The sequence below is a fragment of the Molothrus aeneus genome, chromosome 5 (assembly GCF_037042795.1).
Source record: "Molothrus aeneus isolate 106 chromosome 5, BPBGC_Maene_1.0, whole genome shotgun sequence".
NCBI lineage: Eukaryota > Metazoa > Chordata > Aves > Passeriformes > Icteridae > Molothrus > Molothrus aeneus.
The window spans coordinates 16572478-16694206 of record NC_089650.1 but is presented as its reverse complement, the minus strand read 5'-3'; the positions used below and the strand labels follow the sequence as shown (position 1 = coordinate 16694206).

Genomic DNA, 121729 nt, shown 5'->3' with positions numbered 1-121729 from the left:
GTATGGGACTGATGCTCAAGACCTGGGCACTATATACAAGGAATAAAGAAGTTGCAATGGAATGGAAACGTTATGGTACTTTTCTAGCTACATCTCTTAGAGCTAAAGCCTTCAGATTTTGTCAGGTGCTGTTCAGAATAAGGTATCTAATTCAGTAGTTAGACAGTGATGGCAGGGTTGATCTGGGCAATACCAGCTCCAGCAGTGCAGCCATGAGCTGACATAAGACCTACTTTCTGAAGGCATCCACAGTATAAAAGGGGGGGAGGGGAGATTGTCTGGGAAGATAATTCAAACCGCTGCAAGGATGAGGCTCACCAGAGGAAAGTAATGTGACAGCTCTGGGGTTCTGTATTTTACCTCATCAGTCCATGCATTATAATTTTTTCCTGACTATAGTAGGATTCCTTCCATGAATTGCCACTTCGACCAACCATATTTCAGGAATCCATAGCCATTTGTTCTGTTTCTGCTGCTGGTTTTGCAATGTTTATTCCATTGCCAAGAGATTACTTGTAGGTGTCAATTATGATGGCTGCCTCCTACAGAGATGTAAGAAGTAAACTTCAGTTTCAACCCAGATCTGCACTCAAATAAGCCTCCAGTGTAGGCACAGGCTTAGGTCAGGCAGCAGTGATGTATAAACACAGCTGATGTAGGTATCACCAGAGTAGCTGATAGTGGGTGACACTCACTTACTGCCCGACATGTCCAGTTTCTATACTTTACTTGATCTATCATTCTTATGGCTGGTCCTTTCTTCCTAAACCCCAGCTATTACAGGATATCCTTCACCCTCAAAAATCCATTCATCCCCATGCTTCCATCAGCTTGAGGTGAATGAGCTGCAAGGTTCCTCCTCAGGGCTGCACACAGACCTTTTCTTTCAATGAGGTTAATCATCAGCACATTTTTTGTTCCTCCTCCATCTCTGCTGTAACTGCTTCAATTTCCACACGTGAAATATACACATTGCTTAGTCTTTCATGTCCTGCAACTCTGACCACCCAACCTAGGGAGAGGACTAGGGAGTAAGAACCCTTATCCTCAGCGTGTTTCTGTGGTGCCCCCCAGCAGCCGTAGCCTTAGAGGCTCACTCCCTCTGCTGGTGCTCCCGAGCCGCAGCTGGGCATCTCAGGCACCAAAGCAGAGGTTGTTCATTCAGTTGAGGCTTTTGGTTAACCTCTTCCTCCAGTGTGAAGGATGTCACTCTCTCATTCTCTTAAAACTCTTTTGTAAATAACCCTGAGGTGTTTGGATGCTGGAAGAGGTGCTTCAAGTGCTTTTCCAATCCAGCTTGTGCTGTGTTGACATCTGTGTTGTCACCAGTCCAATTGCAAGAAAAATAGGCGGGGGGGGGAAGAGAAGGAAAGTAAAATGTATTTCTTCAGGCTTGGTTTTTAAGCCCAAACACAGAAGTTTAAGTTTAGGCATTTAGTGGAAGGCTAAAAAGAAATCTGCTCAGGCTAATACTCATCTAAGCTCAGAGCTAAGAGAACAGAAGCAACATTATTGCATGACCAGTGTCAGGATCAGCAGGATCATAAGGACCAGCACACAAAGTTCAGCCATATGAGGAGCCAAAGAGCATCTCAGGACTTCTACATCATAGGCAGTGTTCAGTATCCTCGCTGACCCAGAGTGCTGCTTTTCACTGAAGGAAGTCTGCATGTTGATGTCCTTTGCTTAAAAAGTTAACTGCATGCTTTTCTGAATAAGGGCTCGTCAGTTTAGAGTACTAAATGATTCTTAGTTCATCCACTGTTTTAGTTTTAGGCCTTAGACCTCATGAAAACAATCCAGCTGTTCCCCTTCTAAATCCTTTCAGGTCATTCAAACCTGCTTCACTGTCAGAGAAGGATTTGTTGTTCTTCATAGGTTCGGTTTTGTTTTGTTCTTAAAATGTTTTTGCTATGTTAATATTTTAAAAAGAGTTCTAGAGTCCTATGACAGCACACTAGGTAATGATCATTACCTAGTGTTTGCAGCCTGTCTTTTCAGGACTTTGAGCCAGTGTATTATCAGATCTGCTACCATCAGTAGGAATGGAATGGATATCTGTGTGCTGTATCATGCACTTGCTACATATGCAGTTACCTCCTCCCCTGAACTTCATGGAAACTGCATACATTTAGTTGACAACATACTACCTTGTACAAGCACACCACTGCTGGCACACAAATGCACCTGCATGTTGAAATCTCACTCAAAATGTCTGATCTCAAGCCCTTGAGAAAGTACTTCCATTTCTCTAACACTGACATTATTTTAGAAAATTTTAACACTTTAATGAACATGCTTTAGGAACAGAAAATAGTTTAGACATTTTAACACCTTACCATCCTTACACAACTGTCAACATATTCAGCCAGTATTATTTAAAACATTTATTACAATGGTTTGGAAAACATTTTTAACCTCTATGAATAAGATGTGTATTTAGCTCTGCTTATGACTAGCCCAGCAAAGACCTTTTCAAACACAAGCATGGGATTTTTTGAAGTGATCCAAGTGCTTTGCTGGACCATGGCCTTACTCCTCATTTCCCACATGTCCTGTTCATGACTAATCAAGGCTTCAGAACTGCTCCTGGTGTATTTCACCGACAGACTCATCCATGTCAGTTTAAACACAAGGAGGATATGTAAGAAAGATTTCCTACTGTCTTGCACCTCCCTTCATTCAGATTTTAGAGTTTATTCCTGTTAACCAAAAAAACTCCCAGTGAGATATGCTGGATTTTCATATAATTCCTTAAGGTACTTTTTTGGGGTCTTTTTCATCTTGTTCATTCATTGTACTTAGCAAGTTTTAGCCTAGGTATGATGTTCATGGACTGCAGCTCTTGGAATAAGAGTTTACAGGCATAAGGTATGCGCAGAGAAGACACATGACATGAAGATTTGCAGTAGTGGCACCTAGGGAAACAAACAAAAATTAAGAGTTGGTCAATAACTTCTGCTGAAAAAACCCAATTGCCACTGTTGTTTTATCCATCTACATTTAAACACTCTCCACAGTCCTAGAAACACCAAATGCTTGAGACACATTTTAGTGCTTAAGTCATAGTTTTAAAGTCCTTAAATAATCAATAGGAACTTAATGTTAAACCTGCACTTTTCTAGGAGGGCAATCACTCAGTGCTCCGGACCTAACAGGACTGACTTCTGCTTCTTCAGCACTCACATAAATGTCAACAAATTCAGCACTGCACAGTGACAGAAAGGAGGTGAACAAAGCCAAGTGCTTCTGAAAAAATGGTTAACGGTCCAATTTCCATGCTACATGTATGTCACAAAAAGAAGAGTCAGGAAGAAAGGAGGTTTTTAATATGCAATTTCACCCTATAATGTCTCAAATCATTGCACTTTCCAGAAAAGAGGCCCTTCTCATCTTAGATCTTTAAACTTTAGTCATCACAGAAACTCAGTAAAATTGCTTTAACACATACTCTTTGTGCTCTTTGCTCTAATGATCTTAAAATTCAGAGAGAAAGGGATTTTTTGCCAAATAGATATAACCGTGACTATATAAGGAATAAATAGGCTACTCAGCCATCTTTACAGTATTTGGACTCAAATTCAGTGGTGGTAGAAAATATTTCTTATAAAAACCCATTTCCAACCTCCCTATTTCTTCATTCTCCTCTATATTAAATTTTCTGGTTTTGGACAGTTGAGAAAGCCACTCCTTTGGGAACAAAGAGTGACTCAGCACTTCCTAATGGTTTAACAAAGCTCCGTTTTTTTGTTCCTGTGTTTCAAATTTGTATTTCTGCCATAAAGTCATAACAGTCTGAAGATCCAATTAAGGAGGAATTAGCAAAACTCCTGCAGGCTTCCATGGTACAGAATAAGGCTCACAGTCAATGCAGGTTTATAACTACTCCCCTAGTCCTTATTTATAGGGATAGGTACATTTTATGGTGGGAGGAAGTGACCTCAATGGGAGCTGTTCTCCAGCAATGGCAAGCAAGCAATTGCTTTCTATAGGAGAGATAGAATTCCTTGCAGCCCTGGAAGCCTGATGAGACACAACTTCTCTGCTATAAGCACACGTCTGGCATCTGATTACACCTCCTAGGGACTGAGGAGCAGAGACTACCCACTGCACCCAGGCTCAAACCTACGCCATTCTGGGCCTGCTTTGTACTCGATGGGGACCACCCAGAAAGGCGCAGTAAGCACAAAACTCCGTCAAACAGAGATCACAGAAACAAGTACATTAAAGACCATTTAGTATTAGAATTGACACTAAACTGGTCAGAAAAAGGCAACTATACCATTCAAGGCTGGATCTGGACCAGAAATAAAATTTTTCTTCATGTACAGTTTAAAATGCAAATACTTGAGAGATCAGAATAAATTATCATCAAAAAAGGACCAAATTTTGCTCATGGCATTCAGTGCAGTTCTGCTCCTAAGTACCTTTCCAACAGCTCAGTTGGAAAATCTGCATAAACCCATGTAAATCATAGTAAGTTTCAACCACATTTTTAACAGGGACAAATTCTATCACTGCCACAAGAGTCCTCCTCCCCTGTGAAAATACCAGTTCAGGCCCCAACACTGATCTGCTGTTACTATCTTGCAGAAAAACATACCCAGGGGCTAGTACTTATCTGAGAGGAAGGGCTCATCTTCCATAAGACAAGTGCCCTTAATGCCAGCCACAAACAATGTTTCTAAAAGGTTTCTTGCAGCAATGTCTTATTAATCCCTGAGTCACTGAAAAGCCCCATTTGGAAGTTTCTCATAATGACTTCGTCTCTACTGTGATGCTCATTATAGGGCCACTTACCTCAGATATTGGTAGACACAGCATAAAATTCAGCAGAAGCTCTCTTATTGATTACCCTCACACATCAGACAGCTTTTCACAGAATCAGATTGCAAGAATGTCTGGCTCTGTCTGAGACAGTAGCTTCTTTCACAATTATTTAAGGAGTTAGTTAACTTTGCTACGAACTTCAAAAAATTAATTGTATTAGCAACACCTTAAAAATAAAATGTATTACTTCTAAAGTTCAAATGCCTAATTTTCTTCAAGGTACTTCCACTTTCTATGGACTGTGAATATCTTCAAGGACTGCTCTAAAAGTCAAGGTCTTATTGAAAAAATAATTGAGCTACATCTGCATGTGAGATTTTTTTAAGGGCAATGCTTTACACAGTTAGAAGTGGTTGTTTCTTTGGCTTATGGCATGTCCTTCCTTTCACATTACTTCATACAATTGTTATTTGCACTGCAGTAGTTTTGAGAGACCTGGGTCAGAAAAAAGGCCTCCCCTCTTACGTACACTGAACACATCCTCAAGAAAAATAGGACTTTCAAAAAGGGTTATGGCACAAGAGCCAGCAGGACCATGCCTAGCTGAAAATCACCAATTCTAGGATGCCCAGAGAAGGGCTCATCTCTCCTCTGGATTACATGTGTTTACCCACCTCTGTCTGAACATCTGCTTCCCCAGGAGCAGAGCAGCTGCTGCTGTGAGCAAAGGTGGTGCTTGGTTTCTGGCCAGAAGCTACATGCTTCAGAAGAAAGGTCTGACCAAGGGCAGAAACAGTAGCTGTCACCTTTACACATCTACAAACTGAGAATACACCTTAATTTCCTACTTCATTACATCATAGAAAAATCACACTTGAGACACTGAAGTGAATTAAGTCCAATTTCCTTTTCCTCCCATTAAATTAATGCTGATAACCAAGACGTCTTAAGTTTCCAAGTGTGGTTTTTTTTTCTAAAAAATTATTAATTTTTTAGAAATTAACCTTTCTCCTCCTCCTTTTAGTTCTCTATCTTTTCCCAACATAAATATTAGAGTACCTTTTAACTTGAATGTGCACCATTTATTTTTTTTTCCCTTAGTCATGGGATTTCAGGTCACCTGTTTTTGCAAACCTTGCAAGAACATTGTATCTCAAACTCCTATTGGTCTCACAAGTCTGTTTTCTGCTTGCCTAAAACAAAACCAGGTCAAAGCAAAACATCTCCCTCAGAGACCTCTAAGACTATAAAGAGAAGTTTGTTTATCTTCCAATAAGAGTGGGTATTTTCAGCATGCTACAACACAACTTTAAATCTAACATCTCAAAATTGCTGGAGAGAAGAGACAGTTAAGCAAAACCCAGTTACACGTGGTGAGTTACACACAGCTTTTTCATTTAGTTTTATGCTTCCCCTACATTAAAAACCAGTTTGTTTTCAGGAGACCAGCTCAGTACTGTGTTAGGTCTCAGAGTAAACCAGCAAGACCATTAGCCAGTCTAGAGAGAAGTTTCCTAGAGACAAGGCATTCAGGCAGAAGCTTACTGGATTTCCAAACAGGCTTTCCACAAGGCAGCTGCTTGTCTCTCAAGCTCCAACATGGGATCAGTGCACTTGCCTGATGCTTTGAGAAGGAACTCCTTGTTTCACAAGATTACAAAGCAAAAGGCATTTGGGAGGGGAACAGCCAAAAAAAACCAAATGCATGGGATTATGAACACTGTAGCTAGAGAACAAGAAAGCAGTAGATATTGCTTTCTTCTCCTATTCTTCTGTGCCCACTCTCACTCTTCAGCCTTGTGAGGTTCAACATGGCATTACAGCAGGAAGATGTGTTAGTAGCCCAGCCAGTACCCTCATTTCTGCTGGCAGAACCATGAAGTACATTGACACTGCTCTCCTCCCTGTTTCAAAATACAGATGATATATGGGATTGGGTGCTTAGTAGTCCCTTGCAAGGGTGGGACAGAAGGTCAGCACTGGAATGGAAGGTCAGCAGACAGACTGAAGGGAACAGCCTAGCTGTGGAAGAGAACACCTGTGCCCCCACAACAGGAGAGATCCCTGGCCCATTGACCACACACTCAATTCAGTCCTAATTTCAATCAGACCACAATAAAGAACCATTCCCTGTCACCATTTTCCCAAATGCCAATTTTGAACTTTTTGATTAAAGTGCATGAGATTGTTAATTGGTGCCTGTGAGCTCTTGAAAACTGAGAAGCACTGCAATCAAGGGCAAGGTTCTGTTACACAGAGGCACTTGACAACTTACCATCCAGAGTACCCTAGCAAGCCACACTGGCCACAAACATCCACTTCGAAGGCATCACTTGAAATCATCAGCCTCTCCAACAAAAGCATGCTGGCTCCATAACCTATCAAACAATCCCGTTCCATCTCTCCAAGACGTAAACCACCGTCACGGGATCGACCTTCAGTGGGTTGCCTTTGAAATAAATATTTGAGAAATGTAGTAAGTACTCCAAAACATACATTCTATGACTCTAGGCTGTCTTCAAACTGTAGGAACAACACAGGGTTGATGGACATTACAAACCAGAACTGCTGATCTCACAAATGTGTTGCTCCTGTACCTGCAATATGATGCAGTTCTCTAAGTGGCAACTGCAGCACCAGGCCACAGCTCTTTACCTCTCAGAATGCAGCTGAATAAGTGAAAACATAAAGATGTCTAAGAGTATCCAAGACAATCTGGACACAGATTCGGCATTTTTCTTGATGAGACATTATCGTTTGTAGCCAACAAAATGAAATGATTTTCAGCAGTTAATGAATCGATCATCAACCTAATGCTTCAGATGAACTACACCTAAAACTAATTTCTAAAATAAAGATGGTTCTGATCTGTGAGCGAACACCCAAATAAGTGAGCAAATGAGTAGTATATATATTGCTAACTCATTATTGAAATGCTATTTTTTTTTAAGTAACATTTATCCAGTTTATTTTTTTCATGTATGATGGTTAATAGACTGATTTTTGTGTTCTCTAGGTTGCTGTACACAAGTCAAACTTTTATTTATTGTCTGAGGAGACTTCCTGTCCTTATGGTGCTAGAGGAAAATTTTAATAAAGCAATCAAGTATACATTAAAGATTTTGAAGTAAAAAAATAAGGTACTGTATATAATCTAACATTAAGACTGCATAAGACAATCAAAACTTTTAACCTCTTGTTTGTCGTTCTGCAGGTTCATAGTATCAGTTCTACTCTCATATACCAGTACAATGATGTAGTATGTAGGTTGCAAATATCAGAGCAAACTATGAAACAAAAACAATCCTGAATTCCTACAGCCCTAATATACTGTATGCATTTTAATGAGTATTTCCATCTTAGTATATTCCCTGAAACATGATGGCAAAGAGAAGGAATTTAAAAGAAGTTACTGAGCTTCACTGCTCCCTGAACCTCATGTTTATGTGCTGTTTCTGACACTTGTAGCAGTGTAATCCACATAAAATATGCAATGACATATCTGGCCCATTACTTTTGGAGTATATTTTGTTTCTATTATTTCTAACAACTGAATTTTTTAAGCTTACTAAAGATAATAAAAATAAGATTTTGCCAACTTGCTGCAAATCACAGGAAAGATTTTATAAAAGCCTTCAACATCTAATAATCTTTTGTAACATGTAAAAACTAAGCCTAATTACCAGACCAAAATACCTTTTAAAGATGCAAGTTGTATTTGTTTTTAGGGGCAAGTAGTTTCTCTTACTCTGACCACAGTGGAACCTTAAAACGAATCTGCTTGTAATTCAAATTGTCCTTTTCATTCATATAACCTTCCATTTTTCCCACTGTTGGGAGAATGGATAGAAGTTGTTTACATCCTGATTAAACTCCCCAGGGCCCCCTCCCCAGATGATGGCACCATCACTGTTCAGATGCTGTTTTAAAGGCTAACCCTGTGGTGAATGCATTTTCTCTTGTGAAGTGCCAAGAGGCAGACTTTAAAAGCAGTTTGGACCTCCAAGGAACCAGTTATTTGCTATGGTGTTAGAAGTGCCCGAGCTGTTTTTATGAACTGACTTCTGTAATATTATTTAATACACTAGTCTGCTTTCAGCAGTTTCACCTGGTGGTGTTGTTCAGGATAAAATAGTTTTAGAAATGTGAGCCCAAATAAAGTCTCACCCCAATTATGGCAAGATAAAACCTCTGGAAGTAGTATGGGGCCTCAACGCCATGCCTAGATATGCCATAGGTCTTCCAACAGATCCAGGGTGAACATTTTCAAGGCAGATGAAATTCCATTTAAAAAATTACAAAAAGCTCCCTAAATAAAAAAAAAATCCAACTTGAACCTTTAGCTGTCAAATTTCACTCCCACTGTCTCTGACCTCATTGAAAGAAAACAAAACAAAATTCCACCTACCTAAAAAGTAGTCTTCTCTAAGGTACCAAAAATTTCAATATTGAGATTGAATATTGAACTTTGAAATGAGTCTATCTTCTGCTTCCTAAGATTATCAGATTATTCTTCCAGCTCACACAAGTTTTAAAATTCTTCATATAAAAAGTTGTTTAAAATGTTAAAACGGTACTTATAAAGCATCTGTGCTTCCCCTTTCCCACTATACATATGTACACTGCAGCTGTTGCCCTGGGTGACTAACTTCTTTCTTTATTCTAAATATAACATCAGAAAACAAAGCAGACTCTTGAAAACAAGACTGGGAATATCAAGAAGAAGAGATATTTTTAATATTAAGGAAATATGTAAGTTCCTAAAATCCTCAAATGCTAAATAAAATGCAGTGATGCTTTAAATAAAAAAGTGATCTTCACTCAATACAACTGTTGCTTTTAGAACAAAAAAAGCATAAAACAATTAACTTCAGTGTTTTTAAGCACATTAAGAATTTATTGACATTTATTCTGCATTTTCTGCAAGAACAGCGGGTTCAGCTGAACGGTCTTCTACTTTGTTTCACTGGCCAGTGGGGGAAATAAGTCTGCCTTCATGGTCTCAGATCTCCTTTGTGCCTGCTAGGGAGAACAAGTGACTAGTTTGAATGGAGTTGTTTGCTGAAACACTGATCTCCAAGAAGTGGAACATTACCTAAAAACCCTGCTTGAAGGAGGAGGGCATCCCATGCTCGCAGAGCCCCAGAGCACAGAGGGGAGCCCCGAGTGTTGTTTGTCCCATTGCTCCCCTGCAGCACAACAGGACCTGGCACATCTGACATGTCCAAAGACACAGAGGTGGCAGCTCTGACAATGTCCATCAAAACAACTCTGCATGCAGAAAGTTTACACTGCTCTCTTGTAAGAAAAATTAAAAGCAGGTTTTCTATTAAAAAGATTCAGCAGGACTGGATATCTGAGCAACACCACATATAGAACTGTCTTATACATTGTCAACTACCCATGGCATTGAAATGAAGGATTGCATTTCACTTCCAGTACTAGTCCAGAGGGCAACATCCTGGTGGGTTTGACCATGGTTGACAAAGAGTGCTGCTTAGCAATTTTTCAAAGTCTTGTTTTAATCAGAACAATAGCTAGAATCAGTGATGATCAAGAAGCTGCCTCATTCCAGATGGAAATACAGCTTTGCTCTGTCACTTAGGGTACATTTGATATATAAAAAAATGCATTTCAAGACAATGACAGCCAAACTCCACGTTGGAAGCTGTTACAGGATTACTTTTAAAATCAAAAAAGAATGTTAGATGCAATCTACTCTCCAGGAAGTGCAATGGATGATAAAACAATAGCGAATACGAAAGCTGGCAATGCCGACTCTCTCAGCAGAGGCAATGGCAGTAACAAATGTGTGATTATTTCAGGAGAAAAAAGAAAATTCCTGAAAGACTAGTCAAGAGGCAGCATAAACTGAACAACCACTAGCTTTCCTGAAAGTCAAATAAGGAGCCCTAGTTAAATAGTATGATGCTACTGACTGAACAACGAATTTGCAGAAAGGAAATGATGGGGGAAATCACACAAACTTCATCTTTACATATAAACATTACATTGTCCTGGTACTAAGGTTTCACTTAAATTCAGTGTCTCTGAACAGCTGAGAAGTTGGGGAGGCAATACAAAGGCAGATCAAGGGATTTGGGTAAGCCAGGAGTTCCAGTAAATCCTGTATACTGTTAGCTAAGACAGAGTTTTCACTTTCATGTGAAGGACCAATATAATGCTTAACACATTGAAGAACAGAAAATAGGACAGACAGCCTATTATTTGGGAATATCATTTATGTTCATATAGGCAAGCGGCTGTGGTTGTGCTACACCTCCTTTTCTCAATGCGGTTGATGAAAAAGTTCAGACAAGAGTTACAAAATCTTTTCACGATTTCTTTCCCAGTTCAACCACTGGCATTTATTTCCACGGAAAGCACAAGTTTGTCCTATAGACAGTGTGAGGTTGGAAAGCAAAAAGGCATAGAAAATAAGCAATGAAAAGCCAAAGAGGAAGACACCTCTGTATCCAGTATAGCAGAGACCTGCCCTTCCTTTCTCTAACAGCACATCAATAGGTAGAAGCTGCACTTTACTAAGAGCTGTTGTGCAGCCAGGCAAAGCAAGAGTGGTGGATCCTCACATGATCAGGGGCATAAAAATAAACGAAGAATTAAAGAATACAAATCATACTTGTTATAGGGAAGAGTAAGGGATAAACATGCCTGTGCTTACATCTTACAAACACTACAAAGATTCCTACAGTCAGAATAAGTACAAGTTTTGACTGGTCAAAAAAAAAGGTGCCACCATGCAGGAGGTGAGGTATAAGGGTCGACATAATAGCCCAGAGAGACTGGCAAAAGACATTTGGAATAATCTTCTAAGATGAGCTGGAATTTAATTTTCTGGCAAGTTTCAGTAAATAATTGTATTGTGATGGAGAGAGGTGAACTAAATGATACCTTAGAAGCATCCCCAAAGCAAAGCCTGTGCCAGTAAACTCTTTCGTGAGCAAAGAATATCAGAAACTTTGAACATGAGTGCAAGGAGACACAGACCTTGGCTTTAAGGAGAAAAAGTAAGTAGCACCAGTAAAACCAGGAGGCTTCAATTTCCCCAAACAGTTTCTCAAAAGTATGTTGAAATATTAGATCATACTTTAAAATGTCTTCCTTCTACTCATAACTGATTTTGTTAAAGAAAAATACCTACAATATGAGCTAAAATACCAAACAAACCTCTTAAAATACCTATGATATGAGCAATTTGACAGGAAGGGCCCACAGTGTGTACGGTCAATCAGAGATGATGTTTTTACCAGCTGCTAGCAGTAGTTTGAGAAGCAAACTCAAGTTTTGAACCACATAGAGCACACCTGAACCTTCAGAACAAGTCTACTGTCAAGAGTTTTTAGTCTGCAACAATGTAATAACAGTTCAGAGCATTTCATGCAAAGCACCACAAGGTAAAAAGGCTCAGTTTTATAGCAATCAGTCATCTGGGCATACTTCTGCACATACACAAGAATTTTGTACTCAGCTTGTAATAATACCTGGTGAGCACTGCTCTGGGTCCTCGAGCTCTTGCATGCATTTTATCCAACACCATGTGCTTCAGTTTCTGGTAATACACGGGACCAAAATAGATATATGCTTCCAAAGGCTCCCTGAAAGAATAAAAAGCAAAGCAAAACTGACAACCACAGTTAGCACACATCTACCTTAAGAGAGGCAAGGGTGTCATGTACAGGAGAAATATGAAACAATTTGAAAATAATGAATCCTAGAAAAATGTGTTTGGGCTTTCTGGGCAACCAGTCTGAAACCTCTTTCAGGGAAATCTTCTGAACACAGAGGCAGTATACTGCCAACACCACCATGCTGCTGTCTCCACTGCAGCAAGGAACAAGCTCCTGAACTCTGGTCTTATGTTGTGCAGACATGCTGCTACAGCTGCAGGTACCTGTGTCAGCTGTAACATGATAAGCCCCTCCTCTGTGTATCTATACAGGAGTGTTTCAACAGTGTCATCAATAGCCAGGAAGGATGGTAAATGTCTCAGACTCTGAAGAGTGACTAAGGGTATTTCTGTTTACATTCCTTCATAAAGGTAAGCATATATGTAAGCAAATACATCCAGCATAAATGCTCAAAACATCCTTTTTGTAGGAGCATTTTAAGAATTTGTATTTGCAAGAATCACTTAGCCCTGGCACACTGTGAGCCTGACAGTGTCCTCATCCACTTATTCTCCCTACACAACACCCTGAGGCATAACCCAAGGCCCAGGTGGGTGAAAGCCCTCCTTAAGTGGCTGTGCATCAGCACAGCTGCCCTGGCAGCACTGCCCAGCAGCTGCATCCAAGGAACAAAGACTGCTGCCCTGGCTGGCCCTGGGGGCTCAGATGAGCTGGGTAAAGGGCTCTTGAGAACTGTATTTAGGCACTTTCATCAGCTTGAGAACATCTGCAAGCAGTACAGAGGGTGTTACTCCATTCTATGAGCTGGAGAATGGCTAAAGATTTCTGTGTTTAAAATACCCCTAACTCTAAGAAGAGTGTAAGCACCTAAGGATCAGAAAGCAACCAGTGAAAAGCACTCAGTCATTTCCCAGCTACCACCTTCACCCAGCTACCACCTACAGCACTAAGAATGACCAGAGTTAACACTGACTGACTCAACATGGCCACAACTTGTTTGAGGGAAAAGAAAAAAAAAAGGTAAAATGCAATGTAAAAACAATCAGTAGACAACAGTGTTATACCCTTTCAGAGTCATTACTGACATTATGCAGTGTTATTCCAAAAGTTGCTATTGAAGAAAATAATAAAACTTCATTAGACATTTGAAATGCGCAAACTTTCACATTCTTATGAAATTTGCCTTCAAGTTTCATAATAAACAGATTAAGCCTCTGTAATTTGCTTGGAAAAAAGTATCAGTATCCTTAAACAAAGTCTCTAAATAGGGCCCATCAAAGTTGAAGTTTGGGGACAGAGGATTTTTACAGCTAGATGATTTTATTCTCCCTAGGAAACATGATTAGTCAGATTTTTTTAAAAGCTACCATGATATACAAACAGGAAGTGTTTCAAGCACCAGGATACTTGATATACAATTCATGGAATATGGAGTGAATAACGAAAATAAAATTGTATCTCTGAAACAAAAAGAGAAGCAACATATGGAATAAGTTGGTAGGAAAGGCAATTAAAATAAAAAGTATATTAAAAAAACTTGCAAGAGAGACCTAAACTTGCTTCTTGAGAAGAAGGGGACTGGAAGGATAATAAAAATAGCAGGAAGGTAGGATTAAGATACATTTTGGAAGGGCAGGCATGTGAAGCCATATGGCCTTTTCCTGTTCCTAAACTATCTTATGTTCTTTGAACTCTGTGTCTCAGAAGCCAGTCTGATCAACACAGCAGGAAGTTTGCAGATTAGAGTATTATGCCAGACTGAAACATTGTGTAATCGAAAGAAAAAAAAAAAAGGAGAAAGGAAAAAAGAGCACACACAAAATATTCCCAAGAACAGATGCTTGCCTCCAAATCCATATTTAGAGTACTATTAAAGTCAACATGAAAATGCTTATCTGATTTCAAGCATATGCAAGACTTTCTGTTGACAGAAATATGAAATTTTTCCTGTCTCTCAACAAGAAAGCCTTGTTTTTAGCATTTTTTTTTTTTTTGCCAGGCAGTAAAACTTGAGAAATTTTCACAAGGGCCATTCCCATTACAGCCACACATACACTAGCAACTTTTAAAATGTGGAACCACAAAATGTTTCTAAGAAAAAAAAAACCAAAATGCACACTACTCTTCAGCCTCTTTTCTCAATCTCACAGAGCAGTTTTCAAACAAGAGAAAGTTCCTGAGCTCTGAGACATGAGAAGATTTTTCAGATGTGCCTCAACAGGATTTCCCCACTCTCCTGAAACACCTAAATCTAAAGAGCAGATTCTTACCCAGTGATCCCAGATGTTACATAGTCCTTCCCTAGGTAGTTATAACCATGGCGAATAAGATCTTCACACACATCCTTAACTTTACTGCCGCCAAAAGCTGTTCCATAGTGAAATCTGCCATCGAGCACCCCAGCCTTTCCAGCCAGGAGTTCAATCAACTTTCCTACCTGTCAAAGAAAAGCAGAGTTAGCAGCCTGGTCATTGGGACAAGCAAATTGCTGGATTGCTCACAGCACAAGTTAATCAGAGAAAGTGTCCCAGAGGGCAGCCTGGGCTATTGCATGCAACAGGAGGAGTGGAAGTAGCCCAAGAGCCAGGAGTACTCCTGTGTGAAGGGGAAAACTGGACTCATCACAGGGTTTGGGAACACCCTTAAGGTACCAAGTCAGGCAGTTCCACTTCCAGTTATGTGAAAAATGGGCAGGATCCGTGTGGCCTTCTGCTGTAGGAAACAGCCATGGAGACTTGATTTGCTGCAGTGCAGCAGGGGGAATAGAAGGGAAGATGCTAACAAAGGAAGAAAGATCAGAGGCTGTATGAAGGAAGCACTGAGGTCCCACAAAAAGGCCAGGCAGCGAGGTGTTTAGCAGGCAGTGACTCTGCAGCACAGGTGCAAGACTCGCCTCAGTTCCAGGGAGGTGTGTATAATTTAAGAAGTTTTGCACGTCTGGATCTCTAATTGAAGCTCCTCTCCAACCTTCACCTCACAGTCTGCCCCAGCCAGATTAGTAGGCACAGGCAATAGGGAAGAAGAACAAGAAATTTTCAAACACAAAAGGCGCCAAGCGAAGTATTCAGTAGCATCCCTCTTAACTCGACACAGAACAAAATGGGAATGATGCACAAAGAGCCTGCAACCCTGCTCCTTTTACAGAAGGATGTTTCAAAATAGTGAAACAGAGGGCTGACTACTCAGAGCAGAGCAAGTGCTGGCATGATGACTGGAGAATATTCTCAGTGAAATCACACTTAAAGCTTTTTTGTCTTTAGTGGCTGATCCCCTTCTCTTTCCCTCTTGGGGGACAGTGTGGTGTGAATGGAGTGGCCCCACTCACTGTCATACGCGATGGGAAGCCATGAGGGTTCATTATGATATCTGGGCAGATTCCCGTATCACAAAACGGCATGTCTTCCTGAGGAACAATCAGTCCACACACCCCTGCAGAAGAGAAAACATTTCAATTCACAAAACAGCAAACCACCAGCAGGGCTGACGCTCATCACCAGATTTTCTTTAGTGTTTTCCTCCTCCTCTCTTTCTTATGGATCACTTTTTACCCAGACTCATTACCATGACCAGTACTCCCAACCTGCAGACTAGAAGAGAGCCCTAGTGACAGGACTGGCAAAATTAGCATACCCTTATATAATGCTCACAGTCATTTGTGAGTTAGCAAATTAGGGGAGAAAGCTTTGGATCCTATTTTCAGAAGCAACTAAAAGCTTCTGTCCAATCAGACTGGAATATCCCAAGAGAGACACAGTTTTTAAAGCTGATGCTATAATTTCATGAAAGAAAAAAAATCAGAAATTTGGCCTCTTAGGTTATGCCTTTGGACATACAGAATAATTATTGATTTTAATTTTATTTATCATAAGTATCTTTGCTAAATACTGTCAATAAAAGCACATCAAATGGGACTTTGACAGGGATAAGTAGGGGAAAATAAATAAAAAAATAACAAAGATTTTTTTCAGATAACATGTGTTTGCAGAGTAAAGACAGCTATCAATGAATTACAAAGTGCAATCCACTCCACAGGCTGCTTTTATTTTGTCAGTCCGTGAACACAACCTGTCCCTTTAAAAGTTCTGGAAGCTTTTTTCAGTCTCTATCAGTATTGGATATAAAACAAAGAAAACCCTCCAAACTCTAAAAATATTGCAGAAAGAATAAACAGAAACATGAAAACTCATTTTAAATATCCATCATGCATCTCAAAATTTTCCTTCCAATCCTTATAACTTTCTATAGTGAATTTTGCAGTTCAACATACTGCAGCTATAAACCATCAAGAGAACTAACATTCAAATTCAGGTGTTAAAATGCAGCTGCTTAAGCCCATACTCCTTTGAACCAAAGCTACTGTTTCAGCTGGACAATTTCTTCCAGAAGCCTTTAGAGCTGAAAAAGTCTGCAAGCTATTTGAGACCAGCCTGCTGCAACTGTGGCAGAGCATGCTTTGGGAACAGTCCTGGAGTGGAGGGGGCTCCTGGAAGACAGAGAGTACTGGTTACATCCCTAAAAAGGCATCCCCCGACCAGCCAGTTCACAGGGGGATATCGGCGTCTGCTCAGGAGGGAGCTCCTCTTCCACTGTCCAAGCAAGACAGGGATAGGTGTATGGGACAGTAGTTAATAGAATGAGAATGGTAAGTATGGGGGAAGGGAGGAGAAAAAAACCATCTGGGGCAAGGGTGTGTGTGCTGCTGTATTTAGTTTTTAAACCTATTGAAACTAATTTTCATTGTTCTACTGTGATAAATCAATAACATCCTTCCAGCTCTCCCTGCCAAGGAGCAATCTTTTGCTGAAAATAAAAAAAAAACAACAACAAAACAAAAAACCCCTCAAACCAACCCACTATTTCTTCCTTGCACAGCTATTTTTTGCCTTAAATTTTATACATAAATACTCTGTTATACGTGTATTATAGTGCATACATTCTGCCTTATTTGCATTAACACCTAAGAAAGCATTAGGTTGCATCTGGACTTCACGGCACCTGTAAGCCAAGAATTAAATCTCAGCTAACTTAAAATTACTTTAGGCTCTGAAAACCTTTTATATGCCAAGCTGGTTCCCATAGCAGACAGCCACTGTGTTGTTTGTTTTGTGTGAAAGTGAATGATAAAAGATCCATGAAATCGACACAGAAAGGCAGAACAGCAGAAAGAACTGAGGGCTCTCCATCATAGCGGCTTCTACCCTCCGCTGACTTGTGTAACAATAGAACCTACACACCCAACTGCAGATCTAACACAGCTGTGCATTTCATTAGATGAAGAGCACTAGTGACACAAGTAAATAATTAACTTATTCTGGTCCGCTGACTGTGGTTATGAGACCAGTCATAGCTGACAGATTTTAATACAAGTTAACACAAAGACAGCATAATGAGCTTAGAAGTTAAAAACAAAATATTTAGACAGAATCCAGAAATGTGACGCTTACTAGGCCATTTATAAAGTTTCTATTTTACAGACAGAAAAAAAGGGAAAAAAGAAAAAAGGGAAAGCTATAAAGCCTCAGTTCTAAGCTTCTGTATTTTAATAAGTTGCTGAGCCTGTAGCAGATCTATAGCATGTCTGTGTGTATTTAGAGGACAGAGAAGCTTCTTCCTACCCTGTGTTTTAAGAAAGTTCATTCAACTGTTAAAAAAGCTGAAAGATACCTTTCCTATATACAATCCTACTTCTAAAAGTAAGTAACTGCAATCAATTCAAAATGTAAACTTAATTTTATTCTGCAATTGCTTGCTTTCAGAAGCTCTTTAGGAGAATAATGCTTGCAGGTCTGCACTTTAAGCTCCTCAATTTACTACTCTTTTTTTTGTTTTTTTTTTTTTTTTTTTTTTTGGCAGCAGAGCAGTACCAGGCAAGCAAACAGCTGCAAAAAAGTGGCTAAGTGAATTAATCCATTTAAGTGGAATGACCACTTGCAACTGGCTTATAAAACAGTAAAGGAGAGGAATTTAAAACAGCCTCAAGTTCCAAATTCTGTTCAAGTATGAACTGCATTTCACAACTGAGCTGCTCAACTACACCTCATACAATATTCATAAATAAGGCACACTCAAACTAGGAGGCTGTTTTGCTCTGTGGCTATTAAGAAATACTAGAGGTATTTCTTAACTGTCACTGATTTAGACATCACATGAAAATTGATCCTCAGCATTCATAGAGGACACATGGAATAATTTGGTTTCATTCACTTCCCTTCCTCTCACAATTTTTATATGCTGCATCTGGAATTGAGTAATACAACTTGAGACTAAATTCTATATTGCAGTGGGACTGAATAGCTCTCACCTATACATTCTGGTGTCTCATCTGGGACCAGAATCAAGTACTAACAACCAGAAAAGGCTGCAGACAAAACAAAAACCAAAATCTGTTATTTAATGTGGATTAACAAGATGGTTATGTGCTTGAACAAGAAAGCACCTAGCAACTTGCTACATCTAATTTCTTTTCATTTGAAAAGCAAATTAAATTCTAGAAAAGAAACTTCTGTGTATCTATTTTAGAATGTCCCCTTAGAAGGAAAATCAGTGAAAATGCTAAGAAATTCTTTTACAATATCAAAAAGGAAAAAAAACTGGATTAATAAGCATGGCAGCTTAATGCAAGGGTAACAATTTAAATTAGAGTAACCTTAAATCAGACATCCACAGTGGTTTAACATGCAAGTATAAAACAGCCATGGGCAGTGTTTTTCAATGCTATTGTATGGCAGCCAATAAATGACAGTCCCCTGACTATGCACAATGGCCCCCAGCCCCACACACACTATCAGCATCAATACTGACAGCATCTCAAACCCATGTACCTCCACAAGGCACTGACAGCATAAAGAGCCCCTCATCCCTGTACTTTTGCCTGAGTTTCTTTTCCTAATCAGGAGAAACTCAGGTTTCCAGAGCTGGTACCTTTCCTGTGGCTGCTTTTACAGTTTGCTGACAAACGTGAGCACAGCCTGACTAAAAGCGCGGTTCGGTGCAGAGGGGGAAGGGGGCGGCTGGGAGGGGGCAGGGACAGAACGCAACACTATGGGAAAGTTTTTCACCAGGCTACGATAAGGTGCCTTCTATACACACACATGCCAAATGAAAAAAAAAATCATCAAATAAGTCAAAACAACTAATATAGAAAACTAATTACCACCAGCAGGAGGGACATTAGAGAGCAAAGGAGATGACATGAATAGAAGCAGCAGCAATACCAGTTTCTATCAGCGAGATAAAAAGAAGCGTGTTACTAAACGTGCTTGCTTACTCGCTCTAATGATACGGTGGTAAAAGCGCTAAAACTGACTTGAAAGACATCTATTTTAGCTTTGCCAGATTTGCCAGAATTTGGAAATACTCTTGAGAAACAAGACAACATCACATAATTAAGCAAAGTTGTAGCAGTAACATAGTGCTGTGTGTTACGGACAAGTGACAGATTTGCAAAAATTAGTAAGGCTGAACAACAAATTCACAGCTGCTTTAAAACTCTCTAATTACATACTGTGTTGGCTAACTAAGCATAAAAGAAGTCTAGAAGAAAAAAGTGCTGCATCACATAACCTTTGTTCAATACTGAATCATTCACTGATCTATCATATCACTTGCTACATCCCATTTGACATAAGAGGTAAAGAACAGAATTAAAATTAACAGATAAATAATGCATAAGTAAACTTGATTAGTTTTCTTATTAAAAACATCACTCTAAATGAGAGGAGGTGCTAGAAGACAATACAATTTGTACACTGCTTTCCCATGGCTGCTGAATGGACTGATGTGATAAATTTGCATAGTCTGAAGCACACAAAGAGCTGATTAATTGAAACCCTTACAATGCTTCTGGAAGCAGCTATTGTAAAACAATAACCATAGGAACTTTACAAAATACACATGGCTGAATGAGTCAAGAGCTTAATAAAATGTGTGTTCAGGATACACTATTTGGAAACAGAATTAGAGATTTTTATTCTATGCCATAAAATGCTAAATCACGCTAATTTCAGGAGGTCAGTTGAGGATTTACTGAAAAGGTCAGAAGGTTACCTGTTTGCTGCTTGAGATAAAAAATGCTCTAATTTTCTTCTTAAGATAGCAAGCTAAACAGTGGTTTTGTTAAAAATACACAGAAAAAAACAGTCTGGGAAGTTTTAGTGGCATTCTGACATTTTCTCAAATTCAACCCCTGAAGATAAAAACATGGTAAGAAATCCCTACCTTCCCTGATGCCTAATAACTACTAATCATCTGACATTCCTGCAGTTGATTAAGAGCAAATTCTTTTTAATGCCACTTGAACCATTTAATTACTATAAACCCAATGACATTCTATTAGAGATAAAGTACTCATTCTGACTTATAACATGGGGGGAAATTACACAAGTAGCCATTTAAAACTAACGCTTTATTTTAAATGTTCTGCTTATCTGTACTGTACAAGTACCCATTAAAAGGAAAAAGATAAGTTGATCTCCACTATGAAGTTAGGAAAGCAGATGCTCAAACTATTAAAAATTTCAAAAAGTAAGCAAGGTGAGACCATGCTAGATGAGTGGGATTGTCATGATGTTTATGTAGTTTATTATGCAGTGAATGGATTTTGTTGTGACACTAAAGAACACGGTTCATTTAGGAAAACAAAGACCACCTTTAATGAATTTAAACTTGCTTCCTTGTCTTTAGAGTTGTTTAAGTGCAGATACTTCAGAAAGGTTTAATCCTTTATCTTAGATCTTCAGCTATTAAAAAGCTTCTGTTTGCCAGTTCAAACAATCTCTTGCTTAAATACAATTTTTCCACTCCTCAGGAATACTGTTCAGTATTGCTGCTTAGTTCTGTGATCTACAGGACCTTTGTTAGAGGTGTTAATCCTTTTTCACATGAGAGACTGAGAAATGTTCTTTCAGAGAAGTGTTATATTGCTTTTTTTCACATCAAAGGAGCCCAACTTTTTCCTCATTGTGACTTGTAGCGAAGCAAGAGGAAATCTGGAAATATAATAATTTACTTTGTATGGAACTCAGATGAAGCTTCTTTAGCTTAACAATCCTTTTGCCTTCTGTGCTTTGAAAAGTGACTTTGCTTGAAGAATACAAGATTAAAACAACAAAATAATTAACCAAAAGAAGTTTTTTTATCCTTCTGGAAAATATATGATGCAACATAGTGAGAACAAAGTCCTGCAGTTCAGGATAAACATAAAACTACCAGAGAGGATTTATTTGTGAGACACTAGAAGCTTAAAAACTTTACAGACTACAGAGACAGTCCCAGTCCCAAAGATCTTACTGCAACATCCAGTTTGAAGATGAATATGAAAAAAAAGCAAAATATTTGCCTTTCAGAACACAACTTGGTGGCCTCATTTGTTTGGATTTTTTTTTTCCTTCTCCCTATATACTTCTTTCTGAGAAGCCTTGAAGGACAGGCAACCTTTTACAGGCAGCTTGGAAGGAGTGTACTTAAAACACAGACTCACGTGAAAAGAACGTGTGGTGGACAGGCCAGAAGCGGTGACCTTTGCCAATACCATGTTGACATGTGAGAGGACACAAACAAGGCAGCAAATACAGAGGCAGTGACATAGATCTGTGCTATTATAGAGGGCTACAAAATCTACTTACATATTTAATGGAAGGCTTTTCTGTAACAAAAGGCTAAAGCTGGTTTGTGAGATTTAATCTGTTGTATCCCAGACACTTATTTAAATTCCTTTACTCTGCTTCCTTCTGCTCCAGTTACAAAGCAGAGCTTGGAAATACAAATCAATTTGGACTATAGGAAAAAGACCATCAAAAAGTTTGAGACACGGTTTGTGCAATCTCTTATTTTGCACATATTTAATTATTTAAAACCCACTACTACTACGATTCCATGAAATCAAATGTCATCTCCATGCATGCCTTCTAGAAAATAAATATATTCGACAAAAAAAGACTGACAATACTGACAGATATATGCTTTTTCTTCTTCTCACTGAACCAAGGTACTTGCTCGTTTAAGATTATATGTTCGAATGGCTCTATGGCAGGCTTAAAGCTAGCAGTCACAAATTACACTTGAAGTTGCAATTGCGTACATTCAGACCAAGATAAGAGAATTAAAAATTCTGTCTCAATAGAAAAAGTTGAACTGTTAGTATTATGATTTCTGTTTCATGATTGTCTATATTTTTCTGATAAGACTGATCCTTCCCCAGTTTGATATCAGAGGATGATACTAGATGTTATGTTAAAAAGCTATCAAAGGAGGTTTTCCCTTTCCTTTTCATGCCTTTTCGCCAGTTCTACTATTGTCAGTATTGGCTTCTTCATTGTATTGTTAAACTGCAAAACAGTGAACTGTACTGTTCTTGTCAGTTATTTTCCTTAGTATCTATCAAGTGTATCCTCTCCATATTCCTCCTTTCTCCTGTTTACTGTAACATCTTTTTCTATAATGCACTACAGGGCAGTGAACTTAGAGGTCTACTGCCAGGAAGCTATGAGTCTTAGTAAAATGTAGTAATTTGGAATATGATCACACTCCCCTGATCACAAGGGATTATTAGTACAGATTGATGTATGGGACAGCTACAGACACATGCCTGCAAACTCTGTAACACAACTGTTGCAATGTTCCCACTCATGTTTCCAAAACCAAGCTGAAAGTGACATTCTAAATAATTGATGGGTTTGGATTTTTATTAGTATTATTATTATTATAGTCCCAAGCACAGATAGAGGGTGATCAGCCGTTGTTAACCTGATGCAGTGCCAGGCGTAATTACGGGTGCCCTAAAAGTTTACTACAGCATTTAAGGATACTGCTTTTCAATACCATGGGATTTCCACAGGTAGTTGCTTGCTCTATGTTATGAGATGTCTTATGTGCATTTTGTCATATGGAAGGTCTTCAGCACCCTGAACCCATACTGCAACCTGCCTGACAGAATTCTGTTTCCTTCTGTCATTCTTCCTTTTGCACCCATGGTTCTACATTTGTGGAGCACTCTTTTTATTATTTTTTGGAGAGATATGAAAAAAAGTTCATTTACATTCTGTTCAACTATTCCAATTGGTGCACATTAATAGCCCAAACTAGGAGAAAAAGCTAACCTACTTATTTTTTTCAAGTAAATCCCCATAAATATTTATCATGATTAATCAAGCAGCTTCTTTAATATAATTTGGAAGCTTTTTTTAAAAATTCTAATAAGAAAATTTGTCCTGCACAGTACTGATTGCATTATTATAAAATAACTTGCTGCTAAAATACTGCATACCACTTAAGAGAAGGGTTTAATTAGACAAAGCTGAAACTGTATCAAGAAATAGTCATTGCTCTAACAGTGCTCCTAAGTTTTTAAGCACTGTACAACTTCATTGTCTATAAGACTGAAAAAATATTAGAAAGAGAATCTACACAAAATCTTCCTGAAGGAGGATCTTCCCTCAGAAAAGGAAGAATGGTGCAGTTGAACATTCCAATTACTCAACTCCTCCTGGTTGCCTCTGAAGCTCTTCCTCCCCTCACTTATCATAACTCTCCTATAAGGCTGCAGTGCAAGAACTACACTCAGTTTTATAAGGAAAGTCTAGTACGTAATGCTGCTTCTTTACTTTTTTGAAACCTTCAACAGTACTGATTACCAAATCACTTGGAAACTCAGTGGGAATAGCTTTGTATTTTTAGATCAAAAACCATCTTGAAAATACAATCAGGAAAAACATTTCAATGCTTAGCAGAAGAGTTTCTCTTCCTTAATAACAACAGAAACAATGGAAGTATTTCCTGAAAATACAGAGTAATTATAATAATAATAAATAAATAATAAATAAAATTAAAAAAACAGTTCTGTGGGTGTGTGGAAAGACACAGAGGAATTACAGGTGATCTTTCAGAGAGCTGGATGTATTGAGAATGGCTGGTTGACTATTCTTATAGATAACACAAACTTGAGGCAGTATCTGGTAACAGCTGTCACTGTGATCAACTACTGCCTTCTGCACCCATTTTACCTCTTCTGATCGACAGGTCTGCTGTAGGTAGATATCCTGATCCCCTAACCTGGACACCACAGAAATGTGAATTACAGCGGTTAGCTCTGCATCTCACGACAGGGATGCAGTATTTCACTTCAGTTATATCTGGCCAGGAGTTATTAGGACAGGACTGCAAGGGGTGTATGGGCTGCAATGGAAAGGATTTGGTAACATCAACATCTTTACCTTTCCATCACATCTGACAAGAGACCAAGCAATGTTCTCAAGCCAAAACAAGACCTAAAAATGTAACAAGATTACAAAACTCAGGTAATTGCATGGCACATACACTAACACAGAAGGTCATGCTTCAAATACTACAAATCTTGATTTTCCAAGTGTACAGAATGATGAGAACATGTCAAAACCTGTCCCAAACTGACACCAATAGGAACAAAACATGCTTTTAAGTTGGTTACAGTCAGGCTGTTTTCAGTTACTTCTTTCTTAACACCTTTTGCATACCTTCCAACTCCTTGAGATTCAGAGGATGATCTGATACTCATATTTTTTTATATTCAGGTCAAGGGAGTTCACTGCTGTTTTTCAGCAGATATAAAGGTAGGTCCCTGATTTTCATTTTCCAAGTAACATTAAAACTTAAGAACTACATGACAGCAAGCAGCTTCCAAGTGGGCACTCACTTTCAAGTTTTGGTCTGAAGATCCAGAGCTGCTCCAGATCATGTCCCAGGTGTCCCATTTCCTTTCTTTCTGCTCTTTGCTGGTGCACCCCTAGTTGTGTTCCTGATTTGCTTCCCTTTTACACCACGGCTCTGAGTTATCTACCTGCAGTCTTGTCTTTAGAGCAGAATGCCTGCACAGACCTGCAAATTTCTCATTTCATCTCTCTTCTTTTCTGTCTGTTCAGAACCTCCCCAGTTTATGACAACCCACTGACAAATCTATCACCTAAATACAAATTGTGACTTAAAAAAAAACCCCAACCAAACCTCAAAGCCCCTGTACTTGTTTGAATTGGGGGAAACTAATGTATTTTTCAGATTCATAGATCAACAAAGAGTAGCTTTTACTAATGCGTTTTTGTTTCAGAAACATCATTGCTAAATTAATCTTCTGAACTTAACAAAAAAAAAAGGCATATGGCCTTCTACCACTGTATTCATGAAAATCTGAACTAATCAATGGAAACATACATTATGTATGTATAGTAGGCATATACAACAATAATTTATTTTTATTAAATGGGTCCTTTACCTTTCTGCCCATGACGACTGCTAAATTTATCTCCAATTTCTGGACGTCTGGTTTGCCTCAGTAACATTTTGATCAAGAAAGCATCCTCTGCATTTGATGAAATCATTACTTTTTCAATGTAAGAATCAGTGGCGCCTTTGTACCTAGTAAAAGAAGCCAAAACATTGGTTTTACTTCTGTGAACAAAACACAAGTTACAGACAACTATGTGTGTCTTGGTAAGCTCCCGACCAAACTGTAATCTTTATGGAACTTACATATGAGGAGAAAGAATTTTATATATATATATATATATATATATATATATATTTACATACAAGTTCCACAATACAGCATGTTTCTGGAAAAGAAAAGTTTTAAGAGTTGCAATAGAAACTAATAGAGAATTAAGCTGAACTTGTAAAGGACAAGGTATGGGGTTTTAGTCACATGGGTTCTTCTTGACAGCAAAAGTTTCCTCACATATTACCAATTCGTTGATCTTCAATTAAACAACCAACAGCCAAATACAGTTATATTTGAAGAAGAGAGTTTTCTAGAACTGAGTATATTTTTTCAGACAACTTTGCTTCATGTAATTTTCCCAGCTCTGAAATTATATTGCAACATACGTTACTGGCACATCTTTGTACTGTGGCTGCTGAGGCACACTGCTTCCTTCCAGAGGTGTCTGGGTCACAGTAGGCATAGATTTGTTCACAAGAACTTGCTTATTTTCTACTTTTTCACCTACAGAGAACAAGAAAAAAAAGCACCATGAAAATGTATCTGACTGTGTCAGAAATACATTTTAAGCTTTAAAAAAAAAAGGTGGAAGACAAACTGGAAGGAACATGCCCAAGAAGTATGCTCTGCTGTTTTACTAAATATTGAATGGTAAGGGAATCACTAAACCAGTTTTCTTTGGTAAACCAAAGCAGAACTGTTGGCATGCTGGGTGCACTATGAGAAAGCTATTCAACATACCCTGGGTCAAAAGTCTGCACAAAAGCATCTGAAGTCATATGCTCTAAGTATGGAAAAAATTAACAGGGAATACTTTGTCATGATTGAACTGACAAATTTTAGAAATTCACACCTAAATTTGGGGCAGCCCATCATTCCACAATGAGCTGTGCAAAACTACTGTCAGTCTCCTTGTATTCTCTTATTTCTATTGATACTGATGTCATATATAACTTCTCCCTGCTCCATTCCCTTATCCTCCTCTTTACATTGAATACCAGATCAGGAGGATGTCCAATGATACAACTGCACACCAAGTATCTACCTCCCACCTAAATTACACTGATCTTCAGCCTGTGTCTCTTCTGCCTACATGAACTATCTCAAATAGGTTTTTACCTACATGCTGAGAACAGTCTCAGTCTGGAGTCCAGCCCAGTCCTATCTATCCCTAATACTTCAGAAGATTCTTGCCTTTTTTTCCTTAATTAACTTTGAAGGCTCTATTGTGATGTGTTAAGGAGCAAAATTGACCCAATTGTGTACTATAATGGAATTAAGCTTAATGCCCTTTAAAACACCTTTCTTACTAGATCTTAGCAGGTCTATTAAGTCATTTTCTAACTAAAGGATGACAGTATGGGAGGGTTCTTCCTCAAATCTATTATCATTGGAAAGTTATACACCTCTCTTTACATTCCTATTTATTTTTCTTATCTCTCTTCAAACATCTTTCTAAAGCGTTAAAACCATAAGGTTTTACTTCCTCAACTGCACTAACTGACATCTTGTTAGGAGATTTTGACACATTAAATCAAAATAATAAGGGGCCTATCTCTATCCTTAAGAAAACAACAGCATATGACAGAGAAACAGAGAAAAACTACAGTATTAAAAGCCTGTCAGCTTGGGAACATAAGAATACAAATTCTAATCTTCAGTAGATTCACATTATTAAAATCTCACTCTTCTACTTAAATATAAAGCTACTTTTTTCATGTACAAAAGTCCCCCCAATGATCAGTAACATGCTGCTTTCAGGAAATAATTTTTTTAAAATTTCCCATCACAATACTGTTGTCTTCAAGACAAAAATACTCCCAAGAAGCTAAGTATAACACAAGGTGCACAAGAAATACTGACAGAATATTAATTTCCACTTTGACTTTGAACATGCCCTGAGTGAACATGCAATTTGACCTACCTGGAGAGCAGATACCATCAGCATCTAAAATCTCATGGCGCCAGATGGGTTTACGGGTAGCTGCATCCAGCATTGGCCCCATTACTTTATCAAATGTCTGATTCGTGTATCGCTTCAGCGTACACTTGGCATTCTTGTACACAAGACACCTTCCAAAGCCTAGAATGGAATGCAAACTCATCTGCCTAGGAATTCAAAGATCCTTTATAACACATGACCAGGATAAAATCTGAGCTATGGAATATAAAATATTCTTTATTAGTTAGATTATTCATTGGCTTGAATATGCATAATGTTGTACACAGATACCTAGTGGTGCACAACTTAAACATCAGATCATGTACACTTTTTTTTTTAGACGCTGGACTACAGTCCAATTCTGAACTGTGCTAATCTGCTTCTGTATCACTGCACACATCATTTCTCTCGGAATCACTAAATCTCTTGAATAATTTTGGTGGTCTCCAAGATGTAACATAGGACTGTAATAGGGTGAGAGGAGCACTTCTTCCTTTCATGAGTTCTAAGAAACCTGAACTTTTACTCATGTTTGTGGCTGGCATAAGCTAGTCTCCCAGGAAAGTACTGAGTGATTAGTATAATCAACCCATTATTCTTTTTTTCCTCACCTGAAATTACATGTACTGCTATAAAATTAGTGGGTTTTAGATGAGAAAAGTAGCATCTGTGGAATTTCTCTCTAAGTTCAGCAACTAACCATGATACTAAAGACTCTAATCACATTTAGAATCACAGAGAGCCAAGAACAAGGCTTGCTAATAATCCTGGGTTGTTTTAGCTCATTTGAAAGATGGTTGTGGCCACATACAGTACATCTATATCTTCAGATTATGTCAAGTAATTCCTGACATGCACCACAGCTCTCCCTGTAAATGTTACCAGTCTACCAGAAAAGAAAACATTCACTTTTAAATCATGCCTGTCGTTGTTTTAGAAAAGGAGGCATAAATTAAATGCAGCAGACATTAATGCCAAAGATACATGCCTAGGAATACTATTACTGCTGCCTAGCAACTAGGAGGAAGGGTGTTTGGGGAGGGGGGGGGGAATAAAGTGATGGAAGAATCTGACTTTGGCCACCCAAAACTAAAACCAGCTTGATCACTGCACTATGCCTACTCTTCAAGGAATTTATGGAGAAAAGTGAAAGAAGAGAGACTAAGTTTTCAGGCAACTCCCCTCCAGCCTTCAGCAGCATTGACATGAAGTGCTGAAGAAATGTGGAGAGAGTGAGACAAGCTAGATCTACACAAGCATGGGTCTCTGTTAGTTAACCTTCCCTTTGGTACTTATGTACATTTACTTAAAATACACTGCACCACAGATTTGGTATATTTTTTTAAGGAAGCAGGTCATTAATTTAGCTCTGGATAAACACTAAATTATTTTGCTTTAGACAACACTATTATTTTCTCTCAGAAAGTAGGCAATACTGCTACTGCTCCCTCAGAGCACCAAGCTCACAAAGACACAAACTGCCTCGGGTTCTATTCCTTTCCTAAATACCTTCATAAATCTAATTTCATCTACTGCTTTTGTTACTGGTGGAAATAATGAGATGTCTTTGTTAGTAATGAACAAATGTTCAGGTAAACATCTAAAAAGCAAGCCCAGAAGAACAGATTAACTCATGCCTTATGTTTTCTCTAAGCTAAGTATTTACACCTTTTTTATTTGAGGTCAGAAATTAGCCATTTTTTCTTATAATACCTAAACTCAGAATTTTATATGCACGTTGGCATCTTCACCACACTATTGTATGCATGGAGTTACAATCACTAATCATACAGAAAACCAACAAAAGCATTCAAAGCAGTTTGGGAATTCAATTTCTTAACTGAAGATCTAATGCTCATAACTGCAATAAAATTTACTACAGGATAACACTACGAGAAAACAAGTTTATTAGAATATATATTGGAACACACACTGGAGAAGTGGGAAAGAGTTGATGGATCTTACCTCTGTCCAAAGAGGCTTTATTTAAGACAAGAGCATCTTCAATATCATAGCCACTGTAGCTCATCACAGCAACTGTGGCATTCTGTCCAGCAGGGAGTTTCTCAAAATCTATCAGTTCTATTGTTTTTGTTTTTACCATTGGCTTTTGTGGATAGGCGAGGAGATACATCAGAGTATCTATCCTGTTTCTTTGATTGTATCCAATAGTACCTACATGTAAAAGAAAAAAAGAAAAGCAGTGAACATTAGTGAGTTTTCTAGGAATGTTTTGGCTAAAAACTTACCAAAATGCCAATTAGCTAAAATCACACAGAAATTCTTCAAGAAAAGAAGGGGAAAAATAATAATTCAAACCAAAAGAATTTTATATTATTAATATATAAGTAGTTTCTTAATTTAAGCTCCCAGAAAGAATTATTTATTTTCTCTCGAACAGAAAAAAACTAAGCATCAATAGAAAAAGAAGAACAACAGAAGAAATAAAAGCCACTTGAATAAATACAGATAAGATGATTTTCTAATTACAACACTGAATCGTGCAGGTATGAAGTGTTTGCTTTTATTGTTTTTATAGCCACTGGGTTTGAGTTTTTTTGTGGAGTTCAACTGGTGTTTCAGAGACCTGATCCAAAATTTCGTGACAACCAATAGAAAGACTATCACTGAGTTCAAGAGAAACTGTGAATCAAGCTCTTCATCTTCAACAACATATTTCCTTCCTTTTTTGGGCAATAATTAGTTCAACAGCAGCCCGTGTTAGAATGGGACAAAGCATAAACGAAGCATACTGCTAGCCAAAAGTGATTTACTTTCTAGAATTAGAAGCACCACTGATAGATAGACTACAGTAGAAGTCCACTTCTGTATTTGTCTTTCTACATGAAATTAATTTTAAATTTACAGTTTGGAATTCAACTCTTTGTAAAGACCTCCCAGCTTGAGACTGAAATTTTTGGCCCTGTCCCATCAGAATGCCAAAGTGTCTTCTGAAATCTGAGGAAAAAATAATTAAGACCCAGCAGGGAAACATAAACCGTTGTGTAGCAGAACAAAAGTTAAGGCAATCATATATTATTGGAGTTTGCTGTACCAGGACTATGCTATGTCTCTAAGCAATTAAGAAATTACAGTCTGAAAAGTTAACATTTTAAAGTTTTAAGTGCTAAACATTCTGCAGTACTTTGTCCTTAGGATGTAAGTCTTTCAAAACCTTTCCATTTTATCCTGCAGTTTCAGAGCCTGGCTGCGTTCTTGGAAAGGTCAAAGCAGTCCGTGTACAAGGAAGATTTCACATGGCCAAGAAGCACATCTGAACACAAACCTGCTCACTGGGGAGGTCAGCTTCACATTTTACACGCATCTTACTTGCAACTCCCATTTACATGAAGTGTCTAGAAAACCAAACTCTAAAACGAGGCATTTCCAAAGACCTATCCTGTGCTTGGCACTACGCTTACTTTCCTAAACCACAACAGGTCTACTCTTCCCAAGGACAAGAAGAGAGAGATAGCTCAACAGCTACTGTCTGAAAATTAACTGTTACAGCTGGCCTGGACTTTCTCAGGTTCTAGAAAGTAGATTCAATGACATAGGCACAGAATTTTCAAATTACAAGAAAAATCTGGTAGAGTTGACAGGCTCGTCTCTTGCTTTAAAGTAGTTGTTTTTCTGTCTTTTCTTGTTTAAGGAAACAAATAATCTTCAAACAGTATTTTTTGTCTCCAGTAAGACACAAGCTGGTAAGGCCTGGATTCCTCAAGACTGAAGACCTTTGCAGTCCCACCCTGCAAGGCCCCAGTATTTCTGAAATACCATGAGATTTCACTTAGACATTGTTCCCATTGTACTTTTAACTCAACTCCCCTGATTTCCCAGTATACAGATCAGAAAACATACTTCCAAATTACAAACTTAAGAGGTTTAGACCGCTATTCCCCTTTGCATCTAGAATTTGGTAGAATTAGAATATGCTTTCAGGGTAGGTTGCAGTGAAGCTCAGCTTAAATGTTTCAGAGATAGGTACATTTTCCTGATACTGAGAGAAATCTTTCCAAGAGAAAGTCATGCCAAACTCATCTTTCAAACTGTTTGCATTTTTTTTCTCCTCTGATATGCTTATACGCTACACTTGCTATGGTTCACTGGTTAAGGATGCTAAGATAAAATTGGTGGTACAGACTTCAACCTATCTTTTACACTTTAAGGGTGTCCTTTACACCCCAGTAACAATCTGTGGAAGTCCCTATATATCAAAGATTTCAAATGACACTTTAACATATTTCAGGTAGCACAAATTATTTCCCTTCAGGTGTTTCATGTATTTCAAAACTGGCATTTTTATCAGTGGTTCAGATAAGCCTAACAGAACTGCTACTGTCTGGGAGCCAGAAGCAACTGATATTACTGAGATTCTGAGCCTCGATAATAAACTATATTCAGGCTACTCTTCAGGAGATGAATGCTGTATCAAACAGAAAACATATACATATATGTATTAATGACAGATATCCTAGCAGGAAAGAAACTGGTTAGAGAATGACTCCAGAGTACAAATGAAATAAATTAGCCAAAAAACATGGCATATATCAGCAATATTATTCCTAATTGCTGGGATTTAATGGTTATACAAATAATCCTTTCTCTCAACTGGGCTAACAAACCACAGCCTGAAACCACAATCTGCTTATTTAAAATAAAGCAGCAGCTCTCTTCAGAGGACTGGGGTGCTGGGATGAGCCCTCTGTGTGGGTGCTGAAATGAAGGAAGTCACTAGGCTTTATTTCTGCTCTCTCTCTGAAAGAACAGAGCCCTTGTTTGCTCCAGCCAAACAACCAAGCAAAAGTAAAGTATAATTAAGGTTCACCATAACAAACCCTGCTCACAATGACTCACATTTATAATTATCCCACCAGCAAGAACCAATTTTTTTCATTGGTAATTAGCCCTGGTTAAAGCAAAATACACAAGGTTGACCTGGATACAACAAAGATTATTTTCTTGCTTTTCTCAGTACTTGATATATTGTGAATGCACGTGTGCATTCTTTCCTTTTTTTCAATTTCCTGACAGTTTTTTTTTCTTTTTAAGTGTCATTTGAGTATCCTTAGTGTGAAATAATCGCTACAAAAACACTTTCTACTGATATTTAGCATAAATGAGGCATTGCTATTCTGATGCTGAAAGTTTTGAGAACTCACCAGAACAAACAGCCAGCTAAAATAAGCATTAATCCAATTCTCTGGTGTATCACTTCCAACAACATTAAACTGTACAATCAAAATTAACAAAGGTACAGAAATCAATCTACTTGAGCCAAAAGGGCTATTACTGCCCATGTCAAGAAAAGAATTGCTGTAATTCTGTATTTCCCCTGTTTTCACCATGGATTTTCTATGTTTCTGTCCTTTTATATGAGCACAAAGCAAGAGAGGAAGAAGTACAGTTTTTAAACACTGCGATAACCCTTGCGGAGGAGACTCCAACTCCACTCAGACAGATTGTCACAGTACATGCATTAGGTGATCTGGATGTTAATTGTTAGAAATATTCTTTTCACAGTAGAAAGATTAAGGAGTGGGTTAAAAAGATTATGGGTAAAATGTGTGTTGGGGGGAGCTCATTTCTGCATCAGCACTTCTGTGCCTACTACCAAGGAGAGGAGAGGTGTCAAAATGAGGTCATGTCATAGAGCACAAACAATCCTCAAAGAGCAGTGGCAGAACAAAACTGCGGCCACAGTGCTCCTAGATCCAGCTGTGATGACCAGCAACAGCTGGTTTTGTTTTGAGGTTTGTTTAGACTCTGTGTTCCTATGCTAGCTGTACAAAATTTGGGAGGACTCTGGCTCTCGGTCCACCAAAGAACTTTGATAACTGTCAAAACCCCCCAGCACTGAGTTCCTATTTACATTCTCAACTCAATTTTAACACATTCAGCTGGCTACAGTACAAGGCAGAACAGTATATAAAGGGCTTTGCTACTTCACAGAAGCAAAGCAGAAAGTACATTATACAGTAGCAGGCTTTTTTTGTAATATTAAAGTTTTTGCTTCATTATAAGTTTCTACGACAAAGCTCTCACCCACCTATGTCTGTGCCCTCAAATACTTCCTTTTCTTTCAGAGGTAAGAGTAATAATCAACACCCAAATCCTCCTTTTCTTACTCAAGACTTGTGTTATGTCATATGGGTTGAAGCTGCAGGGCACAGTTGTGCTGTGAATGTACAGCTTGCTTTGTGTACCCACACCATCCCTTACACAGCAGTGCATGTGCAATATGGGGGATTACTGGCAGGGAAACTGTATTTTTTCATTCTTCATATTAGGCTTTTAGACAGTCACAGATGTACAATGTGTAAAACTGATTAGGTTTTTATGTCTTAATGGAATTAAAAAGTCCAGTTTAGAACTATTTCTTAACTGTAGAAGCCTTTGATCCTCTGAAGCATTATTTTACCAACACATTAAATGCAAACAGTACAGACTCTTGTATTTTCATCTTAAGTATTTCTGAGATTTTAAGCTACAACTGTTAACCTTGCACCGAAATGTCAATATTCAACTGAGGTCTTTGCAGCTGCTGTTGTATTTACTACCTAACTTCCTCTCAGTCTTACAGTTTAACCTGCAACATCTGGTAAATAATCTATACCAAAAGTGAGGGGTTTTATTTCAATTTAATTTTACTGAAATCCTGAAATCCAGTTTGGTCATTAAGTGCAGCTCTAGTCCTCCAACAAGATGACTCATCTAACCCTGAAAGGGAGATTTCAGGACATGTAGTGCTCTCCAGAATAAACATTACTATTTCAGGACCTAATACTTGTCAGGGACACTGTATTACAGACCTCATTCCAATATCTGATGTCCACTCTCCACTTACTTGTGCTTTCACACCTTTCCTTAGCTTGATGTTGCTTAAAAAAGAGATTTCAAAAAGAAAAGACTGTCCAAAGCTGCTGGCACAGCCCTGTGATGTGATCAGAGGGGGTGGGTCAGTGTTGACAAGTACAAGGCTTTCCTTTCCCAGTCTGAACCCCAGGCTCCCTTCACTGCTCCAGGTTTTGACAGTCAAGGAATGATACGGAGGACTTGGACCTGAGACTTTCCCCATAGCAGTGTTGGATGAGGAGCTGCTCTGCAATTTCATTATGGAGAAAGAAAGCAATAAAGGTAGATGGTAACTTAAGGGATGGGGTTTGGAGCTACACTACATCACATCTCTTCACAAAAATAAACAGAAAAAAGTATATGCAATGTTTCAGGAATACCCTCTCGGTCTCATCTGATCAGTAAGGGTAGAGAAAAATCATCTCTGCCTCTACATATTGCCACTTATGGTGGCTTTTTAAAGCAGTTATTACAAAAAGCTTCCGCTGTTTGCAGGTACTTCAGACAGAGCAAAATAAAGCTCAAGTAATCTGCCAACTTTTAAAATTTACTTTTAGCTAGCTGCTTATTCTTTGAGTCAGGTGTTTTGTCATAATAAACTGAAACAAAGGCTTTTTTTATTGCTCAAGATATTCAATGGCTTTTGTGTTCCTAGCATCAGCAGGAACGTCAGAGGATTGTATCCAAGGAGCTAAATGTGCAAGACCTAGGGTCAAAGCAGCTGAATACACCAACCTCAGAAAACACAGACAATGAATTGCAAATGACACTCAAAACAAAACGGGGAAAAAAACCTTCACACAGAAAACTACAAAAGAACTCCACAGATACTGAATTGGCTTTCTGTACACACTGATCCTGCTTAACTGTGTGTGGTAACTTACCAAACCTTCTGAGACTAATAGTCATAAAATAGAGACTCAGGGGTGGGGAAAAGATAATGGGATGGGGGAGAACTGTAAGGAAAAAAGATTGCGTTGCTCCTCTTTCCACCCACCCACCTTTTTTTTTTTACATTTAAATAGAGAACATGCATCTTGCTATTTTCAGTTTTCATGTGCTCAACATGATGTTTCAGCATAAGGCAGTTACTTTGCTATTAGTTCTGCTGGAGAAGTCTCACAAAAGACGTAGTGTTTAAGCTTTGAACACACAGCACAAAATACATGGTTTAGTAAACCTAACTGAAGTGGCAGTTCCTTCATGAAACAGAGTTGTGCTACTGTAGCTCCCAACTTGAAAGCAAGCCATCAATACAAGCCATGAAACCAGCCTGTAGAGCACCAGTCTGAATGCAGCTGCCTGAATTGATGTATGACTGCTCAGGCTCCTCTGCCTTGATCACAGGCCATAGACTTGGACACTGTAATGCTGATTTCACTGAGTATTAAAGAAAGGATTAGAACTTAACTGCTGTTGATTACCTCCAGCAGCAAATTTACAAAACGTTTGGGTTTTAATGACCAGATATGACACTGTCAAATTAAATAATAGGTAATCAGAAAATTAATTTTGTTTCAGTGCTCGCCCTCTTCATCCAAAACAGCAAAAGCAAAAATATCTAAACTATGGCTGTGGAAAGTGTTCAAATTATTAAGAACTCTTTCACACTTGAGTCTTCTTATTCTCTGATGTCAATGTTAACTATTGATATATTTATTTTTAGGACACTTACTTAACCAGTCAAAGAAATGCTCCTCAGTCTGTGCTCTGTCTCTCTTTGTGAGAACAATTTTTAACTCTTTTTTGTCTGGAAACCCACAGCACATTGCAGCATAAAGAGAAGAAAACCCCACTCTGCCAATCCTGCAGATATGCTGAAAGCTTGAAGGTCATGATAATTTCCAATAAAACACAATAGAAAATACAAAAGTGTCCCAGTTTATTAAAATTTTCTTTTAAGTGTTAAGAATTGCAGATATAGTCTTCATTAAGTAAAACTAACTGATACTTTTCTCACATTAATCTTTCCAAGTTTCAGAGGTAAACTATTTTTTTTCTCAAAGCTAAAGAGGTGCTCCTTTACTTTTCCCAGCAAAGCTTTTATATGAATCAGGAAAAAAAGAATTTTTGTTTGTCACTTTTGCTACATAGCTTCAAAAATACGTAACACTTCAAAGACGAATAAAAAGTGAAGTCTTACCCATGGCTTGTTTCCCCATGGCACACTGGTAAGTGTTTCTTGGGGACTGGTTGTGGTGAGGATATGGAATCAGCCCAGCACAGACACCCAGAAGTGTGAAAGGCTCAATCTCCAAATGGGTTGTATCTCTTAAAAGAAAGATTACCAATTATGGCAGGCTTGTTAACAAACAACTTCAGTAGAATTCATTTAATTTAGCAGTATTTCATAACACTTCATATTCAATTCTGTTCAGGAGAATGTAAGTCAGTAGGACCTCAAAACACAGATTCACTACAGGATTTTTATTTTTATTACAAAAACCCAACAACTTATTTTGGTTATAAGTGTTTCCACATGAAAAGAAATGAAGGAGAAATAAATCAAGGTTTATGAAATTCCATAACGGAGGAAAAGCCTCCAGATAATGACAACCTGAGGGAGCTCAGTAAAACAATAAAACATCAGTTTATACAGTAAGACCCAAAATGCCTTAAGGAATGTCTTCTCATGTCATGAGAGTGAGCCCTCCACATCCAATTACTAATCTCAGAGATCCAGAAAACCACTGGGGAGATGGAAGAAGGAAGGGCACAACAGATTCAGGTATTAAAAAAACTGTTTTAGTTTTCCAAGGTCAGCTATATCAGTTAAGGAGAAAACATCTGTCTCCAAACCAGACTCACTGCCATAGGTACATGATATAATACAACACTATTTGAAAAGCTCTGCAAATATTTTGGAAGTGATTATGTTGTAAAAAGACAGGACTGATGAGAAGTAAAAAGACAGAGAAAAGGAGTAAAGACAGAGAGACAATTTCTTCTATCTGGCATGAGCTTCAGAAGAGAAAGTCCATGCTCAGCAAAGACAAATCATAGCACGCATTGGGATGCAAGTGGAGAGACTAGTAACTAAGAATGAAGTGTACAATAAAGTTTGGCTGGAGCAGATATGAATTTAAATCTAGATATGTAATTAGGATGTGAGGAATTACAAAATACAGATGATTATAACTAAACCTATTCAAAGCCTATCTTTCATGTCCTGGATCTATTAGAGAGCTTGGGTTTATTCATACATTGCTTCTCCCAGACATCTAAACCCAATGCATTCTCAAAATCTCATCTTTAATGTTTGACTTCTCTTGGAAGTCTTTTGGAAGACCTTAATTATTTAAATAAATTAATTTGATTACTTAACTTCAGGATCTTGCCAAGGAAGTGACAGAGAAGTCTTTATTATAGCAACACTCAAAAGACAGCCAAGCACTGTAAGCTAAAAAAGGCTAAGGAATTACGCACAAGCACATAGAGACTGAAGACAAGTGCAGTAGTAACTTTATAGATAAACAATATATGTACTACTGGAAGAATAATGAAATCTGAAAGCTGAAAAAAATAGACCTGGAAATCCTGAGGATTAAGCCAATGAAACTACCTATCAGTCCTAGAAATCTTTATAAATCACAAATACACCTGAACAACCTAAAAATCACCTGCTGGCCAGAGAACAGCCACTGTTTTTTCTCCACTTGATAAAAAGTAGCTATGTTATCTAAAGCCTATCATAAGAAAATACTAATGGGAGAATCCAAACTGCAGTCAAGTAATTGCAAAATGGTTTCAAGAGCCAGAAGAAAACTGGAAGCAGAGACTGCTTCCCAATTCTGCAGAACTTCACAGAACTGGTGACGCTTTTCAAACAATAAAACCAGAAGCTTGACACTTACTGATAGTGAAGTTTGCAAATTTCTCCAGAGGATACAAGTGCATGGAAATAGATACACATTTGCATATAGGGTATTCAACAGATGTCTTCTTCCAGTGAGGTCAATCCTATTTCATCCAAAGATGATCCTACTACCTTATGAAGTATTCCAGAGAGCTAATGGGAGACATTCAAAATTTACAGGGCAGTCCAATCTCTGCAGGTCAAAAATGCCACTGCCAGAACCAGGCCCAAGAAAGGAAAGGCAACCTCATAAGTTCAAAAAGCAGAGTTACAAATGCGTAAGGAAGAAATGGAATGCATTAGAGTCAAATACTCCAACGAAAACCCCTCTAATTGGATTGGAAAGATAAAGAGAGGATACTGTAGCTAAAAGAAGCCTATATTACAAAAGCAGGAATGCTACTAGGATACTTCAGATAGTGGGTTGTATCAATGGCATTACCAGAACAAACCGTACCAACATAGTCACACCATTTAAAATGCAGGATGGTCATCTGGGGAAAGGGGGAACTCAACTCAGCTATTCAGGATGTAGGAAGTATCATTACCAAACACAAGGAGCAATGTGCTCATACGACGCAAGCTCAGATACTTATGGCACAGTTAGCCACTGTTAGCATTGAAGCCAAACTCAAAACAATTGATGGACAATACAAGAATCTTCTGAGCTTCCTGGGAGTTGCTGAGGAGTCCTTTCCTCACACTGGTCCACCGGAAGTTCACTTTCTCCTCCACTTTTAGACTAAACAATGATTTCATGTGATACATTCCCATTTACCTTTCTGAATCAGTTGTCCTGTAACTTAAATTTTCAGCTCTGGTGCTTTGTGGAAGTTATTTAATTTTGGCAAAAATGACAGCAACTGTGTGCAGTCTTCTTTGCTCATGTATATAGAACTCAGTCAAGAGCATGAAAGAGTAATCTCTTAAAGGGATAAAGTCTTCAAAAGCCTGGGTAGGAGCAAGGCAATTAAATTAGCAGAGTTAATGCACTACATTTAGCAAAGGTTAAAGATAATTGAAGAGCTCACCCAGCTCCACTGAAATCAATGATGTATTTCTATTAGCTTGCAGGAGTACTTGACCAGGACAGATTATTTAGAAAAAGAATTTTCTGCATAAATCTACTCATCAAACATTCACAGAGATAATGTCTAGCACTTCATATTCAAGCTTCAGTTTACAGGATATTGTCAGAGAAACATTAAGAACCAGTTAAAACCATTAAAAAGATAGGAGGACTTAAAAATTTAAAAGAATCCTTCCTTTAATGTGGGCTCTTTAATCACAGCCAGAAGACAAGAGTAAAAAAAATTGCAGGAGGTGCTTCAAATATGTGGAAAACATAACAGATCTGGAAATCTCTCTGAATTAAAATCACATATCAAAACTGGTTCTAAGATGTGTGGTAAAGAATACACAGAATGATGCTGACATTTTTATTGGGGCCTATTGTACATCCAAAAGTCAAAGGGAAGGTCTCATTCCAGCATTTCACTTAATGTAAGGTGGGTGTCTAGGGTCCCTTTATGGCCAGAAAAGAAATTTCCAAACAATCATGATATGCTAAGATAATCAAATAACATGTGGAACCATTTGCCTTCTGGATACCTATTGGATAAGATTATTTATGATGAGCAGCCCAATGAGCAGAACAAAGAGCCACATCCAGAGAAAGAAAGGATATACCTTCAAGTATTTAATATTTTGAGAGGTAGTAGCAGAAACAGCTCTCTCAAAATCTGAACCATTTTTGTAACTTCCCATGGATAATTTAGGATGCGTGCAGACAGATTTCTCTCTTTAGCTTTCACCTGGAGTAGTTTCAACCATTATCAAGGGAGCAGTGTGTACATGTGAAAACAGTAACATTATTTATATGTCTGCATTTCAGAGAGTTACCCTATAAAAGTTTTTCCCGTACCAGTTACTGAATGCATACATACTTATTGATTGTATTTTCATACAGGGCAATGTTACAGTCATTTTCTTCATTCACATCCAAATATTCGACAAGGCCTTCATGCAAGAAGTCTTCAAAATTCCTATAGATAAATTTAAAATTACACTGGAAGTACTGATCGTATATTTCTGCAAATTTAAAGTACTTAGTACATATATTAAAGGAATGTAATATGTAAAGCTAAACGAGATAAATACTTCTACATGTAGAGTTCTGTGCATACTACATATTGAAGAAAAATGTGGTTTTTTTAGTTATTCCTGTGGCCCATTCACTGCATCACAGTCTGACAGATGAATGCTACTTACTTGAACAACTACATAAAATCTTCCTATATGTACTTATCATCACTGTATATACAGGCAAATATAAGGATAGTCATGTACATTTTTTTGATTTGTGGAATTTAATTAGACCTAAATTTAAATGCCTTTGTATTAGCGTGGTTTTTTTAAAAAAAATACCTTAAGTAAGAATTTGCAAGGACTTTCAAAAACTCTGAATGTGCCCAGTTTAGGGTGGTTATGTTGGATACTCCTGTGAGGTGTTTGATTTTTCAATCAGGAGGATGACTGAAAGGTTTGACTGCCTCAAACCTTCCACTTGCAGAAAGATGAGGCTGTAAGATGTATTTATTCTGTATACTCACCAAATCTCACAGTAGTTACAAAGTAAGAACACCAGCCCTAATTTGACTTTAAACAGAAAACCTCCAGTACAAAGATTATGAACTTATACAGGAGAGCAGACTTCTCTAACTAGCTAACCCCAGGACTGAAATACTGACTGACTGAAGTACCTCCACACAGTATTTACTTGGTGAAGATCAATATGGCCTACTTGAATTGTGTACCTGTAGCCCTGAGCCAGTTCTTCCATATGCTTGTTTGTAACTGCAGGTTTTTGCTTCTTGACAATTATGTAAGGCCTGAAATAAAAAAAAAAAAAAAAAAAAAGATGGTCATAGCAAATACTTAGGCAGGTAACTTAATTTATTCTTACACTAAGAACTCTGCCTATGCAAAACCTATTCTATAAACTGTTCTTAAAATTTATTGGCCTTTAACTGTTAAAACCACATAAATAAAATCCGTAACTATTCAGATCTTAGTTTGATATAACTTAAAATGTGTAATAGAGAAATCAAGACTTAAATTTTGAGGTGAAAGCCATTTTTTCCCCTTTAAATCATTCAACTAAAATTTTGTAAGTTTTAACTACAGATTTTGATGATGGCTTTAAAAGATTTGAGATTTCCCAAACTACAAAGCTAAGAACAGCATTTAGTACTGTGGTTTTTACAGAACACTAAGTTCACAGTTTGTGCTCAAGTGTCCACATGTAAGGCTGCATTTTGCAATTGCCTACATGCTGTCAAGTACAGGCATTTACTGTGGGTAATCTCTGATGAATCCATAAATTTCAGTAGCACATGGATCTCTGAAGGCTTTCCTACCACACAAAAACACTGACACAAAGGATGGCATGCAAGAAGGCAATGTCAAGGGCTGTTGCTATTTGGACAAGTTGCTTTGATAAAGAGCAGCAAATAGCTACAAGATACTTGTGGAGTCCCCTCTGAAGTCTAAATAACTGTTAGAAGACTAATAAGCACTTTTAAATGGTTAATAGGGATATCTGAACAATTACAGGGTGAGGGGTGCCACAAAGCAAACTTGGTAAAGCCTTGCAAATCCACATGATTTCCCTTGCTTTTATTTTAAAAAAGGTCAGCTTTACTGCCATCTCCCAAATGACACATATTAGCCCTACTGGAAAACTGATTTCTCTGCCACTGAATATGGCCCTACTCAGGATCTCCTGACCAGGTACAATTATTGACGGTTTGTGCATTTACTATTTTGGAGCCTCTGACATGCCTCAAACTGCATTCAACATGCTCTGAGATTGAATTAATGAACAAAGTAGAATGCCACCAGTAGTTGTGACTGCTGCTTTGTTGAAGTGAGCACAGAATATGCACACAGCCAGTCAATGCTAAAATACGTATATATTCATTAACCCATTCTGTCTCTTCCAACCTCTGCCTATTTTGAATGAGGGCTTATTTAAGGAGAAAAGAGATGCTCAAGTCTTACTGAATTTGCTTAAATCTGTTCCTGTGAAAGTCTTAGCCCAGTGCATAGAAATTTATAGCCAGCTCAGTAGTGAGGTAATTCTGATGAGAAGTTTACCTGCACAATCTCCCTCCATCAGAGGAAATGTAGACACATCTGTCAGACAGATTTGTAGAGATGGAAACAAATTCATTGATATAACCTGCTCGACGCAAGATCCGAAAGGTGTTGACTAATTTCTGGTGATCACGTATGACACCTAGGATGTTACCTGGTCAGAGAGAGAATAAATACCTGATGGATCCTTTGCACATCCAAAAATATTTACAAATTCTGATCATGTGTGGCATGCACAGAATTACTTCTGCTTCTTGTAAATAATGAGTTGCAGTAAAATCCCCCTTCTCTAACATGAATAGGAACCAGCTCTTTTTTCCTCTCAATTCAAAATTGTCAGAATTTCACAAGTCATCTGCCTGCATGCTTCCAAACAGCCTGAGAAACCAAATGGTGTGGCTCTTCCAGCTTTCTCCTAGTATGTTTTTGCTCAGGTGCCCATTAATCAGTTGGTACACAAGATAACAACTCTCAAGCCTGCAGTTTCATCTGTACTGAAATGGATTCAAGGTTTCCAAGAACAGACCAAGGAATGGCCCTGCTGCCTTGTCAGAAATTTTGAAGTCCTGATATTTTGATGTATTTGATCACTCACACCAGCACTAGAATTTCTCTTTCAGGTACTTAGCTCAACTCAGCTATCTTAGCAGGGCACTTCAGCTCATACTTGTATATTCTGATGCACGATGAGCAAACAAGAGAGTAAAATTCATTTAAAGAGTCACCTGACCAAAGTAATCATATAAAATAAACACCTATGCTCACATTTTAAAAACTTTAAAGGAGAAGACAAAGGATGATAGCTTAGGGAGTTTATAACACAATAGAAGGGTCTTTACAGCTTTAAGAATTTGTACTTAACAGAGTATCTACCTTCTTAAGTCATAAGTTTAAATCAGGATCAAGTCAGCTATCCACAAGTTCAAATTTTTTATGGAACGCCAAATCAGTGGATTGAACAGTAACTTGGCTTGTCCCACTTAGTACTAGTTCATCTACATCTGGGAACAGACTATCTTGTTCTGTGCTCCAAACTGTGCTTGTCAAGGAAGAGTCTAATATTTTGTCTCTGCACTCCCCTTTGGACCATAAGACAGAAGAGTGCATGTGGTTTCACTGAACCTTATCTTTAACACACTGCTAGAGAAAAGCAGAGCAAAAGAACATAGTTTGGTCAAGTATTGCTTTTATGTTACCAGGAAAAGGCAGGGTTGAAGAACAACCACTGTTCAATTCAAGGGTAAATGGAGAACATACTCATGGTGACAAACATTACACACTTGTCCCTGGAAGTGGATGCTACTGATAAAAGGCTATTTTGAAATCACAGCTACAGTTTTTAAATGTCAGTATTTTGAAATCTGATGCCATAGTACCTGTTGGTTTAGAAATGCTAGAAGATCAGTTGTAAAAGAAATATGAATGTGCAGTGCAAAGCACATGTACCAAAACACCCCTTTAACAAGACAGGTCTGTTTTCCATGGTCTAATTTTTCTCATCACACACAAAGCAGGATGCCCCTTCAAAAGATTTTTAAAGAGAACAGCATTGCTAAACTTCAAAAATAATATTCTGATGTTTCCTTTCTGTTTCCAAAGGCTCTTTAAAATGCACGAATATATATAAAACATATAAAGATTACAGAAAACTAAATGCTTTCTGTAAAGGAAGATCTGAATTTGTGAACTTATTACAATATTACATATTACAAATTCAAGTTATTTTCTTCTAAAAGTACTTTATGAATGGAACCTCCTTTGGCCAATATCTAAAAAACAAACAAACAAACCCCTAGTTAAATGTACATATTTTTGTGCCTATTTATGCAAGTGGGCTTAAAAACAGGGCTGAAATTTGAGAAAGCTTCTATTTCCCAGCTACACACATCTGCAGTCAGAGTTCTGAAGACACAACTTCATGAAACTAAGTGCCATCATCTGGCCCATCTACTTTGCCCAAGACTATCAAAATATTTACAGAGGAAATTATTTGCTGTGGAAAGCAGCATCTGCTGTTGACTGTGATCCAAGAACTACTGGAGGGTTTCTGAAGCCTAACTCTCCATCAGCAACAAATCAAAGTCAAGACTGGTGAAAAGTAATATACCATTAAGAAAAACCAGGAACACGTTTGGGTATGAAAGTTCTTCACCACAGAGCAAGTTGACATCTTCAACTCCAAGATTACTGGCTAATTTAATAATTGGGCCATCTTCCATATCCGTAGTAATGTGAGTCATGAGGGCAAGGTTTTTGACCAAACCACAGGCCTAGGAAAAAACAAAATCAAAACCCACTAATTTTATCCCTTCTCTTTCTATGTTTAATACCATACCTGCATTCTTCTCCCCAAACTGTATTTATGATTGACAAAAACAAAAAGATGACAAAGTGAAAGAAATTAAATTGATTACCCTGAAATTATGGAGGGAAAAAAAGGTAGAATTTTCTACATCACACTGAAATGTAATGTTTTAGCATTTACAAGCTAATAAAAAATATAGGCACTGAAATAGATTTTAAGTTAACCACCCTATGTTTCTCTCCTCAGCTACTCAGCAGCATAATGGAAATACAGGATCAGTCCATTGATCAATTTTCCACGTATCCTGTATGTTCTAGCACAAACATTAACATCTTTAAATGAAAAAGTATCTTATACAGTGTAGCTTTATTTCAGCTGCCTAGTAAGACTAGCTTATATTGACTTATTCAGAAAGTTCAGAGTTCCTCCCCCCAGAGTATCTTCTATTCGGAGAAAAAAAAAAGAAAGAAAAGGAAAGCCAAACAAAATAAGACTGTCAGAATCAATTCCTTGATTGAAATATGTACAAAGATGGTTTTCTTCCTCAAGCTGACCGCTACAGAAATACTGGTACATGTTTCCAGAAACACTGCAGGTTGATGTTGCAACTTGAAAACAGAATGTTTATTACAGAACAAAGGGAGAGGGGTTTAGGACTCCTCTCTTTCTGCTCTCACCAAAAGAGAACAAGTAGTTCCACTGGAAAAATGGGACCTGTTCATGTCGTTCTCATGTAGCCAAATGATTTCAGAACTGTTTCCAGACAGTCTATGCAGGAGAAAAAAAGACAATATAGTAAGGAGGACCAGGATGTAAACAGGTAGGATGTAAGAAGTCACACAAGTTGTGTTACCAGGCTGAGGGTAATTTATCTCTGCAGATACTTCTTCATCAGAATTATTCCTCTGATGGAGGACCACCTACTTCAAATTAAACAGTGTCTCCATTTGTCAGGACAAGAAACACAAAAAGCAAAATAGAAATTCCTCACCTCTCCTTCAGGAGTGTCAGAAGGGCAGAGCATCCCCCACTGAGATGGCTGTAGTGATCGAGGACCACTCACTTTCCTTGTCTTTTCAAACTGAGAAGAGATCCTGGTCATCATTCCCAGAGCAGATATGTAAGACAAGCGGGACAAGACTTGTGTCACGCCTTGGCGGTCCATCTTGAATCTCTTTAGAGACCAATTTCCCTGTAGAATAAAATTAATGTTAAAAAAAAATTGTGCAGTTTGTCCTTGTCTTGACTTTTTCCAGAGCGTAGACAGAATGGTATCTGAGGAGCTTTCCAACACAAATGCTGCCCGTTTATATTAATCAAATTTCTAACTACTATCTGCCTATAAACTCCTAGTTATAGCATATCTGTATTAGGTGTTAAAGAGAAGTTGAAACAAAAGGATTGCTCTTTCAGATGAGAGGATACTTTTGCTACTACATATTCCATTACACAAAGTCTTTTTCATCTGTCCATCATAGGTAAATTAATACTCAAATTTAGCTAAATTAAATTATTTTGGTTTTGTTTTATAAATTTTTTTTAGTATTTAAGAAAGGAAAAAAGGTCTTTGGAGTGATATAACACTTTTACAATAGATCCCACAAGCCTTCAGTTTTGCCTTTTTCATGATTTGTTACTTCTGTAGGAAACACAGACATTTATTTATGCTGGAGAAGTCTGACATCAAAGCCCTCTGTACTTTTTTGAAGCCTTTTGTTTTTGGAATCCAGAGGAAAAAGACTCACTGATGTGTCTTCCCAGAGAAGAGAGTCTGTGTGTGTCTGTGTGTGTGTGTGTGTGTGTGTGTGTGAGGAGCAGGTCCTCCCAACTTCTGTTTGGATTACACCAAATATGAAATGTAAGATACATGAACATCTCAGAGGTTTTGTGTTTCAGGACTGTCACAGGCACTCTCACTTGTGGTTTTAATCACAACAACAGAGGAGTTCAGAGCATGTTCTAGGACACAAATATGCTTCCATGCAAGATGTAATAAACTCTACTGCAATCTTGAAATTTGGTGTTAAAAGTTTTGCCTTTGTGACATTTATTCCATATCCAGTTCTCAGCACTGAGTCAGTAGATACAGCAAGTTTCTGTCTGAAATACTATTTACTTCAGGCACCATGTTACTGTTCAGTCCAAAGATAACATTTTCCCAAGGACTGCCTTCTGCTAGTTCTTGAACCCTTTTTGTCAAACTCAGTTCACCAATACTAACAAATAACTTGAAGCTTTCTTGCTGTACTACACCAAAACCCTTTTAGAGGGTGATTTGCTTGGCTTTTTTATTTCCACTTTTAACAGCACAATCCCATTCAGTGATCAACAGAAGAAAACACCATCCATATGAATGGTTTTGTTATTTTGATAGTCTCCAGTCTTCTACCGGAGACTATCAAATAGTCTCAAATTTGTAAAAGCAAGTGGGAAGACATCATGCCCAATGGCAAGTCAGTCAAATGAAACCTGTTCATTTGTTCAGCATCTTTGGGAACGGTTCACTCACTGACCATTTCGTTCTGTAAAGACTGAGAGTTATGGGAGTGTAAGTGGAAGAATACAATAAATCAGCAGGTTTTCTTCACAGTAGAAAGTATTGCATCTGTAGGCTAAATAAGTATGTGGTTTCTCCTTTGCTGCCCAGAAGAGTCTAAAATCAAAAAGACTGGGGAAAAGGGAAGTAAAAATGCTGCCTGAAGACATTAACCAAAATATTCTTTGGGCTTTGGAAGGGACAGAGTGGATCCTTCAAAAGTTGGCCACAAAAAAGAAAATCAAAAGAGGCCAGGGCAGTTGTGAGACCACCCCTGTTGAGAATGTCCTGTTGAGAACTCTTATGAATGGGAAGTTGCCCCCTCAGTGGCATCAGGTGATTCTTCAGATGCTGAGATGTCCATCAGGCTTGTGGCACTACTGCCTGCCCTACCTTCTCTTCTGGGGTTTTCCAGGGTAAGGAGAGGACCTGTAGCAAACATCACCGAGCACCACTGTACAGCTGATGCAGTAGGGCTATGAATTCTTTTGCATGCTACTGGCGAAATTATGAATCTGCTCAGTTATTTCATGCTCTTTGAGACTATCATTGAAGCATTCTGGTGAGATTGGAGATTGTAATTTCCAAGAATCATTTTTATGGTATTTGCTTAATCTCTTGAATGGTGTGCACTGGGCATTGTTCCTGAGAAATTATTTTTCAATGCTTAAGAGCAGATGGTGTTTAACTGCTTATGTGGCAGTAAAAAAAAAGTCCAAAGACACAGGAAGAACAAGACTTTACTCAATATGGACTGAATACTTGGAGATTTATCTCTGTCAGTCCAAATGGAAAAACTGGCACAAGCTAGAAGAAAGCACTAGCATTTAGAGAAACAAATCTGTCAATTGTTTTGGTTATGTGCACTGTGGAGATTTAACTACATTTGGGGCACTCATAAAATTAAACAGTGATAAGCTTTAACACTGGGATTTGTAAGTTACAGACTGTTGGTGGTTTTGGATGGAATATGTGGAATTAATTTGTTTACAAGAACCAAAGAAAAACCTCAGTTTCATACTAGGCAGAAAAGCCCTCTCAAGAGCACCAAAGATTAAAAATTAGGTTTCACAATTTTTACCAGCTTCTAAAATACTTAAGACTAATCTAATTTCTTTTAAAAATCATGCATTTCAGTCTTTTACAAGCTACTAGCTGGATTTCAGGAGCAATCGCACAAATTGCTCTTGCAGATATCTGAGATGAAAGACAAAGTTAGTAGCTATTATTGTTCTTGTCCACTGGCATGAAGGAAAGGATCTGTTCCAGCAGAGGACAGAGACAGGCTAAAATCCAAGGCAAATATTTAAAGGGTAATTATCAGGGTTTTTTAATATTATGCATGCAGCAGATTTCCCTGTTAAATAGATCAGTACCATTAGCAGAGAAGTACAAACTTCTATGCTGCAAATTTGTTCACTTCATCAACTTCAAAATAAAAAGGCACTGCCCTCACAGACCTCAAAATTGAGGTTGAGGGGATTTTTTTTCCTCCTGCTCATGATGTTTTCCTGCTGTTTTTCAAAAATCTTTTGTACAAATGATGTAACCTGACCCCAGCTAAATCCAGATAATAAAAAAACTACATAGTCAAGTAGAATCTAGAAGACAGTCAAGCTGGATAAATACAACCATGACCACTATTATAAATTTGCCTGCTTCTACCATTCCTTCTCAAAAAGTGAAACATCCATTTGAAATAAAAAATGCTTGATGATTACTGATTCTTCAGTGAATTCCAAACGCCCTGCCCCTGACAGAGTTTTCCAAATTTAATCTATAAAAATCATTAAATAGATCTGCTTTTCAAACCAAAACCAGAAGATTCATCAAAAATAAATGTACACATTTCCATCATTCATTATGGTGGAAAAGCTTTGCATCCTAGAATGAGAACAGAAGTACTTACCGTGGATATGGCATTAACCATGCCATTGGAGATCTGGTCCTGCCGCATGTGCTTCACAACATCAAACTGAGCTGCACGCTGCTTGGGGATCACCTGGTCAGCAATCTTTTTCAGCTCAGAATTAAATTTTTTGAACAAATCTTCAAACAGAAGAGAAAGAAGCTGGAAATACAAAATGGTAGAGGGAAAAATTATACTTCAAGTCTAGGAAATGAGGAAAGAGACTACTTGTCAGTTAAAATGTAACTTTTCTGTTTCACAAATGATAGTTTTACCACAAGTTTTTGCCTTGTTACAGTATTAGAGAACTTTTAACAGAAATTAACTAGAATGGTCTAAGTTCATGCACTTATCCCCTTTTGCTTTGCTTTAATCTTTCCCTCACAATATTTTAGCACAGCCATACTTCTCTATGCTATCCTGCTACATTACTGTCCTAGGTTGACTATATGATGCTTTTATCCCCAGTTGTCTTGTTCTGTTTATGCTGAATAATGAGTTTTGCACCTTTAGGACTTGTTTCAGAGAGTGAAGCAGGGAGAGAAGAAGCGTGCAGTCTGTTTTCAGACACTGCACTCGCTCCTCCACATTCCTGTTCCTGGACTGTGTTGTCTGCGGATGGACAGACAGCGGGACAGAGCTCTCCTTTGCTTTTAGTTAGTTTAGCTAGCGGAGGCACTGGAGGGACTGACAAGAGGCTGAGTGAGCTTAGCTGCAACCCGGGGAGGGGACTTTCTCAGTCTGTCATCTCTTTTGGAGTAGCAAGGGGTTTTATTGTTTAACATTGTTTAGGTTTTATTGTTTAATAAACAGTTTTTTCTCATTTTTCTCTAAGGAGGTATTTTCTCCCGGGCCGGTTGGGAGGAGGGGCCGATTGAATCTGCTTACCTAGAGAAGCCCCTTTGGGGGGGTCTCTCCAAAATCTGCCCTGAACCAGGATAAATACAATCCAGCTGATTTACTTCCTCCCTAAACTTAGAAACTCTTTTAAAGGTTTAATACCCTAAATGTACAACCCTGAATTACACACAGAATTTGGAGGCAAGACTCATTTTTACACTAATACATATCTAAGGTTTCATAGGCAGCTTCCTTACTCATACAGACTTTTATCCTGCTACTTTCTGCCAATCACAATCTGTGGAAAACTAATTACACCCACAGAGAGTTCACCTGTGGATGTTCAACATCTGTCACTGTTTTATAGAACTGCTACTATCTGGGAAGTGCAATACTCTTCACATCTCCCTCTTAAAAAAGACAAATCAACAACCCAAAAAGTCTACAGTTTAGGCAGTAAAGCTACATATCTCAGCTGAATAGGAAAAAAACCCCAAACAATCAACCTAAAATGAACCCAGCAACAGAACCTTTCAAAAGTGTGGCATTTTAACACAATTATTTCCTGTATATTAATGACTTCTTAAACTAGCCATAAAAGGAAAAGGCTACCAAAGTTGTGATGTGACTTTTTTTGCTCTCCAATCTGCTTTGTTTCTGCAGTTTGCTCAGCCTCTCCTTGCAACAGCAATAGTTTTCCAAAATATTTAAATCTGCACCTCATGATACATTTTAAGTACTCACAACAATTAGCTTTGCAAGCAAGCAGTGTAAACTCTAAAGCTTGGCATTCCTGTCCTGGGACCTGAGTCCACAACAGCTACAAGTGTCAGAAGAACCAAAAATACAACTGCTCTCAGTGCCAGGAATGGTAGTTCACAGTGCACAAAGCACCCAGTGTAGAACAAGCTATGTGTTCATCCATCACAAGCTAGGACATTCTGGAGTAATTTGTACCATACAATTTTTGTATATGCAGAATTAAACTGTATTTTACCTGTCTCCATGAGACATAGTCCCCACCTCTCCTTACTTTCTGGAAACAAGAAAGTAAACCACACTCACTCTTCTCTCCCAAAGATGGGCCACTAGCTTTCATTTCCTTTCCTCTACCTACATGCTCCAGCTAGGCTGACCAAAGCATTTGGCAAATGACATTGTAAAGCTGGTGACAACACGCACAGCACATTTAACCCTGTGACAAAAGTGGAATCCTACTGCCATTCTGGACAGACAGGTTGTTTAGACCTGACCTTGGAATGAGAGGAAGGTGCTGTAGAGCCTCTTTTCCTTCCTGAAGTTTGTAATACCATTAACAGCTGCAAAATGTTACTCTCTCACCCCTGTCACAAGAAATCCAGTCACCTGCAACTCCCCTGTGATATCACAGTTAATTTAAATTAGATTCCCACCAGAAATAAAAGCTTTCATGAAGCATTGTATTAGGAAGGATAATACACTGGAGTTACCAAAAACAAGATTATGAGGGAAGAGTTTCAGAAGTAGGGAAAAAGTAAGAGGAGGAAAGGTGTCATTTTAAGATGGCTGATAGTCTTATTAAATAAGAAAGTCTTTTAAACTCTTGAAATTAACTACAGTAAACATTTGATCTAAACAGGTTTAAGCAGGATTGAAACATTTAACTAAACACTTGAAAAAATTACTCAGAATATGTTTTCATATTTGATTTCTTGATCAAAAAACTGCAAGAATCTTGTCATTCCATATGTCATGGGGATTATAAAGCCACACCACCCTTCCTCTTCTATAACTAATAAAGTCAGTTACACCCCAAGTACACCAACTTCTTACTACTTGCCAGTCTGGAAAGCCTCATACTTTGCTAATTTCACTCACAGACTCTCTAAGAGCTCTGACTATCTGGCAAAGAAGAATTTCACAATAGCCACATTATTTAGGCCAAGAGCAAGAGATTAAAGAAAGAGGATGGAATGCCACTGATAATATTCAATGGATTTCATAGTTAGTCCAGGGCCTTTCAGCCTTCAGAAAGGAGCACTAAAGTGCAAATTATATGTAAGAAAAAAAAATACCAGCAGCTCACCAATTGATTTTCATTGAAAATCCTAAGAAAAATTAATAAAGAAGTTAAGCTGCTGAAATACAGTTTCAGCAATTAGCTTAATGTCAGAGAATTCTAATTAGGCGTCTTGAGATTGCTATTTAGCGTTTAAGCCTTTAGAGTGCCAAATTCTCCCTTTCACACAAACTGGTTGCAAAATTAAAGACATTAGGCAGCCTTAATTATATTATCAGAACAGCTGGGATTAGGCAATCTCTGAAGTCAAGGCAGGATTCTTTTGTCACAGGGTAGAAATCCCTTGCTTTCCAGGGTGCCGGATTTTGGTGCTGTTCCATATCTCACACATACAAAGCAAGCTGCATTAGAAACAAAAAAAAAAAAAAAGGACAAAGAACAGAGTAATGCTTAGCAAATAATGAACACATTAAGGGAAGAGAAAAGGTAGGTGAAAAGATTAAGCCTGAAATCGGTAGGCTTTGCTAACACCTCAGCTGGCACCTGGCCTACTGAGGCTCTAGTGGCAGACAGACTAAGAGAAAGCTCTGTAAACCAGCTTGGCTAGTGGATACAACTCTGTTATCTAAAGCTAAAGCACATTTCGTACTCTCTTGTCCCATGGGGTGTGAAATTAGCAGCTATTGTTTTCACGCATTTTTATAAACACAATGCCATTTATGTCTTTACACTGTTTAGACCGCTGTGTTTCTCTCCTCGCATGGGAATCTCTTCTTTTTTTATAATTTATTCAGATTTTTAATCAACAGGATTTTTATTCCAGGAACATGCTGGCATAAAAAAAAAAACCAACAAAACCAAAACAAACCACCAACAGCCATTTTATCCACACAAACTTCAGCGAAACACAAACACCTAGAAACTGTCAAAACTCGACTCTATTTAGTCTGCAATCTAACAAAATTAGTATTTCACCAAAAAAATAGCAGAGGGAAATTAAACCACTCAGCTTGAAATGAGCATTTAAAATATCACAAGAGAGAAAGAACTATTCTTAATCAAGTGTTAACACCCTCCCCACCCCCCAACAGGTCTTCTTGATATAGAGAAAAATATGCATTGGCTTTGTTGTGATGATGTGACATTTAAAACCTTTTCCCACATAATTTAAAACAACTTTGGTTGTTAACATCTGTGTGAGCAGAGGCCTTTTTCTTACAGCTTGTAGAAAATTCTTTACCTGCTCTACTTTCTGCTTCTAGAAGTATTAGGAAAAAACAAACTACTCCTTTGATCGAGTTAAATAAGAACAATCTGATGACAAAGCAACAACTAATTTACTGATTACAATCATACTGAACTACAGTGGTTACAGCAGAAACCCAAGAAACACATCACAGCTTAAAATATTTATTGCACTGAAATGCTGCACTAATGGCCATTTACTACTCCTTACACTTTAGAAACATATTCTGCCTCAGCACTGATGCAAAAATTTGATGAACAGTAAAGACAATAATTTCAAGAAAGAATTTTCTTATCCGAAAAAGTTAAGTTTTTTTCATTGCATTTGTGCTTTCAATGTGTTCAAGAGTGCCATCTTAATTTCTTCAGAAAACCAGGAAGCAAAGCATGTGTTTTTTTAGTCTAAAATAATTGTACTCTGTGTGTTGCATATGGGCATAGAGGGCAGGGCAGGGTGGAAAGGAGGAGTAGGAGACAATACGCAAGCATAAATCTTAAAAAGTGTAATAAAATGAGAATTTCCACTGGATAGGAACAAAAATGAACAAATATTGTTATGTGTGCAGAAACAGAAATCCAAAGCCAAACGCCATGAGCAGCAGAGATGCAGAGATACAGTTTCTGCAATCCAGAAATAAGTGCATTTTGTGTACTTATCTGAATTTCTGATGCATGATCAATAACCACAGGTGATACCAACTACTTAAACACCAATTTGCATCAGTACTTTGCACTGAAAAGCAAAGAAGTCCAATCCTAATATAAACTGTTTAAGCAAATAAGCACACATGGCAAGGAAAAATCCATGACACATTATCTAAGCATTAGTTCCTTTACCTGACAGGCTAATTCCTCCAGCATTAGGAAAATGCAGTTTAGCCAAGAGCTGTGAACTGCCACCCTCTCTGCAAAAAGATGATGCCAGACACCTCAAACCATTCCCTCCTTTGCAGCCCTTGGATACTGCTTCTGCCTCCAGTGCAAAAATTCTTCAAGCAGAGAACTCCACAAATCCACTTCCATTAGCTGCACAAGTTAACTTTGAGTATTTTGTTAATTCATGCCACCCTAGAGGCCAGAGAGGCAGCTGACAACAAATGAGCAATCTTATGGGCACCAAATTACAGGAGGCCTGAGTGGCTGCTCTCTGAGCTGGTACACAAGCTGGGTTCTCCACAATGGGACAGCCTGGACATGACATGCAGGCACCTCCTTTGTCCCAGTTTATTCCCTTACCCAGCTGCTTAGAGGGGAAGACTAGGGAATGGCTCTTACTGCTGCCTTCTCGACACTAGCAGTGTTATGCCAAAACTAGGACTGATGCTCTATTTGCACTGCTCTGTCCTTTCATTTGGTATAAAGAGGCAATACAAAAGTGAAGATACGATGTATTAGTCTCAATCATGAAAGCAGATCTATGAGTCGACACAGAAAAGCCAACAAAAATAAAATTAGATGGAAAACGCTTCAATTGAGAAGACAGGGATACTCTTTATTCCTTATTCTGCATCTTTTAAGAGGAGACAGTAACAAAACCCTGAAACACTTGGCTCTGAAGTAAAAACTCACCTGCCCTGCCAGCTCCAAACGTTTATTTCCATAATAGTCTCTGTCATCTACTTTATTTTCTCCTTGAGCCAAAATTACTCTGCGTACCATCACTGCTGTATATATGCACTTGGCACGAAAATTGAATTCCTTCACCTGAAAAAAATCCAAAAAAACTAAACAAAACAAAAACATATCAACACTTCAGGATCAGCTCCTTCGTTCTTATTCAGACAAATGCATCCATTTAAATCACTGGTAATCTGGGCTGACTGAGTTACAAAAGGGATTTCAGCGCTTTACTTTCTTTAAAAATGCAAAAAATAAATGTTAGTGATTTTGAAACAGATAGCAAATGAAAGTAAATCAGAATAAAGATATAGGTCATGAAAGATGAAAGTCCTGAATTCACACCTGATACTGTCTGGCTATGTAGAAAAAAGTGCATAGTTTGATTAGTTCAATAGTACAGGATTTCACAAAGATTTCTTTTGACTCAATCCAAGTCTTCCCCTTTATTTTGAGGATGATTTACTTTATCTCAGTTACAAAGCCATCAAAGACATTTTTCCCTGCCAACAAAGCTCGTACCATAAATAACCATACAAGCTTACTCCTGTTTAAAAAACTCCCAGAATGTTACATACGAGCACATGGGTCAGAATGGTTGATGCCAGCAGCTCTCGGGCTTCTTCCATCTTTGTTTTCTTTGGGCCTCCCCACATCCTTTGCCTTCGTACTTTGTTTCCAATGTACTTCAAGGCCTGTGAAGTGAGGAATTAACCTGAGTTAATATCAGAACTGCAACATATATAAATACACACATACGTCAAGTTATGTGTGTATTCCTCAACCAGTGCAATCTCACCACCAATGGATAATACAAACATCAACATCAAACAAACTGCAAAATAACAAAGATGTAAGTGATACTAATTTACAACCAAAACTTAACTAACAAAAAAATTCCTGAAAATTGACACAATTAACTATGCATGCAATGTGTTTGTCACAGGTTGGTAACATCTGGAATGGAAAGTGGAAATTCATGATTACTATGATACTAAAAGAAAGGATATGGCAGAGATGTAGAAAAAAAAGATTCTATAAATCCCAAAGATATCCAGTTTATTTAATTAGACTTTTCACCTTCAGTTCTTTTGTTTACTTGCTAAATTTCATTCAGATATTAAACCATTGAACCTCACTCTTTAATATCCCCAAAAGCTACTGTATGGCATCCATGTCTGTCTCCAGGAGTGCCTTACAGTGAATTCTTACTCTCCTACCAGCTGTCAATCAATCTGCAGAATTCCTAGTTAGATGAGTCAAGAAGCTATCCAAGCCCACACAGGAAGTTTCTGCCTGGAAGTCATGAAGCTATGTGAAAGAGTCACCCTCTCCACTAAATGACAGATTATTCTTTCCACCTGTTACACTCTTCCACAAAGAGCCATCTCTCTATTAACTTCATTTGACATTTCTGGCACAGAATAACTTCTGTATTTCTGTTTTTCTAACAGAAAATGGTCTGTTTTTCTAACTTTCTGAATACTTCACATTCCTCTGTGTTGCTCCAGCTCACTTACTCATCTGACTCTGAATTAGGAGCTCTTCAAGCTAACTGGAACCCTCAAAAGCCCCCAAAGATGAAAACCAGAAAGATGTTCACTTCAAAACATTAAAACATCACACGTGGAATGGTTTGACAAAGTTTACAATGAAATAGCAGAAATAAGATTAATCTCTAAAAGCTTCTTCTAGCAGATCAATATATATACCCATTTGCTCCCAGCAAAATGGCCCATGTTCTGGCTAACTAAAAAAGGTGCATGAGCTAAGAGAATTTTGCTGAGCCTTTAGCAGGACAGAGGGTAGCTGCTACGTAGGCTTCATACAGGAGACTAAAACAGAAGAACATCTACTCATGATTAAATGGTCATAGTCACATCAACAGGGCTTCAGCAAAATGGGGCATGCAATTCCCTTTTAAAAAATGTCTTCAACAAACCCTCCTGATTTTATGGACATTGCTACTTTTTTTTTACAGGGTTGTGCTATTAAAACACAACCTTGGGCTTCTGAAAACAAAGCATTGCTTGACTTCGATTTTTTTCTTCTCCAGTTAGGTTATGAGAGCCAAGTCTCACGTTTGGCAAGTCTTGACCCTTTCAAAAGCCTTGGCTTGAAAGAAACCCCCAAAACAAATCTTAAAACAGAAAGTCTATGTCCATTGCTGACACAGCAACGTGGTCAATATCCACTGTCTTGATTTTTATGGTCTCTGGCCATGTGAAAAGACACACCTGCATCTGTGTAAAAATCTGAGCTTTTTGGCATTCTTCCAGACTAGGAGCAAATGCAGCCATCACATGTTCCTCAGTGCCAATCATCTGTACAATCTCCTGGTCACTCTCAACACCCATGGCCTAGGAAAAGAAGAAAAGGCAGAAATAACACAGGCTTTATGTTAACTCACTGACATTTGCTTATGCTAATTTGGTATTGTTTGTCTGTATTACTACTAAGCAAGAGCTAGTTCTTCTCTAAGAATCTGTGCCATCTGGCACTGGCAGCACATATTCCAGCTATGGAAGAACGTTAAATGGAAATCTTGATAAGCAGCAAGAACACACACACTTTTTGGAGAGCCTATTTGGGGTTTTCTTTCTTTTCTTCACTGACAGGAGTTAAATTCTGTTGTTTTTTTCTTAAGGAAAAAAAATACTGAGCAAAAACAAACCGAAGTGTTTAACAATGAAAGCCAAGTCAGAATCTACAATAAAGAAAGGAAGGCGAAATTTCTTAAAGGAGTACTCACAGTCTCTTACCACAAGCAATTTTGCAAACTCCACTGACTGTGATGTAGCTCATCATATTCGAGAAATGGTTACACTTTACCCCCTTTGCAGCTCTCTGCATTTAGAAGATGACTTCACTACACAATTCCACTTGAAAGACGTTCTATTATTTCACTGGTCCATGGACACCTTGTTAGACTTTATACCGTGGAAGAAGCTTAATAAACTAAGAAAGCGCTTAACAGGTTTAGAAAAATTTCTCTATCAGTAAGTGTTTCAAGGTGGCAGCCAGCAGTGAAGGATTTTGTGGATTCCAGATGGTGCTAAAGCTTCCCCCCTTCACACATTTGCCTGGAGCTCAGCCATATCAAGAAATGGAATAATCTCACTAAACCTCTTCTGGCTGAGTTATAATATGTTTCTCAGAACTTTGTGAGGAAGTTACGTTCGCATTCACATTATTCTCCAAAGTGCCTGCCACAAAGACCATTGTAAATAACGGCCTATGTAGACTCTAGTATTCTGGTTCTCATTAAAAACTGGCAGTACCCCAAAACCTCACATTTTCCTCAAAAATGCAGAAATACCTTCCCTTCTTATTGCCTTCCTGGAGTGTCACTTTGCTTAACACCTAGCTAACACTGTTCCCTTGCAAAACTGTTGCACTAATTGTGAAGTATTCAGCATTTTTTCTTTAATTTCCTTCTTTTTGAACAAAGAAGTGGTTGAAGTTCCTTTAAATTCAATCACTGTCTTTTCACCTTGTGGTTTATTAGAAATTAAAAGTGCTGCAGAAGTATCACACACCCAGAACAGTGTGAGGACTCTCCTCTTTTAATGCAAAGCCCAGATCACAATTCCACGATCTCAGACAGACTTGAGTGCCAACTCAAGATACAGTTACTTCACCAGGTATAGGTATGAGTGTTTCATCTTAGTTTGATCCCATTAAGTAGTTACCCCTCTGATCTCAAGGCTGTTTTCAGAACCAGAAGTTGGCTGTGTGATATTATTGTGGTTGAGATCTCTGTTTTTCAAATATTATTACACTTCCTCACCCTTTTAAATAAGGTCACACAGTAGTTAAAAAAATCTCAGCAGAGAAGTTAACAAAATTCCCTCCTCGCCAGACTCAAAAGATAAGTCTACAAAAGCACGAAAGCTTCACAACAGTAAGGTTCCATGTATCTAGAATTTAACAGCTAACCAGTGAACCAGTTTAGGAACAACAACTAGATTAATACAATTATTGCACTTACTCTAGAAGTTTTTAGAAGAACAAAATTTTTGTGCCATTCTAGGGACGTATAATACAAATACATTTATCTAAAGCACACCAACTGCAAGCTGGTATCATCCTATTTCTGTCCATCAGGTTAATTCTAGGATGGCAACCAAATCTTAAGTGTCATATAAAATCTGGGGGGGAAAAAGTAAATCTGAATTGTTATTATGTTTTTTCATCCATTAAAAACTGAAAGCCATAGTAAATTAAAGAGGGTTGATCACTTCTTCTGTCTTGATGAATTCTCTGATCAAGTGTCACAGCAAAAGGATGAGAGTAAGACAGATCTTCATGCCTGCATAGATTTTCTAGCTGGAGTTTGTAGCAGCAAAATCATCTGAGAATTCTAAATTTCTGAGGGGAAAGGCTAGGATCTGTCAACAAACAACATATGTTGCGTTGCTAAATATGTGCAAATTGAATGGAACGAATTTATGAGTAATGACTAAAACTCAGGCAAATGACTGAAAAAGATGTGCTAATACAACAGCCTAAAAATAAACCTGTTTATTCTCCTTTATACTTTCAACCATCCTGAGCAGAGTTGTATACACAAAACCACCTACATGCAATACTGAAAGGACAAGCAGCAGGCCCACGCTGCCATCAGACAGATTTGTAATCTTAACACTTTGGTTTTCAGTAAATTTGGCCTTGATCTTGCCCTTCCAAGAAAAACCAAACAAACAACTAAAAAACCAAATCAATACAGGAGAAGTACTCCAGAATTAGCCTGTAACATCATGAGGTCAGTAACAAAATATTCCTTGGTTGTTGCTTGTGTTACAGAAACATGGAGGACATGCAATATAAGAATGGGCCCTACGCTTAAAACACTTGCAGTCCTGGGACAAAGCTGAGGGAAAGGGAATTAACATAGAAGCAAAGCAGTAGACAAGATGTCTTGTTTCTTTTTGATTGGAAGGCAATGTCACAAAGGGATAATTTTACAGGGGAGGAGGGAAGGAGACGTTGTAAAAGCATAATTTAACAGTGGCAGTGAAACGATGAGGAAGGAGACAGGAGCAGGCTGCTGAAGACCACAGCTGAAGGCTAGCAGTCAACATACATAAAACAGACAAGGCAAAGCAAGCATTCAGGATATTCAGATCATTCTGAGTTCTAGTGGGAGAAAGTGATCTAAGTGGGCTCAACTCCTTCCTAGGACTGGGGAGCTTCCCTCTGCCCAAATGTGTGTGTGTCCACCTTTGTGTGTGCACACACACAGGTACATATGAGAGTGTGAGCCCAGCTCTTCCTCCCCCAGCTCATGTCTTAATGATGATGTCTAGGCGTTTCCATGGCACTTCCCTAGAATGTAGTTCTGCAGTCCATCAGGCTAAATTACAGCACAGAGACAGGCAGATGACTGGATTAAAAAGATGTCAGGGAAGTTCAAGATTGACATCACAGACAGAATTGGTCTGGAGCTTTCATAATTCAAAAGATACGAGCTATGAAACAACAGCCATGGGAATCCATAATCCTGCAGATCCAGTCACACCACCACCCAGCTGTTCCTCTACAGCTGCACCTTATAACAGCTCCAAGGCTAAAGCAGGTTTGTAAAAATGAAACTCAACGTGCTGTTCAAATCTTTTGCCACAGGTCCTAGAGCGGTTTCTTACAGCTCCCACATAAACTAAAGATACTTCATCCAGTGATTCAGGTCATAAAATTCAAGTTTTAAGTCCCTGTAGGTTATTTATAATCCTCTTCTTCCCTAACCAGTTTGGATACAGCACGCAACCTTCACTTACTTCAGCTGCCAGGGTTCACTCAAACCTACCAAATCAAGACCACAAACTCAAAAGAAAAATAGCCCTTACCTTTGAGCAGCTCTAACTCCCTTCAGTGTAGGGAACTTCCAAAAGCAGCAGCACCATCTTACCTCCAACTTGAATGATTTTCAGGATAGAAACACCCTTTCATACCACACAAATATTCCACATCTCCTCCAATGCTCACTGCTACGTGGAACTGTCCAAGTCCCCCAGGTAAAGCATGTGTACCTCCTAGCCCGACATATTCAAAAGAGCACTGTGCACAATTCACACAGCCCTATGAGATGTGGACAACTGACAAAGCTAGAACAAAGGTGTCTTGGGGTTGCAAAACAGCTCGAGATACCCTAAATACCCCTGTGGTTGCATATGTATATTAACTAATGAAGAAGCATCACAAAGTATGCAGGAAGCAAATTAGCTGTGTTTATTTCCCATTACAAGGCAGCTAACAGAACTTTAAAAACTGCAACAGACACATACTTAAGGGGCAAAATTGTCTGCTTTATGCCACTACTTCAAAATTAAAGTTGCATTTCCACATACAGGGACTGCACAAATGCTTCTGTCACATATAAGAAGAAAGGTTAGGGAAAACTGTTTAAGCTAACACAGCTACAAAGCTCTAACTCCCACACATCTAAAGAGCAGATACCCCAAGTCTGCCCTAGAATAGTGCCAGGTACATGCCTTTTGTAGCCTATGAAATTTCAGTTAGTTGTGGTCAATGTGCTAAATTTCACAAAACCACAACTTACATGTGTTTGGCACAACTGGCTGTAAAACGTCTAAACACGCCCATCCCCAAGATCCTTACAGGTCTGGATGGCAGGAAAAAAAAAAAGCAACAGGACAAGGTCATTCTGGCTTGCAGTTATGGAGGAGGAATTGAATACAGATGCCTCCTTTAGGGTGACCCCACACAATCCAGTCCCTATCTATCCAGATCAACGACATTTAGATCAACTCTATTTCACAGCTCCCCACAGCCCAAGTGCCTCATTCCTCACTAAAAGCCCCTCATTCCTCACTAAAAGCAAGGTTGAGAACACTGTGTTCAGGTCTTCCCCTAGCATGCAGCTCTGTCCATGACTTTATACCTGAAACACAAGGATGACCTTAGATTCTAGTCTAGGGAGCTCTAAGAATTTTAGGCCTCAGTTCTGTCAGTTGGTAGTGGTTGTAATGTTTTCTATTTCCCAGTCCTTGCTTTTGACAAAGATGTCTAGAGGATATACTAGTACACCTCCACCTTGCAGTAGCTTTAAATACACATTTGATTATAGATCTGGAATACTTGCTTTCTCTTCTGATTTTCTGCACCTGATCTACTTCTTAAGTCACATACAGAACATCAGGTCAATTAAAGCTATAGGGACTAGAAAGACAATCAAAAATTGCTCAGTCTCTCACACAGCCCCTGACAAACTGTCCCCTCTAGCTGGCCAATGCACTGAATGGCAACCAATTACTATTTGTTTTCTTAGTCAAAACACAGAGGTCTGTAGAACTTGGCTGATTTGGGAAGAAATGCAGAGCAATAGATTTTTGCCACTGCTTTCTCATTTCAGTTTTTAATTAGAAATTAAACATGTAGCTGTTTCAGTACAAGTTAAGGATTCAAAGGCAGTCATAACTTCAGACCTTAGATTGTCTATATGACTTAATTTTGTCCCTTGCAGATGTGGATCTCTACATCACAAGCAGAACAGCTACTAGTAACAAGAAAGACACATGCTTCATGCCCAAGGTTTGGGTGTTGGCATAAAGGAATTATTCTCCTTGCTTTTCCAACAAATATCCAGTGTATAATACTGCCATGTGAGAGAGCAGAAGTTAGACAGGCATCCCTAAGTTTGGGATTCTCTAGGCTGAGGGCTATTGCGTTTGTAATCTTGCTTATAATAGTTAAATAAAATGAAGCAATAGCACATTACAGCAATGCCCAAGAAAGGAAAATTGGAAACTGGTGACTGCTTTCATTTCCAGCTGGAGACTCACCAGAAGTAGACAGAAGATCCCTGAATTTCATGTCATTAAAGGAGGGGTAAAAAAGATGACCACTCATGAGAACTGCTGGAATGGAACATTCAGAATAGTTAAAGTGGGTGTAGCTAATTGGATACTGTATTTAAATCAATATAAATAACTGAAAAGCAGTACAGCCAAGAACTTATAACAACTGTAACCCCTTATTCAATTAATAAATGAAAAATTAAGGAATATTATCTAAAATATAAAAGATCCTTATGAAGAGGGGGATAATTACGGCAAGCATCGTCAGAAGGTAATAAAATAGTCAGTACAATTTTGCTTAGATAAACAAGCCAATAACCATCTCCTCAGACAACAACCCAGAGCAGTCACTCTATGTGAGGTCTGTACCAGCACAGGGTGACAAAATGTAATAAAGTCTATAAGGTAAGGTGGAATCAGCAGTTTGGTATTGGAGTCGATGGATTAAGAGCCACATTAACACTTTCCTGCAACACAAGAATTGTGAACTTAATTCTGGTACTTTTATGTACATTTCTGTCCATAAATACCTTCTCAAACTCCTTTAATCCCGGTCACTAAAACCAGATATCTCCTCTCTTATTTGAAGAGATTTGCTTAATCAGAGGTAACAGCCATTTACTTCTCAAGTCTAAACCCAATGATTAAACTATTTGCTACTACCAAGGCACACCAAGCGCTGTGGTAATTCAGACAAACCAGTAAATAAAAACTGCACTGCAGGCACGACCAGCTCAGATGCTGCAACCTCATGCTGCCCCCTCCTGGCACATCATTTCCTGTGACCACCTCTCCGAACCTTCTGGGCTGTAACCCACTACAGAGAACACAAAAGGAGAGTTTTGCCTAGATCCCTCCAGCCACAGACTTTTTTGAGCTTTCAAGGACGCAGCCCAATTTCCTCCTGCACACGCAATGTACCAGGCTGTAAGCCCACAGGCAGCAGCAAAGTAGGACAGGACAGGAAGGAGCTCCAGCTGTTGGCAGGACAGCTCTCAGCCAAAGGCCTGCCCATGCCCTACTGCCTTCTCCAGCAGCTGGACAGACCACGTCCACCCACCACCTCTCCTGGCCATAATCCATGCATTTGATTCCACAGACAGAAAACCAGAAACAACTACCCTTAGCACAACTTGCAACACTGCTCATAACCAGAATGCTTCTCACCTGTAGCAACAGAGGCACCTCACAAGGCAGAGTAAGGGGGTGGCAGGTATTTGTCTTGGCTCAGCAATGTTCTCCTTGCAATAAAATACAGCACTTATTCTTCTTTTTGCTGTACAATAAAAATTACTTCCCGGGGGAAAAAACATGCAGTTTCTAAGCCCTGCCAAGTCCTCCTGTACATATTAACCTGAGAGCTGCTGTCAATCTTCATTCTTGAGCTACAGCACAGCATTTTTCCCCTTTTCTTTTTCTTTTTTTCCCAAACAAACAACTATGTTACCTTAAATATGATAGCAATCGGAATATCTTCTGACAGAGTGTTGTGCCTCAGGTAAAATCTTCCTTGTTTCACAACCATATTTGTTCTGCTCTTCTTCTCATGAGTGGAACTGAAGTTAAAATAAAAATAATACTATGTCAAACAGAGTGTTTGCACTGATTCCTAAAATCTTTTGTACAGAACTTAGCAAGCTTGAACAATCTTTCAGATGAATTAATCCCATTTTTTCCTCTTTTAAAAATTACATCAAATCAGTCAGGAATCAGCCTGTAACTTCAAGGGTATTATCACCTGTGCTGGGGACAATTTGGAATGTTTGACTTAAACAAGTAGAAGTCTGTACTTCGCAAAATGATCTTTACATGCTTTGCTAATCAGTTTTGATATAACCAGCAAGGTCAAACTGAACAAGTACTGCAGCAACAGTGGTAATGATGTAACAGCACTTGGTGCCCCATTAATCTCATCCAGACTTACTGAGAGACAGCAGAGTATCTGGGAGAGGTGGGAGGCCTCTGGAGTAGAAAAAACAGCTCTCACAACTGATTAGTGACAAGCACAATAGAATAGACCAGAATGCAGCTTAAAAAAGAAAAAACAATGAACCAAAGGCCAAATAAAATAGAAACAAAACTTGATCAAGGAGGAAAGGCCAAATTTAGACTACTTTGCCATTTTCAGTAATTTGTGTTGTACAAAAATATTTGTTTCCTCCTCAGCTGCCCTTGCCTTTAGAAGTTTTTATGCCAATTTTATGTAGAGAGGCAGACCAAAGGTTACATCCAATTTCCACTGCAGTAACTTCATGTTACTTGCTGCAAACTGAGACCAAACACCATCAATTACAAAGTGCGCTTTGTTACAGTAAAAATTAGAACTTGCTTTTCCTAATCTGAGATGAATCCTGAAACACATGAACAACTCTCATTGATTTTTCTAGGAATACTATACTGTTTAGGGGCTGAAGTTGTAGCATACAAAATGACAGTAGCAAGACAGGAGCATTGAATATCTACAGCTTTTTTCTGGTTCAACTATACTAGGAAGAAACCTCCACAGTTATTTCAACTACAACAATGAAGTTCCAAATCTTTGGGTTTATCTCCTTTATGTAATGGTAGGAATTTACCATACCTGGTAACAGAAGCGCCAACTGTGCCTTTTCTATCAGCTTCAACAATGATTCTGTTTTTGGATAACTGCTCTTGAATAAGAATGACTTTCTCTACACCTTTAACAATGAAATAGCCACCTAGTTAACAGAAAAAAATATTTTGCACGTCAGTACCCTTGCACCTTACTTGGCTCCTCCAATATGCCTTTAAACATAAATTGTTAGAAAGTAAACCATAAGTACAAAATGGGAGAGTAAATTCTCCTTTAAAAGAATGAGTAATGAACAAACTTGACAGATAAAAACCAAAGAAGTTGTTTGGTTTTTAACCAAACCCTCCAACTCCTCTCTAGATAACAAATAATACTATGTAACACTTTATTCTTGCTTTAAAAAAAGGCAATGACAAAGGAGAGTTTCCACTTTGGAGGACATCATACTCCTCTCTTTCCTAATCTGTTTAATTTTCAATGAATGAATTCCATCTTTTTCCTCCCATAGCACATCACTGCAGAACACTATACACAAAATTCAAAATAAAATACTCAAAATTTTGAGTGTTGCTTTTTGGTGTTGAAAACGTTGTCTGCAAATACCAACTATTCATGTTCTCAACCAAAACCCTGACAATTTATTTTAGTCGCAAGCAGAAACTTGAGAAGTTTCCACAAAGACTTCATGATGGCAGGAAACATACCAAAGGGGTATTTCTTTGCTGAAAAAGATTTAAAACTCAAAGCAGAGATAGGGAAAAAAAAGAACATGAGTGAAAATGTACCTGGATCTAATGGACATTCATTTAGTTTGGCAAATTCTGCTGGAGTTTTCCCAGTAAGTACACAATTGGAGCTACGCAGCATTATAGGCATTCTGCAAGAAAACCAGTTACAATTTTACTTCAGACTCAGACAGAAAAATATGAATAGTCAAATTCATAACAAAAACCAGGCTGAACAAACTGGAGATACACATTTAAGGTGATCAGAACTCATCCATGTTGTAACCAACAGGTCTTCATTTAAGCCCACCTTATTTCATTGAACATGTAATTGAAAGGAGACCTGAAACTGGACACCTGCAAGTAGAAAACACAGACTTCCTATTTAATTGTTATGCAGCTACTCAGGCATTGTGACAAGCAGGGTCACAGAGGCAAATGACAATTAGTGCAAAGACTCCTGGCTCCCAAAACAGTCTGCAGAGAAGAACACATCACTGCAGATCCACTGTTACCAGTTTTTATAAGATAAATTTAGGTCATATCTAATTTCCCACACAGGAATGACACCTTCTGGCTGCAGAGAGATAGTGCCTCTAATTCATAAGCATGAAATTTCCCCAGTAGTAACTCTGATTTCCCTGGTGTCCTGGCAGTGAAGCCTGCAAGCAAGCATTTTATGAAGCAACATGTGGTGGAGAGAGATTCCAAGAAATTTTAAGAAATTCAGTGCTTAGGGAAGTAAATAAAAGAGAAACTAAAGATTCACAGACTGCATATAAGGCAAAACCTCTTCACCATGAGGGCAGTCAAACCAATGCAAAAGCTGCACAGGGAAGCTGGGCAGTCTGCATTCATGAAGGTCTTCAGGACCTGACAGGATGAAGTACTGACAAAAATTATTCATGAGTTCTACCACACAAATATTTTCAACCTCTGAAATTTTTCATTTAAATTTACTTCAATAAAAAGCAAGATTCGGCTATGCTTTTTGTATTCAAATATCATAAATTATTTTAAATCTTTGCTGTTTTCATATTCTTATATCTTAAAAGTAAACTGATGAACTCAAATTCTGTACTTCTGCAGAGGAAAAAAAGGAGATCTTGTCACTATATTTCACTGAGAAAGTGCTTCCTAGAGATCAGAAGCTTCATATGACAAGCAAAATCTATCACACACAATTTAAGCTTAATGCATTGGCTTAAGAAACAGGAGAATATATCATTTATATCAGAAACAGGAAGCAGATGGCATAACGTAAAATGGAATACTTAAATGCCATTACTGAAAACTCCAGTGAAACATCTGTCCCAGTCCAAACTGCATGTCAAACAAGAGCACTGGCCAAAGGAAATAAGTATAATCCTAGGGACAGATGAACAAAATTATTTCCCATGGAAATAATGACTAGATATTAACAGTTTTTAACAGCAAAAAACTTTTTTTGCATGTATGCCCTTAAACCCAGTCTAGTAACGTAACTTAAGCAATTTTAAATGAAAGCTTAACTTGTGCAGCAGAACTAATGCTTGCTTTACTGGTTTTATCATCCACCTTCCACAGATGCTAGTCTACATACTATGGTTGAAAGACTGAGTAATTTGGCTACAAAGCAAACATGTTTCATTTCATTTTACAATAATGCAACTTGCAGCTCCAGGCATGCATTTTCATCTGTGGTTTTATATCAACAGAATTAGAGACAAGATTCATCCTTATATCCATCCTTCTCTGGAAGGAGACATTATCAGAAGCTTTTGCAAAACAAGATCTTGGACCCAAAAAATCCTGTATACCTGTTTATGGAGATATGCCTGCTCACTGTTTCTTTTAACAAGGAAGCAAGGTTGGCCTACATCTGTTTTGCAGTAAAAACACTTCCCAGCACGGCACCAAATGAAAACTGATAGCAGCAGCTCAGTACATGGTGTCTCACCTGCCAATGGGTAACGCATTGCGGATGATCCTCTGGCTGCCTCGGGTGTATTCAATATCCACGGTAATCGGTGCGGAATAGGTCATGTCCCTCAGGCGGCACTGAAAGGACAAAAGCCACGAAACAGGTCAGGTGCTGACTTCAAGCTCAAGAATCTCTTAAAACAGCCTGTATTTGCTCTGTCCTGTAAATCCTCACAAAGAAATCAAGCAAAACAAAGTTTCAGCAAGATCTTCATCATACCTGAAGAATATTTGACAAACTCTCCATTTTGTTTTTGTTTAAAACAAAATCCAAGAAAATCCAAATACAATTGCTCTGATTTTCAAAAGCAGCTCCGTGCCTTCAGAAAACAGCACTGCACAGCTTAACTTCTAAACTCACTAATTAAACCAACAGGTCTAATTAAACAAACAGGTCTAATCACCAGAGCTGGCACAAAGACCACAGTGTGTCTGAGCAGTGCTCAGCTCAGGGACATTTCTGTATGCGGATTCCCAACAGCTGAAAACTTGTGCTGCCATATAAAGTCTGACAAAATGGAAAGGCACAAGATTGAGAGAGACACAATTACCTTATTACCAGAATGAGCAAACCTCACCATATGGTACCGTTTCTAATGATGACTTACAGAAGGCTCACTACAGAATCACTTCCTGCAAAGATTCCCAGAATTTGCAGGAATCTGCAAATTCCCTGGAGACCAAGAGAAGTAGAATAAACATATCTAGGGCATTAGATACCTCAAGGCTCAATCATTTCTAATTCAATCTTTCTGGTCTGCTCTCCCCAGCCTCACCCTAAGATGTTGCCAGCCCTTAAGGTATTGTGTCTCTTCATGCAAGACAGGCCTTACTGCATCTGCTGAACACAACAGAGCCACTCACAGCAGGTCATTCGTGATCTCACTGAGTATGCTTTACCTTTCAGCTCCAGGATTACAGGTTTAGCAGTAGTCAGACTTGAACATTTATACTTCTGCAGTCTTTCAGTGTATTGATTATGTACTAATAAAAGGCAATTAAGATCATGCTGTTTATTGAAGATGCAGCTCTATAGAAAAATACGCCTCAAGAATCATCACAAACTGGATGCTTCTCCTCTCCACACTACACAGCAAACCTCTTCTCCAGTAATAAAATACTAATATATCCCAGCAGCTTTCAAGCCATGCCTTGCAGGAAACTAGGTGCCATTCTACTCCCAGCAACTACATCCAATTAAAAAGTAACTGAGAACATTTCCATATTCTAATTACTTTAAATTCATCTGTATGAATAGTTCATGAAACTCCCATAAGGACTGGGGGAAAAAGAAAGTTAGACAGCCTCTTTAGTACTGCTTGGGGGAAAAATGCCTTGGTATTTTCTGTGTGTGCTTTTTTAACACAGGACACATATAAAATACAAATTACAGTGTAATATTCCAGCATGTGTATTTTTGCATCACCTTCCTGAAGGTAATGTCTTACTAAAGACACCTGAAAGTAAAAGACAAGTGTGACTTGGTATACACTCAGACCCTCATGAAAATCTAATGATTTTAGGTGGTTTGGGGAAGGAATTTTATGAGCTTTCAACAGAGAAATACAACAGCAGAGTCCTAACTGTCTAATATTTTTTTTTTAGGCACCCAGGCTTGACCTGAGCAGCACCCTATTTAAGAAAACAACTGTGGCCTCCATTTGTGTACAGCACACTGAAAATAAAGAGAAATTATGCACTAGCATTAAGCATCAATGAGAATACATGAGATACAAGAGTATCTCGTTCTAAACTCAAGGTCAGTATGCTCTATAAGCATTTATTTTGCCTTCTGTATGTACAGTCACTTTAGCTATACAGTAAGCAAGCATTATTAATACCTAAATTCTTGAATATGAGTTGTTTGCCACAAACAATTTTTTGCATGCAATTTCATTCATATGGAAGAAAGGTTTCCTATTGCATTTTTTGCATGTTCACATGTACTGACTGAACATTAGCTACACATTTGTGAGATACATCAACTATCATGTATTACACCTGGCTGAGTTATTGGCTTTATTTCAAAGCTTTCCATCAAACCAAATGAGATTTGAGTCAGGTCACTGGAAACAGAAAGGGGCTATGCCCAAGTGGCACAGCTGATTCTTACAGAATTTCTCCTAAGCACAGAATGTATTTCATTACAGTCTAGATTGGATGACAAAAAAGACATTTCAAGTATTAAGTGGATACAGCAAGGAAAAAATCTGATACATGAACTCAGTTATGAGGTTGACAATAGGCTGCATGCAGGTAAATAAATAAGTGCAAGTTCCAACCTCAGTTCCCCCTCCAGAGGCCAAAAAGAAGAGGTCACTACCTCTGTGGCAGTGGTATAAATCTCAAAGCACAGTAACAGGAGAGAAATAGTGTGTTCCTGAGCACTTTGAAGGGAACTGGATGGCTCTAGAGACATGAAAGCAATCCTAAAAAGTTCATAGCTTATGTTAGCTTATGGCTTTTTCAGAAGCTATCTTATATCCTGTTGGTCAAAGCCAAGAGAGTTTCTGATTTCAGTCACAGCAGCATGTCCTCCAACACACATCTTTATTCCAGAAGTACACAATCCATTTGTTAACCTACATGCCTACAGCACTGCAATGAAATTAAATATAGTCCCCAGAAGGATAATGTTCTTCTGCAGCTTCTTGTAATTTCAACAATTTCCATCTGTTTCTGCTTAAAAGTTCTACTTTTGCTTTCTGAATCAGACTTTAAAAATAAATCAGATACAAGTTCCCAAAGACTGGAAGGGAAACAGAGACTGAAGTGACCTACGGTGCAGACAGTAGCAAGGCTAATATTAAAAAGATGTAAATAAGAATATCAAACAACCCTACATTATGGCATGAGGACTTCAGCTCTGTCATGAGGAGAGACACAAGTTGAAGCAAGAGAACTACTTTTCACTACTTTCATGGAAACCCACTCAAATTCAGCTAACACAAAACACTGAATACAGCAGAAAAACCTCAACAATTTAAAATAAAATTAAAAAGCTTTATTCTATGATGTTCAAGTCTCTGGAGCTTCTTTTTATAGTGATGGTGGAATGCAATGCACTACCAAATGTAACATGCACATACTCAAAATTACACGCAGCTATTATCCAAGACATTTCCAAGATAAAAAAACTCAACAAGACAGATGCAAACATTAATACCTCATGAGGTGATACAGGTCGTGTCACATTGAAGCTTTCTTCCACATCTGGAGTACCCACATAGATATTGAGGTATCTGTAATACAGTTTCAAAATAAGCAATGAGGAAAACATTTTTCAGGCAACCTAAAGGAAGCAAAATTTTACATACACTGAAAAATGAAATTACTTGATGAACACAAATTGATTAATAACGAGCAATGGTTCTTCCCAAAGTAACTCATTGTATTTGAGCTGTGGTCAAATAATAAAAATTTAGCCTGCATGTGCAATAAACCTTTTAATCTTCCCATCTTTCATTGCATAAAGTAAGAGATAAGTCACGGAAAAAATCCTCTTGATTTATACCAACACAAGTGCTTATAAACACTTTATAGGTGATAACAAACCCATGAGATAGTACTCATGCTGCTACTGATATGGAAATCATCTCATGCTTACTTCAGGTACCACATTGGGTCGGCATCACTTGTCACTTTTTCATTGGCCTTCATGATTTTCTTTATCTGGAGGAGAAAAAGAACAAAATGGAACCATGGCCTTTTCTGAGTACTAAGAGCCACTCTCCCCCCATCCCAGGAAAGCCTACCTCGACATTGATGAAATAGTTGAATGAGTCTATGTGCTGCTTCACCAGTCCTTTCACCTGAAAAATAATGCACACAGCAAATAAAATCAGCTTCAGTAACATTAATCACAGAAGCCAGAAATTAAGATACAAGCATTTATAACTGGTTTTAGATATTAGATAACTCTGCTAAATTCTTTCAGCTGACAAACTTCTGGGAAGGGGCTGGTTGCTCACTCTGGTTCTACACTACATTTCGAAGCTTACACTGGATCAGTCATATAAAGAGCACGGATAGGGTCTCTGAGAGCCAGTAAAACAGGAAAAAAATCTGGAAACATTACATATATACAGTATAGATTGAGAATATGCATACCGATATGCAAACCTCTAGGAGGATGTCTCCACAAAATAATCTGTAAATTAATCAAGAAAACAATCTATGGAACATGTCTATTGATAACTGCAAGGAACTAAAACAAAAGGCAAAATCCACAGGAAAGTGAGGAAAAGTATTCTGGTAAACAGTAAAAGCCAGAAGAAGGTAATGTAAAGTTAGAAAGGAGATGAAATATTCACACCATGAAATGAGTGTGCAGCACTAACCTTTAGAAATGCTGGAAGAAGTCTCCATTTTTCCTGAAAGGAAAAAACAGTTTGAAACATCTTTCCAAGGAGTAGCCAGCCTTTCTGTCTGCATGTTTTATTGTTATTGTTGTTTTTTGAACAGTAACATTATTTAAAATCAGATCCATTTAGAAAAGAAAACAAAACAACTGTCTAAAGCCCACAGAGATGGATAAAAACTACCTGGATCATCTCAGTAAACCATACATGCAGCATTTTCTCAGGATGCAATGGCACACTGCCTCTTTCCTAAGAGCAGCTTATGTGAAAATGTATTTTTCTGAGAAAATTCTTTAACACCATGTCCTCATTTAAGATCAACTAACATTTTTTTGGCTTTGTTCTGTTACTGTAAATTATATTCCTAGAAAGGGAAGATTTCCTACAACTTTTTCTTTAAAAAACACATGCAAGAACCTGGGAGCAGCACTTGTTCTCTGTAACACTTATCAGGACTCTAAATCCTACAAAGATTTAGCAAAAGTACTGACAAAGTATATCAAGATTCCTACAAACTTTCCCCGATTTCTAATCTCCGATAAGCACAGGGAACATCTCCTTATGTCAGCCCCACTTTCTCCGACCATGGCAGTGCAAAAACTTGCAAATATCTTTGGTTGGAGACAAAACCCTTTTATTTAGGAGGAGTGCTTCCAGCCCTCATATGCTTCTCTACTACTACCATTTAAAAATACTACAAAATTAAATGATCAAAAAACCCTGTAGAAAGTCGTTAGCCTTCTATCCACAGAAATACTGATGGTGCTCTTGGCTTTCAGCCTCCACTGCTGCTGTTTGTTAATTTACTAATCTTACTTGTGATCCCAATTCAACATCTAATAATGGCAAAGCTAATGAAGTAAAAAGAAACACATGCAGTATGGTGCGGCTTTTAATATTGGTCCTTCGTGGTTCATGTGCAGTAGCGATTACAGTCTGCAAAGCTGAAGAGTGGTTGATTTCAGGTTTTTAGGATTTAAATGTTATGTCTTAAAAAAAGGGGTTTAATCTGTTAAATAGTAATGCAATTAAACTGATGACCTATGGATGAAGCTAATGATTTTAATCTTAAGTAAATACTGCAAGGCCAGGCTGGAAGGGGCACGGGGCAGCCTGGTGCAGCGGGAGGTGGCCGTGCCATGGCAAGGGGATGGAAGGACACGAGCTGTGAGGTCCCTTCCACCCCAGATCGCTCTGCGACTCTGCGCGCGGGACACAGGCGGGGCAGACACTAGGGACGGCACATCAGGAGGCCGAGCCCGGCTTCATGAGGGGCTGCCTAACTGCAGCTCGGACCCGACAACCCCCCACCACACACACCCACCGCACACGCACAAGCACACACCGAGCGGCGCAGCACGGGCAGGGGGTACTCCACGTGTGCGCCTGCAGAAGACTCCTTCCACCCCACCCCAGCTCAGCTCTGCCCGCCACACTTCGGGAGAGCCCGAGGCGCGCCCGGCCGCTTGCCGCTTGCCCCTTGCCCCGCTGACCTCCACCGTGTTGACCGGGGCCGCCGCCTGCTCTGGGGTAAGCGCGCCGAGCCCCAACGCCTCCATCGCCACCCGCGCACTGTGGCGCTGCAGCGTGGCGCTGCAGCACAGCGCTTCCCCCCGCGCTCCAGCGCGGCGCCCGAAGGTTCCGGCCCCGCGCAGTCCGGGCGCCCGGACCCGGCAGCCCCCGCTTCCCTCTGCCCTGCGGCCCGCCCCGCCGGGGTACTGGGGAACTGGCAGCGCCCGGGGGTCCCCCTTGAATCCCCGAGCCGGTCACCGCTCCCCCGCCGGCGCAGCCGGGGCCGGAAGGCGGCAGGGACACGGAGCAGTTGGGCTTTAAACGGGTTTCCTGCAGTTTTTAGTATGTAAAGCAACGCGGGGAACCAGCTTTTAGCGTTGTTATTGTTATTATTATTATTATTGTTGTTATTATTGAATGCTGTAGCTGAATCACCTACAAATTTATTTGTTCTCCTTTACAAGGGTCTGTGGTAGAGAGACACCAAAATCGTAGTCAGATGGGGAGCTACTCATCTGCCCGACTTCAAGATTAAACGAGAAGCACTAGTGATCTCCGTAGCTTCCTGTGGCAGTAAGGTTTTGAGATAAATATATATATATATATATATGTAAATATAATAATTGGTAAGTTCTAAAAGAGTGTGAAAACAGCACATACAGACGTCTGCTCTGGCACAGGTTCCACATGAGTAACATTCACGAGGTTGGGTCTGGGCTCCACCCATCCTCGACACTAAGGCCGCTACCCTAAAGAGGAGTAACATTTAAGACTCCTTCCATTTGGTTTCCTGCCTGAAGCCCACAGTCAATGGAGAATTTGTTTAATTCGCGGCAATCCATGTTTAATCCGTGCAAGGCCTCTGTCAGGCACAGGGGGAAGCTTGGAACAGCTTCTCAGAGAAGCCACCCCTGCCTTCCGCTCCCCCTGCAACTCTGCCATACAAACCCAATACATAATTCATCCAAGTAGTCAGATTTAAGCAGGCAACTGTTTTGAATATTATTTGTACAGCTGGATTAAAGTCACTACTCTACACTGGAGCTGCTTCTGAGAAGTACCAGAAAAACAGTCACAACAGAATATTAGTGGAGTAATTTATCTTTGGCATTTAACAATCTGTTGCATTTAATAACATTTGTGTAAATGACTTTTCACCACGAATGTTATCACAAACAAAATTTAATGCATACAAACCCTCAAATACTTGGTTTTAAACAAAGCTGCTACAGAATGGCACCTTATTTTACAAGGACAACTTCTGAGTCAAGTGCATTTCAGCCACAGTAGCATAAACAGCATGCAACACATGACATTAAACAGATGCAATGTCCCTGTTTGAAACATTAAATTAAAACACATTAAACAATCACTTGAAACACAGGCCATGCTGTAAAACGCCCTTTGCAAGTCACCTTAATCACCAACCCTCACCCCCCCCAACTAAATGCTATGCTTTGAGTATTTACTGGTAAAAACTAGTATGACAGTTTTCCCAGCTCATTAAAGAGCTGAAGTTCGATATCTATTTGTACAATAGAATGGATATAAAATATTACAATTAAAATTTCATAATCATATTAGCAATCACCTTCAAATGTTCATAAAATCCGCTTTTGGCTGAAGCTCAAAAGCATGTAGGTATTTCTAAAATTGTAGCAAATCACTAAGATTCATTCCCTCTAGCTGTTTTTTAAATTCATTCTTATCTTAATGATTTTGGATTGCCTACCAAAATTTCATATTCATCTGAGCAAGCCTGGCACAGTTATGATAGTCTAAGAGTTCCTTTCTCCTTGGTTTTCCAGGAAACAGTTCCCTTTAAAACATGTATTCATCTTTATTTTGTGCAATGTTTTCACAGAGGATAGAAGAGAAGTGCACTAGAGAAATTTCTCTAAAAAGGCATTTTGAAGAAAGTTTTCCTTAACATTTACATGTGACCAAAGTCCTTGGACACTGAAGAACAACTGAATAGAAGTAATTTCCTTTGCTATAAAGGGTACACATGCCTGTAGAAATGGACTACAAAACAAACCACAGTGCTAATAATGCCCAGGTTTTTTTTAGAGCTTTATGATAGATACAGTAATGTACATAAACAATTTGTGTGACACATTATGCTTTTACAAGTTATTTTTGTCTCTTCATAAAAAATAGACTGTAATATAAAATATTAAAAACAAGCTCTAACTTGTACCACACCAAGGTTTTCTATATATGACATCTTAAAAGGAGTAGTATATGGTAATATATTAAAATATCATTTTCAAGTAAATTATTCAATTTCATAGACAAGTCTATAATATGTATTCCAGCACTATCTAATCCCAGTAATCTGAAATATGCAAGATAAAGCCTGTGTAAACTTAAAGTAGTTCACTTCCACATTTCTCTCTTTCAATCCTATTCATTTTCTGTATGCAAGATTCCCAATGCCTTAAATATAAGTATTCTTAAATCTAAGTATTGGGGCCCAGTCCAAAGAAATTAGAGGAAAACAGGAGCATTTCTCACACACTCCATAAAAAAGTGAATATAATAATATTTTCAAAATTTACTAATTAATCAGGTTCTTGCTTTCAGATCTAAGAATATCTTGTGAAAAATTTACATTCTGTTGGATAAGGGCATGAAAGGAGCAGTTCTTCTGTGGTACACTGTGAGGTCAGGGTTAAGTGCTTTTGGGAACAAAGGTTAGAAAGACCTAACTTAAAAATACTTAATACTCATCCATTACAATCAAAGATCAATACATACACATCTTAAAAGTTCTGTATGACCTCCACCAAATAAACAAAATGCTTATAAACACATTTATATACAGAAATTTACTCCACCCTCAACATCATGTTTCTCAGGTGTTTATCATTAATCTCAGAGTTGAGAAGTTCTGAATCATTCATAATTGAAGTTGTGAACGCTGCTTCTGTAACTGCTATCCTGCAAACAGCTTGTAACACTGGCATTCTTTAATGTAACAGAGGCAAAGTTCTGGGTCCAGTAATTGCAGGAGTACCTGAACTTGGCCTGGTATGAATCTGGGTTTGGTTACTAAAGCAGTTATACTATACTTACTTCTTCAAAGTAGTCTCAGAAACATAATTGTTGTCTGAGATGTTACTCTACAAAAATACAATGTAAGCATAGTACATTTTATCTACAGTTGTTTTCTCATTTCCTAATATGCATTGCTATATGTAAATAGATTTGAGTTGAAAAATAACATTGTTTTGATGGTGGCAAAACAGTAAGTACATTGCCAGCTCTTTCCCACTGCCAAGTCATAATAAATGCTTGCTATGGAAATTAATAATTCACTGGCTATTACAAGTGACAATCCATTAAACAAATATTTTTCTATTAAAATATATATATATGACCTTGACATTAATTTCTTTACAATGAATTTCGGAAACTATCTGTATACATTTTACAAGATCTTTCCCTATCAACAGTCACTGGAGTAGGCTGTTCTTAGAGATGTGACTTCCCACTGTCTTGGAAGATTAAAAAAAAGGGTACATTTTTTAATTGCTAGATGTTTCTGCTTCTGTTTCCTCCATTGCTGCCTCAGGAAAAAGCAGTTTTCTAAGTATGTTTGCATAGAATGGTCCATACACTTTTTTATTGAAATTTACAATGCTTGCATACTGAGATCCCAGAAACTCTATCTCTGTCTGAATCACAGAAAGACCTCCTGGCATAGTAGGCATACACTTCTGAAAACTCGGGAGAGCAAGCAAGCTTCTCATGAAGAGCTGGATTCGTTTGTCTGAAATGGAATATAGAGTACACTCAGAACAAATGTAAACCCAAGATGATGCCACAGTCACTTTGTAAGTACCCTGCACATCAGCACAGCAAAAAATCCAACATGTAAGCAACAACTCTTTCCCAATATTGTTTTGGTGTGGGAAACAATACTGTAAGTTTCTTAAACAATATGTTTAAACCCAGAATGGACAGAAAGACTAAACACTCATTTTATCTAAATTCTTCTCCAAAATATTAGGCTGCCTAGGCTTCTCTCTACATGCACTTTTACAATTATTTCCAGCTGTGACTAACCATGCTCTGCAGCATACCCAGAACACCATTTCCAAGTAAGCAACATATCCTTAGTCTTAGTTGAGCCAGTATTTTACTGCAGTAAGAAAATACTTTTAGAAGATAATGAGACAGCTGATTAAGCTGGCTGCCAGTAAGTTTATAAACAGACACATATAATACGACAATTAGGTAGTCTCTTACTAACCAATCAAGGAACAGACAGGATTATTCTTCTCAACAACATGAGCGATTTGACCCATTAAATTACTCTGCATTTCTTCATTAAGAGTTGGAAGACCTCTTTCACTTAGAGACTTGTTCACTATGCTGCAAATCTGGACGCCAATAGCATTCAGAGCCTCCTTCAAGTCAAAACTTCTGGAAGAAAGAGAAAAGCATTAAATTCTGAAGTTTCTGTAGCATAGGTCGTAAAGTGCCCTCACTTGTCTCCTTTCCCTTTTATTTTCAACCTGGTCTCTGCAATGAGAATTTTGGAAAGTTTTCATCTTTTGCTGCAGATTTATGTAAATCTACATATACAGGAAAATTCCTATGTGGAAGATAAAATAGGGACCTAGCTGTGATCCAAATGGGAAAAGTAATTTCACGTGTGCAGCAGTGACACCAGTTCACTTTATCCTTGTGCCTAGGTGTTTTTCTGGGCCACGTGCATAGCATTCCATGAGAAAAAACAGAGTGGAAAACTCTTTTAAAAGACAGTCACATACATCAGACTTGCCTGTAGCACAAGAAGCCAAAGAAATAGGGAGCCAAATAACTTGAACTACCTACAACAAGTTTGAAGCAACTCCCAAGAGGATTTAGTGAATGTACTGCCACAGTATCCCCAGTATTAGGAGTGTGTGAATGAACTTTACTACTAGGTTCCAAAATTTGTACACTAACATCATGACTAAGATTTCATTAAAATCTACCTTTGAAAACACTTGTCTAACATATAGTGGCCTTGTATCATAAAGGGAATATATAAATTATTCGAATTCGGTATCTTCCTATTAATAACAAGCACCAGCTATGACACTAGAATTGTTTCCAATTATTTACCATCAAAAAAAGAGTAAAAAAAGGCCTTACTTCTTATTCATGCCTTCAAGAAGAGGAAGGGAGATCCTTTTCAGCTGATCAGTGAAATCAGGCACATCTACAATTGCTGCACCCACCATGTTGTTTGTTATGAGAGAAACACAAGCTATGACTTTTAATTGATTGAGCTTTTCTCTCAACTCCTGAAGACGAACTTCATCTGTTATTAGAGTCTAGAATTGAAACAATAATACTAATTTAGGAATAAGGAGAAGATCTAGGAAAGAGATCTAGGATGTAGTCATGAAGCACTACTATTTTTAATCACAAATACGCAAACCCAGAGGAGACAGCAACTGAAATACCCTAAATATGTAGTGTAGTATAGTATAAAGTGGCATTTTGTACAAGTACCAGAAGTAAACCTGTGGCGGGAAGAAAAGTAATGAGGAAACTGAGGACATTGCACCTTATTCCTCATCACTGCTGACAAATCTGTAACCAACAATTCAGCCCACGACATGGAATGCTCAGAGGATCCAGAAGACATTGTAACAACCAAGTTACAGACAGAAGTCTTCTGGATTTGGGTGTCTTTTGAAAAAATGCCAACATTTGTAACTGATGGATAATAATGAACAACTGTGCTTGACAACCACCAATTCAACCACCTGAGCTGGTTCTGCAAGTGATACGTAAGCTGCTCCAGGCAAAAAGCCAGCTGATCATACCAACAGCGTAAGTAATCCCCACAGCAAGATGTAGCTGGAGTTCATTTTAGGTTACAAAGAGTTCATCCTGAGCAGCACAGGGGCATTAACATCCAACTGCAGTTAGTAGCAATTTCATAGTATGGCAAGCTAGATCTACCAGAGGACATCTGTATGTAGATCTTACTCAAAACTGCTCACAGAAAGGTAAGGAAGTGGTTTCACTTCTGTCTACTGACTGAGAACACCAAGAGCATCCCCATGTATTTAACAAGTTCTCTGCCAGGCCATCCTACATGTAGCTAAGGCCCTCTCTGGAAATGCAAATGTTAGCCCTGACTGCTGACAAATTTCCCACTGGCTTTATGGAAAGTTGCAGAGGTCAGTGATCAGGAATTGGAGGGAAAAACTGAACACTGAGTCTTGAAGCAATAGTTTACACTGAAAGGAAAAATACCTACTTTAGAGAACTCAAGTTTTTTACTGATTCTGTTCTGAAGAGCAATCCTACCAATTCCTGCTGCTGTTAGGAAAACGGAGTGCTACAATCAGTTCTTTTAAAAACAGAGAAAGCAAAGTACTGTCAATACAAGGCCCAGCCTTTGACCACAGCCAAGACTGCTCTTAGGGTGGAGCTGGTGAGCTATGATTGGAAAGAGGGAGAACAACCTTTACCTTGTTCTCTTCTGGTTGTTGACTTGCCCATCTCTGGACTAGAATATAATCTCCTAATTTCAGATTTACTGTGCAGAAATTTAAGGAGTGCAAAAGAGTATTCACTTACTGTCTTCCATAGCAGGTTTATTGTATCACACTAATGACTTCATATAGCTGGTAATCTGAAGACACCAAAATATATTTCTTACCTCTGGAATTGTTTTGCAATAATCCCACTGTAACAGTTTCAAGTAGCCATTGTTTAGCACCAGTGTAGGACTAATAATTGGTTTTGAACTACTATCAGCACCAGGGCATGATGAAGACTCATCAGAAATAGATGACAATTCATCCTCTATTGATTCCTTTATCCATTCTGTTGTGAGATTCAGGGCACCTAAGCATTGTAAATAGCACAGATTTACTGCATGCCTTCATCAAAATAAGCACTACCTTGAGGAAAAAAAAAAAGATTTGTATAGAGAAGAGAATTCAACTTCTGAAGTCTTAAACATAGTGGACAGCTGAGTCATCACAAATGGTAATTCTCTCCCTTTCTTCCACTGATCATCTTCCACTGGTCACCTTTAATTCTACCTGGTTTGTAGAAATCCAGCCACAAATTGTTAAGACTTCAGACAAGATTTTTAGGTAATAGAAGTCACAAAGTTTGAGAGTCCTTCCCAAAGGATTGCTTTCCCTTTTTCAGAGAAACCACTTATCCGATAGGATGTAAGACTAAAAGGTACAGGTGAAGGAAGATTAAAACGTTTGATTTGTTCTGGTAGAGTTCTTCTCAGGCTGCATAAATGAACACTGCAGGCCCTATCAGTGGCTCAGAGCTCTCATTTTAGAAGCCCCTGCTCCAGATGTTAGCATGTTTACTTATTCTTCTTGGAGGATGTATTTCTGAACACTGTTTAATCAAATCACACAAAACGTGTAATAGTGAATCAAGTTGACTTTGCATCATCTAAGAAATTTTGTTCAGAGTCTGCTTTTGTTTATTAAAAAATAGATCTTAGCCCTTCCAGCTTTCAGGTGCACTAACTGGTTTTACATGCTTACTTCACACTAACAACTGAACAGTTGCACACAAAAGAGAAAAGGCTCATCTTATGGACTCTTGCTTCTGCATCCAGACAGCAAGAGTCACCACTTGTTTGTTTTTCAGACACCATCCAATTCAGCAAATATAAGTTTGTCTGAAAGTGCCTCAGATTACAGACAGATAAACTTGATGGCAAGTTAAGCAACCATCCAGTGATAACTTGCTTGTTAAAAAATTTTTCCATTACTTATATACAGAAAAGAAATTGAAGTTTTCATCTAAGTTAACTGCAACTTGTAGAGTTTTCACAGCATGTATTTAAATAGGCTTCTTTTCAAAGAAAAGTTTAAATTTAATATAGCGTGGTACATACTTGGTGTTTCTTCAAGAATTTCCTGGAATTTTGTTCTTTCATAGTCCACCAAGTTATGCCAGAGGTATGGTCTAAGGCTTTTAATTGTGTAATTTGCCATATCCACTTTCATCAGGTCCAAAACACGGAATATTTGTCTGAAAAGAAGAATTTAAAATTTCACAGTTTAATTTAATCTATTGATTTTCATCAGCACATGTGAAGCACATGTACATTATCACTTTAATTTCAATTCTGGAGAAGTGAAGGCCTTCACTGGCACTTCAGAGTAACAGATATATTACCTATCATCTGGAATTCTTGAAGATAAGGCTTGGCCTAAGTTAAAAAGAACAAAACTGATGTAGCATCACTAAATGCTACAGCCCTGTAAGTTTTTCAAAAACTACATGAATTGGTATATTTCAGCCAAAATTAACAGATTTTAACTTTTTGGTCACTGACTGCATTAAGAGAAACAATCCTTCTGACGCAATTGTTTTGATCCCCATATACATACATAGTAGAACAACTACCATTTAGTCTTAATATTTCAGCATACCTCAGGAGCACTGTTATGCAAATGTTTTACCCAAGTTCAAGTGATAAGATCTTAACTAAAGAGCCTGTAAATCCAAAGTTTGGCCTTCCAGAAGAAGCATGCAATTAACTCTTCAAGAAGAAACAGTACAAGTATGCTGTTTACATTTTGTAAGAATGAACAAGACAGAAAAAGAGTTTCTGAAACAGAGATTATTGCAAGAGTTGTTGGTTTAGATATTCAGAGCTGCCTAGTTTCATCTGGGTATCCTACTCATTTCATTACAAAGTGAGATACACAATCTGTTTAGCGTGTCAGAGCTCTTCCTCTTTAATGCTTCAGGAAGTTCTCCTATAAGTTTAAGAACAGGTGTTATGCAAACTGACACAACTTTAGACTTCCTTAACCCAGCCCCCCACCTTCCACTGTCTACTACCCTTTCAGAGAGGCGTTTTTTTCTCCAAAAACCACACTCAAATACCAACCTCAGTAACTCTACGATATTGTCAGTTGCTTTTAACTGTTTTATGTCATTGTCTCTTATTGGAGCACATAACTTTCCCATAGTGTTGATGACATAGTTAGCTAGTCCAGGAATATCAACAGCATTATGTTCTGCCTGCTGTCTTATAAGATCCATGTCAAGAACTTCACAAATTTGATTGTGAATCCTGTTTGCTCCAGGAGTCAGGAAAGAAAGAAGAATCTAAATTAGAGGGAGCAAAAAAGAAAAAGCTTATCAATAAAGACCAAACCACTTAGTAAGCACACTTGAGTGAAATTTTAATATTCATGTCAGGTGTTTATAGCTGACAGATTATAACCAGACATTTTAAGACTGAACATTATCAAAGGTTGTGGGGATAAAAGAACTGCTTGGAAAAAACAAACCAGTACAGTTCTGCAAAAATGCTCAAACCAATAAAACAAAAAGCAAGTCAACAACTAGACCCGTTCAAAAGCTGGGAGGCTACCTTGTAAAACAAACATTTACTAACTTAAAGTTCTTAATCACTTAGTATTGTGCCAGGATTGAAGGTTTGTATGCTCACCTGTGCGATAATCAAACAATGAAGTTTAAGTGGGCAGGTCCAATCATGTTTATACTGTTGTTCATGCCCTAAGCTCACAGTATGGTTCTGGAAACAGGCTAGTAGAGATGTGAAGCTTTGGGAAAAGAGATGACTTTCAACTGATCACTGTGCAGTGAAAACTGACAGAACATGCCACTGTTTGTTTGCGGCCATGTTCCTGGTTAATATAAATATACTACAAATAGAAATCTATTTTTAGTTCTGAATAATCATGGCTTTATATTATAAAAGGAAAATCTGAAGGTGTTGACTCAGCTAAGTTAAGCAGACCCTTTGGTGAACTAAGGGACTCTTAAAGCTAAGCTGACAAATCAATACAGAGAAAGAAGAACATTACCTCCTTAATTTCCTCAAAGAGCTTGATAGCATGTTTGTATTCTGGAGGATCTTCATTCAGTTCCGATTCCAAATGATCCCAAAATGCCTTGTGTACAATTTGTTTCACTGTGCCTGCAAAGCTGTGGAGTAAGTCAATTAGACACAGAGAAGACTCACAACTAGCTTCCATCCTTGTAACTGTTTCAGATGAGACTGATCACTTGTTGGGAAACACACCTCCCCAAATACTATGCCCTGCAATAACATCTTTCTTGGGTGATAGATCATTAGGTCCCAAAACACAGTCGAGATTGCTCCATTCGTTTCTCCTCTCTTTCCAATACCAGTGCTACTTTTTGCAAAATTCAAGCTCTTACCTGTTTTGTGGGTAGTCTTCGTGTTTTATGCAAAAATTTGCATTTACAGCAATTTCATGAGCTAGAGTCCAGTTTGATAGATTTCTTGTAGCTGCCATCAGTTCATCAAATGTGATAACCTTGGGAGGGCTACCTGCTGGAACAAACAAGATCAATTCAAGCTAAATATCTATAGCTGATAAGTGCAATTGAATATATTAAAACCTAAAAATTTTACTACTTGCTAGTTGGACTCCAGTACTCTAGAAGGAGCGACCCAAGATTACCAAGTCTTTATATCTTCCTGAAACACTAACTCAGGAAACTCCCAGTTTATCAGGGGTGTGTGTGTTTGTGGGGAAATACCACACAAGCCTCAAAATATTTTGAGGAGCATTTTCATATTTCCGCATTTGAACTAAGATTTTTTTTTTTCCTTTAAAATGGGATCTTGCATTTCACAGATTTCCTAGTAACTGTTCTGTCAAAGCCACCCAACCAAAAGCATGAGCAGTAAGAGATACTAGATGTCCACTATAATTCCAAGCACAATGGCTATATTGCCTGTTGAAGAGGTTCCTCAGTTACTGACTCACAAACCCCCCAACTTAAAATCAGCAGATGTTCAGTCTGCTGTGGAATTAAGTTATACTCATTTTTTTAGGAGCTAGCAGCAATGACAAAACAAACTCTACATTGGAAAACAAGAGCAAATTCCCAAAGTTTCTAAATCTTTAAATTCTATAATTTAATGTAGTATTTGGAAGGCTGGTAACAAAGAAAGACAAAGAGCCAGCTGCCAAATGCAGCTCCACTAATAAGCTTGTTTTAATATAAGACTTAATTTACATAGATGTAAGAAGTAAGCATGGCCTGCAAATGCTTACAGATACAGAGAAACCACATTATAAACAAGGTTTTATTTACCATTACTCGAATTATCCTCCTTGTGCAAATGTGTGTTTTCTGTTTGATTCTAGTATTTATGAAAGAAAAATGTGAATTCAAGATAATTACATGTAACTTGGTATGGTATTGCAAATCTGTAAGTTACAGAAATAATTTTTAAGTGCAGGGATCAAACAGAAGAAACCCATCCTTTGCACAAAAGCATATCTGGTTGAGTGGGAGGCTGCTACCAATGTCAAGGTTAGGAAGACCATGGTGACACACTTTTCTTACACTTTCTGAAGGGAAGGAGTGCACAGGGAGACCCCCGTGGATACAGCTGCTGCTGGTGTTCCACACACAGGAGATTCACTGCTTCACAGCAAAGAGAAAGCCATGCCTCTCTGTTAATACTCTTAAACAGATTCAGAATCCCAGGTTCTACCCATGACAGCAAAGAGAAACAAGGTAAGTTAGCCTTATTGGTCCATGCACAATGCAGGTGAGGCTGAAATAGGCTTACACGGTGGGGAGCTGGGTTTGCTTGAAGAATCACTGTTAAAGCTCTGCCTGGAATATTCTGTGTCACTGGAAGAAACTGTGCTTTCTGAGAGCCGTGAAGAATCTGAGTCACTGTTCTGGTCATCATTGAGAGGCATTCTGAATCCCTTTACCTTGTTTACACAGTAAACAAGACCTAGAAAGACAAACACAATTCCCATAAAACCAAAAGTCAGCTACTGATCATTATATTGTGAATGAAGATCAAGTAGTTGCCTTTCCTAAACAGGAAAAGCAAAGGAAAGGATTTGGCTTGACAAAAATGGCAGAATCATATAGTTATCAACAAACTATACCTTTTCTGTAAGAAAGCTTTGTACCTTCAGCTGTTTCATACCTTAATGAATCTGTGGGAGACAGTCCCTAAATTGATCATATTTAAAAAAATGTAAGACTACCCACAGGAACACCTGAAGCTACTTGTTGCAAGAATTTTGGTAGTTTTCAATGTCCATAAAGGCATTTCGTGATGTCACCATCCTCTACCTGACCTCACAAAGAAGTGGTGTTTAGCAATGAGTTTCTTTCCACAAACAGACTGCACCGAGTGTAACGACTGTGAAGCAAACACAAAAGTTGCAGGCAGAGAACAGGCAAGTAATTCAGAATATTACATTTCTGACAGGGTGTAGCTGAAAGTCTGGCCTTTAGGTGGGTCTGTGCTCAGAATCAGATCAACAATGGCACAGACCCAAAAACCAGTCCTCCTAGGGGTGAAGGCAGGTGGATAGGTTTTCTGGTTTAAGTCAAATGGCAATTCTGAGCCTCTAACATTCTATTTAGCAGAGACAACAATCTCCAGTGACACGTGTTGTGCTTCATAGTGCTTCTGTCTATGTAAAGAAACTGCCTCCCAGGCAGATAATCTGCAATTGCAGAAAATGTGGACAGCTGCACAGTGTGATACAGATGATTAACAACTGCATGACAGGAAGTGAAAAATATGCTCATAATAGTATTAAAATGAGAATCTGGAAGTCAGCTGTAATTACGACCAAAGGAATTTGGCCCAGATACCAAAAGTAGCACTCCATCTCCGATTATGACCATGAAGCATTCTGTAGTGGACTTCATGAAGTGACATAGGCAGCAATGATTTCCATCAGCAAATTTAATCGATAACTTCATTTATTATTAAATCCCATCAACTTCAGTAGCAGGGAATTCCACACTTTGCAACTGCTGAATTTGGAAAAAAGACACTTTTAGCAATAAAAGGATGATCTTTGTCTGTACTTATGTGAATCAACATATTGTGGTGTCCTGGGACAGACAAAAGGTAGTGAAAATTAAGATTTCTTTATTTCTGGCACCTAGCTACAGCTTAAAGCATTTGACTGTTTGGGTACTAACTCATCCTGAATGGGCCTTTATAATTTGATGAGCTACTACACTGATGAGCACCCCCCTGTTAATTGAAATGATTAACATTTTTTAAGTGTGTGTTTACTCTTCCTCTTCTCCCAAGAGGAAACACTCTTGGATGCACTTGAGCACCTTATTTATGTCATACTTTACACTGGGTTTTTTTTGTGAAAAGAATTGGTCCCATTAGCATCTAAGAACACAGCTAACAGTTTATCACAGTACTGGAGGAGCCAGTGAGAGACACTTGACTAGAACTCAGAGGTCATGCATTCAGAACTTGCAACATTACCAGTGATGCTAAGCATCATAACTCTTATTAGAACAGCAATTTTATAATTTCTACCAAGCAAATATTTAAAACAGTATTGGCTAAACAAGACAGAGTTGAAGGGAACCTAAAAAACGCTACACACAGATATTTTGGCTTGGAAATTGTATTTAAGTTACAATTAGAAATGGGTCACTAGTTAATGCTAGAGAAGAAACAAAATATTTCTTCAATTAAAATCTGTGTTACAGATCTCAAAGTTAGTGAAGATCAGAAACTAGTTGCGACAAACTAGTTATAGAACATACTTGAGGTTCTTCATGTTGAACTGCTCACTTAAATACAGTAACAGTGTTAAGAGTGTGTGAAGTTTTTATTACCCTCCGACTAATTTTTTTAAATCAATATAAGAACACTGTATTTTCAGGCTTTAATCTTGTATATCACCCCTTTATTTCCATACAAATAACTAACCTCCAAAAGATTAATGTTGCAGGATGTGGTCCATCAAAAGATTTGATTAATGTTGTTCGCAGTGTAGTGGCCCAAAGTCTTGCAAATCGCTTGCAGAGTGTGAGCAATTCACGGTGTGTCTACTGCTTCAGTTCAGGTGTTAAGAACATGGAAGAAGGTAAATGACCATTGAAACCCCAAATACTTTCACACATTTTAAACATCATAATTTCATTAATTTCCTCTTACCTCTAGGTATGACAATGTTAATAAACGTTTAGCTTTGCAAGGTTCTTCTGACAGAAGTACTAAACCAGCCATGAAGGCAAGTCAGCACTGCCATTTTCCACCCCACCTTGACTTCTAAGAAGATGAAGTGGTTAAGGTAGAATTAGATGTCCATATACATTAAGTCCTTAAGCACTAGTCCCAGCAAAGGATCAATGCACACAGTTGCATTTCAAAGGTCCACATGCATTTTGATGTATCAAGACCATACCCGCTCCCACAATATATGCACAAATACAGACAGCAGAGCTGTCAGTAGGGTGCTTCAGAAGGCTTAAGTAAGAAGTTTCAACACTGCAACAGGAGGTGACACACAAAAAACCACTGCAATCTTTTGCCACACTAAATACATTTCTTCGTAGAATGCTTCAAGCACAATAGGAAGTAAGAGTGGGTGTAGTCTGCAGATTCAGAACATTATTGCTAAATTCTACATTTAAAAGATAAACACATGAAACTGAATGTACATGAATATACAAGCAGAACCTGCATGGGCCATCTAAAACACTTACGCAAAAATACAGTCATTGAGCATATGAAAGGTAAGTACAAACCAAAAACGGCCTTTCTAATTAGTTACAACAATAGACAACTGAGTTACTCAGTCTTTGCTTTATAGCATACACTGGAAGAGCTGATTTTCCTTATGTTTTTGTAAATAGCACAGAAGTTCTCATTAATAACTAATGGCCAAGTTCATTTAGAACTTTAAATTAGTATATAACAGTCACATAAAAATATGTCAAAAAGCCCTTCAGCCTTGCAAGATCTCTTTGTAACTCGCCATCTTGGATAAACAATACCATCTTGGGTTTTTTAAAATTTGCTTATAAAGTATTACATATTAGGCTGTTGTTTTAATACACATATTAATATCCCAACTGTTCTATCAAAGGGATCAGCCTGAGGTTACAACCTGCTTTATTCTGCTACATTAAAGACTACCCACATTTATATTTATATTAGGTTGGACACCATCACAGTGGGCTTCATCACACCATTTGCTTTCTTTCAATCAGTACCATCCTGTAGGGTTTTTTAAGGATAAACTCTTTGGAAGACCAAGCTAAAAGTATCTTCTACAGGTACCAACCCCAAGATTACAACTAATTTAACAATGAAGAAATTTTCACATTTCTGCTATTTAGACAGGTGAGGATTATTCTTTTTAGTAAAAAGAAAATTAATACAAAACTGCAGATGCTTAAAGGCATCTTGTTCTTAATTGGTTACTGCATCACCCAGCTAGATTCTTCATTTAGAACTTATCAAGACTGCAAGATCAGGTTAGTTTTAGAAGACACAAACACACTTTTTATTTCTGTAGCTTTGCTTTAGAAGTTATTTTACGAAGCACCTGGGGGAAGGAGGGAGGAAGATAGTTTCACAGTTGGGTATTTTCTTCAGATACCATCTTCAAGCAAAGGTTTTCCACAGCCCTGCTTTGTTCAAAGGAAGCATGCATGGACACAGAGACTTATGAGTGCTCTGTCCAGTTTTGCCACTATGAAAGTCTTAACTCTGTTTATTCTGCTGGGTTCACATTCTTACTATCTTCAAGCTGGCACCGACTGAATCTCATTTGGTCTAGAGTTTCCCTTTCACTGACTCCACCTCTGTCAGCACTCACCACAGAAGAACAGAAAAGAACCTTTGTTAGGAGTTACTTGCATTTCCTCCCGCCTCATTTTTCACAGTTTACAGCAGCCTTTCTCCCCTTTAGCTTTCTAGTTTCACAGCTCTTGGGAGAGATACTTCTCTCCGTGAAGGCTTAAAAAACTGTACTGGCGAGAGTGAGCTGCGGCCGAGTGCCCTGAGGGTTGGCCGCGGGAGTGACCTCCGCCCGGACAGGTCGGTGATGGGACCAGGGGCCGTCCTGCCTGCTGCCCTCCCCCGCGGGGGCAGAGACACCGAGAGGAGCCGGCGGCTCCTCCTCTTCCTCCATCTGTTTCGCTGCCTGTCTCCTCCCCCGGCCCCATGTTTTTAACACTTAGCAAAGGCAGGAGTTTGGCACCCTCCGACCAAAAGACCAAAACAAACAGCGTTTCCAAGGACAGGTCCGGGGGGAGGGAGTCCGGGGGAGAAGCAAGGAGAGAACACTCCCTGTCAGCCCCAGAGAAGGCGAGCCCGGGCACCCACCTAAGCGCCCCAGGCCCCATGCCCCGGGGAGGTGTCGGGGTGCCCCTGCCCTGCTCACCAGGGCTGCACGGGGGGACCCTGCGGCTGCGCCCGTCGGGGCGTATCGTCCCGGCGGACACTAAGGGATGGCGAAAGCCCAGGAGACACGGGGCAAGGAGAGAACTAAGGACCCAGCGCAGGAACTGCGAAACCCACCTGCTGCAGCGGGTTCCCCACCAGGGCAGTAGAGCGACGGGCCAGTCCACTACCTCCCTGCCACCCACACCGCACAGGAGGGTAGCAGCCCCGAGCCAGCACTGTCCCGGACTCACCCCGCGACTCATCGCCCAGCGTGCCCGGACACCCCGCCGCCTGTCAGCTCCCCGGCCGGCCGGAGCAGCCCTACCCTGCGGTCCCCAGCCGGTCACTCACCGCTGCCCCTCGCTCGCCAGGGCCGCACACAACTCCCCCCTTCAGATTTAAAGACCCAGCCTGGACTATTACTGTCTTCCTCGGGCACGTCCATCTCTGACGGTGGAAGCGGGGAGGTGCGTCATCTTTTCCTTTCTGCCAGCGGGGAGTTATCCACGGCGCTTGGGCCAGCCTCCGCTTATGCCAGTAGAAACTAACCGTATCTCCTCATTCTGCCTGCGACCGGGCACTAAGCTTGGGGAAATATGCGGCGACACGGGAAGATACTTCGACGGACTCCCCCGCGCTGGCAGTGGGCCGTGCCGGCATGCGGGGGATGGGCCGGGTGGTGTTTACGGAAGGGCCCCGGCCGTCCGGGTAGGCGCCGCCCCGGCCCCGCCCCCGCCGAGCCCGGGCGTGTGGGGGAAAGGGGCTATGCTCCGCAGGGAACGGGTCCAGGTCGCGTGTGCCTGCCTTTGTGCACTGCGCTGCAAAGGGAGCTATAACTACGTCCTGCCCTCGTTTCCTTACCCTATCGATGGGGGAAGCAGTGTGGCGCCCCTCCACGCGCCATCTTGGCTCTCCACTGCCACCCCCGCCACCGCGGCTTCAAGAGGAGCCACTCGGCCCCGTGCTGAGTTTAGTCACCCATCTCGCTCACGGCTGTGGTGTCCAGAGGCTTGCTGAGCGCCCACGGAGGAACGTAGCACGGGGCAGTGCAGCACTATCATTATAAATGCTTTGCTTATTTGCTGTATTGACCTCGTGCACTGGTAGCTTCACGCACCCACTGAGCTAGCAGTACCTGTCAGGGTCATCACCTCTTCCTGTCACAGAAGCTACGTGCCACCACTGCCTCACCCACCCGGAAGCACGGAGGGCAAAACACCGGCAGTCATCTCTGAGGCAAGAGCTCACTAACGCACTAGCCTTGCCCATCATGAAGACGGAGCTCCCCTTCCTGCAGGTAACCTTTAGCACACATGGTGAACTACACAGAACAAACACATATTGTACTCAGGTAGACCAAAGCCCACTGTAGGTCCCAGTAACCTCTGCTATAATATCAAGGGCTTGAAGCAGGGAACAGTGTTTGGCTACACAAGTGCCAAGTGCCTGGCTGGAGAGGGAGTGCTTGCTTGCAGCGATGCAGAGCACCTTTCAGCCTGGCCTTCAGAGACATTAAATGGGATTAAGTCCAACAGCCTAATCAGGTAGCTTCTATAAAGAAGACAATGTTTTAAATAACTGCATTTGCACTACTTTGCCCCACTTTGGGCGTGTTACATGGCAATGACAGTCTGAAAGAGGTTCAAAAGGGCTTTGTAAAAGACTGATAATATACAGATGGGCTACTTTGTACAGAATTGTTATGACTTCCAAGGATGTTATTTATTATTATTTTTTTACATCAATTTTTGCTTAGAGACCCTCTGAAATATGGGGAAAACACAAGTTTTTTTCTGTTATGACTGCTGACATCTTTTATTTATTAACCAGCTAAAACTGCACAAAGAATACTTGCAAAAACACCAGGGGCAGTGATTCCAGTGATTCAGGGTCTGTTTTGCTTCTCTGTGGACTGGGTTTGTGGAAACCTGTGTTGCTCAGTGGCCTAGCTTGCACAGGGAGGGAAAGGGGTCAGCCTCACCAAGTGAAGTAGCTTCTAAATACTGATATGAAAGAAAGCGTCGGGGGAAAAGTAGCTCAGCCTAAAAGTATGTCCACCTCAATCATGAAGTAAGAGATGGGATTCCAGAAAGGAATGGCTTTAAAACAAATTTTTTTTCAGCTATAGCAGTGTCATTCTCTCACAAGCCCACCAGCTGTTTTGGAGCCCATTCTTAAGTGCATATTTTGCTCTATCTATCTGTCTGTCTGTCTATCTATCTACCATATCAGAGATGTACATCTGTCATATATAGCTGAGGCACCAAGATTCTGGTCCAAAAGCCAAGAATAAGTTAGACACTGCAGTACTCAGCACTTCCCCTTCTTTTTGGTTTCAATTCTTTCCTGATCCAGAGGCACTGAAGCTATAGGCCACTATATGGATCTTGAAGTAGATTACCTACTGGAGAGATTTTCTCCACAGAGAAATGATACTCTTTTCTCACTTTCTGGTGTCCTCAATGTCAGCCAGAAAAATAATTTTACAGCCTTTAAATTTCTTCTGCTCAATTAACAAGATCAATGTCCTTGTGTCTTATATAGCACATGCATGTATGTCCTGGATTTGACTGGGATAGAGTTAATTTTCTTCCTAGTAGCTGGCAAGGGGCTGTGTTTTGGATTTGTTTTGAAAACAGTGTTGATAACACATGGATGCTTTAGTTACTGGCGAGCAGTGCTTACACTTGAGTCAAAGCCTTTTCTGCGTCTCACCCCACCTCAGCAGCCATGAGGAAGGTGCACAAGAAGTTGGGAGAGGACACAGCCAGGACATATGACCCCACTGATCCAAGGGATATTCCATACCATAAGGCATCATGGTCAGCAATAAGAGAAGGTTGGTGGAGGGGCACAGCTTGAGGACTGGCTGGCCATCAGTCAGTTGCTGGTGAGAACTTGTTTTCATTTGCTTCACTTGTCTTTCTTGGCTTTTGTTTACCCCGTTGTTATTTTCATTTTGATTACAATTTGATATTATTTTAATTTTTTTCAGTTATTAAACTTACTTTATCTCAACCACAAGTTTTCTCACTTTTACCCTTCTGATTCTCCCTCTCATCCCACTGGGGACATGTGCGGTGAGAGAGAGTAACTGTGGTGCTTATTTCCTGGATGTTAAACCATACAAAGGTACACATTTGGAATTTTGACTAGTGTCTCAAGTTGACTTTAACTCTTGGTCTTTCACTACAGAAACATTATTAATTGAAATTAAGGACTAGTTTGTGCTCACTCTTTGCAGCAAGTTGGCTGAAACCTTCCTTACTGTTACCAGTAAAACTGTCACAGACAGTAAAGCCTAAAATTAATGCTCTGCTTTATCCAGAAAACAGCAAGGCAGCTACTGAGTGGATAAGATGTGCAGCTGCATTTGGCCCTGTGGGTCAGAAATGTCCCAGTATGTGGCTAACTCATGGTTAGTGTGGGAGGAGAGGGAAAGGGCAAGGCATGCTATAGTTTATGCCAGGGCTTATGACAACTGAGTTAAGAACATAACTAAAGTCACGAGACATTTTTCCCTAATTCAAATAACTGAGCCAGGCAGATTTGCTTTAGTGCTAACAGATGGATGTTAAAACTCTGGGTTGACTGAGATCGTCAGGCCCAGATTTGATAATAGGCTCAACATCAAGACTGAAAGAATACAAGGCAGGTGTAAGGATGTTTTCTCAGCTTGTTCTTCTGTGGAGTTTTCCTATATTCCAAGGAGAAATAAGTCTTGTGAGAGGCAAATAGGGTTGCTACTTCTCCCCACTGAAGTATTTGTCTTCAAATTCAAAGGCAAAGCAGAATATTGACATTTCTGAGAGAAAATGGTACGTCAGTAGCTTCCCCAAACACACCAGTCTGCAGTGTCTAGCAACTTTACCAACTCGGCAACTTTACTCCCCTCAGCACTAGTAATTGGTCTTTCTGTACAAAGGAAATAAGAGTTTGACCCACAGTGTCAAATACAACAAAAAGCTATTTGTAGAATGGTACTCTTGGTCAGAAATAGTTTGCATTGGTTCCATGGTGAGAAAAATCTTTAGGTAGTACATTGCTAACGCTTTCCTTGACACTACCAAGCAAGAGAAGCGGAAATAGTGACAGTTGCCTATGCTACTTTACTCCCTGAAACAGATTTACATCCCTTGATACTTAACATTGATGATCCTCTTGATTATTCTCTTTGGCGAAGTCCATATGGCTCAGTTCTTATAGTAAACTCTGAACTAAATGGCTTCAGAGCTAAAATCCTGGGTCTTAGGGTACTGCTACAAATCCTAGCTTTTCTGGGCCTTTACTAAATAGAAACCTGATATCCCCTTCTCATAAAGTGTGAGAGAACTAAGGCTGTGGCTAGATGTTCATGGTGGAAATTGCTGTTGTAGCTTTCCCAGGGTGCTTTGTTTGCTGCTGAAGATTTCTACTCTCATTGTATTGAGGAAGACAGATTATTCAGAGGGTTCCTCACCTGCCACTTCTGATATATATTTAAGACAACCTCCTGACCCCATGGAAGCTCTCTGTTACTTGCTAGGGTCAGGGCAGTAGCTTCTGTTGTGGTGCTCATAACTTGCAGTCACACCAACATCCTCTCAGGTCTGTGCATTTGACAGAATTGTGATAACAAAATGCCTGAGACAATTCACTAAAAATTCTCCTCTTATCACCCATTCTAGTAGTTACTAGAACATCATCTATAGACTAAACAGTTCAGTTCATCCTAAGCCTTGGCAGAGGTGGAGCTGTATTTGACAGATTGACATCAGGGGCTGTGATCCAGATGACTTTACAATCCACTGTTTCTAACTAATACTCAACATAAAATTTATTTTTTATGTATATATTTATATATATGTAAAGGAAGAATATACTGTAATCAAATGAAAGACCAAGAAAAGAAAACTACTTCCAAGACAAAATTTGATTTAATTTCTTGCTGTAATCAGAGAAACAGATACATTCAGTGCCGCAAGCTCCAGCTGGAGCCCGTGGCACAGGAAAGCCTGCTCAGCATTTCCTTAACTGTCCTGTGCCGGGACTCGCTCCGTGGGGAGGATGAAGGCAGCAGGCTCGTGTTGGCGTGGGGAGGCAAAGAAGCATGCTCGGAGCGGAAAAGCTCTGCGGGCAGACTCGGTGCTGAGCTCTCGGTCTGTCCATCTCGGACAAAGCCGTCCGTGACCTGAGAGGGGCTTATCTGGGGCCTGGAGCACTCCTGCCAGCCAGGGCAGCAGCTGTTGGGTCCCCTGGGACCAGCCCGATGTCAAGTCGAAGCTCTACAGGCACTAGAAACGGGTTAGGGAGAGGGGTTGCAGATGGAGAAAGTAACTTTCTTTCCACACCTTTTCTCCCAGTCATTCCGGAGCTTGCTGCGGGTATTCCAGCCAAAATCACAAGCAATCAAAGCAGAAGTTGCATGAGGCAGAATTTCGCTGCGTTCTACCAAAACTACGAGGGGGGCCAAAAACTGGCAGAAGGACCGGTCTTGGTTGGGGGACGCCCGGCGCGGGGGGCTACCGGGGTGGAAAGCGGGTCGGGAGAGGGTCTGTCATCGCGAGGCTGGGCCGGGGCTTCCTCTCCGCCCCGCCCGTCGCTTCTCGGTCCCATTGCTCCCCTGGGGATGGGGCTGGGCCCTGTACGCCACGTCTGCCTCCCGGCAGGGACGGAGCCCATCCCCGTGTGCGTGGCGGCTCCCCGGGGCGGGGCGGGGAGCCTGGCGCGGCCCGGGCCGGCGCCTCCGCCTTCCCTCCATCCTCCCTCCCTCTCTCCCTCGCCCACTCCCGCTCTGCGTACGACGGCGGCGGCGTTCCGCTATGTCGGCCGCCAAGCACCGGGGCTCTAAGGGGGGCAGCCCGCCCGCCGCCAACGAGAAGAGCGCGCAGCTCGGCGGCGGCGAGGAGCCGCCAGCGAAGAAGCCGGCGGCGGCGGGGCACGGCCGGGGCGGCAGGGCTGGCGGGGGGGGCCGCTCTGGTGCCGGCCCCCGCCGCGGCTGGGCGATGCTGCTGGGCGCCGCGGTGGTGCTGGGCGCCGCGCTGCCCGCCGGCTGGTACGTGCTGCAACTGCAGGAGGAGGTCGGGCGGAGCGCCCGGGAGGTTGAGGCCTCCGGCCGGCAGCGGCAGGAGCTGGCCGCCACCCTGGACACCGTGGTGCAGAAGGTAGCGGGGCGCCGGGCACCGCCGGGGGCGGGCGGGCTGGGCACCGCCGAGCGCTCGGTGCTGCTCGGCGGGGCGGGAAGCAGCAGCCGCCCGTGCAGGGGGACGGGCGCCAGGATTCGCCCCTTAAATAAGGAGCTGGGTAGCTGTCGGGTGGCCTGTCTTGCGGGAAAGCGAACGTGTCCCGTTGCCTCCCCCTCCTCTTCCGTGCTCCCTCAAAGATGCTTTCATGGCATTAGAGGGGCAGATGGAGTCAGGGCCGCGGTATTCCCCGTGCCTGCAAACGTGGCCCCGGAGCAGCGAGAAATCCCTGCCAGGCAGCGTAGAGCTGGGCGGGACGGGACCCCGCGGCTGTGGCCCCAGTCCCCAGCTCGCCTTTCCAGGGCCTGTGCCTGAAGCCATTTTATGGAATGCAGCCCGCACGCTGCATTAGGTGTTGACAGCGGTGCGGACCCGCCGTTCCGAAGGAGCCTGTTGCCCGTAATTCTGTATCTTGGAGGCCCGCAAATCACTTAACCTAGCGGGGCGAACGAACTGCTCGTCGCTGCCTGTCGAGTAGGCAGATGTGCACGCCGAGGGACACTGGGTGGCAGCGCGGGCAGGATCCTGCCTCAGCGTCCCCACACTCTAGAAAACAAAACCCATGTGAGCTTCACCGAACAACAGAGGCTGTGCCAGAAACAGTGCTGCAGTACCCTGCCTCCCACGTTCCTGCCGCAGTCTCTGGTCAAGGGAGTGAGACTCGCAGTGGCAGTCCAGGACCATGGAAAAGCTGTGAAGTTGCTGGCACAGAATGTGGCTCAAGTGAAGTGAAAAAAATGCTTATTTCCCTCATTTTTTTTCACTCAGGCCCATATTAGCCTTCCAGCTATAGCTTCACAAATAGCGCTGTCCACTTGGATACTTCCTAGGGTGCCTATACCCTTTAAAAATGGCATCTGTGATTGCATATCATCAACATACAATTAAATTTGTTTCCCAGGAGTAGGTTAAGTGGTTGGAAGACAGTATGTAAAGTTATGACTGAGTCAGATCAAGGAAAAGGAAATTCTTGTCTCAGCTTGACTGCTTTCTGCATGGCAGACCATTCAGATTCCCTATATTCCTTGCAAGCTTGGGCCTGGGCTGGCAAAGGAGGGACAGGCACTGACAGAGATCCTCTGGCTGTTCAGTGCTTCCAGAAACACAGTGGCCTTCACATGTGGAGATTATATCATCAGCCTTGGAGTTTCCTGTCCCATACAACAAGAAGGAAAAGGAAAACTCATGTCAGCAGGAGAGAAGAGTTGTAAACTTCAGGGCTCTAGGGCTGCATCTGAAGCTAGTTTTAAATCTGGGGGGCTTGACTCACTGATGACAGGACAATGATTTGAACTAGCAAAGGTTGTTGCTTTTTACTGGTTTTTAAGCCATTTTTGTAGACTGTAAGAAAGAAGAAATTGAAATGGCAAGATGGTAAAACTATAATACTTGAGTGTAGAACGTAGATGTACATGCAGTGTATAAGTCCTTCTAATCAAAGGAATATGGACAATTTGCTGTCTCCCATCTCCATGTCATTGCAGAAAAGCATAAGTATGTGTCACATATTCTAGGAGATGAGCATATAACAGAAGTTTATAAATAGTTGGTTTCAAAGGCAACTGAAACTTACTTGCCTTTGTACAGCAGATGGCTGTTAAAGGTGGTAGAAAGAGATTGCAGGGTTTCGATGTAACCCATGGAAGTTTTGGTTGCTGTGGTTTGGTGACACAGGAATTTGCTGTATTTCACTGCTTCACAAAGGTGTAGGATCCTGTGTTGTACTTGCAGAGTGCCAAAGCTGTGTAGCTTTGCCCTTCATCTGACTGCAGAGAGCTTCTGTCAGGAGTAAGCATTATATAAACTCATCTGCTTTGAGGATTTATCGCTGGCCGGGGATATATGTACAAACGGGACGGGACTGCTGTGGAACGTGCCTTGAGCTGTTTTATTTTTCAGCATCAGTCTCATTACATGGTTATGACAATGGGAAGATGCCATCAGCTCACATCCCAGGCAGCAGACCAAGAAGTTAATGTTACAACTTACTTTATAAGTTTTTTGACCAATCACACAAAGCAAAAGCATATTGACAGTAGTTCTATCCAATCACTATAAGCACACATGACTTTGGTTAAAACAATGCCTGCTTATTTAGAATACAATACCTACTTGTAAGCCTTAAAAGACAATGCACGGAGCTCCATTATTAAGCTTCAAACTTCCTAATATCTTGCTAGATAAACTTTTCTGTAGCTCAGAGAGTTATTCTAAACAAGCGTTAATACACAGGAGTAAGCATTATATAAACTCATCTGCATCGAGGAGAAAGGAAATGATGTGGAAGTTTAGTCTTTAACATAGCACCATTCTCAGAGAGGCCAAGGTCATTTGGTGTTTAAACACAGGCTAGTATGACCAGTTAGAGAAAACAGTAGTCATTGGCTGAAGATACATTTTTATGTACTATTTGTGATGTTAAATCTTTCAAAGGTTATGGCTTCAAATCTTAACAGCCGTGTACGCCAAAAAACCAAACTCACATGAAGGTTCACACACTGACCAGCTGCTTTGAAGCTGTGAGTTTCTACCCCTCTTGTGCAAGGGTATTGAGCCCTGGTGGCTCTCGGTTACGACAAATCTGATTAGACGCTGGTATATTTTGAAGACCCCAGTCCATGTTATTATACCAGAGCTCTCTGTTCTTAAGTGGCTGGCCCAGATGGCGAATAGCTTCAACTTACCCATGAACATTGCCTGAATGCAGTGGAGGAGCAGGTATAAAGTACTTCACTGTGTGAGGTGGGTTCCATCTCTGTCAGTCATAGAGTGGCAGAGACCCAGCCCTCTGGAGAGTTCTGGCTATTTCTGATCTCTTAGACTAAAAAGACAGTTACTTGCAAATATGAATTTGGTGATTTGGTCGAAATGTGTCACTGTAATAGGAGGGGGAGGAGAACTTTCCTGTGTTACCGTGTTAGATTTCTGACCTCCATTTATAGTGATACAGAAAAAGCTCTCTGCTCCCTATGGAAATAATCAGAATAAATGACAGCTAAGACGAATGAAAATGAGGTTGGTAAGTCAGTCAAATGACTGGTGCTCAGCTGCAGTGTGTATGGCAGTATTACTTTTTCCACCCCTTCCCCTTAGCTCAGTTCTAATTTCTTATGGAAGCACTAGAGAATACAGGTGTATTCCCCTACATGGAATGTAGGGGCATTAGAAACCCTTTTACTGAAGAGGGAGAAAAGAAGTCATCTTAGTGGGTATTGTTCAAACAGCAGGGATCTGTGAAAGCAAAGGCAAGTCTCATGGCCAAACTCTACAATCCTTGCACAGTATAGACTTTCATGAAAACTAAGGAGGATTTGGCCAGGGATTTGCAAAAATACATAGAAATAACTTAATTTCTAATGAGGATATCTGTTAGGTCTTTAGAAAATAACATCTAGGTTCTGAGTCAGGGAACTGCTGGAGCCTGCTTCACTTGAAAAGAAAAAAAAAGGCAGCTCTGTGTATTTCTTTCTAAAACCACATAAAATATACTTCTTTTTATTTATAGAATAAAACCGCCCCTCCAGCTGTGTATCTAATCAGTAAACATGGCAGCCCATGTGGCATGGCTGATTAATATACCCCTCAGACACTGGGAGTAGTGTAAGGCAGGGCAACATGCATTGCTCAGCACTTGCCATCCTGCCAAAGCCTTGAGGTATTTTCTGTGTGATGGATTCCTCTTGCAGCCAGTAGGAGTTCTTACATTGCTTTACTAAGTTTAAGAAAGTACAGCCCAGACATGCACAAAAAGATTTCTCCACAGTCTTAAGACTGATGCTCTGCTTGGCCTCAAAATCAAATAACATGTACTTCCCTGGCCTGGATCTTACCTTTAAATGTGAGAGTAAACAAATGTGGCAGCCACTCGCCCCTTGACCTTTTCCCTCTGGATGCTACTAAAACCAGCTGTAAAGGTAGTTTTTGTAATTGGGAAGTTTAATAGTGTACCTGATATAGTGGTAGGAACTTTCTGTTAACCTGAGCTTGATGCAAGGCAGGCTCTTGGCAGCTGCTCTGCTTTTGTTCTTTGTGTGTACATACATGGGCCCTGCTCACTGCAATTGTGTGGGTGTATGCAGGAGTGGGAAAAACAAGCTGCTAACTATTTAGAACATTAAAGACTTCCTAATTGTTTTTCTAATCTAAAAAAATGGTCAACAAAAAAATCTCTTGTGTTTCCATCGGTGTCTAGGAGCAGCAAAATGTCATTACTTCTTCCATTCCTTGGCCCATCCCAGCTCCCCTCTCCCTCTAATTTTTCCTCGTCTACTGCAAAACTTCTTTTTCATGATCAGGAATTGTTCTTTGGTATTCATGCCTGATAAAATATAATCCAGCTTTTCTGTATTGAGAAGCTGTTGCCAGTTACTCTTTTGGTTTGGGGTCCCCCCCCCTTCTTTTTCTAAAGACTTGTGGTCTTTAGAACCAGGAATCCTATATGGGAGGGATGGTTCAGGGGTCTGCATGGAGACTCTGGAGACCTGGGTTCCTTTTTCACTGCCACATATTTCCTGGGTCATGAGTGGCAGGTCATTGAGGCCAAGGACCCTTAACAGATGGTGTATGTACAACAGAGCTGTAAGGCTGAAGATGCTGTTTTTTTTTGTGCCCCCCATATCTGTATGCCACGGGGTGACTTGAGGTATGGGGCATGAAGGATTGCAACGCAATAATTTTGTCTAGTAACAAGGACTATAAGGATTTTGGACAAAAAGGGTGAAATTACTGGTATTAACCATGTATATTTCTGGCCTAGGTACGTTCTCTTCAAACCACATTTGGAGAATTTGAATCCATGATGAAAATTGTTCAGCAGAAGCAGGAGGTGAGCGAGAAGGCTGTCAAACAAGGGGAGAGTGAAATAAACCGGATCAGTGAAGTGCTTCAGAAGCTACAGAATGAAATTTTGAAAGACTTGTCTGATGGCATTCACATGGTGAAGGATGCAAGGGAACGAGACTTCACATCTCTGGAAAACACAGTGGAAGAGAGACTAACAGAGCTGACCAAGTCTATAAATGATAACATTGCTGTATTCACTGAAGTCCAGCAACGGAGCCAAGATGAAATCAACAATATGAAAGCAAAGGTTGGTTCACTAGAACAGGCAGATGTGTATAAACATGAAATTAAGGTGCTAAAAGATGCTTTTGATGAGATGCAAGCATCCATGAAAATGAAAGAAAAGGACATAGAGACCTTGAAGAGTACAATGGACTCCATGGAGTCTGATGTGTACACTGAAGTGAAAGAGTTAGTCAACCTCAAACAACAACATGAGAAGTTCAAAGAGGCTGCAGACACTGAACACCTTTCATTAAAAGCTTTACAAGAGAAAGTTCTGAGAGCTGAGGATTCTATTAGGCAGCTCCCTAGTGACATTAAAAGACTTAATGAAGATTTACTACAAGTTAAAGCCAACCTCAACAAATGGGAAGATAATGAACTCTTCAGAAAAGCATTAGAAACTTTTGGGAAGAACAGTGAAGGACTGGAGTCTCGATTGAGGCACATAGAAGACAGCCTAGAGTCTCTAGCGTCTGTTGCTGCTCAAAACAGTGAAAAGTTGGAATCTTTCCTTTCTAAGGAGGCAGAGTATGAGAATAAGCTCAGTACCCTAGAACAAAGCATTACCACTCTTCAGGGACTCTCAAATACAGATGTAACTTCAGTCACAGATGTTCTGAAAAATCTTGGTGAGGCACAGACTTCACTGTACAACGACATGGAAAACTTAAAGAGAAGCATCAGTGACTTGCCATCCTCTGGTGCTCTCCAGGATGTCCAGAAGCAAATTAGTACTTTGTTGGATCAAGGACATCTTCAGGCAGGTCAAATACATTCTCAAGGTTACCTTGAAAAGTTTTCTTCTATGGAAGGCTCTGTAGATGAACTGAGATCTTCTGTTAGCCAGGTCGATTCTGATTTGAAAATGCTAAGAACTGCAGTGGATAGTTTAGTTGCCTATTCAGTGAAAATTGAAAATAATGAGAACAGCTTGGAGTCTGTGAAGAGCTCAGTAGATGACCTGAGGAATGATCTGGAAAGGTTGTTTGTGAAAGTAGAAAAAATACATGAAAATATTTAGGCAGTGGTGCTTCTTGGGCAAATAATGGGTTGAGGAGAATAGCTTTTGTATGCCCTGTTTTTTACTCTTTTAAAAATAAATTTGATACCTCCAAAGAGAATAAGAATACTTTAATAATAGAGACAGTTATGCTTATTTCCTTAATTTCTTTTCCATGTAGTGTTTTTGGAATTTTTGTTGTTTTTTTCTTTCCCCTAAATTTTGTTTTAAGAAAATACAAATTTAGTTGGGGGTTGAGTTTCTTAAGGGCTGATCTTCTCTATGAAGTTGTACCACTGTTAAGTGTAGTGGTGTAACTACAGCCTCGTTAGCATGGGCGCATATTTAATGGCATGAAGGTATTTCACACTGACACTAGATATCCCACACAGAAGGGCTACAGCTGTTCTGGTACCCAAAACATACTGCTGCACTCACGGAGGATTTTACTGGTATGTTTTGGTTCAAGAAACAAAACTACACGCTATCTTAAACTGTTCACTGTGGTGAACTTAAGAGTGGAGCAGGTGTGCAGCATCTTATCTGTTTCTGCAGTTTGGGACTCAGACATGTGGTCAGTTCACCAAGGGTCAGCTGAGCTGTAGTGTATTTCTGTGAGACCTTAGTCTGTACCAAGGAACTAACAAGGTCTGAGATAAGTGGCACTGCCTGGGGCTAAGGCCTAGGAGATTCATTCTTTGTGATCACAGGCTTAATTGCCAGCATCTTCAGCTGCTGGTGCAGAAGATCAGTGCTTAGAAGGGACATCTGAAGGATGGGATTAATTTCAAGAGGGTACAGTAATATTTTTGTCATATTTTTAGACTGTTTACATGATTAGGGTGTCTTCCTTGGAAAGATCTAATTTGGTCTTTGATAAGGGAGTTTCTATAAAAATCATCACAAATTTGAGGGAAGAGGAGAACCAAAATTGCACCTGTTGTGTTCCATATATAACAAGCATGCTAACAACAGCAATAATACACTCCAAAACACACAAGCACAAGAGGGAAAATCACCATGAAATCAGCAGAATTGCTTCTATGGAATATACATTTCCAGGTTTTCACACAGCTGACAGTGACCTGAACTCGTGTTATGTATTCAGGACTCGGTGCCTGATTCTTGTTACTATTTTTGTCACGAGGTGTCTGGCTGAGGCATTGGTAGCAAAGGATCCTTCTAAGAGACCTGGTCTAGGAGAGTGAGGAAAAAGTGTCATAATTCTATAGATGATCTTTTAAAAACCATTTTCTTGTGGAGCTTCTTTGGTTTTCTCTCTTTTTGGAAAGGATTTCTAATATCCCTCCTTTTCAAGTTTACTTTTGAACTTTATCCAAATAATTGGTAAAGAAGTCTGCCATGTAGTTACCTTGGAAATAGGCCATGGGCATCATGCTCAACTCAGCTTGGACCAGACAGATCCTCAACTGTGTTAGATGAAAAAATCCTTGAAATAGCATCTCCCAGAAGTGGGAACAGCACAGGTGAGAAGGAGTCTCCTAGGTAAATAGGATACTGAACCATATCCAGTGTTGTTCCCACTGTAAACAGGAAAGAATTGCTGTCAGAGAAAGAGGGAGCCATGGCATTAAGGTAACTGTTGTCACTGTTGGAACTGCACTGTTCTTTGTTGACTTCTCAAGTTCTTGAACAATGTTGTTTAGGTTACTGTGAAATGAACTGTATGGCTTATTTTCAGTATTTTTAATACATAATAAACATTTGGAATATTCTTTGCATCTTTTTTTTTGATTGCTGCTTGCTTATTGTTTTGTTTCCCAGCGTGCTTTCAGTGGGGTAGAAGGAAGGGCTTGGGGAAGCACCAGATGTGCTGCAGCCCTGTACTTGTTCTCAGCTTCCACAGGGAAATGTTGAGGCACTTGCTGTGGTTAAAAGCCAGCTCTTGGAAGCAGGGTTTGAGTCACATCAAGGTGTTGCTGCTGACAAGCAGACTCAGGAGCCCAAGAAGGTGATCATAAAGTGTGAAATACCTAATCTGTGCCTTGAATGAGTTCTGTGCCAGACACTGCCAGCAAGGCGTCTCTAGGACTTCCTCAATGCCCAAAGATTGTAGGACGGAAATAATGTTCAGAAAGAACCTGTGTGATATTTCCACAGTGGCTGCTCCTTTTGCTTAGCTCGGAATGCTTGATTGTAAGGCCTATCAACTGATACCATTCTCATGATGGATATCTGCCTTTCAAAAGTTTGGGAAAGGGTAATTTCAGGAGTCTAGGCATCATGATACTCCGGCAATTCTTGAGGCCAAAGTCACAGAAATAGGTAATAAGTCTTTAATTAAACTATGTGTGCTTGACAAAGCAGGTGAACACCCAAGCCCTTCTATCTGAAGATATTTGAGATAACCTCAAGTTGGCGGCAAGCTGGCTGACAGCATGCAGTGACTGTATAGTAGCTGCATGATGTTGGAACTTAGGCTGCTAAAGCCAGCAGTGCAGCTGGGCTGTATTTGATCTCAAAGATTAAACAAAGAATTGCTAATTACACTTCTAGTACTGAATTTTTATGGCAAGCTATTGAAATGATTTATCTCACTAAATGAGAATAATAATTCTCTGTAAATAATAAAATGAAGGCAGGCACAGAGACAAGGATCCCTTGGCAGACTGGTGGCTCAACTTTTATGTCTGGTTTGACATTTTCATCCAATACAAACATTTCCTAATTTCCTTATAAATGCTCATAGACCACATACAGACCTAATTCTGCTCTTTACTGTCATTCTTCAACTTTGTAATAAAGCAGTAAAGAAGGTCTTAAGCAAGACAGACTCTGTTGTCAGTGTTCCTTATACTACTGGGACTTCATCAGTAACATGCTGTTATAGTAACAAATTTCAACATAATTTGTCTTACCGGATTGATGGTGTATTGATCGAGCCTGTTCATTGCCTTAATTTTTGGCTCTCATAAATGAAGAAACCATTACACTGAGGCATTGTGGACTTGATCACTCTTGAAAGGGCTTGCCCAAATAGCTACGCTGGGAAATGTGATGGACCTAAATCTGCAGGGACTTCTTCCGGTGGGAATTCAACCACTGCCTTGAGCTAAATTACTGAGAAGGACATCTGGTGGTCTAAATGCGTGCATTGGAAGTTTCATTAAAGCATGGATTAGTGATTTAGTGGTTTTACTACCTTTTTTGACATAGCTTAGCTGGTACAGTAAACAAAGCTGCAGAGAGGTGAAATAACTTCGGGAAAAAAAAGTCTGTCTGAGATGTACAAACACCCCAGCAGCCAAAAAACATCCAGTGTGGGCCTTCTGCTTGGCTGGGCACTGCCAAGGGTGCTCTGTGTCCAGTTTGGAGCACTGCAGGACAGGAGTGGCTGGGCTGGAGCGACTGCCCTAGAGTACAATGGCGATGAGAGGAAGCGAGATGTTGCAGGAGAAGAGCTGGAACAGACAGAGCTGTTTCGAGATCGACCAGCGGAGGGGAAGGAAGGATGGAAGGGGAAGGAAGAACGAAGGGAAGAACGAGCCCACTCCGCTCCCCGAGGCTCAGGGCGCGGAACTGGGCCGTGGCGCCGGGCGCCCCCTGGTGGTGGCAGCGCGGCAGCGACGCGGGCCGGGCTCTGCGCCAGCCCGTCCGTCCGTGCCGCTGGAATTCCCTCCGAGGGCCGGAGTTGGGAACATGTCCGGCCTGGCGCATCCAGCTGGCAAAGGACAGGCTCCAGGTGCCCCCCGCCTCCTCTCTCCAGGTCCCGCCGCTACACCGTCCCGTGTGCCCTGTTTAATGCTCTCCTGCGCTACCACCGCCCCAAAAAATCCTTCATCCACCGCGGGGCTCATTCTAAAAACAACTGCCACTTACTCTGTCCAGTTTTGCCATTTTGCTAATAACTGGTCCCTGGCGCATTTGTCGTGTCATCACCCGCTTGGTTTATAGATGTTTAGGGAGAGGGAAGCTGTGGCTCTTTTGGGTTTAATATCATCTCTCTGTGATACTTAGCAGTGTGAGATGCTACACTGTTGGTCCTCTGAGTACTCGCACATTACTGCTACCCTGGCCTTCCTGGGTATGCATTTTAGTCATTGTCATCCTCCACCAGCCAAGGCAGATGTTCACCTATGTCAGACATGCTGGTTCAGAATATTTACACTCAGGACTTTCTGAACACCTAATTGTAAACCTTGGCATGAGGTCAAACAGCAAAAAAAAAATTATTCCTTTGCCAAGAACCCACTTAGTCTAGGGATGCTCAAAGGGCAATTCTTCTTTGGACACCAAAACAAAAAGTGCATTTTGTCCTTGCTCACATAGGAAAACTTCTCCAGAGTCTCTTGTATACAATCCATTGCAAGCTCCCAATATAATGTAATTTCTCCAGAGTTTGTGCTTGTTCATGCCGTCAGAAAGTGAAAGAACTTGGAAATCTCTTTATGTGAGCAGAGCTCGATAATTCCTGCATTTATAATGCAGATACTAAACCCTGGAGGTATTCAGAGATAATACAGCATCGTAGTTGTAGCTTGCTAGATCTCAGACAAAGAGAGATCCCTGAACTCTGCTTTTTTTTTGCTTATGGAGCAGGTGTTCCCTTGGCTGCCACAGATTTGCAAGTAGTACATCTCAAAATATTTTTCAAGATGATGCTACTAGATGCTGTGCTTAGCACCATGGGGACAAGTCTTTTCTCAAGTGATTCCTATTTCACTGTGAGAGGAAAAAAAGCCAAAGAAGCAATTTCTTATTTTACTGCATATCCTGTTTGGAAAAAAAAAAAAGTTTTGAGGAAACACTAATTACACAATTAACTCCCATGTCTCACCCTGGTGTTCATCTGCTATTCTAGAGGAAGAAGCTAGTTCAAATAAGGGTGGCTTTGTTCCACTCAGAAAGACTTTGCTTTGGCCCTCTCTAGATGTAAATATGTCAAATTCCAGTGGATAATCCTTTCCTGTCAGTAATGCTTAGGTTGGGGTTGGGATGGAATCTTAGAGTTATGAGTAAGGATGGAAAACATAACAAGTGGAGAAAAAATCAGAATACCTTGAAACTTTTGAATTTTTTTTTTTTACTGCTCTGACTTTCAAAGTTCTGACATTTTTTTCTTTTTCCCTTGTTTCTCCCTTTTCACCAAATTTCTCACAACTGTATATACATAGCAGGGGGATACAGAATATTATGCTTAGTTTTTACTTGATTTACAGTAAAAATCTGAAGTCACAAGCAAAACCATGCCTTACGATGAGAGCCACTGAAGAGCTGCTTGTTTAGAGAGAGCACTGCAAGAGATGTGATCTCAACATAGGAATTTATAACCTTGTCCGTTGCAGGTAAAACAAAAACTTTGCAATTCCCAGAGTGTGTTTGAATAGTTCACACTTTGCTGTCACTCAGGCCAAAAAAACCTTGCTGACAAGTAGTTCCCTGCCCTGGAAACTCAAAATGCTTTTGCAAGGAGTGAGATCCAACCGGCAAGGTGGTGTTGCTGTGAGCCAGAGACCTGGGAAGGGCAGCAGACTACCTCTAGTCTGCTCAGCTTGGGAAGCTTTTCTTGGACAACCTCTGCTGAGTGTGCAAAGTCTGTAAATTGAAAGAGTGTGGTCAAAAGAAAATTTCCACCCAGATAGGAAACTTACACAGAGTGATAAGGGTCTTAATCCAGATCCCACTCAAGTCAGTAGCTACATTCCCCTTTTCTTTCCTGGTACAAAATTTAGGCCAAAGCACTTCACACAAAGCCACAGAGAAAATGTGTAATATACCTAACAATGGTTTCCAACACCTCAAGTTCAAATAATCCTCTCCTTTCCTATGAGTGCATCAGAGTTGCTTATCAGAATACCTAACAGCTAACAAATCTTCCCATCCTGAGTGAGGCTCACCTTTTTCAAGATCTCTTCTCAGGGTCTGGACACAGCAGCATGAGAACATTATCAGGGGAGGTAGTACTGGCTTATGTGGTTTATGGATTAAACAAATGTGGTCTGTGGTGTTGGGGAAGCAGGCTGGGCCTCAGGGCATGTTTATTAGTTATTTCTGTTCAAAACATTAATAATGTAGATAGCCCAATGCTCACCATTAGGATCTTCAGTGAGGGACAGCTTTCTCCATGCTGTTGTTTCCAGCTGCCTAGAATTTTAGACAGAGCAGCTACCTGGTACATATTCAGCTGATGCCTTCAGAGATGCCATCACAGCCCTCAGAGCTAGAAACAAAAGGGACATTGATTGATCTGAATGTGTGCCCTGAGTGAATGAAGCTGTTGTTATTCCTACATCATGCATATAACACCAGTGCCCAGAGGTTCAAACAGGTGCTGGACAAGGAGATTTATTTAGGCACCTGTGCACTGGAATGCTCTGAGCACCAAACCACTCTCCCAAGGGCATATATCTTAGGGTTAAATGTGGGCTTCAAGTACCCCATTCTGATAATTTTTGCCTCATCCCCATATCAGATTTCTAACATCATACATTCATGGTGATGGTATTGGAGATGGTATTGGTCTTAGCACATACATTGAGGATTCCACATTCTCAAGGTGGTTTCTTGGTTCTAATGTGTTTAGCATTTAAAAATCAGATATACACGAAAAAGAATAGCTTTTCCATTCAGAAAGGAGATATTTGTATTGCTAATAATAGCCCTACTAAGCTTTTGTGACCTTGAGATTGATAGAAGGATAATTAAGGTTTGCCAGAGTCTGAATCCTTACATATAATTAACTGAGGTGATAATAACCTCTTAGAGCCATGCAAAATACCTCTGTAGTTGAATGCATTCAGTGATCAAAGTGCATTACAGCATCCTAAAAGAATGTCATGGCCTCTCAGTGATTGCAGTTTAGAGACACTACTGGAAAAAGCCCTGTACCCCCTAAGTCACCGTGGTTTTAAAGCCACAGCATCTGTAAAGATAGCAGGGTGACTCCTCCTGGCCTCCTTTGGGTTCAGAAGAATGTCCTTTGATTAAGTCAGGCTGGGAGACATTGTAGACCTTTCAGAGTATATTACCACACAAGCACATTTGGGTTATCCAGTAACAACATGGGGTAAAACTAAGCTGTGGAGCTGTAGGAAGTAAGGGTGCAGGCTACAGTTGTCCTCTGTGTCACTGCTCCTTCCATTCACTGTGCAGTCAGACCCCAGACCCTTTCCGAAAGGAGCTGAGCAACCAAAGAACAGAGTGGGACAGAGAGGCACAGAGAGAAGGCGTGCTAAAGCAGTGAGCAACACAGCAGAGACAGCCACCAGTCCACAGGGCTGGTGGCAACCACGGCACCTTTGACATTTTTATAGTGTTAACTCTCAGGTGTTTCTGCATACTCTCCTGCCTCTTGTAGAATCACATGTTTCAAGGGACATGATCCAAGGCCTATGGACATAGATAGATCCTTCTCTGTTGACTTCCATGGTCATTGGAGTATACTGTGTGTGGCACAAGGAGAGGGGAAGGTGAAGAAGTACCAAATAGAACAGATACCTGCTGCTTTCCAGCCTCCAGCCCCATTTTATATTTTCCAGTGTTTGGGGAGCTTTATTAGTTTATGAATCTTCCCAAGGCAAAAAATCTCCTCTTTCTTCTCTCAATTCTTTTAGTATGGGTAAGGAATACTTATAGTGAAGTTGGCAATAGACAGTGATGTTATTTAGTGGTGTTAAATATAGCCCTTAAAAATAGTTTTTTGTTCAGGTCAAGGAGTAAGATCAAGGACTTTAAGCATTGCAACTAAGTGCTCCAGAAGTGCTGGTAGCTCCATAAATGCAAGACAGGAATCACATGTTTGAACTGCCTAGAATTTGTGTGTTTTCATGAAGTCCACATGAACCACCAAGGTAGGGTGAGGAGTTGCATTCTCATGTGGTTCAGGGGATTACTACTGACCTATAATCTTGCTGTTGTAATGGATAATCTGCAAGTACTTTTAGCAGAGAATTGTGTGTCTCATATGACATCTTTGGGACCTGCCCCTTGGAGCACACATGCTGGCTTATGAGCCAGGTCTGCCCCAAACCTCAAACAGTTGGAGTAAAGGCTGAATCTATCCAAGAGCCCTACTACTTTATACTTTGTTCAGATCCTGATTTCCTTTCACTTGCCTTCACAAAGCTCTTCAGTTTCCTCAGATTTAATGTTTCACATTTATTAGAACTGGTATAATTTACTACTTTACCAATAAAATTCATTCAGCAACAGAGCTTCTGTTTCAAATGGTTGCACAGAGCTAAATCCCTGTTTGTGAAAGTATTTGAACTATAAAAAGAAGCACACCTATTAAAAAGAGTTTTTGAAATGCTGTTTATTGTTCCTTTCAATTTTTTTCATGTCACCTAAACAAAAAGTTCTCCTCCTCCTGAAGAGCAATGAAATAAATCTAAGTTCTTACAGACTTCACAGCACAACCCACGTTCAGGACTGGGATTTTTTTGCCAATGCTTTCTTGCATTGGCAAAAGAGAATTGAGAAAAGATGTACCGTAGTGAGTGAAGTTCAGTGTTTGCATTTTTGCCTGAACTATTTAGAGGCAGCCCTGATTTCAACATTTCCTGGACAGAATTTGGAGATAAATTTGTATTGGGATGATGGCTGAGTCTAGAGATCAGCACTTGATTCCTGCAAAAAGGAACCAAGAGCACAACATGGAAATGTCCATTACCAGGTGAATCCTGCTCACCTCAGTACTCCTGCCTGCCAAAGGGATGAGAGTTTTGGAGGGTGCAGCCACACTGTACATTGAGTGTGAGCCCAAACTTCCTTTATACCTAAAGCATTTGGGCAAAAGCTTTGGGCATGGGGTTAACTACAGATTTGGGCAGAGGAACCCAGAGGAGCCTCTTTCTTTCCCTCTCTCCCAGCCTGCATTCCAGAAAGCAGAAGCAGGGAATTACTATGGGTTTATACAGGCAAAGAGAGGCTTGAGGACTCAGACTAGCAGCTAAATCTCCCCGCAGGAAGTCAAAACTCCTAGCCAAAGTGCTGACTCCCAATTCAAAGTGCTTAGGTCCCTCCGAAGTTTGTACTGAGTAAAGATAATCACATCCGGAAGTGCTTTGCTAATACCACAGGGACGGGCTTGACACAGGGACCAGGTCTGAGAGAGGAGTTCTTCACTACAAATGAAAAAATCTAGTCACTGGGTGATTTATTAGTCTCTCTTCAATGATACTTTTTTTTAAGAGGGCTTCAGTTACCCTCTGCTGACTGGAATTTTTCATTTATGTTGGAGAAGTATTGCTCCTTGACTTGAAAAATTATTTCCAGTGAGCAATAAATGCTGTGGGCCTCATCCTGTGGCTTTGGGCGTGACAGCTCACCACCGGTCACTTTGCCATGGGATCCTTGCCATTCTTTCTCTGTTTTCTTTTTCTTGCCTTATGCTTTACACATGTTGTAATTAACTCTTTCCTCTTGCCTTACACATGTTTGTAAGTAACTCTTTCTCTTTTTTAAATTTTTTTTTAATTTTTTTTTTCTTAAGTTGCCTTGTTACATCGCCTTCTGTTCCAGGCTGTCAGCTATGGGTTTCCCTGTATTTAAATCCCAGACATTCCTCATCAATGTGCTTGCTGAAATACTTTTACCACTGGAAGAAATCCTTTTCTCACATTGTTTCCAGTACATGTGGTAGAGTGAGTCCTTGCAGTCAAAGAAAATTTCCTTCAGGGAAAGATCCTAAGTGCGGTGAAAGGCTCAAGACCACCAATTAACCTGCTTTCAAAAATAACAGCAACACTTTAGGTATAGCTAAGTTCTCCTAGTACATTGTAGCTAATTCTTCTTGTACATTTTGATCTTATTTGCACATTTCTGACAACGAAACCCCTGTCTGGCTGTATTTTTGAGTCTTCTGTGCAGTTATCAAGGAAAAGGTTGGGTGTTTTGGCAGATCTCTAATGTAGGTTGTATCACTAAGTTTATTTAAAATGTTTTCTTTAATATGAGACCTGCACTTGTGGAGAATCTTAATATTGCTCTGCCTTATAATAACCCTTGGTAGGGCTCTGTGGGGTCTGTTTGTTCTTGCCCAGCCTTCTCTAGCTCCTTTTTGCATTTGGCAAAAACAAATACATATTTCAAGGCAGTTCAACTCCACTTATTCTTTTCAAAGTTGAAATGAAACCATTTGAAAGTAGGGTGTTTACTTATCAAAGCAACTCTTGCATACTTACAAACAAGCAGAAAACAGCACATTGTAACGATGCTTGTTATTGTGTCAGGATGTTAAATGTCTGTGAGCTGTGTGGGACACCTTCCCCGGGCACTTGGAGACAGCAGGGTGCAGAGCTTCACCACTGCCTGCTCACCCCCCTGCACTGCCTTTGCAGCAGATGGAAAAGGAAAACTGTGGCATCCTTAGGACAAGGTGCATTGCTGAAGTCCCTAGTTCTGCAGCTTATTTTGTTGAGATCAGAGCCCTTTCTCATCACTCTGACAGTATAAATGGACTTTGAAAGTAAAAAAAATCCATAATAAGTCAACAACTATTACTGAAGATGTTGGGTAGAACAGATCTGGCAGTGCCTGTCTTTGAGCTAGACATGTTGATTAACTGCCTTTTGCTTCCTAAATGCCATAGCGTTCTCAAAGTGGGGCAGAATTTCCTGTTTGCTGTCCTAGCAATACATAGGGAAGCCAGTTCTGTTCAACCAAGCTTTCTGTATAAACATGTACAAGTCTTCCCAAGTCCAGTTACCTTTCTAGTTGATTTGTCTATACAGATTTGGACAGATCTTCAACAATTTGATAACATCTTGTTACAGTGCCTAAAATTCTCCTAATTTTTCCTTAATATCCCCTTATATCCTTATATAGGAAAATGAGAGTTGTTCCAGGGGATCCTTCCACATCATCCAGCTCAGCTACTGCAATAGCAAGGAGCAGAACTCACTCCTGTGGGAGTCACCTTGTCTCTTGCTTCATGCAAGATTTAGGCTGCAGCTTTCTGCTGAGCCTTCTTCAAAGGCGGCCAGGAAGAGCAAGGTTGCCAAACCTCACTGTAACCTTAATGGGATTCAGTCACCCAGTTCCTCACAGCAGCTGTGAAATCCCACTCTCAGCTCCATATCTTGTTCTTTGCATAATGTTCACACCCCCATGCTGCAGCCTGGCTAGTCAGTCCCAAGGCAGCACCTTGTCTTTGGTTGTCTTAAAGGGTTGCAATTTCGGTTGATGTGCCCAAAGGAAACACAGGAAACACATCAGATTAAAGAAGGAAATAAAGAGAAAATCAGATAATAACACTCATCCTCATTACCCTGAAAGAAATGACACATGGAGGACAGAAGGAAATGAGATGTAGAGAACAGAAGGAGCAGCCACCAACTAAATAGGTCAAGTTGCCAGCATGAGGCTATTTAGACAGATAGCAGGAATGGTGATCAGATATGCAAAGCTTTTGAGATGTAGATTTAAATTCCCCTGGTCAATGGCTCCAGAATTCTCTCTATAGCAGGGCAGATTTTTTTCCACAGTAATCTGCTTTCTCCTCCAGGTTTCACTGAACATAAACTTTTCATGAGTGCCCTTAACATGAAGCACAGAAGTCTTCAAACTAACACCTGTTGCATCTATTTTGATAAGCTGTGAGACTGATCAATATAAATATATATATACTTCACTCAATATAAATTTTAAAGGTTGTTGCAAGCTGCTGAGAATTCACTTTGAAATTTCTTATTTTATTAACTTTCCCAACAGCTTTAAGCATTTTTTCAGTATAATTTTATGGTTAATAAATTATCATTATTTTGAATTGTCTGAAAATCATGAATCAATTTAGTCACAAAGCAGATCTGTTTGATTAAATGTTCTTGTTCCTTACTGCCTCAGTCTTGCAATTTTCCCCATTTGCTTCCTTTATTTCTTTGCCTCTCCTCACATCACCCTGTTGTACTGCCTTTAATATAAAAGATGGCCTTCAGTCTCATGAAGGGGATTCAAGAATAAAACATATTTAGTAACCACAAAGGTTTTCTATTACCATTATGTTACTTTTCCTTTCAGAACTTGGGACTATATAGGCGATATGTGCCACCTGCTGCTGTTCCTGTTTGGCATAAACATCTTTTGTTTTTTTTTTGCTCCTTCTAACTTGGTGCCAGATTCTGCTTGTGCCCTTGTAGATCCAAAATAACTCCCTGGGCACTAATGGTGCAATTCCATGTTCTCTCTAGGGTAAGTGAGAATAGGAGCTGGCCTTTGTGAATTCAAATTTAGCCTTGATGCAACTTCACCGAGAGTGAAGGAGCTGCCATGGTGGTATTTTGGCCTCACTGCTCCATGACACTGAGTGTTTCCTGCAGGCAGCAAATGGAGTGCTGTCCAGCCAAACGTGGTGAGCGCAGCAGGTCACATACCTCTCATAGAGCTCTGGAGCTAAACTGGGTCAGTAGAGGCATGACAGTCCACACCAGCTACAGAGGGGCTACGTTGTCTACGTGAAGCAAGAAAAATATGTGTGAACGCATCCATGCAAACCTGTAACTGGAGCTGACAGAGGCAAAGGGACTTCCCTGCTCCGCTCTCTCATCAGATATCCTCGATAATAACCTCTGACAGAGAAAGCCTCTTCCTGGGCAGCTGCGGACTTAATTTTGGTCTTTGTCCAGCCCAAGCAGCTCAGATCTCTAAAGGAGTGGATTTTCTATACAATAGGGGTGGGATGTACTGAAGCATGAGGAGGAGGCAGGACACCAGAAGCCTGAAATGCCTCTGGAGCCCTCCCCTGCCCCTTGTTCTGCCCTTGGACTGTAACACAGAGCAGCACAATGAATGAGTATTAGCCCTGGTGCAGCTGCGAGAGGTCAGGCCCTGCACTTTTGTACCAGCATTTTTACTTTAGGCACCTCAGGGACTTGTTTTTTAAACGGAGGAGAGGGCTAATGCTTGACCTATCATGGGAAATTACATCAGGTGGTGAGAGCACACGCTTTTAGGAAAGGCAGCTTGTACTTTAACATTTCTTACCACACCCTCGGTGTGATGCTTAGGTAGCCTTTTCTGCACTGATCTCTTTTAAGTAGCTTGTATAAAGTTAACAGTGCAGTTAAAAGTTATCTGTTCACCTATACTGCCACTGATCTTCAGGAATGCAAAAGCCAAAAAGCTTAAGAAAAGGGAATTGCATTTGGTGGCGCTTAGTGCAAAGTCCAGAGACACAAAGTTTGACAGTAAAGGGGCAGGGATAGATGCGTACTTCTGCTAAATGCATCAAAGGGAGAGTTCAGATTATCTTCATTCTGGTCTACACTCCTAGCTGCTAAATATTAAGCCCTTTACTTTGGCTCTGATGTTCTACAATGCTGCCTGCTACCTGCGCTCTACTATTTTGTACCTAGTTTTATTGACATGGCCCATGTTATTAACTGCAAACTGTTTCTCCAGGGAAAATCAGGTTATCCAGCCAACCCACAAGGAAGAGAAGGGATGCCTCATGCATGTGAAACCCCTCTGTCTCCAGTCTTCAGGCAATTAACAAGCAGCATTAATTAACTTCTGGGGGAGGCAGCCCTTCCTGTCTGGAATGGTGGTGGTTTTCACAGTGGCAGGAGGGAAATGCTGGTGAAGGAAATGTGGCAATCATTAGCATCAGAAATGGGATATGCATTGGGGAAAACCATTCGCTCTAAAGAGCAGGTACTGGATGTGGGCACTGAACACCTGGTTGCCTTCTGTTTAAGACTATGCAATCTGAAGTACATGTAAAAAATCAGGGAACAGCACCTGCAGAAAAATTACAGTAGGTTAGGAAACAGGCTATGAAAGTTGTCATCCACCCTCTGTGCTGAAAGGCAAAAATAAAAATTTTCACCACTTATATAAATTAGTATTATTCCTAACAAAGTGGAATTACTGGCGTAACAACAAAGAAAAGTGAGGTCTCATAAAGAACAACAGTCTCTGGATTAAATCCATTAGTGGTGTAAACAAATGCATTCCACGGACCTCAAAGGATCACGCCTGCTTGTACACATGGTAAGTTTGGTTTGTTTCCCCCAGAGGCTTTTTTCCATTTTAAGTGTAGTGTGCATGCAGATGGCCAGAGCTACAATAGGGTGTCCAGCTCTGTACCAAAACTGTCAGCTTGACTTCAGCTTGAATGTAGTGCTGTGCTCTGCTGTGATTATATTTTTAAAGTTATACAGGAACAATATTTCAACTTCTTGTGAACTTTAACTTTTAGATCCTCAAGCATCAAGATAAACATAAATGGCTTTTAATACTGATAGTTAGTGTTGACAGGATCCCTACTATAGCTGTTAAAGCAATGTGAACTTGCATATGTACATACAGATGGGTACGTAGATATTACTGTTTTCATATATTCATGTATGCATGCTGCTGTTTGGTATATCATGGCAGCTGCTGTTTTTGAAATGGGGCTGTGTGAAGCTTCCCCTCAGGACTCTTTCATCTTTGCCTGTCATGCTAAGAAATGTATTTTTGAAAACATATCTCTCTCATTAGGAATGCTGAGTCTTTCTGCTGCTTTTCCAAAGAGAGGCACCTCAGGCATCTCTGACTGTGTTGCAAGTTTTCAGGCAGGCAAACAGAATGGCCACCAAGTACCTGCTTTTTTAATTACAGAAGCATTAGCTGGTACAGAAGAAGATGGCCTTTTATTCCTCCTAGGGTTCTTTTCACTTGGGCAGCCCCTGTAAAGGGCAGACATACCTATGGTCCCTGCTATTCCTGGAGGTAGAAACGATCTAATGCTGCTGTGGCACTGCACAAGGTGAGTGATGAACACAAGCCTCAGTGTCCTGCTTTTTGGCCAGAAAATGAGTGGGAATCGTTGGCTGAGACCTAATGATACCTACAACTGATGAATGCAGCAATTAAAGGAAGACATGATAGCTGAGAGGAGAATTACACCACATGCCTTTCTAAGGCTAATCACCACAGACACAAAGGCTTTGCTCCTGTATGCAAACCTGCTGAAATCTATTTACACAGATGCAGCCTGATGATCTGGTCCCAGGAGCAGTACTTTTAGTCTTTCCCTGAGTCAGATTTGTGGGTTCAAAAAAACTTGTGACCAGGACAATGCCAGTGGCTTGGGCTCCTAAGGCAGATGCTTCTTTGCCCCTGAGGACTGTGTTGGGAGCCAGACTTTTCAAGGCACCTCCCGGCAATCCCTTTACCTGGAAGTCTCTTTGTAGTGGGGGTGAGCCTGAGCAACCAAGCTGTTATAGGCCTCTCTCCATCATTAGAAGACTCAAAGGAACCCTCCTTGAGTAGCAACCCTGAAGGCAGAGCAGCAACAACTAATGACATATGACAGAGTTTCACTGATCACTTATCATTGGCAAAGGGCAATTTTACACCAGGAGTCTTTCATGGCACCAGGAATCAGCCCCCATATTTATTTGTGATCATACACCCTTCACAGTTCAAATCTGATTTATAAAGTCACATAGATTTTTTTTTTTTTCAGGAGAAGAAAAGTAAATTCTGCTAAAAAAGGCATTAGAGCATCTTGTGTACCACTGATTCTTGATACCATTTCCCAGTGAAAAAAGCTCTCAAAGAAAGACCTGTCTCTCATTCTGTGCCTGTAACATTCCTAATACATCCCAGCTCTGGTTTTCACAGCTCAAGACATCTGTTCACCCACACAAAAAGACAGCATTAAGGTTTTGTCAGTCTTCTCCTGACAACTTTGAGTGCAACACACCTAATACTGTCTTCATCCACACTGGCCAGCTTCAGTGATGCCAATCCCAATTTACATCCAGTTTTACTGACAAAATAATATTTACCACTTACAAGACTGTAAAGTAGTTGAAAAATGTTGCTGTGAGGCACTGCTGAGGCTGGTTTTGCAGACAGTTATTTTCAGTGATACTCAACCACTTGGTGGTGCTACAGAAAGGTTCTGCTTTGCTTTCTAAAGCAAAGCAGGTTTCTTCTCTTTCACCAGCAGTAACCAGAGATCACATGAGATAAAGCTGTGGCAAGAAGCACCTTTCTTCCTTTCTCTTTTCTCATTTGAGTATCATAATTGCAGAGATCAGGTTGAAATCTTAGAAATTTAGCTATTGTATTTCTCCAAAGAATGTGTGTGTAAAGTTATAACCTCAGCCAATTCATTTCCCTCTGTTGGACATTTGATCTATGTATTTCCAATGGAGCTGAAAATTGGAGGACAGATGGTGTCTTGGGAAAATTCACCCATTTAAAAATGACTGTGCCCCACACTATGCTTGCTTTTTCTGATGATCCAGCTCTTAATTTTTCCTTTTCTCTGTCACTACCACTGGCAAGAATCAAGCAGATTCAAGAGTTCATGTCACAGTGACACAGAGAAGAGGATGTGTGTCACTTGGTGTAAAACCAGTGAGAGCTGGGCAATGACACCCCTTCATCTCCTTGGAATACTCGAGGCATACTTGTAGGTGCCAGCTGGTACACAGGGATGAAAGGTGAAACCCTTCTGTTTTATCAAGCCAGGGCAGAAAGGTGATGAAAACCCTGATGAGACAAAGGTATTGAGCTTCATGTCTAGGTTCTAAGGGAGGAAACGTTCTCAACAAGCCTGCTGCATCTGTCCCAACAAGTGAGAGTGGGCTGGGGACTGAGGGAAGGGAACAGAAGGATGAGAGACAAGACTTCAGACAGTATCATGATGAGGGGGGATGCATATGGAGGGATAAGATAAGTAATTTCCATCTGTTTTACAGCAGTATCTGGTTTATTCTAGGCAGCATAACTGGTCTCATCTTCATAAGCTTCAGCGCTGGCAAAGGCTCCTGTGTGTGGAGCCCTCACAGAGATTAGCAAAAGCTGAGGTAAAGTGAGAAGGATTTGATCTTGCTAAAGCAATGGTAAGTATGCAGAGGTCATGTTGCTGTTCTTATTAAATTTGAGTTCTTTTTTCATCTTACATGTTACATGTAACAGACCTTCAAAAATGTTCTTTGAAAATAACTGTCCTGTTCCATTAAAAATGAATCTGTTTCTTTCTTATAATACAATTAGTGTCAGCAAAGCATTCTGCAGATCCAAGAAGATTTATTTCTGCATAATTCTTGGGAGGCAGGAAAGAGTATTCTAGTTCTTTAGGAGAGATAAGGAGACACAAGTTTAAAAGTGTTTTTAGGCCCTGGGCCAGATTTTCTGATTGGACATAGATCACGGGGGAGATGGAGGAATCTTCTCAAATCTCTGTGGACTCGATGGAGAGGGTGGCTCTTTCCTATAGCAAACATTGCCCAAAATGTTGGGCACTTTGCATTGACACAGGCAAGCTGATGGCATCAATGTGTTGCCTTGCTTCTCCCTGGGGGGTTGGGACTGAACCTTAAGATCTGTGTTGTCTTCTTGGGGTTGTTGAACTGTGACTGACTGTGGTTTCAGTGCAGGCTGGAAAAGCCTGGGGGTGGCTGTCATGCAGACCAGCTAGCATCAGCTCCAAGGAAAATGACCTGTCAGCATAGCAAAAACATGTTTTCCCACCCTTAAAGCCCTCCATCCCAGGCCTGACACTCAACCTCCTGTGGGTCCAGCTGTGAGGACAGTGCTGGCGTGAGAGGGGCTGTTACTCTTGGATGACAATGCACGAGGGGCTGGCATCCTCTGCTCCCCTACACCCACTACGGGATTTTAGAAATTTGGAATTCCCCTTATGCTGCATGAGAAGCACAAAGGAAACACAGAAAGTCACAAAACCTTCCCTCTCATGATTTCCTAGTCAGCAAAATGAAATTTTCATGCATAAAGAGGCTTTGATCGAGTTGGTCACTTAGCTGATTTGCTATTGATTTAAAGAGTCCTCTCTGCCAGCAAACAGACATAAAGAACAGGATGTTTAAAAGATCTAATAGAAAATTATATTTGGTTCTCGGGCATCTATACACAAACAGATTCATTTTCCATTTAACTGCTCTTTGTAGTTTGCTGCCTGAGAATTTTGGGTATGTCTTTTTCCTGTGAAAGTCATTCTGAATCGTTGGTACATATCCTAAAGCTATAATATTCTGTTTATATCTGTCTAATCACTTGCCATAAAATTATGTTGCCATTAACATTTTTTTATTATTTGACCTAATTTTTTTATAATTCATAGAAAACATTTTCTATTTCTATTTTCTAAAGCCAGGAAGTGGCTGCAGACAAATGAAAAGTAAACAAAATAAAGCTAAAGGAAGCTGGCAGTCTCTGTGCTGAATCTGTTTCCTAATTTAGTATTGTTTTGACTTTGACAAATTAATGATCAGTGAAGGAAAAATACAACCAGTCTTACAGCTATGAATTCCAGTATTTCAGTGGGAATTTAAAGGGAAGTGAGGAAGATGAGATGATTTCTCCCTGTCAGGTTGTATCCTTAGCATGGAGACTGTGGCAAGGCCATCAAGTTGTCCAACTGCCCCCTAGAACACCTCCAGGAGGGGAAAGCACTGCCTTTTGAGAAGGCATGATTCAGTCCTTTCTACCCTTTGTCTGTGGAGGGCAAGGAGATTACTAGCCAGCCTGCAGCACCTGTGGGCAAGGAGGGAATAGAGAGCCATGCTGTCATCTATTCTTTACACATTTGTCTCCCAACAAAGTCAGATGGCACACAGTGCCCATTTGCCCACTCAATTTGAATTGCATACCCACACTACCAAGGGAAGTGATGCATGTTATCAGTCAAATATAACAAGTGCTGCTCTGTCTAAAGGGGTACATTGTATGTCATGACATGGTAATGTCATGACATGGTAATGTCATGGGGTCCATTTTTGGTAACTGGGCAAGATTTTCTGTCATTATCCCTGATATCTGCCAGTCAGTGACAGTCTTGCAGAAAGGTTCGCTCAGTTTGCTCAGATTAAGTGTATCCCAGAGGTATGAACATCCGGTAACTCACTGGTGTCACGTGCAATGTGACTTTTAGCAAAACATCTTGCACTTAATCTTTTTTGCTCTAAAAATTATGTATATTTAAGAAAAACACACATACTTTTACCTGTGTCTTTTTTATTTCCTATATTATTAGAGCAGCTTTAATCTTATATTTTGAAGAAAAACTGGTTATGCATTCAACAGCAGCATGAAAAGAGAGATACAATATAGACACGGATCCACAGACCTCAACATCAAAATAAAAGTCATGTGCAAAACATACTCTTGGTTTTCTACACAAAAGCCACAACTAAGGCTAATACCTCTCTCCTTGTAGGATCTACCCAGTGGCTGTAATATCT

At 39.9% G+C, this 121729-nt stretch overlaps 3 protein-coding genes across 14 annotated transcripts; 1 reads left to right on the top strand and 2 right to left on the bottom strand.

Annotated features, from left to right (window-relative positions):
- Positions 1-2263: 2263 nt before the first annotated feature.
- POLR3B (RNA polymerase III subunit B) lies at positions 2264-74124 on the bottom strand. Its single transcript, XM_066549719.1, has 28 exons — positions 74059-74124; positions 72545-72577; positions 71960-72016; positions 71812-71876; positions 71371-71446; positions 68182-68282; positions 66303-66394; positions 65545-65662; positions 64411-64519; positions 57384-57506; positions 55725-55841; positions 55099-55233; positions 49446-49607; positions 45992-46192; positions 44803-44965; positions 42696-42849; positions 41354-41428; positions 40484-40582; positions 36825-36952; positions 29792-30001; positions 27809-27967; positions 26271-26388; positions 25660-25802; positions 15745-15848; positions 14690-14856; positions 12273-12386; positions 7046-7219; positions 2264-2918 (listed from the first exon to the last, which is right to left on the bottom strand). The coding sequence occupies exons 1-28, from the start codon at positions 74122-74124 to the stop codon at positions 2789-2791; spliced, it is 3393 nt and encodes a 1130-aa protein (XP_066405816.1). The 3' UTR covers positions 2264-2788.
- A 1036-nt stretch (positions 74125-75160) lies between these two features.
- On the bottom strand, positions 75161-90864 carry TCP11L2 (t-complex 11 like 2). 12 transcript variants are annotated; one of them, XM_066550305.1, is made up of 11 exons: positions 90630-90708; positions 87813-87937; positions 85436-85838; positions 84275-84410; positions 83917-84037; positions 82971-83191; positions 81966-82102; positions 80751-80938; positions 79226-79407; positions 78336-78508; positions 75161-77852 (listed from the first exon to the last, which is right to left on the bottom strand). In XM_066550305.1, exons 3-11 carry the CDS (start codon positions 85788-85790, stop codon positions 77608-77610), a joined length of 1758 nt encoding a protein of 585 aa, XP_066406402.1. In that variant the 5' UTR covers positions 85791-85838; positions 87813-87937; positions 90630-90708; the 3' UTR covers positions 75161-77607. The 12 variants fall into 12 exon arrangements, with proteins under 12 accessions (XP_066406402.1, XP_066406401.1, XP_066406410.1 ...); XM_066550304.1 differs by having other exon boundaries at positions 87813-87934; positions 90630-90693; XM_066550313.1 differs by having other exon boundaries at positions 85665-85838; positions 87813-87934; positions 90630-90693.
- A 5202-nt stretch (positions 90865-96066) lies between these two features.
- On the top strand, positions 96067-104313 carry CKAP4 (cytoskeleton associated protein 4). The gene is made up of 2 exons (XM_066549667.1): positions 96067-96421; positions 101256-104313. The coding sequence occupies exons 1-2, from the start codon at positions 96080-96082 to the stop codon at positions 102585-102587; spliced, it is 1674 nt and encodes a 557-aa protein (XP_066405764.1). The 5' UTR covers positions 96067-96079; the 3' UTR covers positions 102588-104313.
- The last annotated feature ends 17416 nt before the right edge of the window (positions 104314-121729 follow it).

What these genes read in the sequence shown, in the direction of transcription:
- TCP11L2 (XM_066550309.1), bottom strand. Translation starts at nt 85,790, where the DNA reads ATGATGACCAGAACAGTGACTCAGATTCTTCACGGCTCTCAGAAAGCA. An exon ending in TCTTTGAGGAAATTAAGGAG is followed by an intron (nt 83,192 to 83,916) that starts GTAATGTTCTTC and finishes CCTCTAATTTAG; the next exon opens with ATTCTTCTTTCTTTCCTGAC. An exon ending in ATTGCAAAACAATTCCAGAG is followed by an intron (nt 79,408 to 80,750) that starts GTAAGAAATATA and finishes TTTCAATTCTAG; the next exon opens with ACTCTAATAACAGATGAAGT.
- POLR3B (XM_066549719.1), bottom strand. Translation starts at nt 74,124, where the DNA reads ATGGAGGCGTTGGGGCTCGGCGCGCTTACCCCAGAGCAGGCGGCGGCC. An exon ending in GTTTGGAGCTGGCAGGGCAG is followed by an intron (nt 49,608 to 55,098) that starts GTGAGTTTTTAC and finishes TTGTATTTCCAG; the next exon opens with CTTCTTTCTCTTCTGTTTGA. An exon ending in CAGTCGTCATGGGCAGAAAG is followed by an intron (nt 15,849 to 25,659) that starts GTAAAGGACCCA and finishes TCTCTTCTGCAG; the next exon opens with GGGTGTGTGGACTGATTGTT.
- CKAP4 (XM_066549667.1), top strand. Translation starts at nt 96,080, where the DNA reads ATGTCGGCCGCCAAGCACCGGGGCTCTAAGGGGGGCAGCCCGCCCGCC. An exon ending in TGGACACCGTGGTGCAGAAG is followed by an intron (nt 96,422 to 101,255) that starts GTAGCGGGGCGC and finishes TTTCTGGCCTAG; the next exon opens with GTACGTTCTCTTCAAACCAC.